This window comes from Magnolia sinica, chromosome 1, assembly GCF_029962835.1.
Source record: "Magnolia sinica isolate HGM2019 chromosome 1, MsV1, whole genome shotgun sequence".
In the NCBI taxonomy this organism is placed as follows: Eukaryota; Viridiplantae; Streptophyta; class Magnoliopsida; order Magnoliales; family Magnoliaceae; genus Magnolia; species Magnolia sinica.
The window spans coordinates 139,925,704-140,069,882 of record NC_080573.1 but is presented as its reverse complement, the minus strand read 5'-3'; the positions used below and the strand labels follow the sequence as shown (position 1 = coordinate 140,069,882).

The 144,179-nt window shown below is 40.6% G+C and overlaps 8 protein-coding genes and 2 non-coding genes across 14 annotated transcripts; 6 read left to right on the top strand and 4 right to left on the bottom strand.

The window, feature by feature from the left end:
• Positions 1–41,294: 41,294 nt before the first annotated feature.
• Positions 41,295–42,107, bottom strand: LOC131249901 ((RS)-norcoclaurine 6-O-methyltransferase-like). Its single transcript, XM_058250641.1, has one exon. It carries the CDS (start codon positions 42,105–42,107, stop codon positions 41,295–41,297), a length of 813 nt encoding a protein of 270 aa, XP_058106624.1.
• A 3,887-nt stretch (positions 42,108–45,994) lies between these two features.
• LOC131221183 (origin of replication complex subunit 1-like) lies at positions 45,995–47,146 on the top strand. The gene has a single exon (XM_058216354.1). It carries the CDS (start codon positions 46,033–46,035, stop codon positions 46,795–46,797), a length of 765 nt encoding a protein of 254 aa, XP_058072337.1. The 5' UTR covers positions 45,995–46,032; the 3' UTR covers positions 46,798–47,146.
• Positions 47,147–48,659: 1,513 nt separating this feature from the next.
• LOC131249891 (origin of replication complex subunit 1-like) lies at positions 48,660–52,790 on the top strand. The gene is made up of 9 exons (XM_058250635.1): positions 48,660–48,809; positions 49,903–50,058; positions 50,150–50,210; positions 50,357–50,463; positions 51,012–51,134; positions 51,237–51,398; positions 51,552–51,609; positions 51,720–51,898; positions 52,650–52,790. Exons 1-9 carry the CDS (start codon positions 48,660–48,662, stop codon positions 52,788–52,790), a joined length of 1,137 nt encoding a protein of 378 aa, XP_058106618.1.
• On the top strand, positions 48,723–48,797 carry LOC131223605 (small nucleolar RNA snoR28). The gene has a single exon (XR_009160579.1). It is a non-coding gene; the product is annotated as a small nucleolar RNA snoR28 (small nucleolar RNA).
• Positions 52,791–55,684: 2,894 nt separating the features above from the next.
• On the bottom strand, positions 55,685–58,578 carry LOC131221173 ((RS)-norcoclaurine 6-O-methyltransferase-like). The gene is made up of 2 exons (XM_058216345.1): positions 57,814–58,578; positions 55,685–56,174 (listed from the first exon to the last, which is right to left on the bottom strand). Exons 1-2 carry the CDS (start codon positions 58,573–58,575, stop codon positions 55,881–55,883), a joined length of 1,056 nt encoding a protein of 351 aa, XP_058072328.1. The 5' UTR covers positions 58,576–58,578; the 3' UTR covers positions 55,685–55,880.
• A 13,547-nt stretch (positions 58,579–72,125) lies between these two features.
• LOC131221186 (origin of replication complex subunit 1-like) lies at positions 72,126–99,441 on the top strand. The gene is made up of 16 exons (XM_058216357.1): positions 72,126–72,968; positions 73,466–73,601; positions 74,828–74,977; positions 76,064–76,219; positions 76,311–76,462; positions 76,542–76,641; positions 77,190–77,312; positions 77,415–77,576; positions 77,732–77,789; positions 77,900–78,078; positions 78,861–78,993; positions 95,960–96,030; positions 97,459–97,554; positions 98,136–98,212; positions 98,699–98,782; positions 99,144–99,441. The coding sequence occupies exons 1-16, from the start codon at positions 72,196–72,198 to the stop codon at positions 99,205–99,207; spliced, it is 2,514 nt and encodes an 837-aa protein (XP_058072340.1). The 5' UTR covers positions 72,126–72,195; the 3' UTR covers positions 99,208–99,441.
• Positions 74,891–74,965, top strand: LOC131223589 (small nucleolar RNA snoR28). The gene has a single exon (XR_009160574.1). It is a non-coding gene; the product is annotated as a small nucleolar RNA snoR28 (small nucleolar RNA).
• Positions 99,442–103,111: 3,670 nt separating the features above from the next.
• LOC131221169 (uncharacterized) lies at positions 103,112–108,028 on the bottom strand. The gene is made up of 6 exons (XM_058216340.1): positions 107,235–108,028; positions 107,112–107,146; positions 106,954–107,015; positions 105,138–105,713; positions 103,724–103,913; positions 103,112–103,498 (listed from the first exon to the last, which is right to left on the bottom strand). Exons 1-6 carry the CDS (start codon positions 107,377–107,379, stop codon positions 103,340–103,342), a joined length of 1,167 nt encoding a protein of 388 aa, XP_058072323.1. The 5' UTR covers positions 107,380–108,028; the 3' UTR covers positions 103,112–103,339.
• Positions 108,029–110,938: 2,910 nt separating this feature from the next.
• On the bottom strand, positions 110,939–126,322 carry LOC131221137 (polyadenylate-binding protein RBP47B'). Its single transcript, XM_058216290.1, has 8 exons — positions 126,083–126,322; positions 124,136–124,619; positions 119,459–119,535; positions 119,247–119,377; positions 118,565–118,661; positions 112,782–112,943; positions 111,574–111,674; positions 110,939–111,451 (listed from the first exon to the last, which is right to left on the bottom strand). The coding sequence occupies exons 1-8, from the start codon at positions 126,317–126,319 to the stop codon at positions 111,361–111,363; spliced, it is 1,380 nt and encodes a 459-aa protein (XP_058072273.1). The 5' UTR covers positions 126,320–126,322; the 3' UTR covers positions 110,939–111,360.
• Positions 126,323–128,269: 1,947 nt separating this feature from the next.
• LOC131221148 (1-acyl-sn-glycerol-3-phosphate acyltransferase PLS1-like) lies at positions 128,270–139,160 on the top strand. 5 transcript variants are annotated; one of them, XM_058216305.1, is made up of 12 exons: positions 128,289–128,395; positions 128,461–128,821; positions 129,049–129,171; positions 130,886–130,925; positions 131,016–131,089; positions 131,296–131,355; positions 132,419–132,553; positions 132,637–132,795; positions 134,145–134,270; positions 137,506–137,598; positions 137,773–137,859; positions 138,610–139,160. In XM_058216305.1, exons 2-12 carry the CDS (start codon positions 128,741–128,743, stop codon positions 138,850–138,852), a joined length of 1,221 nt encoding a protein of 406 aa, XP_058072288.1. In that variant the 5' UTR covers positions 128,289–128,395; positions 128,461–128,740; the 3' UTR covers positions 138,853–139,160. The 5 variants fall into 5 exon arrangements, with proteins under 5 accessions (XP_058072281.1, XP_058072298.1, XP_058072288.1 ...); XM_058216298.1 differs by having other exon boundaries at positions 128,270–128,821; XM_058216315.1 differs by having other exon boundaries at positions 128,272–128,821; positions 132,476–132,553.
• Positions 139,161–144,179: the final 5,019 nt, after the last annotated feature.

Genomic DNA, 144,179 nt, shown 5'->3' with positions numbered 1-144,179 from the left:
AATCGGTCACGACAATCGGAATCGATCGATAATCAGAATCGACAAATCAGCCACGTCAATCGGGATCGATCGATAATCAGAATCGACAAATCGATCACGTCAATTGGCCACGACAATAGGGATCGATAAGAATGAGCTTAACAATGCTTAAGGGAAGGTCACAATGAGGACATCTAACCATCATTGCCCATCAATGTAGACATCTAACCAACATTGCTCCCAAGGAGTGGCCCACATAAGGGATTCATACACAACGTAACGGCCACACATACATCACATCGGGCTTCGCCCATGGGCCTCAAATACATCACAATGGGCCACAACCCATGAGCCTCGAATACACAATAGGTGGGCCTTGCACCTGCGCCTAATACAATCAAGTGGGCCTCATACCTGGGCCTCCAATATACCTTAATGGGTCTCAACCCATGAGCCCCAAATACATCTTAATGGGCCTCGACCTATGGACCCCAAATATATCACAATGGGCCATATCAAATGGGCCACAACGACTACACCATTCATCCATCTATAGAGATTATTTTCGAGCATTATCCAACAATGAATCATATCAAAGGATCATCTGGACCATACCACAAATACCCGTAGCGATAATAATTTTCATAGTTAAATTTCTAGTGGGCCCACCATAGTATTTATTTTTCCATCCATACTGTTCATGAGATCATAAGGACCTGAACAGGGAAGGAAAACAACTATCGTATTGAATTAAAACTTTTGTAACCCAAAGGGGTTTCAAGGGTGGGCGTTCAACACTACTGTTTTATGTAAGGTGGTCCACTTGATATTAGATCTGCCCCCTCAAGCGCAAGGACGAGCTCACCAAATGTATAGACGGTTTGGATAAAACACATGCGGCATGGTGGGCCCACGCCCAATCTGATGGACAGCTTGGATATAGAATACATACATCAAAAAGGGGCCACCGTCCCACCATGTGGACGGTGTGGATAAGACTACACATCACGTGTGGCCCCTCAAATTGGATGGACGGTGTGGATACAGCACACGCATCATGGTGGGGCCGCACGCACGTCGAATGGATAGACAGCAAGGATACATCAAGGCTACACCCGTAAGATGGATGGACGGCTTGGACGTCATGGCTGCTGCACCGTCTGGCAAATGGACGGTGCAGATGCAACATACATCATGGTGCGGTCCACGTAGTGGCCCACCTTAACATATATAATATAATATAATATATTATCATATAATATAATATAATATATTACATTATATTATAATATAACATGACACGGAGAAAGCCACCATCCAGAGAGTCTGACGATCTGGACGGTGCATATAAGATACATATGAGGTGGTGGGTCCACACGTGTGGCCCACCAATATGATATTATTAATATATTATATATTATATACATTATTATATATATACAGATTTATATATAAATATGTGTGTGTGAGAAAGTGCAAGGGCCAGCGTTGAATGCAAAACATGCATCACGGTGGGATCGTCCAGATGAAATGAATGGACGGTTTGGATGAAATACATCCATCAGTGGTGGCCCGATCTGCCACCGTCTAGATGGACGGATGAAGTGGATTATACATACATCACGGTGGGCCATCCAGCAAGTGCTTTTATATGTTAAGCATATCTTCACATGATTTAAGATGGTGTGGGCCACCTAAGTGCCGTAAACGGCTGATTTCTGGGGTGACCCGCTGAATAAAGGAAACCCATCAAATGCACGATATAGATGTTCAACATACATCACAGTGGGGCCCGTGGTGGGGCCGACCGTCCCACCCTGCTGGGACGCTGGACGCTGCTTGCTGCAGCATCCGGAACAGCAACTGCGTCAGAATCTTGCTCCCCCCCCCCTTTTTTTTTTATTATAAGAAATATTTCATAGGTGGGGCCCACATCAATAAAATCCACACCGACCATTGGTCCCCCCGACTCATAACAGATCTAACGAGACTAATATACATTATTTTTTTGACGTAAAGAAACATCACAGCGGGCCTTAACAGTTTAAATCACCCAAAATCACTATTTTCTATATTATGGCCCACCAGAGATTCGGATTGGCTTCATTTTTCGGCTCAACGCCTCAAATGAGCTAAGAAATAGGATGGGCGGTGTGGATCGGATATATACATCAAAGTCAGATCCATGTGTGTGTGGACAGTGTAATGTATAAAATATAAAAATTACGCTAGGCTCCCTGGATGCACAGAGTGCATAAAAAAAAACCACGGTGGTTTCCACCATCTGGGCAGCAAGATGGATGGACGGTGTGGGTGTCACATGTACATCAAGGTAGGTTCCACGTGGTGGGGTCGATGGTTGGACGGTGTAAATAAGGCACATAGATCATGTAGTGCCATGAGGATGGGCCACCACCGTTTGGATCGGGCTGCTATATATGATTTCCTCCGTCAAGGTCTGCCCGCCATGGACAACAATGTGGGCTCCCCCAACTGGATCAGGTGGGCCACACACACACATCAGGTGGGCCACACCTTACTATCATCAATACCATTAAAAAAAAGGTAAAGAGGGAGATAAAGGGAGAGAGATCGGATGGTGGAGGGACCTTGCCACTATGGGCCCCTCGATACAAAGCATACATCAAGATGGGTCCCACCATATATGGGCCCTCAAATCATCAAAATCACATAAATCAAACTCTAGAAGAACACCCACCTCAAGATCTCTTTGTCCTTCTTCCATCAACGCGTTTTATAGCTCCACAGAACGTGATCTAACAGTTGAGATGAGGCTTTGATGGTGGAGATGGGAGGTAGAAGTGGGCCACACAAAGCTCTCATGATGTTTGGAAATGCCTTGGACATTGGCTTCTCTCCTTGGGTTGCTTGGAATGAGAGAGAAAAGAGAGAGAGAGGTGATGTAAGAGAGAGGGAGAGATGGGTGTGATGGGTGAAAAGGTGAGTGATGAGTGTACTTTGTGTAAGAGAGTGTTGACTTTAGGGGTTGCTTGAGGATGGGGTGGTGTGTACTTGACATGAGGTGTGATTGATGGGATGGATGGGACATGATTTGAAATTTTTCTTGGATTTGTAAATGCGCGGCGTTTTCCTCGAACTGAACGCGGGCCCACATCTCCTGGCTAGGGTATCGCCTCAGCGCGCGAGATGCGTTATCGGAACCGCGGCGACGGCGCGGTCGTTAGGGTACAAGTCTCGGGTTGAGCCGACTCTGATTTGCAGGACTCGGCTTAGGATCGCGCGCAAACGTTGGATAAGGGTCGAAGGTTGCGAAATTTGATCGGGAGGATCGCAGGAACTTACGGAACGGTACGGAGTAGGACACAGGCCTTACAGAAGTCCCTTGTGATGGACCCCGTAGCCTGCGATACTATGTACTATCATCCTGACTTCACACCCACCATGGTCATTTCATTTGCACCGCATATCACATTGCATCCGCAATACTTAGCATTTTAGGTTGCTATGTTTCTGCATTATACGGCCTAGATACGACTGATGGTATTTGTGGACTCATCAGGATTTGCATATTGCATTGCATCATCGGTATCTGATATTTGGCTTGCTGTCTTCGATTGCATAGCTGATCTGCATTGCTTCATCAGTATATGATATTGTTTTCATTATATCTCCGCATCGCATAGCCTGGATAAGGCTAATGGTATTTATGAGCCTATCAGTATGTTTTCGCATTACTCTGATGTCGTATGATTCATAATCTTGTTAATATTTCTGCTTACTTTGGTATCGTATAATTCATGACCTTGTTAATATTTCTGTTTACTATGATTATTCCTAATCTGGTCAGTATTTCTACTTATTCCGATATTATACGATTTATGGATTACCAGTATTTTCGGTAATGTATGATGATGACATTATATTGAATACTTGGCACTTACCTTGTGCACACACTTTCACCACCCACTAAGCTTTCTATAAGCTTATGCACAATAGATGCGTGCAGGTAGCGTTTGGTCGCAGCAGCGTTGAGCTTGGAGCGTGCAGCGGTCTTCTGGAGCTTGATTTTTTTTCATTATGTATTTCCCTTTCAGCATTGTACTCAAATGATTATATTAGTGGACATGTGATGATGATGTTGCCTTTGTGATTCGGGTAATCTTGTGGTTATGCTTATTGCGAGTTAAATGTACACAAAGAAAAAAAAATTCTCCTTATAGAATCTCAGGATCGTAATCTGGCGTATGGACGTTAGGAGCTGAGAATGGGGTACTATGGAGGCTGTCGGCACCAGATTCGGCGATCGGGATTCCTATGAATCCGATTTTCGAGTTTGGGGCGTGACAAAATTCTCATAAGATAGTATGAGCACATCCTCCCTTATCCTGAATTTGAAATTTTTTTATGACATTTGATTAAAAAATTATTATTAGTACTTTAAGAGTCGATCCTTAAAACTCTCTCTATAAGAATATCTCTACCAACTCAACTATTGATTTGTTTTTATTTTTTATTTAAAAATAAAAATTTTAAATATTTATTTTAATTTTTTTAATGCACTAAAATTTATGGTTGTTACAATGGGTGCAATGCATGTGCACATATATCAATATATGCGCATATGCATAATGCACCTTGGAACACCTTACGCATGTAATAAGAAATAAAAGGGAACAAGTTCTTTTTGTTTATTTTACTTGAATTACATATTTGCTTTATTTTGCATATGCGGCCCGATCAATTCCGTCCATTAGGTTATAAGGACCAAAATATGGAAAACCTCCAAAAATTAGGCTAAATTAACATTTTGGTAGGCTATAATATGCAAAATAGAATTCATAATGCATTCGTTGTTGGAATATCCATCGAGGCCGTAGGGAGTTCCGATCGAGATACCAATTATTTTGACCATTAAAAAATAATTGTGTGGACCAATGAACAACTCGGATCTTACATAGACAGATAGGAAGGTTCGAAATAAGAAATGTATATGTTTTAATGGTTGAAGAACGGTCAGTGTTGTTCATGGTGGTATGACCAACCAGAATAACAAATCTATCTCATTTTCTTACCAATGTCCTAAAATGATATTGGTAAAATAGTAAATGGGATCGATCTTATGCACACATATTATGTATGGACCATCATGAGAAAAGTATAATAATATAAAATGGGCGCAAAAACACTCCAACGTACAAAATTGAAGTTGATCTATTTACGGTATTGGAATTAGTCCGGATTAATGGGCCTTATATCTGGGGCTTTCTTGATGTAAGTATCAAATTCGTACCGTCTAATAATCTTGTCACTTAATAAGAGACATGTGGTTGAAAATTTTATTTAAAAGAAAACTCACGTGGACCACAACGCCTTAAACAGTGAAAATTAAATTGTCACTATTGAGTATTTGTGTGGGCCACAAAAGTGTTGTTTTGAGGAGATTATTGGGCTCGTCCTTTATGAGGAGATTACCCATCTCACTCATGGTTTAGATCATCATGAGACCTATTTAAAAAATTAAATAAATAAATAAGTATATAAAAATAAAGTTTGGTTTCCAGCGTTGAAACCAAGTGCGGTTTCTAGCGTTAGAAACCATCTCGAGTCATCAGATTTTAGACCCACAGTGATATATGTATTGTATCCATTCCATCCATTTGATTTGGAAGGTTACTGTGGGTTAAGAGTGTAAATTTAAGAAATATCCAAAATGTGTGCGACCCATACAAAAAGAAAAAATGGTAGTTGTACAATAATTGTTTAGGGTATTACAAGTCCCACAAATTTCATATTGGATTGAAATTTCTTCCCAATGGTCAATATAGTAGTAGTAACCATATAATCAGTCTACATCCCTATAAGTAGGACCCACAGAAAAAAAATGTGTTAGATATATGTATAATTTAATATATTTCAGCATTCAAATGCACAATAAAACTTATATAAGGTACATGCATGTTTAGGACAAAACATACATAGGCTAAATTATGTATCATTATGGCAAGCTATTACAAGATCCAAGTCATTCATATGGTGGGTCATCTTATAAGATATCTAGCCTGACCTTTTTTACTGAAATATCAGATAAGATAAACCCTATCTATTAGGTATGTTACCTTGTAAAACCTAAGTATCACTCTCATATATTATCTTAATTAGTAATCAAAACAAATCAAATGCTTTATGAACTTTATATTTTTTTAATATTATGGTGTACTGCATATGGATTATTTATAGGTATTCTTTAATCTGCACCATTGGATTTCTCCCTAAATCATCAGGTGAGTAATCCCAACATGTTTCCTCTCCATATGATTAAAATAATTTGTTGTTGTGACTAACTTGATTGAATTGGTTATGAGCTGATTAGTGCTGAGATATTCTTGGATTATAAACATGTGAAATGCCTCTCACAAGGAGAGATGTATGTGACTGTTGATATGTTTACTGTTGCATCAAACATTCATGCCTGGCATCGTTAATACTCTTGTGCGATTACCTAAGGGACAGCCCATTGTACCCACTAGAAGCCCACTATATTTGGAAGCCTGCCCAATGGAGGGGTGCGGGCCTTGCCCATGCCTACCAACTATAGAAGCCTGCCGAGTGCAGATGCGGGTTGTCGATATCCAACTCAAGCAAGTGGATGGTTTTTATTTATACCCACTTGATGCATCATCAATACCATTTACAATATTCACTTTAATTACATTATTTGTATAGTATTTTTTATTTTTATGTTTTATTTGTATGTATTATTTTAATTGTATCATGCACTATGATGGGTTCACTCATTGGGCCGGCCAGCTGACGGTTTATTGATGGAAAAACCGTACAAATGGAATTAAAGCAGATACAATAACTCAAGAGCAAGAACAGGAAGCCAAACCAATGGATGATCCAAAGGATCAGTGGCCATATTTAATCAAAGACGAGATTACTTTGTTGGATCATTAGAATAACTAAATGGAACATATATTTCCTATTATTATTTTATTTTTGTTTTTAAATGACTTCAAATTTAGATTTATTTATTATTATTTTTTTAAAATAACATGATGATTCTAATGACTTATTAAAAATCTTAATTTAGTTTTAACTTATGTTCTTGATTTTTTTTTTAATGTGTGGTGGTGAATGTTTGTGAATGGATTAAGTTGATATGAATGTATTAATGGATGTTAATGCGAACATAGAATTCGAATTATATTATGCCTCTATTAAATAAGGTGACTCACTGATTTAAGTACACTCAAGTCTAAAGTGTGCACACTCAGTACCTGAATTTCGGAGCGTGACACACATGGCCTGCAGGACGTGGATTAGATACTGAAGTGACGTCACCAAGTTCTGTGGGGCCCACCATGATGTATGTGTTGTATCTACACCGTTCATCCATTTGGATAGATCATTTTAAGGCATGAGACGAAGAATGAGTCAGATCCAAATCTGGTGTGGACCCCACCACAGAAAACAGTGGGGGGAGGGACGCCCACCGTTGAAACCTTCCTAAGGTCCACTATGATGTTTATCTGAGAGCCAACCTATTTATAAGTTAAGACAGACATGAAAGAAGGGGAAAAACAAATTTCAGCTTGATTAAAAACTTTTGTGGCCGTTAGAAATTTTTAATGGTGGGCGTCACTCTCTCCACTGTTTTCTGTGGTAGGGTCTACTCGAGCTTTGGATATGACTCATTCTTTGTCTCGTGCCCTAAAATGATATCTCCAAATGGATGGACGGTGTGGATACAACACATACATCATGGTGGGCCCTACAGAACTTGGTGACGTCACTTCAGTAGCGAGTCTGGCTACTCAACCTGTCATATCTAATCCGCGTCTGTGCCTGCATGGCACCTATGTGAGAGATCCAATCCATTCATCTTTCATTACGTTAGTCCACCTTCTACATGTTTTCCCAAAAAGAAAATCAGCTATTAGCATGTGGGCCTCAGTATTAGAACACATCATGTTGATGGGTTGAGAAAAATCTTCATGCCTATGGTACCACGTTAGCACATATGTGGCATGTACATGAACTTCATGGCCCATGCATGGCTGGTATCTTAGCAATGCTGATTAGGGCGGTCAGTGGGCCAGGTAGTTTCAACGGACCTTCTGGGTTGGCTCATATTAGTCCGGGTTTGGGGTGGTATATCAGGTCCAATGGTCAGGCTCGGGCTTAAACCAGAAGCCCAAATGTAAATTGGGCTCGACTCGGGCTAGCACCTCAAAGGTCCATAAACCCATCCCAAATTGATAAGTCTTTTCTGAACCTAATGTTTCCCATTTTCTTTAATTTTTTCCCTCTCTCACACACATGAGGCACACAAAAACATCATTTATCGACAAAGATATTCAGGATCGAGGCGGCTCGGACGGACTCGGGCTGGACTATTTCAGCCTGTCACGGCCCCTGCTAGATTTGGGCTTAGGCTTAGAGTTACAGTCCAGGCTTGGAAAGACTCGGCCCATTGACAACCCCGCTACTGAGTAATAAAAATTTTAAAGAGGGGTTTTAAGATACTAAGGCCCTGTATGACATTCAATGCACAGGCACTTATGGATTATGCATGTGGCATATATTAATTCATATAAATTTAGCTGAATTAAGTCCTCTATAGCCAACTCACAATCCGGTGATAGTGGTTGAACAATCGTAGCCACTGGTGATGCTTGTTTATGGAAGCAGAACCTTGGGATATTTTTTCTTTAACTGTCCAATAAATGTTCACAAACATAATACTTAGAGGACGGAATAATCATAATTTTAGATTAATGATCCGTCTACACCAGGTACTATAATTTGGACGGTTTAATTTCACTTTGTGTACCATATTTACAATTTCTAAGTGCCTACACGCTTGCCATCCATCATACTTTTTGAAAGTATCAAAGTCTTTCAAGTGTATTGCCTTATACACCCACTAAGGATATCCCTTGCATGACGTGGCAAAAGCTTTATATGGTACAACTGATGTATGCCTTTTATCCACGTATTCCATTCATTTCCAGCTCAATTTAGAGCACAAGCCCAAAATTGATTCAGATCCAAAGCTCAACTGCACCACACAACAGAAGAAAAGGAAAAAAAATTAAAAAAATTGTGGAGATTTAACGGTTACTGTTTAAAACTTTCTAAGGCCAACTATGATGATTTAACTGTCATCCAACCTGTTAATAAGGTTGCACAGACCTGAATAAAGCAAAAACACAAATATAAACTTGATCCAAAACATCTATGGCCCCAAGAAATTGTCAACGGTCACAAATGCCTGAATGAAGTTTCTCTCCAACCCATTCATGAGATTTTAATATTAGAGCTTATACACTAATTGATTTAGAATTTCTTTTTGGAAAAACATGTACAAAGTTTGACTAACCTGATGGATGGATTAGATCTCGCATATACGCTGTCAGGGGAAAATATGGGCTGACCTCTAAAGAGGCGGACTCGGCTCAACCGATTGAGTGGACACGTCTAGGTAGGAACACCTCCGACCCCAGTTGAGGAAAGCGCGACTCAGCCAATTGGGCGGACTCGCCATAGCAGGTCGGACGACAAAGGCCGATGAGCTAAACCTCGCCTCGTCGATGACAGCTCGTCTAACCCGGTCTGGTAGTAACTAGAGTTCGACTCCCAAGTTCTGCTTTCGCATCAACTCGAAACCCAAAAGAAGTCATTACACATTCCATCCATTAGCTCCGACTAGGATCAATTCACCCATGAGCTTGGATTGTCGCAAGTGAGACTTAGATTTCAGGGTCAGCTTGGATGAGAGCATGATCAACGATCACTTTGAGGAATCAACGCCAGTAACATACGTGAGGAGTGGTTTCCGGCTCACGATCAGAAGGTAACCGTCAATATTAGCACGAGCATCATTCAAGCCTAATGGCTATAATCATGTTGAGGATGACAGACACGATCATTCCAAATAAAATGTATAAACATGAGGCATATCTACAGGAACCGGTATACAATATCTGATACCCTAAGCCTACACTACACTACTTAGACCCAGATTCCTAACCTGACTTTCACATCAAGGGTCCCCTACTCTAGTCAGGGTTTCCTTTGTCCTTCTTTTGTGTAAGCTAATAGGGCTCGGTTCAAGTGCTCGGAGCTCAGCGAAAGGTGAATTGGATTTTAGCATCAACATACACCATGCTGGCACATGTGTGGCATGGCATGTACACCAATTTTATTATACATGCATGTGCTCTAGCGTGACTCTATTTCTTTATCATCAGTGTCCTGTCTCTATCTGCTTCAAAAAAATTGGTATATATGTCATTTTATCCTCAATTTTGGTGAATATGAAAGCGGAAAGCGAGTCATCCTCAGTTTCGAGGCAAGTTTTGGTAAATATGAAAGCTGAAAGAACGTTTTTGGAAAGTGGCATTGGTGAGGAAATTTCGGTATATACCCCTTTTATTTCGTCCAATGCGGGGATACCGCTTCGTGTCTATGAAATCCGTACCGTCCATCAGGTATACCATTCTTTGCTTGGCCTTGACCCAAAATTTATAACCGTCTTGTGTTGAAGGCACAAGAGATGCATGTGCCATCATTTCTCATTGGTCCAAGTCTGCTGATGACATCAACTTACATCAGCTGAGAAAATATAAAGAAAATAAAGATTTTTACACAAAATTCCTCAAAATGCTAGTTTTCAGAAAACATCCTTTCAACTTAAATATTTACAAAATCATGTATCCCTGGCACACATGCGTGTACTATAAAGTTTCTGTACGTGCCACACATGTGACAGCATAATGCATGTGTCCGAGATTTAATCTATGGGAAATTGACCGTTCTCCCTCGAAGTTTGGGCAAATTACCTAGAAGGCTACGACACTCCATATATTCCCTAAAGGGCGTTCTGACAGCTTTTGGAGTTTGTTTCAGACGAAAATGCCCCTGACCTATTCAGTAGTTGCACGGTTTTTTAAGGACTAAGAAGTTACGTGGTATTTAATGCCAGTAAAGTGATGTGTACGGAGCCCTCTTTGCGTGTGGGCAAGGACTAAACTCGTGGGCCCCATATTGATGTATGTGTATAATCCATGTCGTCCATCCTTTTTACCATGTCATTTTAGGGCTAGGGCCCAAATATTAGCTTGATCCAGAGCTCGTGTGGGTCACATAATAGAAAATAATGGTGATAATGGAACCCACTATTGAAACTTTCCAAGCTCACTGTGATGTTTGTTAGAAGTGGACATTGCCCAAGTCAGGACTTTTTGGGCCCACGCCGAGCTGACTGACAAGGTGGACAGAACGGATCTCCCCATTATTAGCCTCAGGATATTGTACCAATGGCTATCCTTTCCTTAGTAGCAAAGGAAGTGAACATGTAACAACCGCGACCTAGGAAAACTACGACCCATGACAACTACGACCCATATAACATGATAACTATGACCCTTACTACATTACAATCACGACCCTTACCACATTACAACCATGACCCAGGTATGGGTCGTGGTTTTCATGAGGAAAGGGTCGTAGTTGTCATGAGATAAGAGTGTGGTTGTCATGTTATGCGGGTTGTAGTCTTCATTTTATAAGCCTTAGCAAGGACCGACTAGTGGGGCCTAAATTGATGTATGTGAATAATCTATGTCGCCCATCCTTTTTGTCGTGTCAACCATGACCCTTACCTCATGACAACCATGACCTATTTAACATGACAACCACGACACATATATAATGACAACCACAACCCATATCACATGAGAACCACGACCCCATATTACATGACAATTACAATCCATGACAACCACGACACATGGGATTTTTCATTGATGACTTGGGGTGTACCATTTCTGTCATTGAGCTACAGAGTTGATTGGGTCGTGTATCAGGGGATATCTCTGGCTCTCATGTTATATGGGTCATGGTTCTCGTGTTATATGAGTCGTGGGTTCGTGTGATATGGATCGTGGTTCTCATTTCCTGCTTTCAAATTGCATGACAACCACGACCCATACCTCATGACAACCATGACCCATATAACATGACAACCACAACCCATACCTCATGACAACCATGACCCATATAACATGACAACCATGACCCATATAATATGACAATCACGACTCATATAACATAAGAACCATGACTTATACAACATGACAATTACGACCCACCACCATGTATGTGTTTCATCCATGCCGCCCATCCTTCTTGCCATGTCATTTTAGGACTAGGGCCCAAATATCAGCTTGATGCAGTGGTCGTGTGGCCCATATAATAAAAAATAATGATGACTGTTGAAAGTTTCTAGGCTCACTGTGATGTTTGTTAAAAGTGGGCATTGCCCAAGTTAGGACTTTTTGGGCCCACGCCGAGCTGGCCGACAAGGTCGATGGATCAGATCACCCCATTGTGGGCCTTAAGCTATAATACCAATGGTATGATAGAAAATAAATTGAACACCTTGAAAACCATGATCTATATAACATGGCAACCACGACCCATATAACATGGCAACTACGACCCATGCAAACCACGACCCAAATGGGTCGCAGTTGTATAGATCGTAGTTTTCATGTTATATGGGTCTTAGTTGTCCTGTTATATGGGTCTCAGTTGTATGGATCGCAGTTGTCCTATTATATGGGTTGCAGTTATCATGTCATATGGGTCGCAGTCGCAGTTATCCTATTATTTGGGTCGCAGTTGTCCTGTTATATGGGTCGTAGTTATCCTGTTATATGGGTCGCTGTCGCAGTTATCTTGTTATATGAGTTGCGGTCGCAGTTGTCCTGTTATTTGGTTTGCAGTTATCTTGTTTTATAGGTCGCAGTTATATGAATCGCAGTTGTCATGTTATATGTGTAAGACCCATATCCTAGCCTGTACTGTTCCGTCAAATCTTGCGATCCTTCCCGTCAAATTCCGACAAACTGCGACCGATAATCAAGGTTTGCGCGCGACCCTAAGTCGTATCTTGTAGATTCGAGTAGGCTTAATCCGAGACTTGTACCATTGCGACCCCAATGTCGCCGCGGTTCCAATGCCGTGACTCGCGGACCGATCCGATACCCTGGCAGGGAAATGTGGACCCGCGTTCAGTTCAAAGAAAAACACCGCACTTTTGCAATCCCAAGAGAATCTCTACAACATGTCCCATCAATCAATCACTCTATCAATCAATCACATCATATCATGTCAAGTACAAGAGCAACCCATGCTTCCTTTCTCCACAAGTCAAGCAAACCTCAAAGTCACTCAACTCACCCATCACTCCATCACCCATCACTCTCTCCTTACATCCCATTCTCTCTCTCTCTCTCTCTTTCTCTACACAATTTTCCAAGCAACAAAGGAGAGAAAGAGTGTGGACATCCATGGTTTTTCAAGTGAGAGAAAAGTGAGTTTGTGTGGCCCACTTCCTCTCCCAAAATCTTTCATCCTATCCATTCATTTCTCATCTTCCACCATTAAAGTGACACACAAGAAGCTCGGCTTTCCATCGGACCAAGAAGATCGAACGGTGGGTGCTTCTATAGGCTAGTTTTTATATTTTTATGATGAGCCAAGTGAGTCCTACTGATCGATGGTATGGATCTCACTTTGGACCCTAAGATGTGGCCGATGGCCCACCTTGATTATCATGATCATTCCATGATGGGGTCATTCTCCATGGACCCCACCATGATGTTTACCTTCTAGCTTGAAATGAGGTCATCCAGACCTTCCATCTTGGTGGAGAAGTAATCTCCACCGTTGATTTTTAATTTGGTGGGCCCACATGTGTTGGGACCCACTCGATGTATGATTGGATGCTTGAAAGGGAGGGCCCATAGTGCCGGGGTCCCTCCATCACAGGTGTCCCACTCTCTTTCTCTCTCTCTCCCCTTCTCTTTTTCATTTCCTTTCATGTGATGATGTGGCCGTGTGGCCCACTCGGATGGACCCCACCATGAAGCATGTATTTAAGCCAAGCCATTTGTGGGTGGGGCCCACTTTATATGTGTTGAATCCACACCATCCATCATTTGGTTGCCCACCTGAGCAGGGCCACCTTTTACCCTTGGAAAGACCAGACCGTCCAGCATCCCTGGACGCTGGACGTTATTTGAAAAACACATGTATTAGCTTGGTTCAAAGCTCCTTGGGTGGACCATTTGTAGGCCCCACATGGATGTATGGATCCAATCCACGCCGTCCATCCTATTTACCAACTCATTTTAGGCATTGAGCCGAAATATGAAGCTGATCCAACTTTCGGGTGGGCCATACCTTAGCAAACAGTGATTTTTACCGTTTAAATTCACCTTAATTTTTCTACACGCCGAAAGAAGCCCAATATTGGGCTTGATGGATTTGTTGTTGACTGTAGAATCCATTGGCTGAACTGGATTCAGCTTATGCAGGCTCCACGTACAAAAATCCTCAAGAAATCAAATTTTCAAAGGAAAAGAAAAAAAAATCCATTTTGGCGGGCGGTTAGCAGGACCCACTGTCCCAGCCATGGGCCCCACCATGATATGTGTTTTGTATATCCACATCGTCCATTTTGTAGGCCCCCTCAGGGAAGTGGGCCACCTCAAGAATCAGCCATATTGGAAACTCAGGTGGCCCACGTCAAAGGCAACAGTGTGATTGAACGTCTGCCTTTGAAACCCTTTTGGGTACCCCAGAAGTTTTGGATCAGCGTGAAATTTGTTTTCCCTCTTCATCTGGGTCCACGTGACCTTATCAACGGATTGGATGGTATATCAACGTTATGGTGGGCCCCACGTGGGGACCCACAATGATGCATGTGTTTTATTCCTACCGTCCACAGGCAGTGGACGGTTGGACCCACATGAATGTATGTGTTATACACCGCACCGTCCACGGACGGTGGGACCCCTCCCTGATTTATGTGTTCTACCCACACTGTCCACACTGGACGGTGGGACCCACCCCCACGTGTGGGACGGTGTGTGTGTGTGTGTATATATATATTATATTAGATATAAATTAATATTGTATTATATTATATATAATATTGTATATATTATATATATTATATGTAGATTATATATTATGTTATATATAATATATACTTGAGGATGGGCCTTCATGTGGACCCCCACCATGATGCATGTGATGCATCCAAGCCATCCAGCCCCCTTTGAAAGCTCATTTTATGATATGAGCTAAAGAATGAGTTAGGTCCATAGTTCATGTGGACCCCCACCATGATGCATGTGATGCATCCAAGCCATCCAGACCCTTTGAAAGCTCATTTTATGATATGAGCTAAAGAATGAGTCAGGTCCATAGTTCATGTGGACCCCCACCATGATGCATGGGTTGCATCTAAACCATCCACCATTTGGCAAGCTTGTATTACAAGCTTGAGACTAAAAATAAGATAGATCTATAGTTCAAGTGGACCCCACCTTAGTATATGTATGGGGCCCATTTTGATTTATTTATGGTCGTCTATTGAGGCCCACCTTGGTATGTGTATGAGGCCCGTCTTGATTTATTTGTGGCCGTCCATTGAGGCCCATATGATATGCATATGGCCTATGTGATTAGGCCCATTTTGACGTATTCTAAGGCCCATCTTGATGTAATTTGACCCATCCATTGGGGCTCACCTTTGATATGTGTATGGCCCATCTGTGAGGCCCACCTTTGATATGTTTATGGCCCGTTGTTAAGGCCCACTTGATGTATATGAGGCCTATATGATGTGGCTCATTTGATGTATTTGGAGCCCATGGGTTGAGGCTCATTGTGATGTATTAAGGCCCCTGGGTTAAGGCCCATTGTGATGTATTAGGGCCCGTGGGTTGAGGTCTATTTGATGTATTTGAGGCCCATGGGTCGAGGCCCAATGGGATGTACTCAAGGTCTATTGCATTGTGTGATTCCACCTTGCGTTATGTAATGATATTTATGGGGGGCCATGCCTTGAGAGCAATGTTGGTTTGACGTCCACATTGTAAGAATAATGTTGGTTAAATGTCCGCATTATAACTCTCCCTAGGGCCCATTGATAGGCACATGCTTGTTGTGTGTAGGCCATCAAGGCCCATCTTTATTGTGAGGATAGTTCATCACCATATAAAATGCTTAGTATAACTTCATGATTCATGCCCATATGCATCATATGTATGCCTGATATGAGGAATGTTTTGGGCAGACTATTTACGGGACTCCTCATGAGACGGAGTGCGCACATTATCGTGCCGTATACGCAAGATTGCTGCATGACTGGATAGTGTGACTCATGCATCTCACATATATGTGACTTGATTATTATACGCCCTAGCGACATCAGGGTCGTGGCATCCACAGACACATCGTGGATGGCCAGATGGGACACCGAAAATGCTTGGTTCTAGTATTGTGGGCACGTAGGATGTCCTTAGGTGAAAATCCCAGAACCTCCTTGATACCAGGAGATGCTCTAACGTCTAGGCTGAGTAGAATATGAGCATCGGTACCTATACCATGAGGTCGTGTCTCTTACTGTGTCGTGGTCGGTTGGAAGGGGTGTGGCCTTATCCGCCCGAGTGAGGGGGCTATAAGCTAAGCTAAGTATGACCAGCTCGTAAATGGGTCTGCTATCGACGAGCCGAGCCCGATATTGGCAGACGGATAGTGAGGTCTCTTCCACTCACTGGGCTATGCAGCTAGGGAGAAGGCAGTCAGAGTGGAGTGTAATAGACCCCAGTGATTTCCACAGAGAGTAACCGTACTGATATGTGGACTCATTGAGCAGGAATTACATATCCATTCATTCATTCATTCACTATCCACTCAGGCTGGTGGTGCGTAACTATTTGTTATGTGTACCAACGCATGGTCAGGATTTCGGTTGGGCGCGCGACTAACCTGAGATCAGGAGTTTACCACATTGTGTCTGACTATCCAAATTTAGATATGGGACTGGTTTGGATAGTAGTCCCTTGTGATGGACCCCATAGCCTATGATACTTCGTACTATCATCCCGACTTCACATACAGCATGGTCATTTCATTCACGTCGCATATCACATTACATCCGCAGTACTTAGCATTTTGGGTTATTATGTTTTTGCACTTATATGGCCTAGATGAGGTTGATGGTATTTGTGGCTCGTCAGCATTTGCATATTACATTGCATCCTCAGCATCTGTTATTGTCTTGTTATGTGTTGCATCGCATAGCCTTAGTACGGCTGATAGCACTCATGGACTTACCAGTATATTTCCGCTTACTCTAATATCGTATGATTCATGATCTTGTCAGTATTTTCGCTTATTCCGATGATGTATGATTTATGGGCTTTATGATATACTTGGCACTTATCTTGGGCACACACTTTCACCACCTTCTAAGCTTTTAAAAGCTTATGCACGATAGATGCGTGCAGGTGGCGTTAGGTTGCAGCAGCGTTGAGCTTGGAGTGTGCAGCGGTCCTCTGGAGCTTTGATTTCGATTTATGTATTTCCCTTTCAAGCATTGTATTCAAATATTTATATTAGTGGATATGTGATGATAATGTTACCTTTGCGATTTGGGTAAAGTTGTGGTTATGCTCCATATAAAAAAAATCATACTGAAAATCCTCCTTGTAGGATCCCAGGATCGGAATCTGGCGTTTGCGCGCTGGGAGCCGAGAATGGGGTACTACACAGGCTGTCAACACCAGATTCGGCGATAGGGAATTTTGTGAGCCCGGTTTCCGAGTTTGGGGCGTGACAATATGGGTCGCAGTTTTCCTGTTATATGGGTCGCGGTCACAGTTGTCCTGTTATTTGGGTCGCGGTTGTCCTGTTATATGGGTTGCAATTGTATGGATCGCAGTTGTCATGCTATATGGGTCGCAGTTATCATATTATATGGGCCGCAGTTGTAGTTGTCTTGTTATTCGGGTCGCAGTTGTCCTGTTTTATGCGTCGTGGTTGTATGGATCGTAGTTGTCATGTGATATGGGTCGCAGTTGTTCGGTTATATAGGTCGTGGTTGTCATGGGTAGTGGTTATCCAATCACCATTGTTTTCCTATGGTGTGGTCCACTTGAGATTTATATTCTTTTCATTTTTGGTATAAAACTCTAAAATAATCTGTAAAAATGGATGAATGGAATGGATGTAACACATACATAACATCATAGTGGGCCCACAGAGCACCGACCACCAGCCACGGGGCTGTTAGCGGCGGGAGTAGCCAATCCATTTCCGTCCCGATACGGACATGGATTAGAGGAAGCGGATTGGCCGGTGTACCTCACACTAGCTATATAGTTGCTGTATTGAAGTCAACAAATTATGTGTGTCTGATCACAAGGTATATGTTATATCCAAACCGTCCATCCATTAAGCGAGTTCGTCTTAAGGCTTGATATGAAAAATAAGACAGATATAACTATCAAGTGGTCCACACTGCAAAAAGCAGTGGGAGATTGAACGTCTACCATCCAAACACTTTTTGGGGTCACAGGAAGTTTTGGATCAATATGAAATTTTTTTTTCCTCTTCATTCAGGTTTTTGTGACCTTATGAACAGATTTGATGGAAAATAAACGTTATGGTGGGCCCTACGAATTGTTTAATGGTGAAAATCATTATCTCTGATGCTATTTGTGGTGTGGTCCAGATGATCTTTGATATTATTCATTTTTTTATATAATGGTCTAAAATGATCTCTAAAAATAGATGAACGGTGTAGATATAATAAATACATCACTGTGGGGCCATGTAGCTTTGATCTACTTTTAACCGTTAGTGGAACTCGGAGCTAGAGCGGATTTCCTGGCACGACACGTACCTATAGGGACAGACGACACGTACAGGGCCACGTAACTTTGAACCGTACGCAGTCCTCGCACGACACATACCCACAGGGACGGACGCGGATTGGATGTTGCCTCGTTGAGTAGCGAGATTCGCTACTGAAGTGGCGTCACCAAGTTATGTGGGCCCCAACATGATGTATGTGTTGTATACACACTGTCCATACATTTGAAGAGATCATTTTAGGACATGGTTCAAAGAATAAGACAGATCCAAGGTTGGGGTGGACCCCACTTTAGAAAACAGTGGGCAGAATAACACCCACCGTTGAAACCTTCCAAAGGTCCACCATTATGTTTATTTGAGATCCAACCTGCTTATGTGTTAACGCAGACATGAAAGAAGGGAAAACAAAAATATTAGCTTGATCGAAAACTTTCCACTTTTTAATGGTGGGTGTCACTCTCCCCACTGCTTTCTATGGTGGGATCCTCTCGAGCTTTGGATCTAACTCATTCTTTGTAACATCTCTTGCTATGATCTCTAAAAATAGATGGATGGTGTGGATACAAAATATACATCATGGTGGGCCCACATCACTTGATGACGTAACTTCAGGAAGTCCACGTCCATACATTCGCGAATCCCATCCAGGTAATTGTAGTAAGCGGATTGCCTACTGAGTAACATACGCTACTGTACTAAATAAACTCTATAAGGTCCACCGTCGTTCATGCATTGTATAAACTTCATCCATCCGTTTTATCACGTAAATTTAGGGCTTTAACCCAAATATTAAGCATATCCAAATCTCAAGTGGAACACACCACTGGAACCAGTGTGAATTGAAGTCTACTGTTGAAAAATTCTTAAGACGCAACATAAGTTTTAGATCAAGCTGATATTCGTGTTTTCCCTTCATCCATGTCATTGTGATCTTATGAACCATTTGGATGACAAATAAACATCACTGGGCTTTAGAAAGGTTTCAACGGTGGAAATAAATAATTCCACTGTTTCCTGTAGTATGGTCTATTTTAGCTTTAGATATACTTCAAATTTGGTTTGAACCCCTAAAATGATCTGAAAAATTAGATGGACAGCGTGGATAAAACACATGAATTCATAGTGGCCCCAGCAAAGTTTACTTAATACAATAAGAACGTACTCAGTGCGCAATCCGATTTCGTAATTTTTTTTGGGTTTCTTGGAATGCAGAGAAATTTACGACTGTGGACCCCACCTTTTATCCAGCGGTTTTTTTGAAGCAATAAAAACTTAGAATACGCACTTGGACCTCCTCAACTCCTCGTACGGAGTCAGAATTTCAGGACGAAAATACCCCTCCTTTTGACGGAAACGGATTCGGTACTCCCCCTGCCACCAACTAATGGCGGACGGTCGGTGGTCTGTGGACCCCACCATGATGTATACTTTTCATCCATGCCGTCCATATATTTTTCCAGATCATTTTATGGTATGAGACAAAAAATTAGGTATATCCAAATCTCAACTGTACCACATTACAGGAAACAATTTTGAATGAGCGTCAACTATTAGAAACTCAGGTGGAGCCCACTGTGATGTTTGTGAGAAATCCTCCCCATCTAAGTTCATTCATAGGTCACAAAGACCTGGATGAAGAGGAAAAACAAATTTCATAATGATCCAAAACTTGTGTAACCCCTAAAAGGGTTTCAATGGTAGACGTTCAATTCCCCACTGCCTTTTATAGTGTGATCCACTTGATAGCTAGATCTGTCTTATTTTTCACCTCAAGCCTTAATTCGAGTTCGCCAAATAGATGGATGGTTTGGATATAACACATACCTTATAATGGGACCCACAAAAATCAGTGGGGATTACAATAGGGAAAAAAAAGGAAGCCAGTGAGTTGGGGTCAACCGGGTTGGGACCCGGTCGACCGGGTCAGAGTTGGGTCTATCGCTACGAATTATAACCGTAGTCAAAACTGTAGTGCTATGCACTTTTTTCACTTTTTTATTTTTATTTTTATTATTTTTATTTTTTACATGGAGAACGTTTTTCCCCTTACATTTTTCTAAAATACATAATTATGTAAGTATGTATATATAAGTATATAAAAATATTTTTCTATCTTTTAATTCATTTCTTTGTCTATTTATTTAACAAGCATATCTCCTAAACCAGAATGATTTACTTAACTTACCACATATGATTTTGGGGTAGGAGAAGCTAATTTAGCCAATCAACTTAGTTATTTTCCAAGATTCCATCGGGTCATTGGTCGAAAATCCATTTCATCCAGTTCGTGGTCAATTTGAATCACTTCGTGGTCAAACTAGAAATTCAGCGGGGCAAACATGAAATTGAGCAAGGCAAACATGAAATTGAGCGGGGAAAACTAGAAAGAACTTCATTTTTGTTATATTTCAATATAGGACTTATTACATTAGTTTATTATATTTCAATTACGTGCTAATATTTTTGTTATTACATTAGTTTGTTATTTCAATTACGTGCTAATATTTTTGTTATTACATTAGTTTATTATATTTCAATATAGGACTTATTTTTGTTATCTATGATTTTATTAATTATATACATGATTATTCATCATAAAGAACTTCATTTTTTCCTTTAAAAAACTAAGCTAAAATATAGGACTACTCCTTTAAAAAGTCATGTAGCATAGCACGCAGTCTATTTGGTAGAGAGAAATCCGGCATATCTTGTTAGCTTGAGTCCTTGGAAATGACGTGGACAAATGAGACCCGACATTTGCCCTGCTATTTTTCTTGTTTTCCCTGCTGTTTTTTTAGTTTGCCCTGCTCATATTTCAATTTGCCCCACTATTTTTCTAGTTTGCCCCGCTCATATTTCAATTTGCCCCGCTGTTTTTCTAGTTTGTCCCGCTGTTTTTCTAGTTTTCCTCGCTCATATTTCAATTTGCCCCACTATTTTTCTAGTTTGCCCTGCTCATATTTCAGTTTGTCCCGCTATTTTTCTAGTTTGCCCTGCTCATATTTCAATTTGCCCCGCTGTTTTTCTAGTTTGCCCCGCTCATATTTCAGTTTGCCCCGCTGTTTTTCTAGTTTGCCCCGCTGTTTTTCTAGTTTGCCCTGCTCATATTTCAGTTTGTCCCGCTATTTTTCTAGTTTGCCCCGCTCATATTTCAATTTGTCCCGCTGTTTTTCTAGTTTGCCCCGCTCATATTTCAGTTTGCCCCACTGTTTTTCTAGTTTGCCCCGCTCATATTTTAATTTGCCCCGCTATTTTTCTAGTTTGCCCCACTCATATTTCAGTTTGCCCAACTGTTTTTCTAGTTTGCCCCGCTCATAATTCAGTTTGCCCCGCTCATATTTCAGTTTGCCCTGCTGTTTTTCTAGTTTGCCCCGCTCATATTTCAATTTGCCCCGCTGTTTTTCTAGTTTGCCCTGTTGTTTTTTTAGTTTGCCCTGCTCATATTTCAATTTGCCCCGCTATTTTTCTAGTTTACCCCGCTCATATTTCAGTTTGCCCCGCTGTTTTTCTAGTTTGCCCCGCTCATAATTCAGTTTGCCCCGCTTATATTTCAATTTACCCCACTGTTTTTCTAGTTTGCCCCGCTCATATTTCAGTTTGCCTCGCTGTTTTCATGGTTGCCTAACTCATTTTCATGTTTGCCCCACTGAATTTCTAGTTTGCCTTGCTCAATTTCATGTATGGCTAAAAGTTGAGCGGGTTTAACCCGACCAACCCGACATTGGGTTGGGCTCGGGCAGGATGTATCGGGTCCAATCTCCAGCTTGGGCGATACAAACACCAACCCGATAAAACTTAGGTTGGGTTGGGTTAGGGTTGAGCACCAACCCGCCCGACTTTCAGCCCTAATTTCATGTTTGCCCTGCTCAATTTCATGTTTACCCCGCTAAATTTCTAGTTTGCCTCGCCGAATTTTCAATTTGACCGCGAAGTGATTCAAATTGACCACGAACTGAATGAAATGGATTTTCGACCATCGAACCGTTGGAATCTTGGAAAATAACTAGGTTGGTTGGCTAAATTTGCTTCTTCTACCCCGAAATCATATGTGGTAAGTTAAGTAAATCATTCTAGTTTAGGAGATATGCTTGTTAAATAAATAGATAAAGAAATGAATTAAAAGATAGAAAAATATTTTTATATACTTATATATACATATTTACATAATTATGTATTATAGAAAAATGTAAGGGGGAAAATGTTCTCCATGTAAAAAATAAAAATAAAAAAATAAAAAGAGAAAAGAGAAAAAAGTGCATAGCACTACAGCTATGGCTACGGTTATAATCCGTAGCGATAGGCCAAGCTCTGACCCGGTCGACCGGGTCCCAACTCATTGGTTTTGTTTTTAAGTAAGCCGGCCTATGGCTACGGATTTAGCGGCCTCTATGGCTACGGATTATAACCATAGCCATAAGTACCACGAATCCGTAGCCATAGGTACCTTGGTCCAGGGACCTGATAAACTAGGCCAGCTAGTTGGGGTCGACCGGGTCGGTTGTCTTGCCCACTTATTTTTTTAGATTTGTCTCATTTTTTGTCTTATATCATAATGAGAGTAGTCAATTCATTTTTTTAGATTTATCTCATTTTTTGTCTTATATCATAACGAGAGTAGTCAAAATGAATTGACATGAGACCCACATAACTTTCCATAGTAAGGAATTCCTACCCTAAGTTGTCGTGGGCAATCTGCATCCCTTTGGATTATAGGGAATTCATCTAACCCTAGGTTACAGGCAAGTTGCATAACTTTTAGACAATTTAGTTTGTATATGCCTCAATTGAGTTTCAAAACTCAAGATAAACTCAACTCGACTCGAACCACTAGCTCGAGTCGAAAGCTTTGGCAAACAAGCCAAGCCTTAATGTTGAGCTCGAGGGCAAGCTCGAGCTCGAGCTCAAACTCGAGTATAGCATGGACGAGTCAAGCCGAGCTTGGCCCACCTCGACTCGACTCAGCTTGATGTATAACCCTATTTATAGATAATGTGCAATAGTTAGGCCTCAAGTCCAGTTTAGGCATGATTTTGCTGGCATGTGAGTGGTGTAATCATGCATCAGTGAGCTATGCCCTATTCTCGGCAATAAATACTCGAACATGTCCTATTTCACTCGGTATTGGATAGTGACATATTTGCATACATGCTTAGCAGGTTCATCTAACACTACAAGCTCTAGATGCCCTGCTTGTGTAATTCAGATAAGGTATGGATACGAGGAACAAGACATGTAAACTAGACATGACCCATTCATGATGGTTTCCTCCGTATCAATGACTTGGATAAATATACAGGGTCAGGTGGAATAGATGGTTCTTGTGAGCTATTTTGGATGCTTAGCTAAAAGCATAGACTTCTTTAACTTAGCCACAGAATGTTGTGGTTAGACTTCTTTCGTTCGTTGGAATTCCTGAAAAAGAGTTTTAATGGATAATTGAAGTCCAAACATTGTAAACCCCATGAAATCAGATTTTTCAAGAAATCATTTTAAAAAAATCTGTTTTATTGAAAGATCAAAACATCTCATTTCCCATTTCCCATTTCCCATGAAATATGAGCAAGGCAAACTAGAAAATCAGTGGGGGAAACTAGAAAATGAGCCGAGCAAACTAGAAGATCAGCGGAGCAAGCATGAAAATGAGCGGGTCAAGCATGAAAATGAGCGGACCAAACTAGAAAATCAACGGGGCAAGCATGAAAATGAGCGGGTCAAGCATGAAAATGAATGGGGCAAAGTAGAAAATTAGCGGGGCAAACTGAAATATGAGCAGGGCAAACTGAATTATGAGCGGGGCAAACTGAAAATTCAGTGGGGTAAGCATGAAATTCAGCAAGGCAAACTGGAAATTCACATGGTTGGCTTTGGTAGTTCAGTGGGGTAACTTCCATCTGCCTGGCTCCAATAAATGCCCAATGTGATGAATGTTGCTCTGGTTGCTTTGGTAGTTCACATGGTTGGAGTTGGTTATAAAGAGTGCTCCATGTAGAAAACTCTGCCATGTACTTCCAAAAAGCCAACCCAAATTCTTAGGAGAAGACTAAGATAATAATGGTGATGATGATGCATTTGTAAATTCATACACATATACAAACATACATACTTATAGAAATATATAGATATGCATGTGCACATACAGATACAAATATAGGCATGTGGTTTTGATTGTATATGGCGATCACACGATGCAATTCTTGAGATTCCGGAGAAGTCCATCTTTTTCATAGCTAACAATCATGGCCACCTAAGACCTATCACTTGCCATGAAAGAGAAAAAGTCCTCAATTTATTTTCAAAATTGCAACAAACCCAAGACATCATTTCAGCAGCAATAGTGTAGGATACGATGTAAAGTAAAAACCCACTACACCTCGTGAATCAATGTAATTTCAAAATGAAATTACACATGCATATAGGACTGATTTAGATAGTGGACTCAATCCAATTCCAAACAACACATTCCATCCAATTCCATTGCAAAATTCTTTTAAAAAATTCCGAATCAAGTTGAGAAGTATTAACAATATCCACTAATCAATGCAAAAATGATACCTATCAAGTTGAGATGTGACATGCCAAAGTATGCATATTACACCATAACTCTTTCAAGTTATTTTGAATTTTCAGTAACATTCCTCCATATTATCATGCAATAAGAAAGGCTTATTATTTAACTAGTTGCTCTTGAATTTAACAGGGATTCAACGTTTTAATCATTTTATGAACATGTTTGATCACAAACAAGCATCACTGTTGGTTCTAATATGGTTTCAACGGTGGAAATCATTATGCCCACTGTTTCCCGTGGTATGATCCACTTGATCTCTTAATATGCTTCAATTTGGGGCTCAACCCTTTAAATTAGATGGAAAAATGGATGGACGCCGTGGATATACTACCTACATTTAATGTGGGCCCAACTGAGTTTACTTAGTACGATGGGAGCATATTAACTAACTCAGTACACAATCCGATTACGCTTGCTATGCCCCACAATAAAGTTTTATTTGTAATACATCATGTTCATCGGATTATATAATACCCCTCTATTTTCATTGCAATATATATACACTAAAACCCTATATGTGGAAGGGAACCTAGACATTGAGGGAGGGAACCTGGACATTTAGCGGGACAAACATGAAATTCAGCGGGGGAAACATTAAATTCAGCGGGGAAAACATGAAATTCAGTGGGAAAAACATGAAATTGATCGGGGTAAACTTGATATTCAGCGGGGAAAACATGAGATTCAGTAGGGCAAATCATTAAATTCAGCGGGGCAAACTAGAAAATCAGCGGGGGAAACTAGAAGATCTGCGGGGCAAACTAGGAAATCTGCGGGGCAAACTAGAAAATCAGCGGAGCAAACTGAAAAATCAGCGGGGGAAACTGGAAAATCAGTGGGGCAAACTAGAAAATCAACGGGGCAAACTAGAAAATCAGCAGGGCAAACTGAAAAATCAGCGGAGCAAACTAGGATATTAGCGGGGCAAACTTAACAAATAATTTTGTGGCTTGATCTGAAAAATCTAAACATATCCAATGTTCAAATGGACCACACCACATGAAATTTTGAATTGAACTTCTAATGTTAATCATTTCTTAGGGGCCACAGAAGTTTTGAATCAAGCTTATAATTGTGTTTTCTATTAATCCATATCTGTATGATCTTATGAATAGGTTTGATAACAAACAAACGTCACTGTAGGGCCGACTATGGTTTCAGCGGTGGAAATCATTATGCCCACTGTTTCCCGTGGTATGATCCACTTGATCTTTTTGATATGCTTCAATTTGGGGGCTAAACCCCTTAAAATAAATGGAAAAATGGATGGATGGCGTGGATATACTACATACATTCAATGTGGGCCCAACTGAGTTTACTTAGTACAATGGGAGCGTACTAACTAGCTTAGTACGCAATCCGATTACGCTTGCTATGCCCCACAATGGTGTTTTATTTGTAATACATCATGTTCATCGGATTATGTAATACCCCTCCATTTTTATCGCAATATGTATACACCAAAACCCCACATGTGGAAGGGAACCTAGACATTGAGGGAGGGAACTTAGACATTCAGTGGGACAAACATGAAATTCAGCGGGGGAGACATTAAATTCAGCGGGAAAAATATGAAATTCAGTGGGGAAAACATGAAATTCAGTAGGGCAAATCATTAAATTCAGCGGGGCAAACTGGAAAATCAGCGGGGGAACTAGAAAATAGCGGGGCAAACAAGGAAATCAGCGGGGCAAACTAGGAAATCAGTGGGAAAAACTGGAAAATCAGCGGGGAAAATTGGAAAATCAGTGGGGCAAACTAGAAAATCAATGGGGCAAACTAGAAAATCAGTGGGGAAAATTGAAAAATTAGTGGGGGAAACTAGAAAATCAGCGGGGCAAACTGAAAAATCAGCAGGGCAAACTAGGATATCAGCGGGGCAAACATGAAAATGAGCGGGACAAACATGAAAATCATTCTACCTACTGTTTCTCATAGTATGATCCACTTGATCTTTTGATATGCTTCAATTTGGGGCTCAACCCCTTAAGATAGATGGAAAAACGAATGGCTTAGATATCAAACTTATCTGCCACATAGGCTCTTATGGGGGTGTATTGATGGGTGGCCAAAGTACTCGTGGACCTAGGAATTAATAATTCAATTGCCTCTACATACTCGATGGTTACTATGGTGTGGTGGTTAGGATTTGATCCAGCATGTAGTGTTACTTGGTTTCTACTTTGTAATTTATTTAGTGTTTTAATGTATAGCATACTTTGTAATCTTAGTGGACGATGAATGAATTTTCTACTTTGTAATCTCATTCACAACCTCATAAATTTCATGATATTCTTCATCAAATTAGACCAATTAATCATGGAATATTATCAAATTTCATCCAAACAACAATTGCCTATAAAATTAGATTTCTATAACTAAGTTTTCAAATTGCTTTAAAAACCCAGGAGTGGCTACCATACAGGGCCTTTTTCTTTTTTTATTTAGTAGAAAAAGAAGCTTTAAACAAATCTTTCTCTGTGTTTTTGCAAGTTAAAAACAAGCTCATGTTTCACCAAACCAAATTTTTTTAAAAAAAATAAAGCCCTTGTTTTATCTTGACAAAGAAATGCATTCTGTCGTAGCAACCTCAAACAGGCAATTACTAGTTTGCCCTGATCATATTTCAATTTGCCCCGCTGTTTTTCTAGTTTGCCCCGCTCATATTTCAATTTGCCCTGCTGTTTTTATAGTTTACCCCGTTGTTTTTTTAGTTTGCCCCACTCATATTTCAATTTGCTCCGTTGTTTTTCTAGTTTGTCCTGCTCATATTTCAATTTGCTCCGCTGTTTTTCTAGTTTGCCCCCGCTCATATTTCCATACATTTTACGGTCATTTCGCTTCACTTCAAGGTCAATTCAATGCATTTCACAGTCAATTCCCTTCACTTCACTCTCATGTACCCAAAAATGATGTAGATCCAAAGCTCAATGGGCCACATGATAGAAAACAATGGAGAATGAATGCCATCACCATAAAAAACAGTCGGGGTCGATCGGGTCTGACCCGATTGACCCCAACTCGTTGGACAGTTACCCGGTCGACCCCATTTAGATAAATTTCACATAAATGGGGTCGACCGGGTCACAACCAGGTTGACCGGGTAACTATCCAGCGATTTGGGGTCGACCGGGTCAAACCCAGTTGACCCCGACTGTTTTCCATTTTGACAGCTTTCAATCTGCATTGTTTTCTATCACGTGGCCCACTTGAGCTTCTTATTTTGAAGCGAATTTGGAGACATCATTTTCACTAATAGAGAAAGGGCCAGTTTCATCATCTGGTGGAAGATCTGAAGTAGAAGAGGTGGGCCACCATCTTCCAATTGAGAATCTCTATTTGCATGAAAGGGGAGGAGACGGTAGTGATTTAGAGGGTATGTTATTCCACCAATCAAGAGTCTTGATTTTCTTGAAGGGGTAGAAGAAAATGGTAATGTACTGGAGGGTATGTTACTCCATCGATTCAAAGATAAAGGGTCGCCATCATGTTCTAGTGAAGGATTCCAAGTGGAGGAGGTGGGCCACTAGCTGCCTAGCAAGGAGCCCGGTTTACATACAGATGGGTGTGCAAGAGATGTTAATGGACGAGAGACCACATGTATGTGTGGACATGTAAGTCTTAATCTTGAAAATCCCCACATCATTCACCCTAGGTGGGAAAATTTTGGTTCACTCACAAAGACCAACCCTATGACCATTTTACATTCTAACACTCTATTAGCACCAATATGAATTCTCATGCATGCATCCTGTTGGGAAATGGATTTTGTTGTTCGTTTCTAATATTTGTAGTTATACAGGTTGTAACATGGACAACAAACAATTTTAGATCACGATTAAATGTTTTGGGTCTGCACTACTACATGCAAATTTACAGTTTTCTCGATAGTGGTGACTCAGCTGCCATACCTCGACATACATCTACGTCAATCTAGACAATTCAGGTTGTGAGCTCAATGTCAATGGAGCCTCAGAATCCCAAAATCATGCTGATCTGATCTCAGCTATTGACTTTGGACTGTTGATCATTTTCTTTCTGACGGCCCATCTAATGACTACCAATTTAGATGGTAAGGATTGTCCAATGAGTGTGATATTGGAGATGTTGTACATTTAGATTTTGTGCTCATGATTTGGATAGTCTAGATTGACATACGTGTAGACCAAAGTTATGGTGGAAACTCCTCTACTAGCTGAGGATGGTCTTGGTTTGGATCAAAAGAGCGAGTCAAACTAGAAAATCAGTGGGGGAAACATGAAAATGAGTGGGGCAAACTAGAAAATCAGCGGGGCAAGCATGAAAATGAGCGGGGCAAGCATGAAATTGAGCAGGGCAAACTAGAAAATTAGTGGGGCAAACTGGAAAATCAGTAGGGCAAACTAGAAAATCAGCGGGGCAAACTAAAAAATCAGCGGGACAAACTAGAAAATCAGCGGGGCAAACTAGGAAATCAGCAGGGCAAACATGAAAATCAGCGGGACAAACTTAACAAATAATTTCATGGCTTAAGCCGAAAAATCTAAACATATCCAGTGTTCAAATGAACCACACCACATGGAATTTTAAATTGAACTTCTAATGTAGATCATTTCTTAGAGGCCACAGAAGTTTTGGATCAAGCTTATAATTGTGTTTTTTTGGCTTAATCCATGTCTGTATGATCTTATGAATAGGTTTGATCACAAACAAACATCACTGTTGGGCTGACTATGGTTTCAACGGTGGAAATCATTATGCCCACTGTTTTCCGTGGTATGATCCACTTGATCTTTTGATATGCTTCAATTTGGGGCTAAATCGCTAAAATTAGATGAATTATGAGCGGGGCAAACTAGAAAATCAGTGGGGCAAACTGAATTATGAGCGGGGCAGACTAGAAAATCAGCGGGGGAAACTAGAAAATGAGCAGGGCATATATACGTGTGTGTGGGAAAAGGTTCTATACGGTCGAGCTCATGTGAACTACCCATGAGGTCGAGCTGTGTGGACGCTATCATGAAGTATGTCAAACATCTACCCCATCAGTCAGATGCACCATTCCATGGTGGGCCTAGAGCTTAAAAATCAAGTTAATCTGTGACTTTTGTAGGCCACACCATGTACAAAACTTGAAAGGGGTTACCTTCCATTAAAACATTCATATTTAGTTTTTGGTCCCACCGAGATGTGTTTCACAAATCCAGCCCATCCATAATGTGTGTCCCACTTGGATGAGGGGTTAGACCAACTTTTAGACACATCCAAATTTCAAGTGGGCCCCACCAAGTAATTTTATATGTTTTAGGCATGTCTTCACATGATTTTAGATGGTATGGCCCACCTGAGTTCCGTATACAACTGATTTTTCTGCTATCCCATAATTTACAGGGGACCCATCAAGTTCACGGTGTTGATGTTCGACATACATCATGGTGGGGCCCACACAGCTTGACCTCATGGGGAGTTCCCATGAGCTCGACCGTATAGAACCTTTTCGTCTAGTACAAAAATAAAAATGGAACTACATACATTCAATGTGGGCCCAACTGAGTTTAAAATATACTTGTGCTGCGTGCTTTCTTCACTGGACCGACCATTTTAAGAAGAAGACAAAATGCTGATGAGGGGGGTCCAAAAAAGGGTTTTTTAGGTCTTTCTGCCGGAAACGCAGTGAGGAAAGGGGGTGAAAGCAACAGTGGAAAGGGAGAGGAAAAGCAAGCAGTGGAAATGGGGGAGGAAAAGCCACAGCCATGAAAGGAGGGGTATTTTCGTCCTGAAATTTCCACTCAGTACGAGGAGGTCCAAGTCGTATTCTAAGTTTGTATTGCTTCCAAAAAACCGCTGGATAAAAGGTCGGGTCCATAGTCGTAAATTTCTCTTGGAATGCACGTTATCTATTTGGTGCGTGGATTGAGCAGCCATATATGAAGTGACGTAACCCAGTTCTATGGGGCCCACCATGATATATGTTTTGTATCCATACCGTCCATTCATTTGGAGAGATCATATTTGGGCATGGTCCAAACAATGAGTTAGATCCAAATCTCGAGTGGACCCCACCATACAAAATAGTGGAGAGAGCGACGCCCATCATTAAAAAGTTCTAAGGGCAACAAAAGTTTTTGATCAAGCTGTTATTTTTTCCTTTCTTTCATGTCTTAGTTAATACATGAACAGGTTGGATCTCAAATAAACATCATGGTGGACCTTCAGAAGGTTTCAACGGTAGGCATCACTCTCCCCACTATTTTTTGTGGTGGGGTCCACTCTAACCTTGGATCTGACTTATTCTTTGTATCATGCCCTAAAATGATTTCTCCAAATGTATGGACGGTGTGGATACAACACATGCATCGTTGTGGGGCCCACAAAACTTGGGGACGTTACTTTAGAAGCGAGTCTCGCTACTCAACCTCCGCGCACGGAAAAAGGTAGAAAAAAAAAGGAGACGGTGGGGTTCTCTGTGGACCGAATATAAACGCGAGCTAACGCCTCCGTTTACTGACATGGCTTCGTGCCTTCTGACGTAACCACTTACCACCGCTTAATGAGTTACACATCCAGCTCGTCCTGAGCTCCAGACGGGCAGGGGTAGTACCTAATCCGCGCTCAGGAAACAGATTGGCTAGTGTATTGACATCAGCAAGTTCTGTGGGTCTGATGATGAATTTGTTATATCCAAACTGTCCATCCATTTTGCGAGCTCGTCGTAAGGTTTGAGCCAAAAAATAAGACAGATCTAAAGATAAACCGGACCACACTACAAAAGTGTTGGATCAAGCTTATATTTATTTTTTTCCTTTCATCCATGTCTTTGTGATCATATAAAAAGGTTTCAATGGTGGAAATCATCATTCCAACTGTTTCCTATGGCAAGGTCCACTTGATCTTTGAGTATGATTAAATTTTGGATCCAACTGCTATTATAAGATGGAAAAACGGATGGACGGCGTGGATAGACCTCATACATTCACGGTGGTACACCAGCCAATCCACTTTGGCTTCCAATGTAGATTAGAAGTTACTCGACTTACGTGTAGCTATAGGAGTCTTTGAGGAGTTTAGATTCCGAAGACCTCGGGAAGACTATTTTAGAAAGTCATGTTACTCAACGTACGCATCCCAATATATGTAGAGATGAATGGTCTTATTGGGCCCATTGTGATGTATATATTTTATCCATGCCATTCATTCATTTTGAAAGATCATTTTAAGGAATGACCTTAAAAATGAGGTATATCAAAGGCTCATGTGGACCGCACCATAGAAAGTAATGAAATTGAAAGCCTACTATTGAAAACCTTTTGGGGCACGACAATCACGACCTATATCAACCACGACCCACATAACATGACAAACACGACCTATATCAACCACGACCCACATAACATGACAAGCACGACCTATATAATATGATAACTATGACCGATGACAACCATGACAACCATGACCCATAAAACATGACAACCACGACCCATATAACATGACAACTACGGCCCACAACCATGACCCATATAACTTGACAACTATGACCCATGACGATCACGACGCATATAACTTCACAACCACGGCCCATATAATATGACAACCTCGACCCTTGCTATATGACAACCACGATCCATTCGAAGGGTCGTGGTTCACATGCACAATAGATCGTGGTTTTCATTCATAAAGGGTCATGGTTGATATTTGACTTTACCCTTAAAATGACACAACAAAAAGTATAGGCGGCATGGATTATTCACATACATCAATGTGGGCCCATTTAAGTCGTGGTTTGCATGGGTTGTAGTTGCCATGTTATATGGGTCGTGGTTGTCACGTTGCATGGTTTGTGGTTTGCAACGTGTTCACTTCCTTTTCTACCAAACCATTGGTACAATAACTTAAGGCCCACAATGGGGTAATTCGATCCATCCACATTGTCGGCTAGCTCGCTGTGGACCCAAAAAGTCCTGACTTGGGCATTATCCACTTCTAGCAAGCATCAGATGAGAACTACAACCCATATAACATGATAACTACGACCCACGACAACCACGACCCATATAACATGACAACCACGACCCATAACAACTACGACCCTTACCACATTACAACCGCAACCCATATAACATGACAACCACGACCCATATAACATGATAACTATGACTCATGACAACCACGACCCCTATAATATGACAACCACGACCTATATAACATGACAACTACGACCCGTGACAACCACGACCCTTGCTACATGACAACCACGATCCATTTGAAGTGTCGTGGTTCACATGCACAATAGATCATGGTTTTCATCCACAAATAGTCGTGGTTGATATTTGACTCTGCCCCTAAAATGACATAACAAAAAGGATGGGCGGCATGGATTATTCACATACATCAATGTGGGCCCATTTAAGTCGTGGTTTGCATGGGTCGTAGTTACCATGTTATATGGGTCGTGGTTGTCATGTTGCATGGGTCGTAGTTTGCAACGTGTTCACTTCCCATACAGGTCGAAGTCTTCATTTTGATAGGCCTTAGCAAGGACCATCTAGTGGGCCTACATTGATGTATGTGAATAATCCATGCCACCTGAGGCTAATAATGGGGAGATCCGTTCTGTCCACCTTGTTGGTCAGCTCGGCGTGGGCCCAAAAAGTCCTGACTTGGGCAATGTCCACTCCTAACAAACATCACAGTGAGCCTGAAAAGTCCATTGTCACCATTATTTTCTATTATGTGACCCACACAAGCTCTAGATCAGGCTGATATTTGGGCCCTAGCCTTAAAATGACATGGTAAAAAGGATGGACGGCATGGATTATACACATACATCAATATGAGCCCCACGAGTTTAGTCCTTGCCCACGTGCAAAAAGGGTTCCATACACATCACTTTACTGGCATTAAATACTACGTTACTTCTTAGTTCTTAGAAAACCGTGCAACTATTGAACTAAGGTAAGGGGCATTTTTGTCTGAAACAAACTCCAAAAGCTATCAGAATGCCATTTAGGGAATATATGGAGTATTGTAGCGATCGAGGTAATTGACCCAAACTTCGAGGCGAATACGGTCAATTTCCCTTAATCTATCCATCGGATTAGTTTGACCTTGAACATGTTTTCTCAAGAAAAAATTCTGTTCAATTAGCATGTTTGCTCCAATATTGGAAACATATGAATTAGTTTCAAGCCGTACATTTGTTTTACAAATTGTAGCACATCTACACGCAGATCAACTTGATTCTTGAGCTAGGGAAGTGGTGTCGTTTGAATGGATGGACTAGATCTTGGGCCTATCATGCCATGCTTGAAAGTATGTGGTGTACGTGCATCAATAGCCCCTCTTTTCAAATGCTCTTGTTTTAGATACGAAAGAGTTGTTGCCTATCAATCGAGGATATATATGGGGGATCACACATTTACAATGGTGATACTGGATTTACTGTCCAGATCACCAAATAATGGCCCCACACATCCACAGTGGTCCTCGTGTGAATCACCCAACAATGCACATGGTCCTGCCTACCAGTAAAATAAGGCTGTCTACTGTACATATGCAAAAGGGTGGATGGATGGGGAGTGTCCATGCAGTAAGCCTGCTGTTAGGGCTGTACACGAACCAAGTTAGCTTGCTCGACTCGACTTGAAAAAGCTTGATTCGACTTGGTTTGAAACTGAGTTCGAGCTGAGTCGAGCTGATTTTTCGAGCTCAAAAATTTTTCGAACCAAGTTCGAGCTTGCCCAAGCTCAACTTGACTCAACTCGGATTGAACCCCAACTTGAATCGAACCAGTTCAGTGACTTGCTTACTTTGATATTGATGTTGCTCACCAAGTGTTTGATGAAATGACTCAATAAAGTGTTGGCTGGTGGCAAGGAAGTATGTATATGAAACAAATACTATTTTCTATTGATTTTGATGTTGCCTACAAGGTGTTTGATAAATTACCTATAAAATTGTTGTTGTGGTTGTTTTACATATAGTAAGAATCTGAAGGTGCGGTCCATGTGTTTGTGAAAGTATTGCACCGGCGAACTCGGCTTGATCTTGGCTTGAATTGGCCCGAGCTGCTGACTGAGCCGAGCTGGCCAGTCAGGCTTGAGGAGCAAGCCGAGCCGAGTGCAAGCTGGGGTCAGCTAGTGGCCGAGCTGAGTCGACCTATGCCAAGCTCAATTCGGTTCGACTCATGTACACCTCTACCTACCATGGATGGCAAGGAGGGTGTCAATGGGCTTAGGACCATTCATCTCATGAACCCCACCATTTCTCACATGGCTATATTTGTATACATCAACTATGTATATGTAGTTGGCAATATTGTAAAATGCATGACCTTGATGTTTAAGTTTTTATCATGTCATATCTGTTAGAGTTATGAGCCACACATGGCATATTTCCATCTAGCAATGTTACGATAAATTGAATCAATCACATGACCATCAAGATGGGACCCATGCAATTGTTGGGTGTACACACTTTCCATAGGAGTTAAGTACAATAGACAAATCTCAATAAAGGAGAAGGCTTCTCTCCTAGTGATGGGATTGAGGAGATATGAGCTTAAGGAAGCCATAAGATGGGTTGATCTTCATGTAGCCCCATTATAAGGAGGTGCTCAATTGCCAATTCTACCAGAGTGGACGGTTCTTTCCACCTGAGTGTGCAACCAATGTAAGTGTAGTAGAGGTGAAAGACCAATGTGCAACAATCATCCTCCGAGGGTTCTCGACAGCCAATATTATAGCCGACCAATGTATACATTTTGAAATTCGAACTCCCTAAATTAATGCTAGTGTAGATCCTAAAATCTGTTGTGGTGATTTCAACAATATCTTTGGCAATACACTATGAGGCTTATGATATAGATGATTTGGATCATCAATCCATGAGATCCATATGCACACAACATAACAGGCAAGGTAAATATATTTCTAAGCCAATTACATAAAGTCACCTTTTATAACAATGGGTGTGTACTGGACATCCGAGCGAGCCATGGATTAGATGGCCCGCACAGTGTAGATGCCTTGGCATGCCACTGGTCCCGATAACTCATTCACAGTGCATTACAAGCACACCATGGTAGTTACAAAACTTGCCAACGGTTCACATTTGATGTTCTAATGTTGCCCTTTGATGAGCAGATGGGCCTGAGTCATGTAAATTGTGAAATCTTAGATGATACACGGTTAGAATCATCCCTCACATAGCATGTTAGCACGTGTGTTAACGGAAGTCGATTGCCTGTATCCGCCACGGGAAGATCCATGTGGCATCACGTGGCCGAAGCTTTGTAGGGCCCACTATGACTATGTGTTTTATCTGTGCCGTCCATCTATTTTTCCAAATCATTTTAGAGAATGGGCCCGAAAATGATGTAGATCCAAACCTAAATTGGACCACACTGTAGAAAACAGTGGGTATTAAATGCCCACTGTTGAAAGGTTTAAATAGAGGGCATCATTCTCCCCGCTGCTTTTTTGAGATTTGGTCCACTTAAGCTTTGAATTTTCTTTATTTTTGGGCTCCTGCTCTTGTTGATACTCCATTTAAAATGAGATTAAATAACTCTTTATCTTTACTCCAATTTTCTTCAAAATGTTTTTTTATGACTTCACATCCCATGGGACAAACATACAATCCAGATAAAAGGTCTTGGCAATATATATATATATATATATGATGGACCAAACTGGTAGATCAAGGGCCCAACCAATCCAATCTTAATTCAATAGTTCAGATTTTTAAGAAATTCAAAATGTGCACTACTCTAAAAAAATCATTTCGGACCAATTTCGAAGACTTTAAAAGTTCACATAAATTACATTAAAAATAAAATAAAATCATAAGCCTGACTTGAAAATGATCAATGGATGGAATGGGGGACGCACAACTCAATAAAATCAAACAACGATGAACTGTGAGAGGCCATGGTGCACATCTTCTATCAAACCACATTTTTAAAATTTCACAGTGTGAAAATCCTAATGCTTTAAGTTGATAGGATCCCGGCAACTCCAAGAGACATATACAGGACTAACATCGAATATAATAAAAAGCAAATCACAGCCGTACATCCTGGTTCTATGAACCTTAAAAATCCACCGTGCATTTTATTACTGCATTTGTACTTGTACGTGTGCAACGTACCAACCTAACATGCGTACCGGACATATGAGCCGTGCGCACGGGCAAGACTCACCCTAGTCATTCATATGTCATGGACAAGTTGGGACGTGCATCTGCGAGGTGATCAAGGACGTGCCTCTATTACAGATTGAGTGGCTTTAATGGGTGTTATCTTGCATTGATTGAATCCAGCGTCAGATAAGAGCCTCCTCCACTCCTTTTCAGTCCTTTCCTTTCCTCCCGTTTTCACCAGCATTATCATGTCCATCAGTTGTCTCACGTGTTCAAGCTCATGCGGATCATCTAGGCCGATGATAATGTCGACTATGATAACCTTACCTCTCTCTGCATCTATGGCATCCTTACATATCTTTAGGATCTTCACACAATCCTCATCAACCCAGTTGTGGAGTACCGACTGCAAGCAACGAATAAATCAATGAGTACACCGTCTCTCTCTCTCTCTCTCTCTCTCTCTCTCTCTCTCTCTCTCTCTCTCTCTCTCTCTATATATATATATATATGGAAATGGTACTATAAGGTAGACCTCGCAGGAACTTTCCATGAGGTCAAGCTGTGTGGGCCCCACCACATCAATACCTTGCATTTGATGATCCCCTTTAGGTCATGGGATGTCCCATTAATCAGTCGTATATGGAACTCAGGTGGGCTATACCATCTAAAACTATGTCAAGACATGCCTAAAATATATGAAAGCACTTGTTGGGGCCCACCTGAGTTTTGGATGAGGCTGAAACTTGGTCCTATCCCTTATCTAAGTGGGACACACACAATGGATGGACTGGATTTGTGAAAGACATTTCACTAGGCCCAATAAAGGATTATGAATGTTTTAATGGGACGGTAACCCTTCTCAAATGATGTATGTGGTGTGGCCCACCCAAGTCATGGATTGATTTTATTTTTAAGCCCCGGCCCATAATGGAATGGTGCATCTGACTGATGGGGTAGATGTTCAACACATATCATGGTGGGCCCACACAGCTCGACCTCATGGGATGCCCCCCCTTATAGTACCACTTCCCATATATATATATATATATATATAGACACACACACATACACATATTGTGCCTAAATGTACCATTTAAATTGTGGCCCTGTGGTGAAATTTAGACCGATGGAATTATCTTAACCATCGGATTTCACTAGTCAACCAGCTGTGATGATTTCATTTTAAGCTTGTGATTTGATAGGCGCCGGTCTTGAATTGTTAGGACAATTCGACCAATGTGTTTTCCTGTCTCTGCTATACGGGCGTGGGAGTCCTCCACAATTTGGCTGTTCTAGGTGAACGTACATGTACATCAGATTCAAAGCAGCAGCAGAAGAAGAAGACATGTAGAGTACTTGTTTAATGGATGAAACATCATTAAAATGGCATCTTCCATTTTGTCGTAAATGTGGACCACGTGAATCCGCTTCCGGAGAGAAGACGCTGGTGTGAATTGATTTGGACGTCATTCGTCGTATTAGATTATTAATTGTATTTTGATTGGACTGGATCGGATTCGGTAGTAACCCCTCGAACACTTGCTGTGCTGTGGACCCCAGAATGATGTATGCGTTTTATCTATACCCTCCAACCCCTTTTTAAGCTCATTTTAGGGAATTAACGGGAAAATGAAGCAGATCCAAATCTTAGGTAGGCCACACCACAGAACACCCATCATTAAAAACTTCCTAGAGGCAGATTTTTTTTTTTTTGGATCTAGCTGTTGCTTGTGTTTTCCCTTCGTCCTGGCCTTCTTTACCTCATCAACAGGTTAGATGGCAAATAAACATTACATTGGGCGTTAGGTATTTTTTAATGGTAGCCTTTCAATCAAAACTGTTTCTTGTGGCGTGGTCCACCTGAGATTTGGATTTGCTTCATTTTTGGCCCCATGCCCTACAATGAGCTGGAAAATGGATGGACGGCATGGATAAAATATATCTACATTATGGTGGAGCTTTGGAGGGTCACTACCGAATCCGTGGTTTGGCTGGTGACCCAACACTAGCCAGCTGGTTAGTGTCAAAGCTCCGTAGGCCCACTGTTGTATTTATTTATCCAGGCCGTGTCTCCATTTTTATATACCATTTTATGGCATGAGCCCAGAAATTAGGTAGATCCAAAATCTCAGGTGGACCACGCCACCAGAAAACAGTGTTTGACACCGGGTAACTCTCTCTCTCTCTCCAAAAAGAAACCCTGTTGGGCGAGAGCAGCATTCTCTCTTGGTAACCGGGATAAGTGGGCTCACCTTGTTGTGGTATGTTCGTCTGAAATCCACTCCGTTTATCATGAGAACATCGCTAGGGTAAAGCCGGGGCCAGCTCTATCTATGAATCAAGTGTGGCCCACCACAGATTAAAAGGGGTTGACGTGGATTGCATTCTACCCTTCCCGCGGTCGGAAGCTAGGTAGGGACGGAAACGGATTGGCTACTCCCCTGCCACTAGCCCCGTGGCTCGTGTTCGGTGCTCTGTGGGACTCACCATGATTTATGTGTTTCATCCATTCCTTTCATCCATTTTTATAGATAATTTTAGGGCTGATCCAAAAAATGAGAGGGATATAAATCTCAGGTGGACCACACCACAGGAAAAAAATAATGATTGGATATCCACCATTAAAATCCTCCTAAGGCCCATTGTACTGTTTATTTGACATCCAATCTGTTGATTAGGTCATACAGATCCAGATGAAGGGAAAAAAACAAAGATCAGATTGATGCAAAACTTTTATGGCCCTCAAAAAGTTTTTAATGGTCAGCGTTCATTCAACACTGTTTCCTGTAATGTGGTCCACTTGAGATAGATATATAACTCATTTTTGTTCTCACATAATAAAATGATCTAGAAAAATAAATGGACGGTATGGATGAAACACATACATTATGGTAGGGCCCACAGAGCACCGACCACCAGCCATTGGCTGGTTGCAGTGGGAGTAGCCAATCCGTTTCCGGTAGGGACATGGCGTTTGTGAGAAATCTACATTGTCCGTCCATTTCGGCGACTCATTTAGGACACAAGGTAAGGAGGGAAATGTTCAGCAGTTTGACATCGTCCACTGTCATGTTATATATATGGCATCCAAACCGTTCATAAGGTTATTCCTACTGGGATGAATTGAAAACACAAAAATATTAGGTTGATCAAGAACTTTTGTGCCCCACAAATGTTTCAACGGTAGCTATTATGTGGCCCACAAAATGGCTGGACGGGATGGATTTCTCACAAACAACACGGTAGCCATACCTTCCAACCGCAGGAACTTCCAGCTTGGCGCCGCAGGCAATCCGCGTTCGTGCGTTTGGATGCATGGGTATATTGAAGGCTTAAGTTGACCAAACCAGTGGAGATTGTAATCACTACGGTTGATAACTTACTAGAGCCTACAACTATGTTTATTTGCCATCCAAACCTGTTCGTAAGGTCACATAGACCCGTATGAAGCGAACACATAAATATGAGCTTGATCAAAAACTTATGTGCCACCGAGAAATTTTCAACGGTAAGCTTTCAATCCCCATTGCTTCCTTTACTGTGGTCCACTTGAGCCTTTAATTTCGTATTTTTTGTGTCTAAAATCTAAAATTGTCTGTAAAAATGGATGGACGGCATAGATAAAACATATACATTATGATGGGCCCCGCAGAGTCACAGACAGGACCGTCCGTATCAAGCTAGTTCCTGATGGGGGTAATACCCAATCCGCGCGCCCGTTAGGTGACTTCACAGGGTTCTAAAATTTTAGTAAGGTATTTATTTATATACCCAACCCTCAAACTGGCGAGTTGACTCATCCGATATTCGTGAAAACTCCGCCAATTGATTGAGTAAAAAATCTGATCCAATAGTAGTGAGCTAAAGTGCGATCCAATGAAGGATCTGGGCAAGGCCCGAGTCAACTCAGCGAGTTTTTAATTGCTCGAGAAAGAAGAGAGTGATACGTTACCATAAGCATAACAGCGTCGGCCTTGGGTATGGAAGAGAACATGTTACCGGCAACAAACTCCACTTCTGGGCAGCTGGGTGCTGTCTCGACCACATGAGGAAGATCTAGTACGGTGCACTTTATGTGGGGAAATGACTTGGCGATGGACCGTAGAGTGGTGCCGATGCCGCCTCCTATATCCACCAAAGACGTTAACCCTTGGAACACTTCCCCATAGCCGTCGATCAACGCAGGCACCACTTGTCGGGCCCCACTAGCCATTGCTTCATTGAAGATGCAGTTGTGCTCTGGATCCTTGGAAGCATAGGCCCAGAGGCCCTCTCCATACATCCTCTCAAAGGCAGACATACCGGCCTTGCCTTGCATGCAAGACCCCATTATATGCCATGCAGCTAAGCATTTCTCGTGCATCTGGAGTTTCAACAACGGTACTATGCTCTTCTCCTCGTTGATCAGGAGGTATTTGGTGGCCGAGGTTGGCCCGTATGATTCCTCCTCCTCATCGGACCCTTCATTTTTTAGGGTGAAGAGCTGCATGTGCACCAAGTAGCGCATGATCCGACGGAGGACGTCGATGTTGGTGCAAGGCGTAGGAAGTGAAACCGCGAGTTGAGAAAGTGTTATGGGCGACCCATGGCCGTGGATCACTTCAACTATTCCGGTGTCGACCGCACATTTGAAGACCATGGAATCAATGGATCCCATTGAATGATTCCACGCAATTGCTTGGCCCACTAGCTCTTCTCTCTCAGCATTCTCCATTTCTTACTTCCCTCTCTCCCGTTGGTGGACCGTACTTAAATAAGAAAACCCTGCCTACCAGCTGTTGAGCCACGGGTTTATTTCACTGGAATCTGGTTGCCGCCCGAAGCCTAGTAGGAAATTCTTAGGACAGGAAACTGGGTGGGGGCAGTACTGTGAATGTTTGTGAGATTGCCGGATCATGTTATGACATGGGCCTTAAAATGCAGTAGATCAGAAAATCCAGTAGTCTCCAACACAGAAAAAAGAAATATAATATAATTTATATGCCATTCATACTGTTTATAAGTTCATTCGTGTTAGGATAAATCGAAACAACCAAAAATATAGCATGATCCAAAATTTTTGTGGCCCTACAAATGTTTCAACTATGGCCATTCAATCCTTGTTGCTTTATCCTCATTATTTCTTGACATGCGGCTCACTTGAGTGTTGGATCTATCTCATTTTTGAGCCCTTGCCTTGACATGATCTGAAAAATGGATAGATGGGGTAGAATTCTCACAAACATTATGGGGCCACCTAGCTTGCCAGTCCCAAGAAGTTCTTTGGCAATCCGCATCCTATTTTATCCAATGTGGGGATACGGTTTCACGTCGATGAAATTCACATCATCCATCAATATATCATCCCTTGTTTGGCCTTACACCCAAATCTAGCTGATTCGATGTATCTGTCCCTGGAAAAGAGAGTAGGCTTGTTCACAATCCGCCGCTGGATCTATTGGGCCTCAACAATTCACATCTTTCCCCAAATGCTGCTGGCCCACTCGCTACTCAAATAGATCATGTCTCAGCTACGCCAAAAGATTTGGGGCTGGATCCGGTTTCTGACGATGACTCCAACAGTTTCTATACTAGTTCTGGACCGGATCATAAGGATGCTTGTGTAGTCTACTTGAGCCTTGGATCTGCCTCGTTTTCTAGCTTATATCTTAAAATGTATGCATAAGACCCATACATCACGGTGGCCACTCAAAGCTTCTACAAGTTTATTGTGTGTAAATGTATGGATAAGACCCATGCATGTTCCCAGCAGGAGACATGCAGGGTAGGACGCAATCCGCATCATTATCAGAATTGTTACATTAAATACATAATGTGATGATGTGGCTCAATTACATTACAACAAATAAAATTTTCTTATTTGTGGCGAGCAGAATCCTCCTCCCTCCGTAGTTTAATAGGCGTTGCTGTCTCGAGTCACTCCTTACTTCACTGAGTCGGCAAGACAGACATGTGTATTGTGTGTAAAGATGCAAGCCACGTGCCACATTCAGGTAATGGGTTAATTCAGGCCCACATATTAAACTGGTGGACGGGAGTTGTCCAGCGGGCCATATTTAAATTTGATTTTGCTTGGTCCAGTCCCAGCCCATTGCTAGCCTTATTACCTGTTAGCCAAGCGCAACAGTTCGGCCATTAGGAGTAACAAATAGAGCTGGTTTGGATCGTCTATGCTAGGCCGGACTTGTCCCTTAAGACCAGCGCCCTAGCTCAACATGGCCTACCATGGCAAGCCTAAACCTGACGCAAAAAAAATTTGGTTGAGCCTAGGCTTAATAAGATCCTACCGAACCTTAAATTTAATAAAATCCAGATTTCCTTCTTGAATTTTTCCAATCTATTCATTTATTCATTTATCGAGTGAGCTATGCATGCACCGAAAATTAAACAATTTAAAGTACTGTAACCTATGGTCTGAATTAAAGAGAAATAGAATAACATATTTGTGAAATATAATAAGCGTATGTACAGTTGGGTCAAGCCAGGCTGGGTTGGGTCAGTTGGGCTAAAGTGACTTCAACCTAAGGCTGACTCCAAAAGTGACTAGGCCATGCACTTGAGGCTCAGAACCTGCGTACAAGCTAAGTCAAGTAGGTAGAGCTAGGCATGGGATAACTCAACTTGGCAAACTCGAGTAGCCTGACTCGTTTAGATCCGACTCAATCCGAACCAAGTGGGTGAGTCGATCTGATTTGAGTTGATTTCGTTCAACCGAACTCCAACTGAGTTGAGTTCGAGTCACCCAGTGACTTGAGTCAACTCGATCCAAAATCCAACTTGGTACTGACTCGACTTGATCCAAAACTATATACACACACACACTTAAATTGTAAGTTTCAGATCCCATCATAAGTGTACTTAAGTTTTGAGTTGTGATTTCAGCTCGTGGGTATCCAACTATCCATTGCACATGACCCGACTCGGCACTTGTGACCAGGTCTGGCTTGGTCCGGATTAGTCCAAGCTAGACCTAGAATCAGATCGGTTTAGACATGTTGGACTTGATACTGAGTCAAGTCGAGTTTGGGTCAAGCCTTTTTCAAAACCAAATTGAGTCAGATCAGCCCCAACTCAGTCTCGATGCCCACCTCTACAAGTAGGTTAAAGCCCGGTCCAAAGGTGGGACGGGCTTGTTAGTCAGCACGCGTCGGGATAAATCTCTCCTCACAGAACCATCCTAAAATCAGCCAATGAAGCACCTGTGCCAGGACGAGCCCCACGTGAACGGCTCAGGTTAACCTGAAAAGGTGGACCAACCTGTGCCGATGAGAAAGGGTAGCGGATTGCCTGCAGCACCCGCCGCGGGGAAATCCCTCTGGCACCACGAGGCCCAAGCTCAGTGCGGGCCACTGTAATGTATGTGTTTTATCCACGCTGTCCATCCATTTTGCCTGCTCAATTAGGGTACAAGCCCAAAATTGACGCAGATCTGAAGGTACAGTGCACCACACCACAGAAAACAGTGGGGTTTGAACTCTTACCGTTGATAACTTATTTGAGGACATGGAATTTCTGGATTGAGCTTAAATTTGTGTTTAACCTTCATCCAGGTCTGTCTGACCTTATGAACAGGTTGGATGCTAAATAAAACATCACGGTCTAGTCTAGGAACTTTTCAACGGTGGCCGTTCAATCCCCACTGTTTTCTATGGTGTGGTCCGCTTGACCTTTGGATCTTTATCATTTTTAGGCTCATGTCCTAGAATGATCTGGAAAAATGGATGGACGGGGTGGATAAATTATATCATGGTGGGCCCACAGAGCTTGGGCCACGTCCAGGCAATCCGCTTCCACTCTCAACCGTTTATTTCTTGGAAATGTATTAGAGGGTTGCATTTGGGAGATTCGTTTTGCATGGGCCATCCAAAGTCATGTAAACCATATTGACGGTTTGGATCACTAAAATACGGTTCCAACGTGTACAACACAAGCATTGTACAATCCGCGCATTTGCAGGCACGTGCGGGACGCGGATTTCCTGCGGAAGGCTTTGGCAGGAAGTTCCTGCGCAAGGATGATAGGTGGGGCCCTGAAATGCATGTAACAAATCAATTCCGTCCATACATTCTTAGAGATCATTTTAGGACGTTTGACCAAAAATCAGGTAGATAAAAAACGCAAGTGGTCACACGAGAGGTACAATTGGGAAAGAAATTCCTACCGTTGAAACCTTTCTGGACTCCACCTTGATGTTTATATACTGTCCAAACCGTTTATAAGGTCATTCCCAATGGGATGAAGCGAAAAAGCTAAAAATATAGCCTGATACAAAACTTTGATGGCTATAAGAATGCTTCAACGGTGCTCACTGTATGCCAACGGTTTTTATATGGTGTGGCCCACTTGAGTGTTGGATATAGATTAGTTTTGGTCGAACGTCCTAAAATTATCTATAAAAATGTATGGACAGGATGGATTTATTACGAACATCTCATTGGACCCTACCCAGTATCCTTGCGTAGGAACTTCATGCCAAAGGCTTTCACAGGAAATCCGCGTCCGCACGTGCGGTCGCTTCAACGGTTAGAAGGAGGGAAAGTTTCCCGCCATTTCTCTCAACAAAGAAAAAAGGCCATCTCCCTCATCTACATCTCTCCACCTCTCTCGAGCCCAAACCCTAGCAGTTCTTCTGCAGGGCAATGGCCGAAACCCCAAAGAAACCCAAAAACTCTCCCTCCAATCCAAAACTCCATTCTCCATTTTCGGCCCTCTCGATCCCTCCGACGCCCTCTCCTGTCACTCCTCGCCGCTCTCTCCGTCGAATTCCGCCCACTGCGGAAACCGAAACCCTTCGGAAACCGGATGCCGACGTGCCCACAAAACCCCGTGCTCTGAAAACTCTAAAATCCGACAAAAAGGGCCAAAGATCGAGGCGTGAATCCAAGAAACTGCCGTCCGAACCTCCGTTCTCTCCCATCTCTCCTGATCTCGCGGAACCCATGAAGAGGAAACGGTCGGATGGGAAAATTGCGCCGAGATCCGCTTCTCGGGCTTCGAGGATGGTGTGTTTCGAGCGGGAAGGGGTGAAGAGGCGCACCTATTATAAAAAGGTTGTGTATGACGGTGGTGAATTCGGGATCGGCGATGACGTTTATGTGAAGAGGAGGGAAGACGCGAGCTCAGATGGCGAGGATCCGGAGGTGGAAGAGTGTCGGATCTGCTTCAAGTCCGGGAAAGCAGTGATAATAGAATGCGATGATTGTTTGGGCGGGTTTCACATGAGATGTTTGAGGCCTCCATTGAAAGAGGTTCCGGAAGGCGTTTGGATTTGTAAGTTCTGCGAGGGTCGGAGAACGGGGAAGAAGGTGGAGTTTCCGAGGCCTCCTGAGGGTAAGAGGCTGAGTAGAACGGCGAGAGAGAAGCTTCTTTCAAGTGATTTATGGGCGGCACATATCGAAAGGTAGCTGGTATTAGTGGGAAGAATTATGCAATGTTCTAGCAGAATTGACTGTGGCCAGCATTTGGCAAAGGTTGGGCCCACCTTTCAATGATCCTGACTGTTCAACTGGTGGGCCTCAATGCGAATTAATGATGCTGTAGAAAGCATTTTCTTTGGTCAATCCAAGCCATCTGATAATTTTCCCTGGAATGCTTAAAAACAATAAATGTTAGCCAATGGTCCATATGCAGCAGGAAAGTCCACCAATCAGATGGCTGGAATTGTTTGATGGAGAAGATTTTCTATCCAAAGCAAGTCCATGTAGGGCCCACCAGATGAACAATCTACATAACTGAAAGATGGAGCTCATCTGTATGCAATCCAGACTGAATGAAAATATCATTGTGCCTACAACACCTCTATGGAAATTGGTTGCATTTTGTAAATTCTATTGTTGTTATGTGTTTCCGTTATGTATATATTTTGTTGTTTTTTTTTTTTTTTTTTTTTTTTTTTGGGGAACTTGAACAGTTTATGGAGGGAAACGGATGGTACCTACTGGTTTAGAGGTCGATGGTATATAATTCCTGAAGAAACTGCAGCCAGAAGACAGTCACATAATCTTCGTAGAGAGCTTTACCGCACGAATGATTTTGCTGACATTGAGGTAGATGATGGGAACGGTCTCTTCGCTGTTTTTCTACTTTCTGTTGATGCATTCCACACAAGATGTTTCTGTAACTACTGACATGGCCTAACAAAGTTTTTTGTTTTCCGCATCCAATTGATCAAACATATACAGATCCATTTTTGCACATAGGAAAGTTGTATTCTTTCCCTTCTTGTATGTGTGATGGACAAGTCATTTGTTGCGAGGTACATAGGATGCTTGATCGAAAGACGGTGTTTTGATCAACCCCACAATGGCATGCGTGGCTCCACCTTTGAGAAACCTAATTCTTGCATCAAGCGGACCCCATCATTCAGCTTCCCATGACACAGCATTGCCCATATTAGATAGTCCTAGCCGTCCAATGAAAATGGACATAACAACCAATAGTTTGCATTCAGGCGACCCAATGGGGAAATTTCATGAAAATCCGCATCCACCATGGCAGCAACCATATGAACAATTTGGATCCCCAGAAGGCGGGGCCCGACATTTATAACTCTTTGGCTAAGAAAATGCTAACATTGTGTGTTTCCTCTTGCATTGGATCTTGGATGATTTTTGCAGAAATATGCTTGGAAAGTGAAACCTGAATGGAATTGTTGAACCTTTGATTCACAATAGTAGATAAGCAGACTAGGAAAATTCTGAGAACAATCACATGATGAAGAAAGAAATATGCTTTTTTTTTGGCTTAAGCTTGAAGTTGAATTTACCTGGAAACAGCGGCGCATTAACTAAAGCCAGCATCATTAAATTTTAGACTGCAAACTAGCAACTGTTGAAACATTACACAAAACAAACATTTCTTTGCAACCACAATCTTGCAGGAAAATAGTACTGATAAAATTATGTTGCTAACCCTTTCCTATGACTTGCATTAGTAAACACCTGTGTATTTCAGGTACCAGTTTTTTTTTTTTTTTTCAAGTCCATTGCCCTGGTAAAAGAAAGAATGCTGCAGCAGAAGATATTTTTACTATTTTTACTTCCAAGTTGGGAAAATCGTGTAAGGAATACTGATTTTCTGGGTTTTCACTCTAAGATTTCTGTTGTTAAAATTTATGGTATTTACGTGCAATTACAATATAGGTTTTTGAAATAACTGAGCATGTTTGGTGTTTGATGATGATATCTCCACCAGATGTGATGTGTTGACTGTTACTGTACCTTTTGACCTTTCATATTGAGCTGAGCTCCTGTATAATTTGGTGCAGATGGAATCTGTCCTAAGGCATTGCTATGTTATGAACCCTAAAGAATTTTCTAAAGCCAGCAGTGAGGGAGATGATGTCTTTCTCAGTGAATACGAGTATGATGTCCGCTGGCACAGTTTTAAACGTATTGCAGATCTCGATGATGAAGAGGTAGGTTTTTTAGATTCTACTAAGTCACATTGAATTTGGAGTATGAATTCAGAAGTGATGGTGTTTTAGCAACTCATGTTTTGAAGTTCAATTTTTTTATTGCATCTCCAATGATGCATCTTTGTAACTTCATCTGATATTTCAACAGAAGTATTTTTGTTAACTTTTGGATAGAGAGAATCCAAAATGTGGACATGGAAAACTCCTGTGGAATTGTCAGCAAATGGAAAACTGTGGAAGCCAACTATGATTCTGTTCGTTGGTTTGGAGTATAGTTTTCCATGGAAATGTTAAGAAGTCAATGGTCAAAGGGTGAAAATTGTCTTTCATAACTTTGGAAATCAACATTTAGCATGTTTTTGGAAGAAATGATATTCGCATTTTTTTAGTAAAGCCCTGGAAATGGAAATTGAATTCCACAGTTACTTTTTACATAAACAACAGCAATCCATGAAATTGAATTCATTTCCAGAGTATTATCTCAAAACAAACACCCCCATCCGCTACTGATGCAGGTTCTTTGTGGACTTCCCTGAAGTATCACCTAAAACATCTCCACAGAATGTGTGAAATGTATACCATGATCAGGACCATGGTTTTAATGCTGAGTCAACTCAGTATCAGTGGAGAATGAAATGAGTCCCCTGCTCATTGTGTTGATCAATTCCAAGTTCTAACCTAATCAGAATGAGTTGGTAAGAGTGGCACCAGTTTTAGTCATTGAGCTAGTCGCACCTTGGAACCTATATTTAAGACCATATCAAAATTATTTATCTGCTGGGTCGTCTTGTGGATGGCCCATAGACCAAGAAGTAGGTGATTAGAATATGATGGCAATATGATCAGTACACTGCAAATGGGTGGTAGCACAAATTTGAGAAAAAAGAACAAGGGTTCAAATTCAAAGGATAAAACTCAAAAGGCAGGAGTTTAGATCATCCAATTACCACAAAGGTTGAGCATGTTTGCCATGTGTATGGCAGAGCAAGGACCATGGAACTTCCGTGAAATGTTCATCTTAGTAGCATTTCTCAACTATTAATTATAGAGGAGATGAAAAAGGTTTAAATTTTATTGGTTTCACTAATGGCAGAATGATGGAGAAGCAGACAATGATGAAGATTGGGATTCTTCTAAAGACTCAGGATGTGATACAGAAGAAGACTTTGAATACAAAAAAGAGACTGAGATAGGTTCATCGGCTGCAAAATACCCAGCTAACAAATACCAATCCCATGAATTGGCAGCGGTATGGTTCTCTCTGTTTTGTATATTTGGATATTACAGTGTTGTGGCTACATCCATCTAATGCACTTTCAAATGTTGTGTTCTAAAAATAGGACTCACGGAAGGGGCATATCTTTGGTCTTCAGAAGATAGGGACAGAAAATTCCAGAATATGTTAGATGCCATCAGAAGACCAAACTTGAAAGAGCTAAAGCAACACTGCTATTAGCCACTTTACCAAAGTCGCTGCCTTGCAGAAACTGTTGGGTTATGGTTTCGCTGTTTGTGCATTATGGCTTTTAGTAAAGGCATGTGCTCAGATGACAGAGAAATGGAGGAGATGACTGCATTTGTCAAAGGTGCAATCTGCAAAGATAATTGTCTAGGGCGCTGCCTCTATATTCATGGTGTTCCTGTAACTGGCAAGGTTGGTTTCTCTTTTTAATACTACTGCATGTTTTTCCTGCCATTTCTAAGAAGGTAGCGATTCATCTAATGTTTATGTGATGTCATACATGTAGACGATCTGGAGTCTAGACCATCCAAATCATGCCTGTCATGTATGGGGCATAGCCCGAAATCACACTAACTGGGTGATCTTAATCATCTGATTTCACGTGTTGAATTTGGACTTCTGACCATTTTATTCTCAACCATTTGTAGTCCAACAGTTGGGTGGATAGAATCATTTGATTAACGAGATATTCATGCTATGATCTCCATCCACAATGGGCACTGATTTCGATGGTGTGGATTCGTGTACATACATGCCGTGGCATCGTGGATGAGTCACTGCCATTTAGAAAATGGTGGCAAACACCCTGTATTCCCATACCTCATTTTATGGAAATAATTTGTTGATTTTCATTTTCTGGTGCCATTTGTGAGTTACTGACAAAGGATGATGGTTTCCTTTTCTGAGAATGCAAATACTCATGTTTTTCTACTTGCATGTTTGACTACATCAAACTGCAGACTATGAGTGTACTCGCAGTAATGAAGAATCTAAGGTCTGAAGTTGATGCAGGAAGTATAAGACCCTGTTGCTTTGTAGAGATTAATGGTCTGAAATTGGCCTCCCCAGAGAATATATACAGGGTAACAAATTTTTACATTAATTGTATCCTTAGTTCCTTACTCTAGTCATGTCTTTTCTTGTCCTCACTACATTATCCGGACATAAACACAAAGCTTTTACAGGTCATATATGAAGCTTTAAGTGGACATAGAGTTGGATGGAAAAAAGCTCTTCACTTGCTGAATGAGAGATTCTCCGATGTTAATAGAGTTGGCAAAGATGAAAATCAGCCCTGTGTTCTACTCATCGACGAGCTTGATCTTCTTGTCACAAGGAACCAGTCGGTAATTTCTGCAGCTTATGGTTTATTTATTTTCCAGTTACTAAAATGCAAACTGCTAATGTAATGTCTTGGGGACCTTTTTATTTTTGTGTGGCTGTTTTTAAGATTTAGAAGCATTAATTTTTGTAATCACTTTTTTTTTTCCTGATGACAGGTTCTGTACAACATTCTTGATTGGCCTACAAAACCGCATTCTAAATTGATTGTAATAGGTAGTGGTTTATTTGAAAAACAGTGCTTTTCATATGCTGAATTGTGTTGTAGTGTTGTGATTATGATAACACTATCATCACTCGCTATTTTATATTCTTGTTAATCGCAGGCATAGCAAATACTATGGATCTTCCAGAGAAGTTGCTGCCCCGTATTTCAAGCCGTATGGGCATCCAAAGACTATGTTTTGGTCCCTACAACCATCAACAACTGCAGGAGATCATTTCAAGCCGTCTTAAGGGCATTAATGCATTTGAGAAGCAAGCTATAGAATTTGCTTCAAGGAAGGTTGGTCTTGAGCACAACAATAGTCTTGTGTTCTGCTTATTATAAAGGGTCACAATCTTCTGAAATGGATGTTGGAATGCTTATATATACATTTATAAACATGCATACATAAATACATGCATAGTGGTGCATATGAATCCTCAATCTCTAAGGAACTTCATGGATCTACGTATAGTATTCTTACAAGAGCACGGAAGACCGCATGCATCTGTGCACCAGTACAGACTAATTGTCGTTTGCTTGTATTATAGTGCATATGTTAATGTCAGGAAAGTGTTGTTATCCTGTGGTACTCAAATCTTTCAAATCTCTTAATACCCATGTCGGATATGATGCAACAGGGATATGGTGGTGCATGGTGGATATGATTCTGTGTCAGATATGGCTTGGACATCGCTCTATATTTTAAATGACAACTAGTAAAAATCATAAGAGTATATTTAATCATCATCATCATCATCATCATCATCATCAAAGCCTTATCCCAACTAAATATGATCGGATACACAAATCTTGTTCTGCCATTCCACTCTATCAAGGGCCATCTCAGTTAAACCATAGGCATATGAATATGTTAAAAATGAACAAAAAATGTTAAAATACGTTAATGATGAAATTACTAAAACATTTGATATACAAGCATGTGTGTGTGTGTCTGCCTTATATGTGTGCACGCGCATGTGCGTGCGTGCGTTTGTGTGTGTGTATTTATCTATCCAATAAATATAAACAATATTGCACATTTGTTTAGGTTGCCGCTATTTCGGGTGATGCACATCGTGCCCTGGAAATTTGTAGGCGTGCAGCAGAACTAGCTGATTATCGACATAAGCAGTCACCACAATCAACAATGCCATCACTTGCTGATCATGATTCTCAAGCAGGTACATAGAAGTTTCTGAAATGCAATATAAGATACTCTTCCACTTATCCTCAACCATGACAAGATGCAGCAAAAGGCACAATTATAGGTATTATAGTCCACAATTTTTTTTAAAAAAAAAATGTTAAAAAGATTTGAGTGTATAATCCCTATAATCACACCCTTAGCTGCATCTTGTCATGGCTGAGCATGAGTTCCCTTGTTCATGTGATATAATTCAATACCATATTCATGGCAGACATAAATGTTTTTTTCTGCTTAATTCAGCTGGATATGAATGTTCTGTTGATCTAATGTAATTTTGACTCACCTACACTTTACAATTGTGATTAAGTTGTTTTCAGTTGTGAAGAAAATTGAGGACTAAAATCTGAACTAAATTCTTAGGATTGTTTAATCATCATCATTGCCATCATTGCTGTCATCTTCATTAATAATCATAATTGTTGTTGTGGTTTGGGTTTTATTAATCTCCACTACACTGTTAAAGAGTGTTTACCTTCACCAACCTTTCACCGATCCTCATCAGTGGATGTGTTATAGATACATGCCATCCATTAGAACAACACCACATAGGCTACTGCCAAAACCCATTGTTTGAACCAGGCAAAAAGTAGCCTATAGTGCCTATCAAGTGGATGGTCAGTACGTTTCTAGCCTACCGTTCAACTTTTCAGGATAAATTATATTCATCATCCAATTAATGGATGTTGTAGGTTGTATTCGTAGTATTGATATCATTACATGTATCCCTGGCTCGGGATAGTGATAGGTGTATTGATATCGCTGATATTATCGTTGATACTCGGAAAATGTATCGTGGCTGAGGGTAACATTGGGGAAACATGAGGAAATGGTGGAATTTCTCAATGAAACTTTAGGAGATGCTAAAATACACATATCTGCATATTTAGGAATTAAATAATTGCAAAAAAGATGTATACATAATAAGTTTCTCTTTAATGGAGGTCTAAAAGCATGTAACACTGACTCAGGGAAACATTAGAGAAACATGGGGGATATGGTGGAGTTTTTCAATGATACTTTAAGAGATGCTAAAATGCACATATTTGCATATTTAAGAATAAAATAATAGCGAAAAGATGCATATTTGAATATTTAGGAATCAAATAATAAGTTTCCCTTTAATGGGGCCTAAAAGCATGTATTGTTGACTCAGGGAAACATGGGGAAAATGGTGGATCCATCTATCCATCCCACCATCCATCCATGCATGCATATACATACAAACACACATGCATGATCCATCCATCCATGTGTGCATGCATACACATATACACACAAACACACACACACACACACACACACACACACACACACACACACACACACACACACACACACACACACACCAGTCCATCCATCCATTCATGTATACAAACATCCATCCATGATTCATCCATCCATCCATCCTTACCTATACACACATACAAACATGCATTATATCATATAACCTAGCACCTATAAAAAATTGAATTTTTTTTGATAAACAAGTTTTTGGCGATATTGATACATTGACGATATTATCAAAATGTCGCCGATACATTAATGATACAAGCAACACTTGGAATTTACACAGTAAAAAATATTGGTTATACATCAACGATACAAGGGACTTGGAATTTACGCAATCGAAAATATTGGCGATGCATTAGCAGTATATCTCCGATTCCTGGAATTTCTGATACTACCAGTGTTATCGGTATCTCCAAGCTGGAGATATGAATGATATCGGGGAACGTTATCAATCATATTGGGGATGCTCCAAACAATGGTTGTAGGGTACTTTTTTCATGTTTTATATAATCATTCTATCTGGATTTTGGGAATTGACCTATCCAAGAGGTAGCAATTCTAATGAATGGTCTAGACCATCAAGTATGTTCACTGATAAGGTTGTTGTTGAAATGTACTTCTGGAGACTTTGATCTTTGCTGACTCTTCTTTGGCTAACATTGCCTACAAGACACCTGGTTTGATGGATTGTTCCCATCACTGATAAGTTTGCTATTAAATTGCTGCTGGATTTGCAAGTATTATGTACTGACATCTTCATTGAAAGTTTTGGTGCTCAAATTGATATGTTTTCCTACTTTCAGGAAAACAACTTGTTGGTATGGTTGAGGTCGAAGTGGCCATACAGGAAATGTTTCAGGCTCCTCATATTCGAGTAAGTTGAAGTTAACTTCCATTTTCCATTTGACGATGATGAATCATGGACTTCTATTTGATGCATCTATTGTAATAGAAGGCTCTATATTCTGCAAGGACCCTTGAAATGTTCAATGACCAAAGGTGCCAACCATGAACCTCTCAAGTAAGTTGGAGACTTTAAAAAAAAAAGCAAAAAAAAACACGCCAATCCACAGCTTAAGTGGTAGACTGAGTAGATAAACTCATTTGAACACTGTCATGGTGTCAATACCCAAGTGGGGTGTGTACTAACCTGCTAACCAATAAAATAAAATGAAAAACTAGAGTTTTTTTTTTTTTTATATTCTGATTTGAACTAGCGTATGAATAGTTGCTTTTTTGGACCTGTTTATTTTGCAACAATGTCCCTCTAGAGCTGGATATTCAGTGGCACGGAGGCCGGTTTGTAGTGATGCAGTGCATAGTAAGCCTATGTTTTTTGTTTTGGTGTTTTGGGGATCCCTACTGTCGTATAGCTTGCTGTCTAGGTAATTTTGTCCAGTAAGCCATTTGGTTTTTTTTTTTTTCAGATGAATGGATTTTGTATTTGTTTCCTTCTTATGATTGGTGATGCCCCATTGATTTTTTACGGAGCCTGCTCCTAAAAAATGTACAGTCCATTCTTGGAATTAATAATATTATAAGTGGCCCTGCTCACACCTTTAGTTAATAATTAAAAAAGAAAAAAAGAAATGCTATGATCATACAGCCCCTGTCTTGGCAAAAACAGATCACACTACATTTTATTAATGTGTTTACACTTCTACATGACTTGACACGTGCCAACCTGGCACGTGTACTGGACATATGGGCTGTGCGCATGGCGAGACTCACTCCAGTCATTCGGATGTCATGAACAAGTTGGTACGTGCACACACGAGGTGATTAAGGACGTGCTTCGATTACAGATTGGAGGGCTTTGATGGGTGTTATCTTGCATTGATTGAATCCAGCATCAGATAACAGTCTCCTCCACTCCTTTTCATTCCTTTCTTTTCCTCCCGTCTTGGCTAGCATTATCATGTCCGTTGCTAGCCTCACATGTTCAAGCTCCTGCAGATCATCAACGCCTATGATAATGTCGACTACGATAACCTTACCGCTCTTTGCATCTATGGCATCCTTACATCTCTTTAAGATCTTCACACAATCCTCATCACCCCAGTTGTGTAGTACCCACTGCAAGCAACAAAAACATCGATGAGGCCACTGTACCTAGATTTATGCATACATTGTGCAATAAATCTGGACCATTTAAATTGTGGCCCTGTGCTGAAATTTAGACCAATCGAATTATCTTAACCATCCGGAGAGAGTCTGTTAAGCATGCTTTTTTTAATTATTTTTTTAATTTTTTAATTTTTATTTTTTGAATTAAAGAAAATTAAACTACTGCAAGGGTCATGTGAGCAAATGGGTTGTGGCTACTGTGGATCCACTGTAATGTTTATATAAAAAATCTATCCAGCTTGCCAGGTGTATCATTGTATATCATGGACTTTAACAAAAATCAGCTCCATTTGGTCTTAAGTGTACCAGATAATTGGAAAAATTGTACAAGGCAACACTCGACCTCCAAACTACTTCCATTAGTGTGACGTTCATGAATTGCATATATGGATATGATTTTTGGCATACAAGCCTAAATATTTATTTTGAATTTAATGATAAGATTAGATTTCATACAATTATCATGATGAGTCCCTTTATAAATAAGGGTGTACTACTTTCTCAACTGGTTTCTTTGGTGGGCTAACAAGAATTAAAGGTAAGTTTCTCTTCTTTTCTTTTTTATCTTTCCTTTTTTTTGGTGCGTGTCTTTGGCCTAATATTGTACTAAGAATCTAGATCCCTGCTTGCAGGGAGTTGGCCAATGTCATCACTGATGGTGTCAAGACTGCTACGTTAAATGCAGTCAGTAATGATGAGGTTCAATTACATTGCAACAAATATATAATGGTCAGTACATAAGTATCACAACTGGCCTTTCAAAATCCAAAGGGGCATCCTACACCGTTCCCTTGAATACTCTATAAAGTCCAGGCAATTTTTGGTGGGGCATCATGCTTTTTATGTAACATCTATTCTGACTGTTAAATGTGCGATGCCAGTCAACTTTGATTTTCACTAAGCCCAGTATGATGATTATATGAAATCCACTATTAGATGACATTCAAAAATTTAGACATAGAGCTTAAAATTCAGCTCCATTCGTGATTCAAGTGAGCCATACAAGGGAATTGGTTTAGAAGGTGAATGTTGCATGTACACAGCTTCCAATCATGTGATCCACCACCTGAATCATGGATAGGATGACTCTGGGCCCTTAGCTTAAAATGACATGGTGCACTTAGTCGTAGGAATGGATTTTACATAAGCACCTCAGTGCGTAACTCATTTGCCCACATGGCCACCTAACCAGCCATAATAAAAATATCTATATATATAAATTTTTAAAAAAATAAAAATAAAAAGAGTGTAAAGAACGGTGGTGGAATGACAATTATATCAATTGATGGTATCTGTTTGAAAACCTTTCTGAAGAAGATACCAAAACGTAAATTCCATATTAATTATATAGTTATCTGTAAATTTTCAATTTTTTAAGAGTTTTAATAATATATTTATACACCCAACTCTCAAACTGTCGAGTTGACTCATCTGATTTTTGTGCAAATTTACTCGGCCAAATGATTTGATTAAAAAATCTGATCCAATAATAGTGAGCTAAACGGAGATCCAACGAACGATCTAGGCAAGACCAGAGTCAACTCAGCGAGTTTTTAAGTGCTCTTAAAAGAAGAGAATGATACGTTACCATCAGCATAACAGCGTCGGCCTTGGGTATGAAAGAGAACATGTTGCCGGCAACAAACTCCACTTCTGGGCAGCTGGGTGCTGTCTCTACCACATGAGGAAGATCTAGTACGGTGCACTTTATGTGGGGAAATGCCTTGGCTATGGACTGTAGGTTCGTGCCAATGCCGCCTCCTATGTCCACCAAAGACGTTAACCCTTGGAACACTTCTCCATAGCCGTCGATCATGGCTGGCACTACTGATCGGGCCCCACCAGCCATTGCGTTATTGAAGATGCCGTTGAGATCTGGATGCTTAGAAGCATAGGCCCACAGGCTCTCTCCATGCATTCTTTCGAAGGCAGACATACCGGCCTTCCCTTGCATACAAGATCCTAATGTATGCCATGCAGCTAAGCATTTCTCGTGCATCTGGAGTTTGAACAACGGTACTATGCTCTTCTCCTCGTTGATGAGGATGAATTTAGTGGCCGAGGTTGACCCGTATGATTCCTCCCTCTCATCGGACCCTTCATTTTGGACGGTGAAGAGCTGCATGTGTACCAAGTAGCGCATGATCCGACGGAGGACGTCAAGGTTGGTGCAAGGAGTAGGAAGTGAGGCACCGAGTTGAGATAGTGTTATGGGCCGCCCATGGCCGTGGATCACCTCAGGTATTCCGGTTTCGACCGCACATTTGAGGACGAAGGAATCAATGGCTCCCAATGAATGGTTCCACGCAATTGCTTGGCCCACTAGCTCATCTCTCTTAACATTCTCCATTTCTTACTTCCTTCTCTCCCGTTGGTGTACCGTACTTAAAATTGGAAAACCCTGTCTGCCAGCTGTTCCGCTCCTGCTCTGGTTTATTTCAAGATTTTTTAACCCGAGACTTCCTCACAATTGTCGTTTTTTCAGCTTTGATAGAAGCCGAGGTAACCGGACGCGGATGGCCTAAGTATCAGTGAGGGTGCTACGTGAGCCCCGCTATCCAGTATGATGTATTTGTTTTATCCATTCTGTCTATCCATTTTTACAGATCATTTTATGGCATTACCCAAAAATTGAAGAAGATCCAAATCTTATGTAGACCACACCACATGAACGAGTGGTGATTGAACGCCCACCATTAAAAACTTTTTTCAGCTAAAAATTTTTGGATGGAGCTTATATTTGTGTTTTCCCTTCGTATAGGTCTTTATGACATGATAAACAGGTTGGATGGAAAATAAATATTACCATGGGCCTTAGGAATTTTTTAATGGCGGACGTTCAATCCTATCAATGTTTTATTGTGGTCTGATTCACTTGAGTCCCATTTCCTAAAATGATCTGAAGAAGTAGATGGACAGAAAATACATATATGATGTTGAGGCCCACAGACCATTATCCAGTATTCGCTGCTTGCAACGATCACCAGGCAATCCGCGTCCGGTAGAACCGTACTAAAAGAGCTTAGCTATGCACACATGTGCCTGCATGGCACCTATGTGAGAGATCCAATCCATTCATCTTTCATTAGGTTAGTCCACCTTCTACCTGTTTTCCCAAAAAGAAAATCAGCTATTAGCATGTGGGCCTCAGTATTAAAACGCATCATGTTGATGGGTTGAGAAAAATCTTCATACCTAAGGTACCATGTTAGCATATATGTGGCATGTACATGAACTTTATGGCCCATGGCTGGTATCTTAGCAATGCTGATTAGGGCGGTCAATGGGCCGGGTAGTTTCGACGGACCTTCGGGCTTAGCTCATATTGGGCCGGTTTGGGGTGGCATATCGGGTCCAATGGTTGGGCTCTGGCTTAAACCAGAAGCCCGTTGGAAATTGGGCTAGACTCGGGCTTAGCACCTCAAAGGTCCATAAATCCATACCAATCTGATAAGTCTTTTCTGAACCTAATGTTCCCCATTTTCTTTAATTTTTTCCCGTCTCACACATGAGGCACACTAAAACATCATTTATCGCCTGAGATATTCAGGCCCGGGCGGGCTTGGGCAGACTCGGGCTGGACTATTTCAGCCCGTCACAGCCCCGGCTGGATTTGGGCTTAGATTTAGAATTACAGTCCAGGCTTGGAAAGACTCAGCCCAGCCCTAACTCCGCCCATTGACAACCCCGCTACTGAGTAATAAAAATTTTTAAGAGGGGTTTTAAGATACTAAGGCCGTGTATGACAATCAATACACAGGCACTCATGGATTATACATGTGGCATATATTAATTCATATAAATTTAGCTGAATTAAGTCCTCTATATCCAACTCACAATCTGGTGATAGTGGTTGAACCATCGTAGCCACTGGTGATGCTTGTTTATGGAAGCAGAACCTTGGGATATTTTTCTTTAACTGTCTGATAAATGTTCACAAACATGATACTTAGGGGATGGAATAATCATAATTTTAGATTAATGATCCATCTACACCAGGTACTATAATATGGACGGTTTAATTTCACTTTGTGAACCATATCTACAATTTCTAAGTGCCTACATGTTTGCCATCCATCATACTTTTTGAAAGTATCAAAGTCTTTCAAGTGTATTGCCTTATACACCCACTAAGGATATCCCTTGCATGACGTGGCAAAAGCTTTATATGGTACAACTGATGTATGCCTTTTATCCACGCAATCCATTCATTTCCAAGCTCAATTTAGAGCATAAACCCAAAATTGATGCAGATCCAAAGCTCAACTGGACCACACAACAGAAAAATAAAAATAAAAATTTAGCATGTTTGCTCCAATATTGGAAACATATGAATTAGTTTCAAGCCGTACATTTGTTTTACAAATTGTAGCACATCTACACGCAGATCAACTGGATTCTTGAGCTAGGGAAGTGGTGTCGTTTGAATGGATGGACTAGATCTTTGACCTATCATGCCATGCTTGAACGTATGTGGTGTACGTGCATCAATAGGCCCTCTTTTCAAATGCTCTTGTTTTAGATACGAAAGAGTTGTTGCCTATCACAATCGAGGATATTTATTGGGGATCACACATTTACAATGGTGATACTGGATTTACTGTCCAGATCACCAAATAATGGCCCCACACATTCACAGTGGTCCTCGTGTGAATCACCCAACAATGCACATGGTCCTGCCTACCAGTAAAATAAGGCTGTCTACTGTACATATGCAAAAGGGTGGATGGATGGGGAGTGTCCATGCAGTAAGCCTACTGTTAGGGCTGTACACGAACCGAGTTAGCTTGCTCGACTCGACTCGAAAAAGCTTGATTCGACTCGGTTTGAAACTGAGTTCAAGCTGAGTCGAGCTGATTTTTTTAGCTTAAAAAATTTTTGAACCAAGTTCGAGCTTGCTCAAGCTCGGCTCAACTTGGATTGAACCCCAACTTGAATCAAACCAGTTCAGTGACTCGCTTACTTTGATATTGATGTTGCTCACCAAGTGTTTAATGAAATGACTCAATAAAATGTCGGCTAGTGGCAAGGAAGTATGTATATGAAACAAATACTCTTTTCTATTGATTTCGATGTTGCATACAAGGTGTTTAATAAAATACCTGTAAAATTGTTGTTGTTGTTTTACATGTAGTGAGAATTTGAAGGTATGGTCCATGTGTTTGTAAAAATACTACACCGGCGAACTCGGCTCAATCTTGGCTCGAATTGGCCTGAGCTGCTGACCGATCCGAGTTGGCCAATCAGGCTTGAGGACTGAGCCGAGCCGAGTTCAAGCTGGGGTTAGCTAGTGGACGAACCAAGTCGAGCTATGCCAAGCTCGACTCGATTCCACTCATGTACACCTCTACCTACCATAGATGGCAAGAAGAGTGTCAATGGGCTTGGGACCATTCATCTCATGAACCCCACCATGAATTTCGGGCATAGCTATATTTGTATACATCAACTATGTATATGTAGTTGGCAGTATTAATGTAAAACGCATGACCTTGATGTTTAACTTTTTAACATGTCATGTCTGTTAGAATTATGGGCCACACATGGCATATTTCCATCTAGCAATGTAATAATAAGATTGAATTGATCACAGACCATCAAGATGGGACCCATGCAATTGTTGGGTGTACACACTTTCAATAGGAGTTAAGGACAATAGACAAATCTCAATAGAGGAGAAGGCTTCTCTCCTAGTGATGGGATCGAGGAGATATGAGCTTAGGAAAGTCATATGATGTGTTGATCTTCCTGTAGCCCCATTATAAGGAGGTGCTCAGTTACCAATTCTACACACTTTACAGGAACGGTTCTTTCCACCAGAGTGTGCAACCAATGTAAGTCTAGTAGAGGTGAAAGACCAATGGGCAACAATCATTCACAATGCATCACAAGCACCCCATGGTAGTTACAAAACTTGCCAACGGTTCACATTTGATGTTCTAATGTTGCCTTTTGATGAGCAGATAGGCCTGAGTCATGTAAATTGTGAAATGTTAGATGATACACGGTTAGAATCATCCCTCACATAGCATGTTAGCCCGTGTGTTAATGGAAGTCGATTGCCGGAAGATCCATGTGGCATCACCTGGCCGGAGCTTTGTAGGGCCCACCATGACTATGTGTTTTATCTGTGCCGTCCATCTATTTTGCGAAATCATTTTAGAGAATGAGCCCGAAAATGATGTAGATCCAAACCTCAAGTGGACCACACTGTTGAAAACAGTGGGTATTAAATGCCTACTGTTGAAAGGTTTAAATAGAGGGCATCATTCTCCCCGCTGCTTTTTTGAGGTTTGGTCCACTTACGCTTTGAATTTTCTTTATTTTTGGGCTCCTGCTCTTGTTGATACTCCATTTAAAATCAGATTAAATAACTCTTTATCTTTACTCCAATGTTGTTCAAAATGTTTTTTTATGACTCCACATCCCATGGGACAAACATACAAGTCAGATAAAAGGTCTTGGCAATAAAAAAAAAAGGCCAGCTGGACAACTCCCGTCCACCCGTTTAATCTGTGGACCTGAATTAACCCATTACCTGAATGTGGCACGTGGCTTGCATCTTTACACAGATGTGTGTAAAGTTGCAAGCCACGTGCCACATTCAGGTAATGGGTTAATTCAGGTCCACAGATTAAACGGGTGGACGGGAGTTGTCCAGCTGGCCATATTTAAATTTGATTTCGCTTGGTCCAGGCCCAACCCATTGCTAGCCGGATTACCTGTTAGCCAAGCGCAACAGTTCGGCCATTAGGGGTAACAAATAGACCTGGTTTGGATCGTCTAGGCTAGGCCGGACTTGCCTTAAGACCAGGGCCCGAGCTCAACATGGCCTACCATGGCAAGCCTAAACCTGACGCAAAAAAAAATTGGTTGAGCCTAGGCTTAATAAGATCCTACCGAACCTTAAATATAATAAAATCCAGATTTCCTTCTTGAAATTTTCAAATCCATTCATTTATTCATTTATCGGGTGAGCTATGCATGCACTGAAAAATAAACAATTTAAAGTACTGTAACCTATGGTCTGAATTAAAGAGAAATAGAATAATATATTTGTAAAATATAATAAGCGTATGTACAGTTGGGTTAAGCCAGGCAGGGTTGGGTCAGTTGGGCTAAAGTGTCTTCAACTTAAGGCTGACTCCAAAGTGACTAGGCCATGCACCTGAGGCTCAGAACCCGCGTACAAACTAAGCCAAGTAGGTAGAGCTAGGCATGAGACAACTCGACTCGGCAAACTCGAGTAGTCCAACTCATTTAGATCCAACTCAATCCAAATCAAGTGAGTAAGTCAATCTGATTTGAGTTGGTTTCGTTCAACCGAACTCAAACTGAGTCGAGTTCGAGTCACCCAGTGACTTGAATCAACTCGATCCAAAATCTAACTCGATACTAACTCGACTTGATCCGAAACTCTACACACACACACACACACACACACACACGCACACTTAAATTTTAAGTTTCAGATCCGATCATAAGTGTACTTAAGTTTTGAGTTGTGATTTCAGCCTGTGGGTATCTATTAGGGCTGTACATCGAGCCGAGTTGAGGTGGGTCAAGCTTGGCTTGGCTTGGCTTGTCCATGCTCTCCTCAAGTTCGAGCTCGAACTAGGCCTCGAGTTTACCATTAGAGCTTGGCTTGTTTGCCAAACCTTTTGAGTCGAGCTCGAGGCGAGCTTACCTTGAGTCAAGTCAAGTCTGCTCCCAACCCGACCCGACCCGACCCGACCCGACCCAACCCACACCTGACTCAACCTATCAACCCAACCTAATTGACTTAACTCCTAAATCAAATATTCAATTAATTATATATATAATATAATATTAAATAGATCCATAGAGGGTACCTTGTTGTTGGTGCTGAGAGAGAGAGAGAGGATAGCTCGGGCGACTGAGAGAGACAGAGAGAGAGAAAGCAGCTCGAGCTTGGCGAGTTAGGTAAGGAAGGAAAAGAGTAAGAATGGGACGAATGGGTAGGATATGGTTTAAGTTTTATTTTTATTATTATTTTAAAATATAATAATATATATAATATAATATATATTCGAGTCGAGCCAAGCTCGAGCTTCAAGTTGGGTTCCAGTCGAGTCGAGTCAAGCTCTATTATGTTCGAACTTGGCTTGTTTTCAAAACAAGCTGAGTCATATGAAGCTTGGCTTGCCTTGAGTCATCATTCGAGTCGAGTCGAGTCGAGTTAGATCGAGCCAAGCCCAGTGAGCATTTTGAGCTAGCTTGGCTTGTGCACAGCCTTAGTATCCATTGCACGTGACTTGACTCGGCACTTGTGACGCAGGGGAGGACGTGAGATCAAGCACCGTCTTCCTCAAGAGGATAACTATTCCGAATCCACGGAACTTATCTGGACTCCTCACAGAGACTTCTCGAATCCACGAGGAAAGAAAGAAGAAAATAGAAATAAATTCTAATAAATTCGAAATTGATTAATGAATGAGTAAAAACGAGTTCACAACCCTTTAATATAGGGGTACCAAGCAATGGGAAAGAAATCAGAATCAAACTACAACTAAAACTCCTAGAATTCGCGACTTACTATAAATAGTAAACTTACTATTTATAGACGGTCGTGGTGTGTCTACTGGTGCGCAAGGTTTTCGGCCAAAAATAGTAAGTGTCCTATTTGGCTTCACCAAACCGTTCTCCTAATTATTCTAGGCTCTTTTCACGTTGGGCGCAACTCCTAAGGCCCGACAGATGAAGAGTTATAATCAAACTATAACTTACTATTTACAGTAAAAACGAAATTAAAATAAGAAAACGAGTGTCGATCAAGAGGTTTTTCGTAATTTTGGGCTGCGCAACCCGGCATAGTAAGGTTGGTTGGCTAAAGTAGCTCGTTCTACCCTAAAATCATATATTTTACGTCAGATAACTCATTCCGGATTGCGAGATACGCCTGATCTAAGGTCCGATGGTCCGGATCACTTCTATCGTCGACCGGGCCTTTTCTGATCTATCTTGGCCATGAAACTGTCCGCGACCCGCTCTACATCAGTCCCCTCCACTTCAAAAGAACTCGTCCTCGAGTTCTCATCCTACGCTAGTTCATGATACTCGGTCAGGTCCGCGACGTTGAAAGTCCGTGAGATTGTCATGTCATCTGGAAGATCAACAACATAAGCGTTGTCATTGATCTTTCGGATGATTGGTATCGGTCCAATCTTTTTATTCTTCAACTTGTTGTACGTTCCGATCGGAAATCGTTCTTTGCACAGATGGACCATTACTTGGTCGCCCATCTCGAACACTTTTTGTCGCCGATGCTTGTCCGCTTGCTCCTTATACTTTTCGTTCGAGGCATGTAACTTGGTTTGTATCTCCGCATGAATGCCCATGATCTTGTCAACCATATGTTCCGCTGCAATGCTCATGCCTGGGAGCTTGGGCAGAGGGACCAAGTCTAGTGTGTGGTGAGGTACTCGTCCATAAATAACCTGGAACGGAGATTTCCCTGTTAAGCGGTTCACCATGTTGTTGAATGCAAATTCCGCTTGAGACAAGGCCAAATCCCACTGCTTCGATTTTTCTCTTGAAATACATCTATGGAGGTTTCCCAACGTGCGATTCATAACCTCAATTTGACAGTCAGTCTGTGGATGGTATGCGCTGCTGAACTGAAGTCGTGTATCGAATCGAGTCCACAAAGTCCGCCAAAAGTGGCCTATGAACTTTGTGCCACGGTCAGAAGTAATAGTCTTGGGAACCCCGTGTAGCCGCATAATTTCTTTGAAGAATAGATTCGTCATGTGTGTTGCATCGAGAGTCTTTTTGCATGGAATAAAGTGTGTCATCTTGGATAAACGATCTACTACCACGAACACCGAATCCATGCCGCGTTGTGTTCATGGGAGACCAAGCACGAAGTCCATAGATAAATCCTCCCAAGGGCCGTCAAGCACGGGTAACGGAGTGTAGAGGCCCGTATTATGAGATTGCCCCTTAGAGGTCTAACAAATATAACAACGTTGGACTATATTTCCTACATCACGTACCAGTTGCGGCCAGTAATACCGTTCTTCCACAAGAGCTCGTGTCTTGTCTCGCCCAAGATGTCCACTGAGGCCATCTCCATGTAGCTCTTGAATTATTTGTTCCATTAGCGAATTGTTTGGGATGCACAGTCGATTTCCCTTGAAAAAGAACCCGTCTTGCATATGTAAGTCGCCGGGGTGACCTTATTGGCATCTAACCCATGCGTCCTTGAAGTCGTCGTCATCGGCATATATGTCTTTGAGGCGCTTGAACCCGACAACCTCATTGCTCATAGTGACTAACAAAGTTGCACGGTGACTCAGTGCATCAGCTACTTTGTTTTGTTGCTCTGACTTATGTTTTAGTACGAACGTGAATTCTTGCAAAAACGAGATCCATCTAGCATGTACACGGTTAATGTTAGTTTGACTATTAATGAATTTGAGAGCTTGATGGTCCGTGTAAAGTATGAATTCCCTTTTAATTAAATAATGTTGCTAGTGCCGCAATGCTTGGACCACCGCGTATAACTCGATCTCATATGTAGACCACTTCTTGCGTGCATCGCTAAGTTTCTCGCTGTAGAAGGCTACCGACCTACCTTCTAGAGAAAAAACTCCTCCAATTCCGACATATGACGCATCACATTCGACTTCAAACAGTTTGTCGAAGTTAGGAAGTACAATAACCGGGGTCGTGGATAATCTGCGCTTAATTTCAGCAAAGCTCCTGTCAGCTTCGTCAGTCCACTAAAACTGCCCTTTCTTCATGCAATCTGTGATTGGTGACATAATGGTACTGAAATTTTTTACGAACCAACTATAGAATGTCGTCAGTCCATGAAAACTTCGCACTTCGTGAATATTTGTAGGAACCGGCCATTCTCTAATTGCCTTCACCTTTTCCTCATCCACCCGAATGCCCGTGGATGTCACGACAAAACACAGGAACAATAGGCTATCAGTTCTGAAGCTGTACTTTTTTTAAATTGAGGTACAGTTTATTTTTAGTGAGCACTTGAAGGACCTTCTTGAGGTGTTGCATATGGGTGGTTTCCTCTTGACCGTATATCAAAATACCATCGAAGTAAACCACAATGAACCGCCCAATGAAAGGTTTCAGAACTTGGTTCATTAATCTCATAAATGTATTAGGCGCATTCGAAAGACCGAAAGGCATGACCATCCATTCTTATAATCCTTCCTTGGTCTTAAAGGCTGTTTTTCACTCATCACCCGACCGTATTCGAATCTGATGGTAGCCGCTCCTTAGGTCCAATTTAGAGAATATTTTTACACCCTCTAGCATGTCCAGCATATCGTCCAACTGTGGTATAGGAAACCTGTATTTTATGGTGATTTTGTTGATGGCTCGGCTGTCGACACACATGCGCCAACTCCTATATTTCTTTGGAGTTAATAGAGCTGGTACAACACATGGACTCATGCTCTCTCGAATAAGACCCTTATGGATCAACTCCTCTACTTGTCCCTGCAGAATCTCGCACTCGTTCGGACTCATTCGATAATGGGGACGATTAGGTAAACTGGATACAGGGACAATGTCGATATGGTGTTGGATATCTCACATAGGGGGTAATCCATCGAGATGGTCATCGGGCCAGATTTCTTTGAATTCATGTAGCAGGGGTCTTAGTCTTTCAGGGATGTTGGTAGGCTCGAGTTCTTCTCCTTTTACAATTAATGCATAAGTCTGTCCTGTTTCCTTGGATTCTTCCACGAAGTCCCGTATAGTTAAGAGAAAATGACCATCCACTTTAAAAGTTTCAGGTGGTCCATCTGAATCCATAGGGGCCAATATGGTCTTTCGGCCGTCCTTGACGAAGATATATATATTATATCGCCCTTTATGAGTGGCATCATGGTTAGATTGTCAGGGCCGACCGAGTAGTATGTGACATGCTTTCATGTCAACCACATCGTATACTACTTCATCTTTATAATGTTTGCCAGTTAAAAAGGATATGGTACACCGTTTAGTTACCTTTATTTCGCTGACCTTCTTGATCCAACCGATTATATATGGAGAGGGATGACGCTCCGTTTTCAATTGCAATTTTTCCACCATGACCTTGGAGACGATGTTCTCGCTGCTCCCACTATCAATGATCACGTCACAAACCTTTCGATTTACCGTACACCTAGTGCGGAAGATGTTATACCGCCGAGGATGCACTTCTTTTCTTGGCGCATATAATAGTCGCCTTACGACGAGCGACTCGCCGTGATCTTGCTGAACCTAACCTGAATCATCTGCCTCGTCCTCAGTGGTATACTCATGTTCTTCAATATCTGGATCTTCATAGGTATTATCAGCACTACCATCATTGATGGCGAGGTTTACCACTTTCCGCTGGGGATAAGTATTTGATAGGTGGCCCAGTTGGCCACAACGATAACAGTTATCGGGCCTTGGTCGAGTATAGAGGTTCGGGATTCTACTTGGACCAGCAGCAGTCGATACGCCCCTTTGGGGTCTAGCATGCCCGCTTCCCTAATCTTGGTTCTCACACGAAGGAGGTTGAGTGCGTGCTCCTACGGGTTCCTTCCCCTTAGGCTGTGCAGTTCCCTGAGGCAGACCTGTCACAGGGATCCTTGCAGTAGGATATGTCCATGTGTTAAGACGTTCAAGTTACGCTTCTGCCCGAGTAGCCAACTTGATCGCATCATTCATCGTCCAGACGGACTGCATCTGGACCCGATCCTGGATAGCCATACGCAACCTACCGTTGAATCGGACAACTTGCTGCGATTCAGTCTCGACCAAATCGTTACGTCCCGTCAGGCGATAAAATTCTTCGCGTATTCTCTCACCGACCGACTACCCTGTCGACAATTTTGATATTGTTGGAATAATACATGATCGTAATCGCTAGGGAAGAATTGAGCACGTAGTAGTTGCTTCATTCGCTGCCAGTGTCGGATTGGTGCTTTCGTCTGCCTGGTTCGCGCGAGTTGCAGTTGTTCCCACCAAGCTGAAGCTCCTCCTTTCAACTTGTAGGCCACAGGTTTGACATTCTTTACTTTAGGGATGTTCATATAGTCAAAAAATCGCTCAACTTCAGAAAGCCAACCGAGGAAATCCTCAATGTATAGTTGGCCATTGAAGTTGGGAATATCAACCTTCATATTGAATTCTCGATCTGTTCGATTTACTCGATCACCGCCATGTCTGGGGTGTTGAAAGATTATGTCGTCGATTTCCTCCTCACTGGAGCCCCCTTCCTCAGGAATGACCCTTGGATGCACTGTCGGTACTATCCTGCGATCAGGGCGATTAATTAGGGGTGAATGATTGCCACCAGGAACACTGAGTTGCCTTAGATTTTTCGCTAAGAGATTCGCTATGCAATTGATGGAAGCCTGCAGCCCTTGCATGGCTTGTTGGTTCTCTCGTTGTGCTATTTCGAAAGCTGCCGCCGTTAGAGGTAAATTCCCTGGAGCACCGCCCATGGAATTGTTGCCCGACCCGTCGTTAGAAGCCATCAATCCGAGGAGAAACCTCGCTTTGATACCAAACTAATGCAGGAGAGGACGTGAGGTCGAGCACCATCTTCCTCAAGAGGATAACTATTCCGAATCTACAGAACTTCTCTGGACTCCTCACAGAGACTTCTCGAAGCCACGAGGAAAGAAAGCAGAAAATAGAAATAAATTCTAATAAATTTGAAATTGATTAATGAATGGGTAAAAACGAGTTCACAACCCTTTAAATAGGGGTACCAAGCAATGAGAAAGAAATCAGAATCAAACTACAGCTAAAACTCCTAGAATTCGTGACTTACTATAAATAGTAAACTAACTATTTATAGATAGTCGTGATGTGTCTATTAGTGCGCAAGGTTTTCGGCCAAAAATAGTAAGTGTCGTATTTGGCTTCACCAAACCGTTCTTCTAATTATTCTAAGCTCTTTTCACGTTGGGCGCAACTCCTAAAGCCCGACGGATGAAGGGTTATAATCAAACTATAACTTACTATTTATAGTAAAAACGAAATTAAAACAGGGAAACGAGTGTTGATCAAGGAGTTTTTCACAATTCCGGGCTGCGCAACCCAGCATAGCAGGGTTGGTTGGCTAAAGTAGCTCGTTCTACCCCAAAATCATATATTTTACGTCAGATAACTCATTCCGGATTGCGAGATACGCCCGATCTAAGGTCCGATGGTCCGGATCACTTCTATCGTCAACCGAGCCTTTTCTGATCCATCTTGGCCATGAAATTGTCCGCGACCCGCTCTACATCAACTTGTGACTGGGTCTGGCTTGGTCCGGATTAGTCTAGGCCAGACCTAGAATTAGATTGGTTTAGACATGCTAGACTTGATACTGAGTCAAGTCGAGTTTGGATAAAGCATTTTTCAAAACCAAAATCAGCCCCAACTCAGCCTCGATGCCCACCTCTACAAGTAGGTTTAAGCCCGGTCAAAAGGTGAGACGGGCTTGTTAGTCAGCATGCGCTGGGATAAATCTCTCCTCACAGAGCTATCCTAAAATCAGCCAATGAAGCACCTGTGCCAGGACGAGCCCTACGTGAACGGCTCAGGTTAACCTGAAAAGGTGGACCAACCTGTGCCGATGAGAAAGGGAAGCGGATTGCCTGCAGCACCCGCCACAGGGAAATCCCTCTGGCACCACGAGGCCCAAGCTCAGTGCGGGCCACTGTGATGTGTGTGTTTTATCCACGGTGTCCATCCATTTTGCCTGCTCATTTAGGACATAAGCCCAAAGTTGATGCAGATCTGAAGGTCCAGTGGACCACACCACAGAAAACAGTGGGGTTTGAACTCTTACCGTCGATAACTTATTTGAGGACATGGATTTTTTGGATTAAGCTTAAATTTGTGTTTAACCTTCATCCAGGTCTGTCTGACCTTATGAACAGGTTGGATGCTAAATAAAACATCACGGTCTAGCCAAGAAAATTTTCAACGGTGGCCGTTCAATCCCCACTGTTTTCTATGGTGTGGTCCGCTTGACCTTTGGATCTTTATCATTTTTAGGCTCATGTCCTAGAATGATCTGGAAAAACGGATGGACGGGTTGGATAAAATATATCATGGTGGGCCCGCAGAGCTTGGGCCACGTCCAGGCAATCCGCTTCCACTCTCAACCGTTTATTTCTTGGAAATGTATTAAAGGGTTGCAATCGGGAGATTCGTTTTGCATGGGCCATCCAAAGTCATGTAAACCATATTGACGGTTTGGATCACTAAAATACGGTTCCAACGTGTACAACACAAGCATTGTACAATCCGCGCATTTGCAGGCACGTGCGGGACGCGGATTTCCAGCGGAAGGCTTTAGCAGGAAGTTCCTGCGCACGGATGCTAGGTGGGGCCCCCTGAAATGTATGTAAAAAATCCATTCCGTCCATACATTCTGAGAGATCATTTTAGGACGTGTGACCAAAAATCAGGTAGATAAAGACCTTAAGTAGGTCACACGAGAGGGACAATTATGAAAGAAATTCCTACCGTTGAAACCTTTCTGGACTCCACCTTGATGTTTATATACCGTCCAAACCGTTTATAAGGTCATTCCCAATGGGATGAAGTGAAAAAACTGAAAATATAGCCTGATACAAAACTTTTATGGCTATAAGACTGCTTCAACGGTGCTCACTGTATGCCAACTGTTTTTATATCGTGTGGCCCACTTGAGTGTTGGATACAGATTATTTTTGGTCGAACGTCCTAAAATTATTTATAAAAATGTATGGACAGGATGGATTTATCACGAACATCTCATTGGGCCCCACTCAGTATCCTTGCGTAGGAACTTCATGCGAAAGGCTTTCACAGGAAATCCGCGTCCGCACGTGCGGTCGCTTCAACGGTTAGAAGGAGGGAAAGTTTCCCGCCATTTCTCTCTACAAAGAAAAAAGGCCATCTCCCTCATCTCCTTCTCTCCACCTCTCTCGAGCCCAAACCCTAGCAGTTCTTCTGCAGGGCAATGGCCGAAACCCCAAAGAAACCCAAAACCTCTCCCTCCAATCCAAAACTCCATTCTCCATTTTCGGCCCTCTCCATCCCTCCGACGCCCTCTCCTGTCACTCCTCGCCGCTCTCTCCGTCGAATTCCGCCCGCTTGGGAAACTGAAACCCTTCGGAAACCGGATGCCGACGTGCCCGCAAAACCCCGTTCTCTGAAAACTCTAAAATCCGCCAAAAAGGGCCAAAGATCGAGGCGCGAATCCAATAAACTGCCGTCCGAACCTCCGTTCTCTCCCATCTCTCCTGATCTCGCGGAACCCAAGAAGAGGAAACGGTCGGATGGGAAAATTGCGCCGAGATCCGCTTCTCGGGCTTCGAGGATGGTGTGTTTCAAGCGGGAAGGAGTGAAGAGGGAAGTGAAGAGGCGCACCTATTATAAGAAGGTTGTGTATGACGGTGGTGAATTCGGGATCGGCGATGATGTTTATGTGAAGAGGAGGGAAGACGCGAGCTCAGATGGCGAGGATCCGGAGGTGGAAGAGTGTCGGATCTGCTTCAAGTCCGGGAAAGCAGTGATGATAGAATGCGATGATTGTTTGGGCGGGTTTCACATGAGATGTTTGAGGCCTCCATTGAAAGAGGTTCCGGAAGGCGTTTGGATTTGTAAGTTCTGCGAGGGTCGGAGAACGGGGAAGAAGGTGGAGTTTCCGAGGCCTCCTGGGGGTAAGAGGCTGAGTAGAACGGCGAGAGAGAAGCTTCTTTCGAGTGATTTATGGGCGGCACATATCGAAAGGTAGCTGGTATTAGTGGGAAGAATTATGCAATGTTCTAGCAGAATTGACTGTGGCCAGCATTTGGCAAAGGTTGGGCCCACCTTTCAATGATCCTGACTGTTCAACTGGTGGGCCTCAATGCGAATTAATGATGCTGTAGAAAGCATTTTCTTTGGTCAATCCAAGCCATCTGATAATTTTCCCTGGAATGCTTAAAAACAATAAATGTTAACCAATGGTCCATATGCAGCAGGAAAGTCCACCAATCAGATGGCTGGAATTGTTTGATGGAGAAGATTTTCTGTCCAAAGCAAGTCCATGTAGGGCCCACCAGATGAACAATCTACATAACTGAAAGATGGAGCTCATCTGTGTGCAATCTAGACTGAATGAAAATATCATTGTGCCTACAACACCTCTATGGAAATTGGTTGCATTTTGTAAATTCTATTGTTGTTTTGTGTTTCCTTTATGTATTCATTTATTTATTTATTTATTTTTTGGGGAATTTGAACAGTTTATGGAGGGAAACGGATGGTACCTACTGGTTTAGAGGTCGATGGTATATAATTCCTGAAGAAACTGCAGCTGGAAGACAGTCACATAATCTTCGTAGAGAGCTTTACCGCACGAATGATTTTGCTGACATTGAGGTAGATGATGGGAACGGTCTCTTTGCTGTTTTTCTACTTTCTGTTGATGCATTCCACACAAGATGTTTCTGTAACTACTGACATGGCCTAAAAAAGTTTTTTGTTTTCCGCATCCAATTGATCAAACATATATAGATCGATTTTTGCACATAGGAAAATTGTATTCTTTCCCTTCTTGTATGTGTGATGGACAAGTCATTTGTTGCTTTGTTGACTGAGGTACATAGGATGCTTGATCGAAAGACGGTGTTTTGATCAACCCCACAATGGCATGGGTGGCTCCACCTTTGAGAAACCTAATTCTTGCATCAAGCGGACCGCATCATTCGGCTTCCCATGCCACAGCATTGCCCATGTTAGATAGTCCTAGCTGTCGAATGAAAATGGACATGACAACCAATAGTTAGCATTCAGGCGACCCAATGGGGAAATTTCATGAAAATCCGCATCCACCATGGCAGCAACCATATGAACAATTTGGATCCCCAAAAGGTGGGGCCCGACATTTATAACTCTTTGGCAAAGAAAATGCTAACATTGTGTGTTTCCTCTTGTATTGGATCTTGGATGATTTTTGCAGAAATATGCTTAGAAAGTGAAACCTGAATGGAATTGTTGAACCTTTGATTCACAATAGTAGATAAGCAGACTACGAAAATTCGGAGAACAATCACATGATGAAGAAAGAAATATGCTTTTTTTTTTAGCTTAAGCTTGAAGTTGAATTTACCTGGAAACAGCAACGCATTAACTAAAGCCAGCATCATTAAATGGTAGACTGCAAACTAGCAACTGTTGAAACATTACACAAAACAAACATTTCTTTGCGACCACAATCTTGTAGGAAAATAGTACTGATAAAATTATGTTGCTAACCTTTTCCTATGACTTGCATTAGTAAACACCTGTGTATTTCAGGTACCAGTTTTTTTTTTTCAAGTTCATTGCCCTGGTAAAAGAAAGACTGCTGCAGCAGAAGATATTTTTACTATTTTTACTTCCAAGTTGGGAAAATCGTTTAAGGAATACTGATTTTCTGGGTTTTCACTCTAAGATTTCTGTTGTTAAAATTTATGGTATTTTCGTGCAACTATCATATAGGTTTTTGAAATAACTGAGCATGTTTGGTGTTTGATGATGATATCTCCACCAGATGTGATGTGTTGACTGTTACTGTACCTTTTGACCTTTCATATTGAGCTGAGCCACTGTATAATTTTGTGCAGATGGAATCTGTCCTAAGGCATTGCTATGTTATGAACCCTAAAGAATTTTCTAAAGCCAGCAGTGAGGGAGATGATGTCTTTCTATGTGAATACGAGTATGATGTCCGCTGGCACAGTTTTAAACGTATTGCAGATCTCGATGATGAAGAGGTAGGTTTTATAGATTCTACTAAGTCACATTGAATTTGGAGTATGAATTCAGAAGTGTTGGTGTTTTAGCAACTCACGTTTTGAAGTTCAATTTTTTTATTGCATCTCCAATGATGCATCTTTGTAACTTCATCTGATATTTCAACAGAAGTATTTTGGTTAACTTTTGGATAGAGAGAATCCAAAATGTGGACATGGAAAACTCCTGCGGAATTGTCAGCAAATGGAAAACTGTGGAAGCCAACTATGATTCCGTTTTTTGGTTTGGAGTATAGTATTCCATGGAAATGTTAAGAAGTCAATGGTCAAAGGGTGAAAGTTGTCTTTCATAACTTTATTTAGCATGTTTTTGGAAGAAATTGATATTCACATTTTTTTAGTAAAGCCCTGGAAATGGAAATTGAATGCCACAGTTACTTTTTACACAAACAACAGCAATCCATGAAATTGAATTCATTTCCAGGGTATTATCTCAAAACAAACACCCCCATCCACTACTGATGCAGGTTCTTCGTGGACTTCCCTGAAGTATCACCTAAAACATCTCCACAGAATGTGTGAAATGTATATCATGATCAGGACCATGGTTTTAATGCTGAGTCAACTCAGTATCAGTGGAGAATGAAATGAGTCCCCTGCTCATTGTGTTGATCAATTCCAAGTTCTAACCTAATCAGAATGAGTTGGTAAGAGTGGCACCAGTTTTAGTCATTGAGCTAGTCGCACCTCGGAACCTATATTTAAGACCATATCAAAATTATTTATCTGCTGGGTCGTCTTGTGGATGGCCCATAGCCCAAGAAGTAGGTGATTAGAATATGATGGCAATATGATCAGTACACTGCAAATGGATGGTAGCACAAATTTGAGAAAAAAGAACTAGGGTTCAAATTCAAAGGATAAAACTCAAAAGGCAGGAGTTTAGATCATCCAATTACCACAAAGGTTGAGCATGTTTGCCATGTGTATGGCAGAGCAAAGACCATGGAACTTCCGTGAAATGTTCATCTTAGTAGCATTTCTCTACTATTAATTATAGAGAAGAGAAGAAAAAGGTTTAAATTTTATTGGTTTCACTAATGGCAGACTGATGGAGAAGCAGACAATGATGAAGATTGGGATTCTTCTAAAGACTCAGGATGTGATACAGAAGAAGACTTTGAATACAAAAAAGAAACTGAGATAGGTTCATCGGCTGCAAAATACCCAGCTAACAAATACCAATCCCATGAATTGGCAGCGGTATGGTTCTCTCTGTTTTGTATATTTGGATATTACAGTGTTGTGGCTACATCCATCTAATGCACTTTCAAATGTTGTGTTCTAAAAATAGAACTCACGGAAGGGGCATATCTTTGGTCTTCAGAAGATAGGGACAAAGACAATTCCAGAATATGTTAGATGCCATAAGAAGACCGAACTTGAAAGAGCTAAAGCTACACTGCTATTAGCCACTTTACCAAAGTCGCTGCCCTGCAGAAATAAGTATGTGTTAATCTGTTGGGTTATGGTTTCGCTGTTTGTGCATTATGGCTTTTAGTAAAGGCATGTGCTCATATGACAGAGAAATGGAGGAGATAACTGCATTTGTCAAAGGTGCAATCTGCGAAGATAATTGTCTAGGGCGCTGTCTCTATATTCATGGTGTTCCCGGAACTGGCAAGGTTGGTTTCTCTTTTTAATAGTACTGCATGTTTTTCCTGCCATTTCTAAGAAGGTAGCGATTCATCTAATGTTTATGTGATGTCATACATGTAGACAATCTGGAGTCTAGACCATCCAAATCATGCCCGTCATGTATGGGGCATAGCCTGAAATCACACTAACTGGGTGATCTTAATCATCTGATTTCACGTGTTGAATTTGGACTTCTGACCATTTTATTCTCAACCATTTGTAGTCCATCAGTTGGGTGGATAGAATCATCTGATTAACGAGATATTCATGCTATGCTCTCCATCCACAATGGGCACTGATTTTGATGGTGTGGATTCGTGTACATACATGCCATGGCATGGTCGATGAGTCACTGCCATTTAGAAAATGGTGGCAAACACCCTGTATTCCCATACCTCATTTTATAGAAATAATTTGTTGATTTTCATTTTCTTGTGCCATTTGTGAGTTACTGACAAAGGATGATGGTTTCCTTTTCTGAGAATGCAAATACTCATGTTTTTCCACTTGCATGTTTGACTACATCAAACTGCAGACTATGAGTGTACTTGCAGTAATGAAGAATCTAAGGTCTGAAGTTGATGCAGGAAGTATAAGACCCTGTTGCTTTGTAGAGATTAATGGTCTGAAATTGGCCTCCCCGGAGAATATATACAGGGTAACGAATTTTTACATTAATTGTATCCTTAGTTCCTTACTCTAGTCACGTCTTTTCTTGTCCTCACTACATTATCTGGACATGAACACAAAGCTTTTACAGGTCATATATGAAGCTTTAAGTGGACATAGAGTTGGATGGAAAAAAGCTCTTCACTTGCTGAATGAGAGATTCTCCGATGTTAATAGAGTTGGCAAAGATGAAAATCAGCCCTGTGTTCTACTCATCGACGAGCTTGATCTTCTTGTCACAAGGAACCAGTCGGTAATTTCTGCAGCTTATGGTTTATTTATTTTCCAGTTACTAAAATGCAAACTGCTAATGTAATGTCTTGAGGACCTTTTTATTTTTGTGTGGCTGTTTTTAAGATTTAGAAGCATTAATTTTTGTAATCACTTTTTTTTTTCCCCTGATGACAGGTTCTGTACAACATTCTTGATTGGCCTACAAAACCGCATTCTAAATTGATTGTAATAGGTAGTGGTTTATTTGAAAAACAGTGCTTTTCATGTGCTGAATTGTGTTGTAGTGTTGTGATTATGATAACCCTATCATCACTCGCTATTTTATATTCTTGTTAATTGCAGGCATAGCAAATACTATGGATCTTCCAGAGAAGTTGCTGCCCCGTATTTCAAGCCGTATGGGCATCCAAAGACTATGTTTTGGTCCCTACAACCATCAACAACTGCAGGAGATCATTTCAAGCCGTCTTAAGGGCATTAATGCATTTGAGAAGCAAGCTATAGAATTTGCTTCAAGGAAGGTTGGTCTTGAGCACAACAATAGTCTTGTGTTCTGCTTATTATAAAGGGTCACAATCTTCTGAAATGGATGTTGGAATGCTTATATATACATTTATAAACATGCATACATAAATACGCATGTGCATGCATAGTGGTGCATATGAATCCTCCATCTTTAAGGAACTTCATGGATCTACGTATAGTATTCTTACAAGAGCACGGATTACCGCATGCATCTGTGCACCAGTACAGACTAATCGTCGTTCGCTTGTGTTATAGTGCATATGTTAATGTCAGGAAAGTGTTGTTATCCTGTGGTACTCAAATCTTTCAAATCTCTTAATACCCATGTCGGATATGATGCAACAGGGATATGGTGGTGCATGGTGGATATGATTCTGTGTCAGATATGGCTTGGACATCGCTGTTTATTTTAAATGACAACAAGTAAAAATCATTAGAGTATATTTAATCATCATCATCATCATCATCATCATCAAAGCCTTATCCCAACTAAATATGATCGGATACACAAATCTTGTTCTGCCATTCCACTCTATCAAGGGCCATCTCAGTTAAACCATAGGCATATGAATATGTTAAAAATGAACAAAAAATGTTAAAATACGTTAATGATGAAATTACTAGAACATTTGATATACAAGCACGTGTGTATGTGTTTGCCTTATATGTGTGCACGCGCATGTGCATGCGTGCGTTTGTGTGTGTGTGTGTGTGTGTGTGTGTGTGTGTGTGCATTTATCTATCCAATAAATATTACCAATATTGCACATTTGTTTAGGTTGCCGCTATTTCGGGTGATGCACGTCGTGCCCTGGAAATTTGTAGGCGTGCAGCAGAACTAGCTGATTATCAACATAAGCAGTCACCACAATCAACAATGCCATCACTTGCTGTTCATGATTCTCAAGCAGGTACATAGAAGTTTCTGAAATGCAATATAAGATACTCTTCTACTCATCCTCAACCATGACAAGATGCAGCAAAAGGCACAATTATAGGTATTATAGTCCACAATTATTTATTTATTTTTTTAAATGTTAAAAAGATTTGAGTGTATAATCCCTATAATCACACCCTTAGCTGCATCCTTTCATGGCTGAGCATGAGTTCCCTTGTTCATGGGATATAATCAATACCATATTCATGGCAGACATAAATGTTTTTTTCTCCTTAATTCAGCTGGATTTGAATGTTCTGTTGATCTAATGTAATTTTGACTCACCTACACTTTACAATTGTGATTAAGTTGTTTTCAGTTGTGAAGAAAATTGAGGACTAAAATCTGAACTAAGTTCTTAGGATTGTTTAATCATCATCATTGCCATCATTGTTGTCATCTTCATTAATAATCATAATTGTTGTTGTGGTTTGGGTTTTATTAATCTGCACTACATTGTTGAAGAGTGTTTACCTTCACCAACCTTTCACCGATCCTCATCAGTGGATGTGTTATAGATACATGCCATCCATTAGAACAACACCACATAGGCTACTGCCAAAACCCATTGTTTGAACCATGCAAAAAGTAGCCTATAGTGCCTATCAAGTGGATGGTCAGTACGTTTCTAGCCTATCGTTCAACTTTTCAGGATAAATTATATTCATCATCCAATTAATGGATGTTGTAGGTTGTATTCGTAGTATTGATATCATTACATGTATCACAGGTTAGGGATAGGGATAGGTGTATTGATATCGCCGATATTATCGTTGATACTCGGAAAATGTATCGTGGCTGTCACGACCCAGATTTCGGGTACCTAGCGTATACTTCGGACCCGAGATCCATGTCATGACTTGTACACTAAGTGTACTTAAACTATTAAATTGCTTATAAAAATCTCATCTACTCAATAGCTTTACCGTGGATCTACGTTCCATTCATATTAAGAATCATCTCATAAACAAGAAATAACCATTTATTTCAAATAACTAATCATAAACATAGTTAAGGACCCTCCCATTCGGGGTCTTATTAAATGAAATAAACATGTCCAACAACTTGAAAAATTAATTAACAATCTAAGAAAATCATATATAATAAAATAAAATCATGGCTACTCTAAAGCAGTAATTTCTTCCTCTATCAAGTAGGGTCACGTGTCCCTTAAAATTTCCTCCGGCTCGGCCACGTATTCCTATTCTTGAGCCACCGGCTCACCCTCATTCACATCTGTACCGTTTTTTCATCAATAAAAAGGATAAGCTGGCCAGGCCTAGTGAGAATTCCCAACATGGTTCTTTATATCAAATTATAATAGAATGGCCAATAAACATATACATTATAATTTTATTTTTTTAAAAATGCAAATGCAATGCAATAATGCATCAAGTGGGAATTCGTCCACTTGCTTGAGTTGGAAACCCCTCAACCTGCTTCTGCCCCTTGACAGGCTTTTACCATCTGGTAGGCATAGGCAAGGCCCACATCTACTCCTTGAGTAGGCTTCCACTAGTATAGTGGGCTTCTGGTAACGATTCTACCAGGATATACCATCCAGGGAGGTCCCCCAGGAATCCAGCACGTGTTGTGCATGCAATTGATAGATGCACCATATAATCATGAATCATGTATTGCATAGGTTATTTCGATTATCATATTTAAATTAATATAGTCTAACACCTTAATCAAATCATATCATTATTAATACAGAAATCACAATCCTTTAAATCAACTAAGAGTACATGACAATTAAATCATGGCAATTAAATGAGGATAATAATACAACACATCAAACAATCCATCTACTTTAACTTGATGGATGAGAAACACATTGGGATCACTCACCTTGATGTGGTGGAGATGATTTCGTGAACCAACGGTTTGAATTGAATTAGGACTTCTTAAAATCACATAAATAAGAATTTTCTTTAAATCTTACGGTTACACATAATGAATACAACGTATGATCTATTATTTATTCAGATCAATATTGCCCATCCAATGGTTTGATCTATCTAGAATTTAAGATTTTAATTTATTTTAATATTAAGGAACTAATGAATGGTGATGATTTAATCACACATTTCAAATTATGTCATATAATTCTCTGTGCCAAATTGTATTTTGTGCAGAGAATTATTCTTCCATCTTTTTTTAAATTAAGGAAGAAGATTGATAGATATATGACCAGTACGGTCCATTAAGGAGTCGAATCGATCTGATTTAAAAAAAAATATTATATAATTAATTGTCATAACACCCATGAACGGTACGGATCATACTAGTTTCTATCCATCAAAAAATATCACATTCTACATATTACCCTTAAAGCCCTGCGCATACCTTAAAATCTCACGTTCTATACTTTAGCAAGTCATGCGCATACCTTTTTACATGAATTAATTAAACCTACACACAGTGTTCGAAATATCGGCATCGCACAATGTATCGCACCCTTGGGATACAGATACGTATCGGTTATCGCACGGGATATATCGTTTGTATCGCATAGTTTATCGCACTTTTTGGAAAACATGGGGAAACATTGGGAAAATGGTTGAATTTTTCAATGAAACTTTGGGGATTGTTAAAAAGGCCCTTAATACACACTTTTAAATCATAATATCTCAAAAAAAAGATGCACATAATAAATTTCCTTTGTATAGGGTCCTAAGTTATGCGGTGTTTAACTGAACTAATGCAACTATATTTAAATTGAACGCATGATATTTATAAATATATCATAGTCATGTATAAAAACACAACCAATTCATTGAAAAACAAAATAATAACTGAAGAAGTAAAATTTGATAAATATATATATCAATGATGGGGACTAGTTGTGGTTTAGACCCATATAGAGTTGCGTGGTGGCTTGTAATCATCATCTCCATCTCAACAGGGCTGGGCATAGTACTGCTGCTCCACAATTCGACAATATTGTGCCCAAGTCATAGTAGAGTGGTACCAGTTAAGATACTCCCTGACATAACGCTGGTATTCATCCTCTCTGAACTGAATCAATACGCCCATTCGTGGGTACTATGTAATCGTCACAGTCTGTAACTGATATGGATCTGGGAAGGGCACATATGAAGCTCCTTAGTATCCATATTGTTGGCCATATCCATACTGCTGCTCATATCCTTGCCCATATGCAGAAGTGAACTCCTGACCAGGGTTGAAAAATGATGTGGCGTAACTGCTGGAGTCGCTCGTCGCATATCCACTAGGTCCATATCCATGCCCATACTGTGACACAGAACTCGAGCTACTCTTCAGTGTTTGTGATCCAGATTCATGTTGTGGCCTATAACTCGAGCTCCCCTCCCTCGTCCGTGATCCAAATCTAGAGCCACCTCGCTTGCCACGAACGCTTGTGTCCCTCTTGCATTTTGCTAGCAGCTCCTCAAAATCTGAAAGTTTATGAGTCTTCTTTTTCTGCAGTAGCTTTTAACGCGTGTATGTTTTATTATAAATAAGACGAGGTCGTGATTCTCCTGGACGAGAACCATGGTCAGGGTCCTGCGTGGAATGATCGAGATTCTCCTCCCCGGTAAAAGGGCTAAGAGGCCTCTTATCCTGACTCCCACCCGTGTCGTCACCATCCCCGTCACCACCACCACCACCACCACCACCATCATCATCCTTACCGTCATCAGAGTCATCGTCACCCTTATCGTTGCCATCATCATCACCGGACTGATTTCCCGCATCACTCTCTGACTCAGTCTCGGTGTCAGACAATGTTTCCCCGCCACGTGTCCCCGTGATAGTGACTGTCGCGGGCTGCCCTCCGGACTCCTCATTAATGAGTCGAATGCCTCATCAGGAGACCTCTGCTGCTCCACATATTTGTCAACATCAATCCCTTGTGTCTCTGCTTCTGCCGCAATATGTGGCTCTGGTCGCCCATCCCAGGTATCTAAGTCATCCGACCTAACTCACTGGTAAACTAGGTCATCCTCCGCATCCTCAGCATATGCATGCTGTCTGACCGTCATCAGGTCCAGTGGGTCTTCTTGTGCTTTTCTTCTTCCTTCCGAGTGGAGCAACCTCTCCCGTAACTTCATATTGTAGTGACAATACACTAGCTTCTGAAGCCTCTCATACCCTATTTTATTACGTTTATTTGTATGTATGAGGGAGAATGTACTCCAATTCCTTTCACAGGGTGACGAGGACACCGTCTGTGCAAGCACACGGACGGCCAGTCATTGTAAAACCTCACAGTCAGTCCCATACATGGACCACCATTCACCTGCATATCATAAGATTCTTTCATTATCCTAGATTTTTCAAAATAATATAAAAGTTAAGTTTACTATAGTGACTCACATAGCATCATGGCGCTCCTTGACTTCACTGCAGGGTGACACCTAAACATCCCAACTGCGTCTCGGAATTTAACAATCTGTTGATGGCGTATAGCAACTAGAATAAGTATTTAATGATTGAGATGAAGATAAGGAGAATGTAAGTGTGGAACATATTTACCTCACTACCAAAGTTGCCTTTCTCCGAACAGTCGGGGAATAAGTGATCGTACACCTCATGCACAGCCCTTTTTAATGAATTATCTTCGAAGAGGTTTCGGCTATAGTGGTATTTGGGATTTAGGAAATATGCTGAAAACCAACATATACACATCAATACAACCCTTATTTATTTTGCATATGGGAAAAAAATTCATATAGGTACTTACCAGCCTGATGTAGTGGGTGAGAAAGCGTCCTTTCCCAACGATCGTCTATTATTGCATGCACCCACTTATATGCACTGGGAGCTTTAACCATGATGGCCTCTTTCATCAGCTGTATAGACGGATACACAACCCCATCGACGAATTTGTCTCATTGTCCACCATCTTCAACACCACATAAATAGGCTTTATAATACCCACAACACCACGTACTTTATCCCAAAATGAATTTCCTAGCACCAGCTCCTCAATTCTATAGGTTACTTTCGTCAATCTCTTTTTCTATTCTACGTAATCATGAGAGGCGAAAAGCTCTCGTAACCCCTGTTTGTGTTTGAGAAGGCTACTTAAGGCGATATAATTTGTGGCGAACCGCGTCGCTCCGGGGCGCACTATATCCCCACCACACCTCTCGCGCATTGCGGCTAATAACCAGCTATGGTTGTATACAAAGTTTGTGATGAGTCGTGTATTAGTAATTACAGTCTTCACCGACGGCCTATCCCCGATCGCCTCCAGCATGAGATCGATGCAATGGGCTGCGCAGGTGGTCCAATACATATGATACTTGCTCTGAATATCCTTCCCCGCCTTAACAAATGCACTCCCATTATCCGTAACAAACTGCACAATATTTTTCCTCCCAACATCTTACATGACGTTGTGCATTAGTTTGTAAATGTAGTTAGAATCCTTGATCTTACTACTCACATCTATACTCTTTAGGAACACCGCCCGTCTCTTGAAATAGACCATAAAATTTATAATCGACATCTTCGTCGGTCCGGTCCAACCGTCACACATGACGGTACAGCCGTACATCTCCCATGACTGCCGATATGAATCAACGTATGTCTTCATTTTTGCATGTTCATTATCCAAGTACTTCCCCATGATCTGTGCGGGTGTGGGCAGCTGCACACCCTCACCCCCACGCTGCACTTCACTTATCATATTTTTGAAATGCGGGCTTGCAGCGGCATTTGCGGGGATTTGATCGTATATACAAAATTTTGCTATAAAATTTTCAACTTTTTTCCTCACATCCCCTCCACTAAGCATCTCCTTTATTTTCTTTTGTGTCTCTCCTGCCTCTTTGTACATCTTCGGATCTGAAGGTAGATTCGGCACCCGCATGCTACTACTCCTGCCCATGCCCCATATTCCTCCCCGCCTACTACCCTCCCCCGATCCACCCCTAACACTCTCCCCTGCTCCACTCCCCCCACCATGCTCATGGATAGACCCCTCAAATCTAGGCCTACTTGTGTCCCACCTCCTATTTTGATCTCTCTCCCACTGATCCCGTATGGACTCTTGAATTGCGCGTCTGTATTCGGGATCATCATCATTATCGAGATCCACTACATCATCCTCACCTGCATATGGTGGCTGCCCCAACTCCTCCCTAATCTCCCTCTCCCGCGCATGTCGTTCATCTTTTGACTTCACATTTTTTTCCAATATGGTTTTCATCTGTTCTCGCACATCCTTTGGGCACTTAGGGCAATCCACAACATTGCGATACCCTCCTGCTAAATACTTCTTTAGGCGGGTTACCCCACTACTCCTTGATACATGGCCACATAAATCATAAATACTCTCGAATCGATTATCGGGAATGGGCCGACCGTACGTCCACCCTATATCAGGTTCTCCCTCCTCTTCCTCCCAACATATTTTACCTATAAAATAATATTTTATCTATCCATTGAGATTGGATAGAGTCAAAATCAGATAGATCCACCACTCAGATGGGCCACACCACATGGAATAATGAGATTTGATGCCAACAATAAGTTAATAATTAGGGGCCATCCAACTGAGTGTACGCTGCCCATTAGATCTAGACCATCCATTGTGTGGCTGTATACACCATCTGGATCATGCCTATGTGTTGCCCATCAGATGTGAACTATCCATATAGCTGCACAAGCAATCTGGATTGCATACTGAGTTACTCAGTACGCTTTTATCGTACTGAGTAAACTCAGTTGGGCCCACTGTTAATGTATGTGGTTTATCCACACCGTCCATCCATTTTTACTGATAATTTTAGGGGTTGATACCAAAATTGAAGTAAATCCAAAGCTCAAGTGGACCATTACACAGGAAACAGTGTGGAATAATGATTTCCACTGTTGAAACCTTCCTAGGGTCCTAATTAATTTTTATTTGTCATCCAACCTGTTCATAAGATCACAAAGACATGGATGAAGAGAAAATACAAACATCAACTTGATCCAAAACTTCTTTGGCCTCCAAAAACATTTTCAATGGTAGGGGTTCAATTAAATTGTTTCCTGTAGTGTGGTCCACTTGAGATTTTAATTTGCTTCTTTTTTGGAATATAGTCCTAAAATTATTATTAACATGGATTAACAGAGTGGATAAAATAAATAAATAACAGTGGACCCCACACAGTTTACTCAGTACGCGAAGGGTACTGAGTTACTCAGTACGCAATCCGCTTCCTTGCAAAAGTGACGTGACCAAGTTCTGTGGGACCCGCCATGATATATTTGTTGTATCCGCACCGTTCATTCATTTGAAGATATCAATTTAGGGCAGGACCAAAAGAATGAGTCAAATCCAAGGCTCAAATGGACCCCACCATAGAACACAGTGGAGAGAGTGACGTCCACCATTAAAATATCCTAAAGCCCAGAAAACAGTGGATTTAACTTATTCTTTGTCTCATGCCTTAAAATGATATATGTAAGTGTATGGACGGTGTAGATACAACACATCTTGGTGGGCCCCACAGAACTTGGTGCGTCACTTGAGCAGGCTCCTCGTCAGAACTTGGTGCGCGGGGAGACGGATTGGCTACTCCCCCTGACACCGGCCTCATGGCTGGTGGTCGGTGCTTTGTGGGCCCCACCATAATGTATTTGTTTCATCCATTCCGTTCATCCATTTTTATGGATCATTTTAGGGATTGATACAATAAATCATAGGGATGTAAATCGAAGGTGGACCACACAAAAGGAAAACAATAATGATTGGATATCCACCATTAAAATCCTCCTAAGGCCCACTGTACTGTTTATTTGACATCCAATCTGTTGATTGGGTCCTAAAGACCCAGATGAAGGGAAAAAATAAATATAAGGTTGTTCCAAAGCTTTTATGGCTCCCACAATGTTTTTAATGGTCAACGTTCATTCAACACTGTTTCCTGTAATGTGGTCCACTTGAGTTGTGGATATGGTTTAATTTAGGGCTCAACGCCTAAAATGATCAGTAAAAACGGATGGACGGCATGGATAAACCACGTGTAATCACGGTGGGCCCAACAAAGTTTACTCAGTAAGATAATAGCGTACTGAGTACGCAATCCAGCGTGAATGCCCGTCAGTGACGGGGGCACGATAGGTCACCAAGTTACGTGGGTCCCACCATGATGTATTTTTTAGATCTACACCATCTATACATTTGAAGAGATTATTTTATAGCATGAGCTAAAAAATGGCTCAGATCCAGAGCTCGAGTGGACCCCACCATAGAAATCAGCGGAGAAATGTTTCAATGGTGGAAAGCATTTACCCCATCGACGGGGAAGCGGATTGCGTACTGAGTAACTCAGTATGCTAAGCGTACTGAGTAAACTCTGTGGGATCCACTGTGATTTATCTATTTGATCCACACCGTTCATCCATTTTAAAAGTTAATTTCAGTTCATATACCAAAAAAAATAATAATTTATATCTAAATATCAAATAGACCACACCACAGGAAATAATGTGAAATGAGTGTCTACCATTGAAAATTTCTAAGGGCCACCGAAGTTTTGGATCAAGCTGATATTTTTTATTTCACTTCATCCAAGTCTTTTTTTATCTTATGAACATGGTGGATGAGAAATAAATATCACTTTGGGCACTAGAAAGATTTCAACGGTCGAAATCACTATTCCTACTGTTTCCAGTGGTATGGTTCACATAAGCTTTGTATATGCCTCAATTTTAGGCTCAACGGATAAAATTATGTGAAAAAAAAAGTGTACTGAGTAACTAGTACGCAATCCTATTTCCATCCACCAAAGCGGATTGGGCACTGTGTACGGAGTAAACTCTGTGGGGTCCACTGTCATTCGTGCATTTTATCAAATCCATCCATCCATTTTATCATATAATTTCATGGCTTTTGAAAGAAAAATTAATCATATCCAAAGCTCAAGTGGACCACACCACCTGAAACAGTTTGAATTGAAGTCTACCGTTGAAAAGTTCTTGGGGGCACACATAGAAGTTTTAGATCAAGATGATATTTGTTTTTTCCATTCATCCATGTCTTTGTGATATTATGAACAGTTTGGATGACAAATAAACATCATTGGGGGCCTTATAAATATTTCAACGGTGGAAATCAATACTTCCACTGTTTCCTTTGGTATGGTCTACTTGAGATTTTGATATACTTTATTTTTGGGCTCCACCCATAAAATGATCTGGAAAAACGCATGGACGGCGTGGATGAACTAGATGCTAAATAGTGGGGCCTACAGAGTTTACTCAGTACGATAAGAGCGTACGTAACTCAGTACGCCACCCGATTTCCCCATCCACCCCTCTTTTCATCTTCCCTCTTCATTTTCACCTCCATGGCTCCATCCACGCAGTCCGATCCAGTTCGTCCCCTCAAATCTCGGCCTGGAAGGAACGGTGAGTTGATTTGGCCTGATTCCTCGCCGGAATCTCCGAGAAAGAGGGAAGATGAAGAAAATGGGAAGAAAATGGCACTTACCTGTCGAATGACTCACCTCCGATCACCGCTACAGCAAGTACCGTTCGATTTCTTTCTCTTTTTTCTAATTCAATTTTTTTTTTTTTTTTTTTTTTTTATTCTCCATTGCTCGGATCCGATTTTTATGGTGTGTGTGGGTGGTTAGCTATAGTGGGACTCGTGAGTCCCCTGCAATCTACCTGTGACTGTCCGTGCGTTGATGTCCGACAATAATGGAGAGGAAATGGCACGATATTGTCGATATATCGTGCGATATCGGCCGATATCTGGATTTGGGATTTTTTGGTATCTTCCGGAGGTTATCGCGAGTATATCGTCTCGCAGTGGTGCGATACCGATAATATCGGCCGATATATCGGCCGATAGTATCGATATTTGAAACACTGCCTACACAATGGATGTTTGATTGATCCAATCCATCCAATGTGTAGATCATGCTAATTACATATTACATAAATAAAATAAGAAAAATATTATAAAATTACTTACCTCAATAAGTGAATTCTAAAGAAATTCGTCCTTCCCACTTTCCCTTCTGTATTCTTTTTCTACGAGTTATTCCTTCCTTATTTCAGTTTTAATAGAACTCTTACTCTCTTACGTTTTTTTTTTTTTTAAAGAAGGAAGGTTGGTTGGGGAACTACGAGATACGATGAATTTTGTATAATGAGGAATTTCAATATGCTCGGTCGTATGAATCCCTGAGCCTTCAGTTCTTCTAGTTGTTCCTTCAATTCCTTCATTTTGATAGGCGCCATTCGATATGGAGACATAGATATTGGTGCTGATCCTGGCAGAAGATCAATACCAAAATCTACTTCTCTACGAGGTGGTAAACCCGGTATATCTTGAAAATTTTCTTGATATTCCCTCACTATTAGAATTTGATCTACAGACAATTTTGCTGTCTCTCCATTCATTAACATCATAACACGCTCGATCCTTTCGTTCCCCTGCTTCCCTTGAATTGTAAATGGCTTTCTTCCATGCACAGAAAAATTAACCGTCTTTTCGTAACAGTCCAACTTGGCATGATTAGGGGTAAGCTAATCTATACCAAAAATAATATCATATCCAGACATGTCCATGATAACCAAGTTAGCTATCATTGGAATCCCTCCTAATATGACCGAAACAGACTTGTAAATCTTATCTAAAATAACAGGCTTTTCTATAGGAGACTTCACAGAAATCTTCTTTACAAGACTTTCTAGTTTTAACCCTAATGGAGTTATAATGGATGACGCAACAAAAGATAATGTAGCTCCAGAATCAAATAACACAGAAATTGAAATGTCATTCATATCAATTGTACCTTCCATGACATTATGGTTATCTTCAGACTTGTCTGCCAATGTGATGGAATGAACAGAATAAACCCAAGCTCTCGACGGCTACATTTTGGTTTGTTGATTTCCCTGGTTTTGAGACGTAGGAGGTTGAAGTTTATTATATTGATTCTGTGGAGGCTTAGACGGTAATACACCCGACGCTTGACCCGACTATTGAGTAAGTGCTGGAAGTTGCAATCTAGGAGGTATTTACTAAAGCGGCATCACTCCCATGTCTTTAAGTTTGGTCCTGCACACCTAAACTTTATATCCATATTTTCCACAATACGAATAATGTCCAGGAAAATATTGCTCCTGATTTCCTGATGGTGTTGTCCGAACATGCATTCATTGTCTCTTCTCCAGAGGTTGTTGTTGATTTGGCGTAGTTCTGCATTTACTTCCTACCTTTTACTTCAGAAAATGTTTACAATATCTCTTAACTCGAAGGGATTTATCTACGATCTCAGAGTACTTCTGAATATCCGTACAACAAAATCTTGTTTGGATATTCTGTCGAACACCTTCTTTAAATCTTGTTATTTTATAATCTTCATCTAGTCTTGTGATATATCTTGACAACTCAGTGAATTTGGCCATGTATTGAACCACAATCATCGCTCCTTGCTATAGGTTTGCAAAATCTACCATCTTCTGGTTTCAATAAGCCTTAGAAAAATATTTTTCGTGGAATTTATCTTAAAATTCTTTCCAAGTCCATAAATGTCTAGTTGGTACCATCCTCTTGGCTGCTCTCCACCATACATCTACTTCACCCTATATGATGAATGTCGTGAGTCGAACCTTTTGGTTATCAGGGTAATCCATATCTGCTAAAGTCTTCTTGACTTGTTTAAGCCAATCTTCGACAACTAATGGATCAAAAGCTCCTTTGAAAACTGACGGACGTAGCTTGGTAAATTTTTTGAGCATATCTACTTCTTGAGGTGGTTCTGTTCCGTGTGGTGAAGAATTTCGATGATTCTGAGGTGCCTAGTTCAAATTTGTTAACATATCCTATTGAGCCGCAAATTGTTCTTATTGTTGTTTCATCATGGCCGCCATCTGAGTCATCAACCCAAAGGCCGCATCCTAGGGCTAAATGTTAGGTCCATTGAAGTTAATAAGCATCGTATTTGGAGATAGCGGCAAATGAGTGCTTAATCCTGCACCACCCATATTAACTGGATAAGGAGGTGGTAGAGGAACTTGCCCTACATCACCCACTTCATCCTCATTTATGATATTCTCATCCTGCTCTTCAGGAGTCATCTTTGATTCTTCATGAATAGTCAGATTTGCTACAGGAGCTTAGGGAGAGTTGCACTCATGGAGGGCAACAAATCTCGGATACTACGGGTCTTCTTGGGGGCCCATTTAATCCTATGAGAAGAAATTTTAATTTAACATAGGAATAAAATTTAATTATATATATATATATATTATATCAATCAAAGATCATAGGTTGGGTTACTAAGTTTTATACATCATGATGATTAAAGATTAAAGTGTTGCATCTCTCGACGTGACTAAAGGAAATTTTCAAATTCTGATTTGATAGACACATCATCATTTCTAGAATTTTAACTTCCAAACTAGAAGTTGGAATAATTTGAAATTTGGAACATAAGTCACTGACTATCTGATGATTTTTTTTTAAAAAATTCAGATCAAAATCATTACATCTACTTAGTTTTTCATCACTACTAAAGAAGAAAAATTATGCTGTCCAGCAGTTATTTTTGTCATTTATGGCCTACTATTTGAATTTTCATAATTTATTTATAGCTCAGATTGTCGTAAAATTTTATACAGATATCCAGCAATATGTACATGACTCAAAAAAAATTTAAAATATTTTTGGGTAAAAATTTTATTGTGTTTGATCAGGGACACTAAAATGGTCCAGATTTTCAATCAACAATGTAAACAAATTGTCAAAAATTAGAAATACTTACCCTGGACCTTGAAATTTGGGGAAAATATTCTTATAGGCCTAAAAATAAGTCTCAGTAAGTTTAAGATTAAATTTTCTTATATATATATATATATAAATTGCTAAGTATGGGCTTATAATCCTATAAGAAAGAATTTTAAATTTAGTAGAGATAATGACCTTTATTTAATTTTATTTTACTCTCAATATATTTTTTAAAAATAATTTAATTCAAATAAAGATATTAATTAAACCAAAATTAATTATTAAAATGAAAAAACTTCATTAGTTAAACCGATAGAAAACTAGTATGGGCAGATTGATTTCCGGTTTGATGATTGTCGTTTCTATCACCTTTTCTTATACTTTAAAATTTCAAATTAGATTCTAATTTTTTCTGAAATTCTTACTATAAGTTTAATATGTCGCTGTGAAATATTAGCTAAAAATTCCAACCACAAATTTTTTTTTTTAAAAAAATTCCTGCAGTTAGACCTGTTCAGAATTTGATGAATTCTGACCAACCTGTACTAACTCACTGAATCAGTATAGTGACTCTGAGATTCGATATATATATATATATATATTTTATATTATAGACTTGTCTATCTTCGATCAGGCTTTTGAATCGCCTCAATTGGAGTAGTACTTTTATAGTTACGAGTTTTACAAGTTGGGTAATTTCTGCTGCCTATTGCCGTCAAATATTATTTTGTGGATTAAAAATCTTAAAAAATTAATTTCGGTCTACACTAACCTATATTAATTTAAATTATATTCAAATAGGAGTGTTGAGAATCTATTTTTTTTTTTCTACGTTCAAAAATGAATAGGAATTTAGTTTTGAATTTCTATGTACCCCATTCCATACATTAATAGATAGAAAAATTATGATGAAATATTTGTAAATTTAAGGGTCTACAATTTATGAAATTTTGTGGGATACATGACCTACAGGTCACTCTAGGTTTTGGAAAAACTACTCTTTGATACCATTCTGTCACGACTCAGATTTCGGGTACCTAGCGTATACTTCGGACCCGAGATCCATGTCATGACTTGTACACTAAGTGTACTTAAACTATTAAATTGCTTATAAAAATCTCATCTACTCAGTAGCTTTACCGTAGATCTACGTTCCATTCATACTAAGAATCATCTCATAAACAAGAAATAACCACTTATTTCAAATAACTAATCATAAACATAGTTAAGGATCCTCCCATTCGGGGTCTTATGAAATGAAATAAACATGTCCAACAACTTGAAAATTAATTAATAATCTAAGAAAATCATATATAATAAAATAAAATCATGGCTACTCTAAAGCAGTAATTTCTTCCTCTGTCAAGTAGGGCCACGTGTCCCTTAAATCTTCCTCCGGCTCGGCCACGTATTCTTGTTCTTGAGCCACCGGCTCACCCTCATTCACATCTGCACGGTTTTTCCATCAATAAAAAGGATAAGCTAGCCAGGCCTAGTGAGAATTCCCGACATGGTTCTTTACATCAAATTATAATAAAATGCCCAATAAATATATACATTATAAATATTTTTTTTAAAAATGCAAATGCAATGCAATAATCCATCAAGTGGGAATCTGTCCACTTGCTTGAGTTGGAAACCCGTCAACCCGCATCTGCCCCTTGGCAGGCTTTTACCATCTGATAGGCATAGGCAAGGCCCGCGTCTACTCCTTGAGTAGGCTTTCACTAGTATAGTGCGCTTCTGGTAACGATTCTACCAGGATATACCATCCAGGGAGGTCCCCTTGGAATCCAGCACATGTTCTGCATGCAATTGATAGATGCACCATATAATCATGAATCATGTATTGCATAGGTTATTTCGATTATCATATTTAAATCAACGTAGTCTAATACCTTAATCAAATCATATCATTATTAATACAGAAATCACAGTCCTTTAAATCAACTAAGAGTACATGGCAATTAAATCATGGCAATTAAATGAGGATAATAATACAACACATCAAACAATCCATCTACTTTAACTTGATGGATGGGAAACCCATCGGGATCACTCACCTTGATGTGGTGGAGATGATTCCGTGAACCAACGGTTTGAATTGAATTAGGACTTCCTAAAATCACATAAATAAGAATTTTCTTTAAATCTTACGATTACACATAATGAATACAACGTATGATCTATTAGTTATTCAGATCAATATTGCTCATCCAATGGTCTGATCTGTCTAAAATTTAAGATTTTAATTTATTTTAATATTTAAGGAACTAATGAATGGTGATGATTTAATCACACATTTCAAATTATATTATATAATTCTCTGTGCCAAATTGTATTTTACGTAGAGAATTATTCTTCCATCTTTTTTTTTTTAATTTCGTTAAGGAAGAAGATTGATAAATATATGACCAGTACGGTCCATTAAGGTGTCGAATCGATCTGATTTTTAAAAAATATTATATAATTAATTGTCATAACACTTATGAACGTTACGGATCATACTGGTTTCTGTCCATCATAAAAAATATTACATTCTACATATTACCCTTAAAGCACTGCGCATACCTTAAAATCTCACGTTCTATACTTTAGCAAGTCATGCGCATACCTTTTTACATGAATTAATTAAACCTACACAATGGATGTTTGATTGATCCAATCCATCCAATGTGTAGATCATGCTAATTACATATTACATAAATAAAATAAGAAAAATAATATAAAATTACTTACCTCAATAAGTGAATTCTAAATAAATTCGTCCTTCCCACTTTCCCTTCCATATTCTTTTTCTACGAGTTATTCCTTGCTTATTTCAATTTTAATAGAACTTTTATTCTCTTACGTTTTTTTTTTTTTTAAGAAGGTAGGTTGGTTGGGGAACTACGAGATACGAGGAATTTTGTATAACGAGAGATAAGAGGAAGGATAACGAGATCGGTGGATCTCTTTTCCACTTAAAGTTTTAAATTTAAAATTTAAATTTTATTTTTTTAAAAATACGAGTGTTACAGTGGTTGAGAGTAACATTGGGGAAACATGAGGAAATGGTGGAATTTCTTAATGAAACTTCAGGAGATGCTAAAATACACATATCTGCATATTTATGAATCAAATAATTGCAAAAAAAGATGTATACATAATAAGTTTCTCTTTAATGGAGGTCTAAAAGCATGTAATGCTGACTCAGTGAAACATTAGAGAAACATGGGGGATATGGTGGAGTTTTTCAATGATACTTTAAGAGATGCTAAAATGCACATATTTGCATATTTATATATTTAGGAATCAAATAATAAGTTTCCCTTTAATGGGGCCTAAAAGCATGTATCGTTGACTCAGGGAAACATGGGGAAAATGGTGGATCCATCCATCCATCCCACCATCCATCCATGCATGCATATACATACAAACACACATGCATGATCCATCCATCCATGTGTGCATGCATACACATATACACACAAACACACACACACACACATCAGTCCGTCCATCCATTCATGTATACATACATCCATCCATCCATACCCATACACACATACAAACATGCATTTCATCATATAACCATGCACCTATAAAAAAATGATTTTTTTTTAATAAACAAGTTTTTGGCGATATTGATACATTGACGATATTATCAAAATGTCACCAATACATTGATGATACATGCAACACTTGGAATTTATACAGTAAAAAATATTGGTTATACATCAACGATACAAGAGACTTGGAATTTACGCAATTGAAAATATTGGCAATACATTAGCAATATATCTCCGATTCCTGGAATTTCCGACACTACCAGTGTTATCGGTATCTCCAAGCTGGAGATATGAATGATATCGGGGAACGTTATCAATAATATTGGGGATACTCCAAACAATGGTTGTAGGGTACTTTTTTCATGTTTTAGATAATCACTCTGTCTGGATTTTGGGAATTGACCTATCCAAGAGGTAGCAATTCTAATGAATGGTCTAGACCATCAAGCATGTTCACTGATGATGATCGGTAAAGGTTGTTGTTGAAATGTACTTCTGGAGACTTTGATCTTTGCTGACTCTTCTTTGGCTAACATTGCCTACAAGACACCTGGTTTGATGGATTGTTCCCATCACTGATAAGTTTGCTATTAAATTGCTGCTGGATTTGCAAGTATTATGTACTGACGTCTTCATTGAAAGTTTTGGTGCTGAAATTGATATGTTTTCCTACTTTTCAGGAAAACAACTTGTTGGAATGGTTGAGGTCGAAGCGGCCATACAGGAAATGTTTCAGGCTCCTCATATTCAAGTAAGTTGAAGTTAACTTCCATTTTCCATTTGACGATGATGAATCATGGACTTGTATTTGATGCATCTATTGTAATAGAAGGCTCTATATTCTGCAAAGACCCTTGAAATGTTCAATGACCAAAAAACAAGTGAAGACAATGAAAGCCTTTGTGACGATTTACTTTACAAGCAATATTCGGGGTATCAGTATTGTTACATGTATCAGTGATCAGGGATACGGAAACAAGTATTGGTATTGTTGATATTATCATCGATACTCAGAAAAATATCGATGTTTGAGGGAAACATGGGAAATGTTGGGAAAAAAGATGAAATTTTTCAATGAAACTTTAGGAGATGTTAAAAGACAAATGTTTATACATGTAGGAATCAAAATATTGTAAAAAAAAACAATTATCCATGATAAGTTTTCATTTTATAGAGGCCCAACCATTTGTTGTTGAAAAAATCAGTGTATATATATATATATATAATTTGTAGCCAATCAATAGACTGGCCAACACTCATAAATATATAAAATTTTTACATTAATTAACAATGAAGAATACATTTTCCATATAAAAATGAAAAAAAAAATTAGAAATTTTCTAATTTTACCCATTTTTCACGTAAATGTTAATTTTTTCGCCATGAATATGCATAGAAATAGATTTCCATTGTAATCCATGCTAACATTTGAAAAAATAAAAATAAAAAAAATCGAAGTTTCCATGGATTTTTCATCACCTTTAAGTTTTGGCCCATCTTTGTTTCGAGCTGAGATTTCTCCTAAATCCGAAGAGAAAATCCTATATATATATATATATATATATATATATATATATATATATATATATATATATATATATATTTGAGCTTTTGGAAAAATTTCAATTTTCTATCAATTTTTGCCTATTTACACATGTTTCCCTAGTATCGGGGATGTTATGGATGGTATCGTCAATACCAGGAAACTTTTATAAGTGATTCTTCTCAGAGTATCACTGATATTGAAAATATCGCCGATATTATTGAAAATATCAGCGATATTTGGAAATTTTATACTTTCAGCAGTTTTGGTACCGTTGACTTGGCGATACCCCGATAATATCAGCAATATCATCGAGAGTATCTCCGATATTTGGAAAATTGATTACAAGTGGTAAAAAAAATTCTGTTGGAAAACAGCAAAGATCAGAACCATCTAAGACTACCACTACATTGAGCTATAAGTGAAAAAGCTCAAGATTTACGGAGCCATTCGCAATGTTGGCATGTTTTCTGCTACAACTGTGCATGGATTGGTGACACTGAAAAGAAATGGGTATCTTTAAAGAAGAAGTCATTGCCATTTTGGTTTAACAAAAGTAGATATTTGCTTCTTGGAAAACCAAGAACAGTGTTACTTGCTACTTCACAAACATTTATATGCAGTTTCTTCTTACAGGTAATGAAAAGCTGTTCAAAACTGAGTAAAATTATGTTGGTGGCTATGGTGCATGAGCTCTACAAGACTGGAATGGGAGAGACCACCTTTGAAAAGGTCAATTACTCGAAGCCTCCCTTTTGAATGTTTGCCAATCATGTTCATGCTTGTTAGACTGGTTTTCTCTTGGGTCAACTTTCAGAAATCCTTGTGGTTGGTCAATTTATATGGTAGTGGCACTACTCACCCACATAAACTCAGCTTGTGCTTCACACGTAAGGAGTAGCCATATCAGACAAGATTCTTGGGAAAACTAATAAAGTCCCATGGTTTTTGGAAACTAGACTCCAGAGTCTCGGTTGAACTTATCCCGAACCCAGTCAACAAGATTTTAGGCAATATAATGTGCACTTCTGGTATACAACGCTGTGTGACTATGTTTGCTTTCAGAAATTAGGTTATAAAAGTTCCTAGGGATGTGAAATTTTGTAGTGTGATGTGTGGAAAGTTTCTCAGTATTAATCAATAATTTGCACTTACAAAGCTTTTTTCTTTAGTGTGATATTTGGGCAACTAATCTCTTGGCAATGGTTGCAAGTGCTATGGCATCAACATTAATACTTACCCTGCTTTTTTTCTTTTTTTTGTTGTTGTTGTTTTTATTTTCTTTTTCCTGCTTTTGCCTCCGCAAACTGCAGTTGGCAATGGCTGTTTCCTGCCTCTGTAAAAGCAATGGTGAAGTGTGTCCCGGGTGGGATACCCTCTTCAAAGTTGGGTAAGCGGTTTCGAATTATTCATTTGCCGATATGTAGCAAGTAACTTGTGTTTCTGTGAGATGTGCTAGTGTCATCTGGTGCTCAACCGAGTCGATGATATGGGCAATCAGTTTCATGAGACATGGATCATGGTTCAACAGGAAACCATAAGGATCATGGTACAGCAAAAAGTCAGGGCAGTGGTTTTGCACCGAAGACAAGTGCACGCATTAGATTCCCTCGGGGCCTGTTTGGGTACCACTCAAAATGAGTTCCACTTATTTTATTTAATCATTCATGATCCCTAATGCATAACTATGATTAACTAAAATGAGCTGAACTCATTTTTAAGTGGAACAGGCCCTTGTATTATACTATTGTTAGGATGAAGTATGGAACTTGCAAGTGCAACAGATCTAGAGAATGGAGACATCTTTTTAAGCAATTTATCTAGATCGATTTCATAGTCCATCTTGTGATGTAAAGTTTTTTGGACCATTTTGCAGCTGTAAGCTTGGTGAATGCAGAGTCATTCTGTGCGAAGAAGGATCTAAACATAGATTACAGAAATTGCAGTTGAACTTTCCAAGGTTAGTTTTTTCTTATTTATAACTGATTTCTTTTATACTGAAACTGTTATTTTCTAAAATACCCCTTTTGTTTATGGAAATATCAAGATTACCTGTCACGTTTGCTGGTTCTTCACGCCCAGCATCAAATCATACTTGGCCTGTTAGGGCAAGCTGTTTTTTAGGCAGCTGGGCCGAGGTGGGCAATTCCAGTTATTTTGAGGTGGTGTGCATACTTGCAACTGCCCAAATTGATTGGAGTTGTCTAATTCTAAAATACGCCAAAGAGGCAGTGCAAAATCTTGCAAGGCTACACACACTCTTTGAATTTCAGTAAAAAGAACCTTGATTTTGACTTTTGTCTTGTGTTCTGGCATCTCAGTGATGACGTAGCATTCGCGCTGAAGGATTGTCCACAACTCCCTTGGTTAGCTAAGTACCTGTGATTACAGGCTTGGAAAAATTATGTTCTTCATTCTTAAGATTATTTAAAAAATAAAAAATAAAAACTTTCCGGCTTTTATTTTTCCAACTGTGAATGGGATTTTATGATCCCCTGATGAGTTAACTCTTTTTCTCCTTGCACATAGATTTTATTTTAATTTAAACTTTTCCAATCTTACCTAGAGAAACAATGGTACTTTGAATAGTCTCTCTGTTAATATTTTCTTTCAAACTGCGGCCTATAATCGCCACACGTGCCATGCACCCTTGTTGGATGGTGGGGACATGTTGCATGGATATCTCTAATTACCACCATTTAAAGACAATTGGTGGGGAATATTAAGTATTTCACAATTTGGTTTTTCAAAACTCCTTTTGAAATACTCATTAAGATTCCCACCCACCATTGCTGGATGGTTGGAGACGTGCAGACTGACTCTCGGTGCATGCTCTCTATACAGTCTTTTCCAATCATGTATACAATGGCATAGTTTGGTAGGGGCCATCATGTGGTATATGTGGCATTTGCTAGGTTCACCGATGCATGTGGCATAAAAGTCCTTCAGTCAAAACCGTTTTACACATCCACTGCATTTTTTATGGAAATGACAGCTCCCTTGAAGTGGACCTCAGTTCCAGATATACATTTGGAGGGGAGGATGCCAGAGCCCAAAGAACCAACTATTTGGTTGACTAATCTCCACAGTACATATGGCCACATGATTGCATCATTCGGAATCATCCCTCCAGTGATAACTATCATAGATGGTCTCTGTTTAAAAAATCACACTGATCAAAAAAAAAAAAAAAATCATATCTTGAATTGGAGCCGTTAACCAGATTTTTTATTTTAATTTATTATTATTATTATTATTATTATTATTTTTGTGACTATTTGAAAGCCACCAACTAGATGGCTAGAATCATTGATGTAGGCTTATTTTGAACCATTTTCCATCCGGAGTATGGAAAACTAGATGGATGACTTCAATTGATGGCTCACCCTGATAAACATGTGGAAAACTAGTTGAATGCCCTCATATTTGTGCTGTGAAAAGATCACGTGCTTTCTTCTGTGCTATTTTATAGTAAAAGGGTTTGCTGGGTCTTGTGGAAGGAAGGTGAAATGTAAGGCCAGTTATCTGTGCACTCGGTTCATCAAATCAATGGCGGACGTAATCAGATAGAATTGAGATTATAACCTAATAACATTGAAATAGCCAATTTTCAATTTTCCCAGCAAAATAGCAGAGAGTTTTGCTGTTGAAGCTACAGAAGATGCGTTTTATATGCTTGTGGGTGTATTACTGGAATCAGCAAGCTAACAAAGGATGAGCCTGTGCAATTGCTCAAGAAGCTGGATGATTAACAGGCAGAGCCAAGGCATGACCTTAGTTGCTGATTTTAGGTCAACTGCCCCACAAGGTGCACTGGTTCAGAATATAATTGCCCCCACAATTCAATGGCCTGCTTCCTCTGCATGAAATTGACCCTACTTGCATGGCTAGGTTGATAGAGCCACTGTTATAAAACAATGATTTTATAAAATATATTTTATAATAAAATATAATATAATATATTAAAAAGTTTTTGTAAAAAAGCTTTTGTGGGGTTTTTTAGAATAGTCCCACATGGGAAATGGAAGAAAACTTTTTGTGGTTTAAATAAATATGGAGTACCTTATTATTTGCCCACATAATCCATGGACCATGGGACTTGGGCATGTGAGGCAGTGTGGCTAAGGCACGGTGTTGGTCACGAGCTCAATGAGAGGGTGTGAGCATGTGAGCCAATGTGGCTGTAGAGGCGCTAGTGGCACACTTTGCACTTTGCACGTCTGCTTCATGTCGCAGAGGGTCGACCTTACACGAACTGGAGCGAGACGTGTGCGAGTCGCGGTGCGACTAAGTCGCTAAGGCAGATGGATGGTTGGAAGAGAGACTAGAGGACCGAATGAGGGTCTCTCAGTATATGTAGAGGCTGGAATATAGCTGTTGCAGTAGAGGTATAACTCCTGCAATTCATTGTAGACAATGCAGAAACTGCTGCGTGTGGCTAGCCATTGTCTCATAACAGTCAGCATGCAGCAGCTCAATGGCTCATGCACAATAGTCAAAAAACAACCACGAACGGCTAGTTTTCTCCAACAGCTAGAAAACGGTCAATGGAATTAATTTTCTTGGACCATAACCCCCAACCACCATAGCTTATATAAACAATGTCTGAATGGGTTTCCAAACCATCTCTCAACCCAGTGTAGTAGACCCATACGAACTGAGACAGCCACTCCTCTCATATACTCCAGTAACTCTAGTAAGACAACAAGGTTGAACCATTGCTTGAAAAACAGACCAGCGGTATGGTCTCAAACGATTCAACTGAACCAGTAGCTGAAGAACAAACCAGTGCAGTGGTCTAAATCACAACTTCTCTTCTCTATTCTTCTCTTTTGGGATTTTCCTTTTATTGTAATTCTGCTAGACTGTGTGTAACAGAGTTTCATTAGTGGGCCTTCGTGTTTGCTGAACTCAGACCCACATCAGGCTCGTCATATCATAGAAATGGTTTGTTTATAACCTATCAGCATACTCAATTCACTTGAGTAGGGGCAAATTACGCTTTAAGGATAACGTCCTAGACGTGCTTCAGCCTGTCCTTATTTTAGATCTTGGCCTTTTCGGATTCCATATTTTACAGAAAAAATTTTATTCTGTAATTTTTTCAACAGGCACCGGGGTTGTTTGCTGAAAATGAGAAAAAATACTACAAAAACCCAAGTAGACAGACGATTTCCTGATGCCTTGCACCACCACGTATGACCTTTAAACAGGTTAAGTGTAAGAAACGGTCACAAGAATTCAAAGAAAACTAAATATTGAGTGATTTATTATAAAACCATTTTGATTTTTAAAGGATTTCTAGTCGCTAAAAATAATATTAAATTCCTTACATAAGCATATATCGTGTAAACACACTGCAAATCAGCCCAGCTTGGCACCCATGCGTGGAAACCCCCCTCTGAATTGGGATATTCAACGTGTCTAGTTAGATATGAAAGGAAAGCAACTGTAATTTAAAGGCTGCTTCTCATTCGGGATAATAGAAAATATATGATTTCAGTTTGTCAATTCCTCCCAAGGCCAGTTTGGGAATGATGAAATCATTGGAGAAGGAAATTGATTTCCATAACCATCTGCTTGTCCTATTCGAAAAAAAAAAGTATGGAAATTGATTTCCATTTCCAAGGTTTTTACCCAAAAACATGCATATCAATGTATTTTAAAATGTCAAATGTATATTTTCCAAGGATAAGAAAGACAGCTCTTGCCCGTTGACCTTTGACCTTTTAAAATTTTCAAGGTATGTCCAAACAAATAATGAAATCTGTTCGATTCCACAATTTCAATTTCCAGAAGATTTCTGCAAGGGCTTTCCATGTCTGCATATTAGATTCTCTCCATCTAAAGAGGCCCTTGATTAATTAGATGTTCGAAATTCAATTCCCTATTACAACCAAATATATCCTTTGGTCTGGTCATCAATTCGTAATGACTAATGATAATGATTCTTATAATAAGTGGCCTGCAACCATTAACTTCGAAATCTAAAGGGCATCGCCATTCGGCATTAAGAGCATGAAGAGGCCTTGTGTACACCAAACTTGTGAAATGCAACAGGAACAGCTCTGGCAAATACGTGATCGACCAAGTTCAAAGCAGCAATGAAGTTGTTTGTCGCTCATTCATCATAAAAGCCTTCATGATAGAAGTTGTTTGTCCACTCATTTACTGATTTATTATTATTCTTCTTCTTCTTCTTCTTTCAAGAAGGATTCCAACAATCCTTTTTCCATATCATTATCAAGGAAAATGGAGGAAAAGAAGAAGAAGAAGAAGAAGAAGAGTGTGCCAGAAGGATATAAAGAAAAAATACTTTATTTGAGAATTTTGGAAAGAATGATGTGGATACATACACTCAGATTAATGGGTTTATTTCCTCTAACCTAATGAATCAATAAAAAAAAATTACATGTTCAAACAAAGCAAACAATGAATTAGGGCTGTCAATTGGTAAGGATTTCAAATTCTGGCTGATGCTGACCCCGGGCCTGGCCCCTACAATGAAAATATCTACTTATTTAGCAAGGTATGCACAGGGCTTCAAGAACCAAAACACATCGAGAGACCTTGCTTCTTCTGTTCCAGAAATTGAAATGTTCTGGTTTTCTTCATCTTCCACAGATTCTTTTGCTATCCTTTTATTCTGCTCCACTTCTTGAAGAATTCCTCTCCCCTAATAATCAATAATCCCATTAAACACATATAATAAAAAAGAAAAATCAGCAATGCATAGATTTCTCATGCTAAGGGTGTGGTTGGTTGTTCATTGTATGGGTTAACAACATCGGCAAGGTCTTAAAACATGGAGATGAAGCACAAGCATTGTATCATCTACATATAGATGTATGTATGTATGTATGTAAAATGCACTTTAGTGGTAGTCAGTATGTACACTTACAGCTGTTCTTGACTTAGAAGGCTTGAGAGGGGTGGTTTTCAAAGGTTTCTGTCGATTATAAGGGGAAGGGAAGCGTTGAGGAGAGGGAGGACACCATCTAACTTGTGAGGGGCTTTCATTGCCTTTGCAGCCACCCTTCAAGTCGGTTGCAGATGCAGATGCTTGAATGTTATCAAGGTCTTCAGACCTTCTGCCATTTTTGTGAGAATAAGCAGCATTTGCAAGGTAGAAAAACAAGGAAATGCACTAAATACAGGAAAAAAAAAGTATCATGTTGTCTTGAGGAATTCGATGCACTTATAGCTTTGGAACCAATTAATGGTGTATTGGAATGGTCAGACCATTAACGACCGTGGGAGGCTGCTGCTTGCAGGGCGGGGCATGGGGCCCCACAAGATCAAATGCTACATCTAGCAACACAACATTCAGATCATGATACAGGATGGTGGAGTGAGCCCCAGATTCATACTTAGGTCGCGGGAGGGTGGGACACGGCACCATCCTATCAGTGTCTGGTTATGATAAGTGATTTTGGATTTCACATTCATTAATTAGTCCATATTAGCATTGCTGGGTCATGATTGAACAGTGATCAGATCATGATTGCTGATTTAGTGGGCCCCAGATTAGTACTTAAGGCATGATTGCTGATTTAGTGGGCCCCAGATTAGTACTTAAGGCATGATTGCTGATTTAGTGGGCCCCAGATTAGTACTTAAGGCAGTGGAACACAGCATGAGCCAATTGCCATCAGGTCATGATTAGTGGTTTTGGATAGTAAATGCATTAGTCAGTCGATCAAATCACGATCAACCTATATTTGGACTGATTAATGCATGTGCAATCCAAAGCCACTAATCACTATACAATCAGATCATGATCACTGGTCTAGTGGACTGCATATATACAGTTCGATCGTGATGTGACCATGATCTGATCAAATCACGATCGAACTGTATATGTGGACATATTAATGCATGTGCAATCCAAAACCACTAATCACCATACAATCAGATCATGATCACTGGTGGAGTGGGCCGCAGATTCATGCTTAATGTAGAGAGACAGCATGATCAGATGCATGAATCAGTCCATATAGACAGTTCGATCATGATTTCCAGCATTTTTGTGTCATGTATGGATTGATCGAACATTCACCATCGGATCATGATCTGATAGTGACCATAGAGTGGGACCCACCACCACCTCAGTTACAAACAGTGTCAAATTGCCATGGTCCTTGGGCTTGCCATCTGTTCGAGATCGGTCGATCATCAGATGTGGGGACCCCAACCTAACCTGATTATTTAGCAGGTGATCATCGGATGTGGTGGGCCACACATCAAACAGACGGCCCATATTTGAACTAGATGGCGAAGAGAGCAAGCACACTGAGCAAACTAGAAAAGCTTACTTCTTCCTCCAAGCCTCTGGACTGAAGATCTTTGAATTCAAATTCAAAGCCTTTCCCGCCTTCTCCTTCCTGGTAACAACCTTCTTCTCCTCCAATACTCCTCCGCCTGAAATCTGCCTCTCCTCCTCCATCAAAGGCTCCTTTTCCTTCTCCTTCCCATCCGATCTCACCGAATTCTCCCTCTCTCTTGTGCTCACTGCCAATTTCTTCAGCTCGCTGCAGAATTCCGTTATCTGGTTCAGAATCTCCTTCCCCGCGAAGAGATTCCGTGCCGAGAGCGTGCTTTTGAGCCGCGGCAGCGGTCTCTGCTCCACCTGAGGCGAATCAGCGCTTGATTCGAAAGAGGTAGTCCTCATCTTTGTCACTGCTGGCTTCTTCTCAGCGCTGGATTTGATAGAGGCCTTGAAGGTTTTGATGCTCGGGGCTGGAGAGCGGTTCGGATTCTCGTTCTCACCATCTTCCCGGAATTTCTTCGAAGCTTTCTTTGATCGGGGAATTTCGGGTACTGTCTTATTGGATCTCGGGTCTTGAAGAGAAGCAGATGAGAGGAGGCCTCTTCTTTTCAGGTTGGTGTCCCTGAGAGAACATAGAGATTTTGTTAGCAGAGTTGGGAAACTCGAACCGAACCGAGTCGAACTCGGCTCGTCTGAGTCAGTCTTCCGAGTTGGCGGGCTCTGGAAAACGAGATATGGCTACTCGCGAGTGTAGTAATTGGAATAGTACTTCCTCCACACGTGCCAGTCTGTGGAGAGAGCGTTCCGGCCATTAGTCCGCGCTGGCCCAAAAAGCCAGCCTGTCATCAGGTGCGTGCGAGATCAGAGCCCGTCATCAGGCACTCCACAACCTTGTCTCGAAAATCATGCCGATCTGATCATCTGGTGGTCCGTATGCATACAAAACAAATGAATGGCTAAGATAAATCGACCATCAACGTCACATTGGAGACAAGGCCGTGATGAGTAGGCTGAAGAGTGGGCTTCAATCTTGCACATGTGCGCTCAGGTGACACGTGTGAATGCACTCGGTAACGAACGCTAGTAATTGGTCTTACGAACCGGTGGACCCAACCTTCCTGAGAATCGTGCGGTAGAGAGCCGATGGTCCTATCATGTTATATATGTAAAATCTATTCCGTCTATCAGGTACTGTCCCCGATCTCAGGCCCTGAGGCCAAAAAAAAGGTAGATCCAGAACTATTGTGTCCCTTCATTCAGGTCTATGTGACCTTATCCACAGGTTGGATGGAAGATAAACATTACGGTGGCCCCAATAAGCTTTCAACGGTGGGCATTCAATCACCACCGTTTCCTGTAGCGTGGTCCATGAGATTTGGATCTGATTCATTTTTGGATCATGCCCTAAAATGGGCGTCAAAACGGATGGACGGCGTGGATACAAGGCACATCCATCAAAGCACACGGGTCACCTGGAAATTCTGGTCAGTAGTACCGTCCATCTAGGGTAACATGTAACGGCAGCCATCCTTTTTGAGCATTTTCTTCACTGAATTACAACCGTTAGCGAGTTTTGCTTTATACGATCTCTTTTTTAAGACCAATGAATTGAGGAATAGTTAATCCAATCCATCCATTATCAGCACCACTTTCCATCGACTGTAGGGAAAACCAGATGGACGGTTCCGATTGAAAAACCACTGCCCTGTGCAAACGGATTTACCATCGACTCTACCATATTCCGATTCTACCGGATTTACCAGAGCTTGAGACTTCATTTTCCACAACGGTTCTCATAATACCGCGAGAAATTCAAAATTGCACGAGAAGAATGATGAGATGTAAGGGACTAGAAGCCATACCTGCGATTTCTTTCCCCCAACGGTAAAATTTCCATATCGTTCGCCGATCTCAGATTTTTCACCTGAGAATTTTTAAAATAAAAAAATGTATATTATAGAAATGTAAATGAAAATTAAAAACAAAAACAGAGAAGGGAAGAGAGTTCTGAGATTGGAACCTTGAAATCATCAGCGTTCTTCGGATGCCGACAATCTGAAACAGAAGAGATTGGAAAATAAAAACAAAAGAGAATTTCGTCTGAAACCTCAGAAATTGGGGTAGAATCTCGAATGTTACTTACCAGGCCTGCAAAACCAAGCTTCGTCGTCGACCAGGGAGGAGTAGGCGGATAAATCAATCCATTTGGGAGCGTTGATGTGCTCGTACAACTCGTCTTCGACGAATCTGGACTCTACGCTCTTCCAGTCAATGTCCATGGGCTCCATAATTCCAAAAAAAAAAAAAAAAAAAACGATAGATAATGCAGGGATGAAAATCAGGGCTGGAATTCGGAGAAAACCAGGAAAAGTGTAATCGAGCTTTGAAGAGCTGCGTTTGCTCTTTGAAGAGTAGACGGAGAGAGAGAGAGAGAGAGAGAGAGAGAGAGAGAGGAGAGGGGTCTGATGAGCTTATACGTTGGGTTCGAGGCAGTTTTTTTAATTTGCTTTTTGTGAACGTTGCGAGGGTTTATGAGCTTTTTTGACCGTTGGGATCTCCTTTTTATTTTATTTTTTATTTCTTTTTTTTATAAGCCGGGTCAAGGGACTCGCGAGCGGATTAGGTGTGTGTTAACCGGGAAACACCGGAAGCGGACCCCCGCCTGGACAATAATCCGTACAGGCGGGGGTCTGTGGGGCCCACTGTGATGTATGGGTTTTATCCACGTCATCCATCTAATTTTTTCAAATCATTTTACAATATTAGCTTTAAAATGATGCAGATCCAATGCTCAAGTGGACCACACAAAGGGAAGCAGTAGTGATACTAGCAACCACCGTTGAAACCTTCGTAGGGGCCACCATGATGTTTATTTACCATCCAACCTGTTCAGAAGGTCATATAGACATGGATGAACTGACAAGGCAAATATCAGCTTAATCCAAAACTTCTACAGCTCCCAAGAAAGTTTTAATGGTGTCGTTCAATCTCCACTGTATGTTCCCCTCGATCCTTGTATCTACCTAATTTTTGAGTTCATACCCTAATATCATCTTGAAAAATTGATAGATATGGCATGGATAAAGTCCATACATCATGGTGGACCCTACGGATCCCTGACTGGACGGGTTATCGACCAGCGGGGCTAGGACGAAATCTGCCTTCGGAAACACGTACCACCGATAAAAACTTACTGGGGCCCACCGTAATGTTTATTTGCAATCCAACCTGTTGATAGGATCACACAGACCTGGGTGAAGGGAAAACAAAAATATCAGCTTGATCCCAAACTTTTCTGGCCCACAATAACTTTTTAATGGTCAATCACCTCTGTTACTTATGGTGTGGTCCACCTAGAATTAGAAATGCTTCATTTTCCGGCCCAAGATGACCGTGTGGCCCACCTAGATTTAGACCTGCCTTAAATGAGCTGGAAAAACGGATGGACGGCGTGGATATACAGCACATACATCGGGTGCGGTTTGGGTGGATCCCAAACTGTGGAGCCCACGGTGATGTATGTGATTTACATCCCACCATCCATCCATTTTAACAGCTCATTTTCGGGCATGATCCCAAGATCGAAGGAGATCCAAATCTTAGGTTGAACCATATCACAGTAAACGGCCGTAATTGAATCCCCACCATTAAAAACTTCATGGGACCACCGGAATTTTTATTTGACATCTAACATGTTGATAAGGTCAGACCTGGATGAAGAGACCACACGAATATCAACTTGAATTGAATCCCCACCATTAAAAACTTCACGGGACCACCGGAATTTTTATTTCAGCTTGATCCAAAACTTTTTTGGTCCACCAGGAGTTTTTAATGGTCGATTACCACTGTTTTCTTTGTATGGTCCACCTGAGATTTGTATCTGCTTCACTTCTCTGATCATGCCCTAAAGTGAGTTTTCAAAACAGATGGACGTGGATATAAGGGAAACGGATTGGTTACTCCCCTGACAGCAGCCAATGGCTGGTGGTCGGTGCTCTGTGGGCCCCGCCATGATGTGCGTTTCATCCATGCCTTCCATCTATTTTTATAGATCATTTTACACTGTGAAACTAAAAATGAGGTATATCCCAATCTCAAGTGGGCCACATCACAGGAAACAATGTTAAATGAGCTTCGACCATTAAAAACATTTTGGGGGCCATAAAAGTTTTGGATCAAGCTGATTTTTGTTTGTTCCCTTCATCTGGGCCTGTATGACCTAATCAATAGATTGGATGTCAAATAAACAGTACAGTGGGCCTTAGGAGGATTTTAATGGTGGATATCCAATCTCTATTGTTTTCATATGGTGTGGTCTACCTGAGACTTATATCTGTCTCATTTATTAGATCAACCATAAAATGATCTTTAAAAATGGATGAACGGAATGGATGAAACAAATACATCATGGTGGGGCCCACAGAGCACCGACCATCATCCACGGGGCTTGTGTCAGGGGGAGTAGCCAATCCGTTTCCGGATATAAGGCACATACATCAAGGTGAGCCCCATGGTCAGGGATCTCATCCACCTCGGTGGAGCCGGGGATCCACGAAGCCGCGCCCATGAAACATGGCCCGTCTTTGTACGGACTGAGTGCAGTGGGACAATTGGCATTCCCTAATGCGTCAGGTTGGGTGGCCAACGGCTAATCATACGTCAAAAGACATGCACTGCGTCTCGATGGCTCAAGTGCTGGTAATCCAAACTGTTGATCCGATGGGCCTGAACTTGTATTACAACACGAGTGTATTGGGTACGGACTGCCGAGTAAACTGTGGGGCCCACACGTGATGTATGTGTCTTATCCACTCCATCCATCCGCTTTACCAGATTATTTTAGGTCATGAGCCCAAAATTGAAGCATATCCTTCGCTCAGGTAGACCACACCACAGGAAACAGGGGTGATAATGCAATTCACCGTTAAAACCTTCCTAGGGCCCACAGTGATGTTTATTTGTCATCCAATCGGTTCATAAGGTCACAGAGACATCGATGACGGTAAAACGCAAATATACGAAAACTTCTACGGCTCTCAATAAGTTTTTAATGGTGAGGCATTTATTCCGCACTGTGGTACATTTGGGCATTGGATCTGCTCATTTTTGGGCCTATCCCCATGGTGGGTAAATGGATGGACAGTTGGGATAAAACCCATACACCGCGGTGGCCCATCAGGGCTCATGCCTGTGCCAATCAGCATTCCTCGGCAACAGATGAATTACAAGGTCGTCATCCGCAATAGTACATTTTGCTGGAGCATAGCTCTATACACGAGATACATGTTTCAGTGATCCAAACCGTTGATCTGATGAACCACACTATATGATGAATTCTCTGAAATACCCAGACTGGAAGATCCTGACCTTTCAGTATTATCCCTTTTTTTTCTTGGAATGCAGGAATCCGATGTAAATGGTGTTAACCATCTGTTTTTAGGGCACCATGACCAAGGTTTGGCTGTGGAATTCCGCACATTAATCGGTCTTCACAGTCGACAATCACAACAAATTTTGGACAGGAAGAGGCCAATGGTCCATCAGATGTTAACATTTTCCCTTCTTCTTCTTTTTTTTCTTTTTTTTTTCTTATTTTACCATCTGTCGAGTCAGGTGGCTAGGATCACGTGGTTTGGTGCTGTTTTGAACTAAGGTTCAATCAATGGATGGTAGTGATCATCCTTCCCCTCTACGCGATGAGATCCAAACCATTAATCCTTTGACAAGCTATACCTAGACTAATTTTCAACAGCCACGTGCCAACTGAGCAACTATGCCCGTTGAATGTGGACCGTTGCTTTTATCTTTTCATCCGACTAACCATTTGTGATCTTTGCACCAACATTATTGAAATTGGTTCCAAGCTGTAGCATCCAGTGCTGAACACACCGTATCTTCATAGACAAATAACCCAAGAAACATAAGCAAGAATTCTCAAAAGTATTATACGGAGTACAAGGTAGCCGACAATGAGACATGAGAATGACAGCTACTGCAAGGATGATGATGGAAGGGGTGAAGTAGCCTGCCTCTCCATTCGTAGCAGCCACAAGCCCAAACCTCAGACAAGGTGCCAAAACTGGTCTGAGATGATCGCCTCCAATTTTAGTGATATCTCCAACAGAACGATTCGCACCCAGTTCCCGTTGAGTGTCTCGTCTCTTTTATCAAATTTGTGAGAACATCAGACTCCCCTTTCCAAATGATCTGAACAGGCTCACAAAGAGTTTGGAACTAACCACAAGCCAGGCAAGAAGATCAAGAAGCTATGCCGGCTGTGAGAATGCTGAGGTCTTCATCCATAAGGGCCGTCCCACCATGGCATTTTCATGGACAGAAAGGTAAGCAGCATTTAACCTAGCAATCAAATTCAAACTTCCAGAATCAGTAATCAATGTCTCTTTCTGGAGAGAGAGAGAGAGAGAGAGAGAGAGAGAGAGAGAGAGAGATTTTCAGAAAAGGTGGGAATATGAACACACTTGTCTACATCTGGTGTGGCTAAAGGATCAAAGGATTCCTCCCTTTGTTCTACAGTCGGGACTGTGCCAGCTATGGCTGCCATTTCTGGAACACCTTCAACCTGCAAAAATGGGAAGAAATGCAAAATGAGAAGGTTGGGTTTACATGGAAACCTAGGATTAGTTTATTAGTATAAAATCAACTTTCAGAAGACAAAGGCACTACATTAGCCAAAACAACTTCATGACCTTCACGATATCGCTACTATATGTAATTTGAATAGCATTTGGAAATTTTTGCCCCCACGATTGGTTGGGGTAAGGGGCATTAAAAAGTAGTTTTTCAGCATGGCTGGCCCTTCAACTGAGGGATAATTTTGTTTTTCATGCATTGATGAAAGTAGTCTGTTCCTACTCTGTTTCTTTGCATGTAAGCAGTGCTGACAATGTCATCACTGACATGGACCAATCACATTGCAACAAGCAGGAAATCCCTGCTTGTGGCAAGCAGAGGATCTGGATTCAAAATATAATGACCTAGATGCACCTCCGTCAGCATGATTACAGCTACCCTGTTTGACCAGTGGCATTTTTGATAAACTCAACACTAACAAGAAGCTTTTTCACTTTATTCACATTGAAAGGGGGGGGTTGTTTAAATCTCTCTTAAGTTTTTAGCATAAACTCGAAAATCTCAGTTGAGTAACTAGAGTTTCAAGTCAACTAGAACTCGAGACCCCAATCGAGTCTGAATCCATGTTGTGAATGATTTTTCTAAACCCACCCCTTCTTCTGTTTGATGTGTAAACAACTCAACCTCAAAGGAACGGAAATAAAACATACTTTTGGCATCTCGATAGGATGCATTCTCCACTGTAACATAAAAATTACATAATTTTTTTTAAAAATTTTGAAATGAGCATATCATATTCCTATTGATTATAGAAGCAGCGATACCATCCGGAAATCGTTTCCAATTGTTCAGTACAGCTAATTAATAAAAAATATGAAATTTCCTCATAACCCCAATTGGTATAAGGCTATGATGATTATGAATTTTCCTCTACAACCACTGTTATCCACACAATGGAAATCTAAACAAAACCAAGCTGTATAAGACTGAAGCTACTTAGAATGAAGCAAACATGATTTGCTCCAAACATGCCCAAAACAGGCCTGAAAGGATCAAAGGAAAAGTAGATTGTTTTATATATATATATATATATTACCTGTTGAGGGTATTGTCCATATCCAGCATAAGCACCATATGCATACAAGGATGGATCTTGCGAAGCTCCATAAGCATAGGCATCATAGCCTTGCCCATAACCATAATAAGCACTACTCCATTGACTGGGATCTGCTTGCTGACCCCAGCTTGCAGGTTGGTCCTGCAACATAGAAAGAGAAATAGATCTCATTTCGCCTGTAATGCATCAAGGAAAGTAACATATGGCACTTATAGAACAGAGAAATAAAGTCTTCAAAAAAAAATAAAATAATTAAAAAAATAAGGGACTTTCTTTATCATGCCTGGCCAAAGAATGAGCGAACAGCAACTGCAAACTATGCATATATTTCATCATCAGGAAATAGTTATTTCCTTTTAAATGCATACTTACCAAGCAACCCCTACATTATTCTCCAAGTAAGAAGCAAACATTTCTTCTCAACTGTAGACTACAAAGTAAAAAGAAATGAAACTCAAAAGGTAGAAAGCGCTAAAAGTTTTGTTGAAGCGAACAGTAGTTTTCACAAACATTTTTCCTATTTTAAATCACCAAACTGTTAATTTCCATGCTTTGTTCTGAAGTTTTTTAATAACTGGAATATATTGAAATGGGCAAAAATTCAATAGCAAGCAATGTGCCATCTTTCCAAAAAAAAAAAAAAGCAATGTGCCACATCACCTTTTAAATCTGAAGCAATAAGCAGAATCAATTGCCTCATTCACAACAAGCAATTTCCAACAAACCATTCTAGTCAGGAGATAAGAAGACTCGCGGACATTCTCTCTCTTATGGAAAGGACTTCAGCAATTTGTTGGCATTCACTTTTGGTGTCATGGCAATGAAAGAAATATCGAAAGCAAAGAAAGAATGGTACTGGTAATGGCATAAGAATTCATCCATCAGCAAATCCCGTTATCTGAACATAAGCCGAAGAAAAACCCTTCCGGCTTCAGAGCTATTCTGAACCCTCTCTCCCTCATTCCACAGAATTTACACAGCTAATGGCAGAACAAGGCAGACACAGATCCCCAAAACTAAAATAAATATACACTGAGAGAAGCCAATAACCCTAGAGAAGGTAAGAGGTCATTTGGGTGCCTGTAAAATCAGCTAGCTGTAAAGGGGATTGCGACCCGCCCCCGGATCACAACTATGGATGCACAGATGCAGCAGTTTATAATTTTATATTAGGGCACCATTTCCACCCTCTACGATTGAAATAAGGAAAGGAAGATGCCCCGGATGGTACCCACTGTTGCAATGCAATATGGGGTACGTGCACTATTTGTGGGGCCAACCGTGATGTTTTGAACATATCCAACCCATCCATTAGTTCTGTCCCATTTTTGCTATCCTTGGGCCCCAAAAATCATGCTGATCTCAAAAGCTGGTGGGCCACATCAACAATCTAGACGGTTTTAATGCTGGATGTTTTTATTTTTTACCATCTAAGAAATGCCACCTTTCAAATAATTTGGAAATTAATAGCATAGTTCATAAGTCTTTTTCAATTTAAATCATTTATAGTTTCTCCACATAAAAGGACATTTGAATAAGTGGGCCCACTTTTGTGGCACACCTCAAGCATGGTTTGGCCTAAGGATCAACTCAGGGCTTTATCAAGATGGGATCAACCCAATGGTCCATCTTATATCAAACTCTTTTATGTGACTTGAAAATTTTAGAGGGATTTACTGCTCCAAACTCTGTTTGGTGTGAATGCCCTATTTCTAACTGTTAAACACTTTTAAGTTATCCAAACACAAAACTATTTACCTGTAAACATTTTACAAGTTAAAGCCAAACATAAGAAATTGTAAATAGTTTCAAGTGTAATGTATTTACAACTAAAAATTTTACAGGCATCCAAATGTACCCTCGTGCCTATCCAACATCAGTAATTCAACCTGGTTCACACCCTCCTTAGCTCACTTGTCCGCCTTAGAATTTGTTGACCCATGAGCATGAGGCAAGGAAACCGAGATTGTCGAGTAAATATCCAAAGTTTTCTCCATCATGTTCGCTACTCTCCAAGGGGGTTTAACATGGTTAATCGATTTATCGCATTACTCAAATCGCCTTCTACAATCAACAGGCTTGAGGACAACATCGAGCTTAACACCATGAATGAGAGTGGCAGCTCCTATAAAATTAGAATCCTGAACACCTATTAGACCTGAAACTCAAACAGGGATTGACCCCTATCACTCCTGTCCCACCGATACCAACCAGGCCTGGGTTTCAAAAGAACACACCGTCAGAATCCGGCTTGAAATATGTCCAAATCCAAGATTTTTGGGGTGAACATCTCGGATCCTGACCTGTCCTCCTTCGCTGAATCCTTTGGCTGCAAATCGGCTTCGTTTCTGACGACTTTTGTTGGCCTGCCTCTTGCTATTGGCTCTCCTCCCAAATCGATGTGGAACAATGTCGTTGAAAAAATTCAAAAAAAGCTTGCGTCGTGGAAAGGTAGATACCTCACAATGGGGGGCAAGCTTACTCTTATCAAAGCAGTTTTATCCAACATCCCCATCTATTTCATGTCTCTTGTCAAATGGCCGCCCTCAGTCCTACTTCGGATCGATAAGTTGAGAAGAGATTTTCTGTGGTGCGGAAAGGATAATCCCAAGAAATTCCATCTCCTTGATTGGCAGGAAGTCTACTCCCACTTTCGTGACAGTGGTGCGAACATTAAAAGGTTGAAAATTCTGAACAAAGCCCTCTTGGGCAAATGGTCCTGGAGACTGGCATCAGATCAGGATGCTTTATGGTGCAAGATCGTAAAAGGCAAATACGGCCACTCACCAGGAGGATGGTGGACTAGGGACTCGACAGTTTATAGAGCTTCACACATTTGGAGGGATGTTCTGCGATCCAAAAAACACATTCTTGACAATGTTGCTTTCTCCCTCGGTAATGGCTCAGCGATTCGCTTCTGGGAGGACACCTGGCTGGGAGAGTCCTCACTGAAAGATAGGTTTCAATCTATTTACCGCCTCTCGACCCTTAAACAAAGCCCCGCCTCGGTCTTTTACTCAATTTCTTCTTCGGTAACTGTCTGGGACATCCCCATACGCAGGAATCTTCATGACTGGGAGATTACTGATTATGCTCATCTGCTGGAAAGCCTATCCACTGCCTCCCCAATTCCGGAGGAGTCCAACAGCATCATCTGGACTAAATAAAAATCCTGTCAATTCTCGGTGAAGTCATTGTATGAGGTTATTGGCAACAACAATCCTTCCAGCCCTTTGACCTCTTCATTCATCTAGAAATATCCACCCCCCCCCCCCCCAAAAAAAAAAAAAAAAAAATCTCTGTTTCATGTGGCTTGCATCTAAGAATCGGATTCTCACAATCGATAATTTGAAAAGTAAAGGCATGCAACTGCCGAATATCTGCCCATGTTGTATGAACAGCGAGGAAACTGTTGACCACCTGTTTGTTCACTGTCCGTTCATCTCCCTTATCTGGGTCGAATTTTTCAACAGATTCAACTTCAGCGGGTATCTTCCGGCCTCCGCTTTTCAGCTGCTGGCCTTCTGGAATGGGACCAATCTGGGCAAAACAAGAACCCGGGTTTGGAGAATGGTTATCGTCGCAATCTGGTGGACAGTTTGGATGGAGAGGAACAACAGATGTTTCAATAACACGCATTCCTCGCCTCAATCTGTGGCCTCTTCAGCGAAACATCTCATCATCGAGTGGGCAGCAACTGTCTCTTATCTTAAGGATTTCGACTTTATGTTTTTAGGTTCTTAGTTTTCCTTTTCTTTGTTTTTCTGCCATCTCGGCAGCCTCCTTTGTACTTCTTTCTTTTTTAATTTAAATCACCTTTAAAAAAAAAAAAAAAAAAAACCGGCTTGAAATAGCCAGCACTCCAGCAAGGGGAGGGCACCACCTTTTGGAAACATTAGACTGACTACCGCACATTACCATCTCATCCCACTTGGACTAACATAGATGGAAATGAGTGTCATCTTGTGATACTATATTGCTTTCCCCATCTAACTATGAAATTACGATCTTTTTTCCTACTGCACCGACTAAAATTCCCTCGCCTCTGAAAATTTTCCTGTTTCTTACCCATCCACATGCACCACGGGCAACTTTAATTAGCCAGTTTCCACAACCATCTTACAGTCTGCCCCCATGCAAAAGAGCTCCAACCAGGAATTCGTCACTGACTCTGGTATTACAGGATGCCAAACTTCTCGAAAATAAGCACCGAAATCCTCCATGCAAAAGAGCAATGCAGGAAAAGATGGGGAACATTTTCTTCCGCAACCAAAAACTAGAAACAGCTGTTTTGTAAAGCAAACCCTCTCTACTGAAGGTTTCTATTTTTTACTTCTAGAAAGATTTTCCCAATAATATCCCAAGAAAAACCTTTAAAATCTAAAAATCTCACGAGAAATTACCGAGAAGAAGAATTGTCACTATGCCTGCAAGATGCCAAACTTTGAAAGGTGCCAGATTTATCCCTTACATGACTTGATCCTCAATCCAGAGGCCCCCTCATCACATCTGAAGTGTATCCTGAACGAAAGAGCCTAAAAGATGGTATAGATCCAAACAGAAGAGTATCATCTACATTTTGGGTATAAGGGGAAGAGCATCCGCTGTTCCAGGCCTTATTAAGGCATGTGCATCAGAATTGTCTCACATGGATTCATAATCTTAGCAGGCCTCTGCATTGCAAAAAAGAAAACCACCCCATCCAGATTTAAGATCTTCTAAAAACATCCACCCCAGCCTCCTTGGAACATCTTAAACGCTAAAAGCTTCCACCATTAACCTCCAAAGTCACCATTGGTTCTGGTTGCCATTCCAAATATTAACAATGCATGGCTGACAAGCCTGTTAATCTATCACAAACTTCTACACAACTCCGATGTCAATGTCAGATCAATAGATATATCTATGGCCTCCATGCAGATACCCAACCCAGAGAGTTCACATGCGCACACATGCACTGGAAGCTAAGCTAACCTTGGAAAATCCACCCTAGCCTCCTTGGAACATCTTAAACCCTAAAAGCTTCCACCACTAACCTCCAAAGTCACCATTGGTTCCGGTTGCCAGTCCAAATATTAACAATGCATGGCTGACGACAGCCTGTTAATCTATCACAAACTTCCACACAACTCTATTGTCAATGTCGGATCAATAGCAATGTCTATGGCCTCCATGCAGATACCCAACCCAGGGAATTCACACACGCGTGCCTTGGAAGCCAAGCTAACCATTTCGGCAAGTTGGTGGAAGCACAAAGTTCTTAAACCCTTGGGGGCATCATCAATTTGACCAGGGTTTCACTATGTGTGTCGTTTGAAGTTTTTTGCAAACACCTTTTTATATTGCATTTTGTTTTAGACCAATAATCACTTCTCCCTGTATGAAGAAAAGAGGCACTTTATGCGTAGAATCTATGAAGAATTTCATTTGCTATATCGATTTGGTGGTGTCAAAACCATAGGCAGCTTCTTGACCCTGCTTCAGAACCATGAAATTCCTAGGAACTTCAGCCCCTAAAGTGACCTACTTGTAATTCTAGCAGCCCACCCAACTGTCCCTCCCATTGCTAAACAATTTTTAACTTGCTACCATTCTTCCTTAATTTGCAAGTGCATTCTTAATCTTTCAGATGTTATGATTTCCACAAGAAAAGGGGGAAACGTTAAAACAACTAAAAAGAAGAATTCATAGAGCCAACACCATGTCTATCATTGAAGCATAGCATCCAGAAAACATCACTAGTAAATGTGAAACAGTCGTACCTGCTTATTTGCTGGGCTTCTACCCCATGAAAGACGGACAGTCTGTTGGCCAATCACAGTTCCTTGTAGCCTCTGTATTGCTTCTTCAGCAGACGCTCTATGCAGCAAAGACAGAAATACAACTAATAGCCATTAAAAAATGAATGAATGAAATACAACTAAATAGAACATAGAAGTTTTTTTTTTTTTAATCAATAAAACAAAGAAGCTACTTGATGTCCAAAAACTAAGCACATGGGAAGGTATCAGAACTATTTTGCTAAATCCAATAAGTCCTCAAAATATACAATTATTTAAAACAAAAGCCACGGCCTCAAGGGAAACAGCTAAGAGAACAAAACAAACATCACAGCCCGAGGCAAAGTGAAGAATACAAATTAAACAGACATCAAATCAGTATCTCCCTTCTGGCTTCAAGAGAAAAGAACGCACCCATAAAGAGAATGAATGTGCCCGACACCTTCCATTGACAAACATTTATCCCACCCACGAAACACATACATAGCAACAGCACACACATTCTGACCATTTTCTTTCTTTTTCTGATTAGCATAACCATGGCATTGAACTATTGGGGTGGTTTTTTTCCTTTTTTTCTTTTTTCTTGAGAGGTAACTACTGAAGTGGAAATGGGATCTCTTTTTTAAAACAAACAGAGCGTTCTTAACTTTCTAGAATGTACCTAGTGCCAAACTGTACAAAGCCACATCCTTTACCCATTGGTATCTTAACATAGACAAGCTCCCCAAACTGCGCAAAGATCTGCCTCAGTTCATCTTCTGTGACATTAGGGTCCAAACCACCAACAAATATCTGTAGGAAAAATGACAGAAAATAAGAACTCCTGAAGAAAATCATGAATAGAATGGTAGAAGGAATTGATCATTAGCTTACTGTTGTATTCGTAATATCACTGTCCGCTGGAAGTGCCTGCACTTGTGAGGTGCTGTATGTTGGTGCTGGATATATAGCTGTGAAAACAAATTTAAACAGCACACAAATTACAGGTTTGCCCAGAACAATGAATCAAAGTGTTGCTTAATACATAAAAACTGCGCACAAGGGTGACAAGTTCTATCAAAAGAATTTGGCATTAGATTTAGAATCAACGTAAATTTCAAAAAGGAGCCCATTCAATGAACTTGCTGTCATGTCCTGAAATCCGATTACTGAGTGTGCACCCTCAGACCCGAGTTACGGATCACAACTCATAAGTGCACTTAACCCAGTCAATTGTGCAGTTTATTCAGAGGCAAGGGTTATATTCATTCTAAGTTCCATCTATTGTCATTCACAAACACCAACATCCATGCATTTCCAACATTCATAAACCACTCAACTTGATTCACTAGATACCATCCATCAATCAATGCGGCTGACCCATTTGGGACCTTATTTATAGCTCTAAATCAAATCAAATAAATATAACCATAACCAATGCTTAAAATCTTAAAATCAATCAAATGAGATCGAAAATAGATAGCCAGGAATGGTCCAAAGCGGCCAATTCCTCTTCCGTCAAATAAGGCCACGTCTCACTTGGATCGTTCACTGGCTCAATAGCACTTTCCTGTTCTTGGGCCAACTCATCAGCCACCACTTCATCTATATGGTTTTTCCATTAATAAAACACAAACTGGTCGGGCCTGGTGAGAAAATCCAACATGGTTCATGCATATCAAAACTATAATAGCATAGAAAATACATAATGCACAAAGGTATGAATGCATCAAATGGGATAATTGTCCATTTGCTTGGATTGGATAATCGTCGACCCGCATTCACCAATTGGGTAAGCTTCCACCTTTCGGTAAGCATGGGCATGGCCTGCATATGGTAACAATTGTAACAAGATCGACATTTCTTCCAGGAAGGTCCCCCAGGATCGACTATGCATACGTTAAGAAATGGAGGATGATTATGTTTTCCCCATTCTTTGATGGTTCATAATACTATGTGTTTTCGAGCGTATATACAATGACAATCTGTGTACAAAAAATAATAAGTAAAGCATCTATACATGTGGACATGCATTAACAAATTAGCATGCGAACGAACATACACCGATAGATTACCTCTAACTAAATTAATCATTTGACAGCATATCCAACAAACTAGACGAGTAATAATCAATCCACTTTAATTTCAATGAAGGAAACACGTTGAGATCACTCACCTAGATTCGGTGAAAATGATTCCGTAAAATGCTCGGATTGGATCAAATTAGAAACCCCTATTACAATCATGTAACGAAATCATTTGCTAATTGTTTTAATTCAGATGGTGGGGCCCACCTTTGATTGATCGAGTCCCAACAATGTGGTCCACATGGTGGTCATTGTCAAACAACCATTCACTCCAAAAGCTTAAGCTGTCAGAGTGTGGTGTATCATTGTATATTAAGGGGCTTTATCACTTCAACACCCCCCGGCATGTGCGGGGTGGGAACTCCGCACGGGAACATACTGACAAGGGTGGAGGGACACACACCATAAATAGGCCAGGCTTGATTTCCAGGTCCTTGGGCCGGACTTGATTTTCCTGACCCCCCGTGGGAGAATAATATATTAGTGAGGCATATTTGCTACTCTCGAGATTCGAACATAGGACCTTCCGCTTTGATATCATATCAAACAACCATTTACTCCAAAAGCTTAAGCTGTCAGAGTGTGGTGTATCATTGTATATTAAGGGACTTTATCACTTCAACGTCATATGCTGATCAATCAAATCCCTTCAGCCCCAACCCTTAACACAAGGTTTGTAAGTATTATAGGTTAATGTGGGGCGCACTTGATCATATCAAAGTGATTGACCACTTTCCAACGACCTACAATGGTCTGGATATGCTTAATTTAATTAAATCTAAAATTTTAATGGTGCATAAATTCATATTCACAATCTTGGAATCAAACAGATCTGTTCCGGGTGTCTGTCAATCAAATTGATTCCAATCGATGGCTTGTCGATCGAATTGATGGAAGTCATATTTGATCTGCTTTTGGGAAATTGGGGATTTCTCAAATTTAATGACTTAAGGTCCAATCAGGCTTGATGGACTAATCCAAACCAATCATCGGTCTTCTCTCGTTCAATCAAAAGAGATGACTGTTGATCGACTACCCTTTATTTAGAACTACATAATTTTGAGTAATAGTCACTGTCCGATCGGTGCAGGATGTCAGTGTAGCCTGCACCCAACAATCAGATGAACCGACTAGATCAGATCGAATGTCGCACGTCCAATGATTCGGCCCGATCAACAATACATAATAGATCTAGAATATAAATCATATCAATGTGGCCCACCTAATGTTCAGATCAATCTGATATTTGGGTTTCTTGCATGTTTTAACCTTAGAAATTGGATGAACGGAGTGGATCTAACCACACACATCCTAGTGGCCCATCCCAATCCTCTGCACCTAAGTCACAAAAACACTTGCGCAGGAAATTGGGTTTCCTTTATTAGATGTTCTAGATCTCACAATGCAATGAACTTATGACCAATTTGGTCCGTTCATTGTTTTGCTCAAATACTCATAACTTACATTATCCAATTTTAATAACCAAATCGAGTCGATTCTAGGAATAAGGATTAAATCGCCTATATCCTTGTGTAAGGAACGATTCTCTGCACCGAAAGCCTAAGACTATTGCACAGCGAATCGGGCCTTCCTACTTAAATGTGTACAGTGGACGGATGGCTAATCTAAGCCATCCATTGCACAGATCAATGCCACATTACATAAAGAAAAACAAGACAAGATTAGATTATTAACCTATGATGCGTGTTTCCCACAATTCTTCTCTCTCTCTCTCTCTCTCTCTCTCTCTCTCTCTCTCTCTCTTCATTTCCTTTCTTCCTTTTTTTTCTAAGTGCTCAGGGTATTACTTAGTCTCTTTGAATTAGAGTAGTATTCTCTCCTCTCGCGACTTCTTCCTTAAGAAGGAGAAGTCGTTGGGACTTGGGAGGTTGAGAGATACGAGGGAGAGAGATAAGAGGATAGGGAAATAAGGCATAAGAGGGAGATTAGAGATACATAACGTCTCTCTCTCTCTCTCTCTCTCTCTCTCTCTCTCTCTCAAATTCAAAATTATTTTTTTCCTTCAAAATTTATGGGCGTTACATTAAAATGCCGATCTTGGTAGAATCGTTACTAGATGTGGGCCATGCCCATGCCTACTGAAAGGTGGAAGCCTACCCAAGTGGTGGATGCAGGTTGACGATTATCCAACCCAAGCAAATGGACAATCATTCAATCCGATGCATTCATACATCTGTGCATTTTATGTTTTCTATGCTATTTTAGTTTTGATGTGCATGAACTATATTGGGTTTTCTCACTATGTCTAGCCAGCTTATGTTTTATTGATAGAAAAATCATACAGATGAAATGGTGGCTGATTAGTTGGCCCAAGAACAAGGTGTTGTTGAGCCAATGAATGATCCACGTGAAATGTGGCCTTATCTAACGGAAGAGGAATTGCCCGTTTTGGATTGTTCCTAACAATCTATTTTTGATCTCATTTGTTAGGATTAATGTGATTGATACATGTCGCATGTTGGTATTGATTTTAAGATTTTAAGCATTGGTTTGGTTATGGTTATATTTATGTGATTTGATTTAGACCTATAAATAAGGTCTCAAATGGGTGGGCCTCATTGATTGATGGATGGTATCTAGTGAATGAAGTTGAGTGGTTTATGAATATTGAAAATGCGTGGATGTTGGTGTTTAATTATTATGTGTGAATGATAATAGATGGAACTTAGAATGAATATAACCATTGCCTTTGAATAAACTACACAATTGACTGGGTTAAGTACACTTAGAGTGTACGAGTTGCAATCTGTAACTTGGGTGCAGGAACACACTTAGTACTCGGATTTCGGGACGTGAAACTTGCTCTAAGTGAACTGACACCAGCTAGAAATTTTAGGACAACGCTCCAGGGGTGGTAACTAGCACATAACTGGTTATTGCTTTGAATGTGCCCAAGCTACCTCACTTGACAACGTCAACCCTCAGTTATTATTCAAAGTCATAGGAGTAAACAATGCAAGTTCAATGACTAGCCATAACATTTCTGATTCAACTCCAAGGAGTAAAACTTAGCAGAATGTGACTAACTTTACATAAGATGATTGCAAACAGTTCCACAATTTGACAAAAGATTAATTTATGGTTCTAAGAAAGATTTTAGATCACGTTATGTAGGCTCTCAATCAAAGCACTAGGCAATCAAATCCTAAACTTTTTTTTGATAGGTAGTCCCTTACTATACAACCCATTAAATGGGGTAGTCATAGAGCTTTGAAATTTCCGTACCATTGCTACTAATTTGTTTTTAAAAAAATCATAAAAACAATGAAACTAAAATTACAAAACAGAGTATTGCCAAAAAATATGATGGGGTGATAATTTTTCTTATGAAGCCACAATAAAATAACTCAAATCCCAAATTTGAAATATAACTGTAAAAAGGACCAAAAAGAACATGTTTATCAAACTTTCAAGAATGTTAGACAAGTGTACATAATTGCTTTGAATGCAAAAGATAATTTACCTTTAATTGCTGGGTATTGTTGCTGAAAACCAGTGGTCTTCTTTGGTGTAGCTGCACTGATACGCATCGGCCTAGTTGAGCAATATACCCCATTCATTTCGGTCATGGCACGGTTTCTTTCCATCTCATCTGAAAATTTAACAAATCCATAACCCTTTGAACGACCAGTATTAGGATCCGTTACGACCTTGGCACCTCTTACGGATGGATACTGAGCTCGAAAGGTCTCTTGTAACAAATAATCCGTGACATCGGGCGCCAAATCCCCTACAAAAATGGAATGCTCAGGTCCAGCATCTGGACGCCTTTCTCCAATGCCAAAAGAAGCCCAATTCAGCCTGAAAGTCTGTTCTGTTCCAGGCATCTGTGTGCCATTGTAGGTCTGCAGGATTCTTTCAGCTGCTGCGTGAGAAACAAATTCCACAAACCCATAACCTTCAGGCTGGCCTGTGATCTTGTTTCGTATAATTTTTATCGAAAGAACCTATCATTCGACAGAAACAATCGATTTAGGATGGTAAGTCCAATTGGGCACATCCGATAATATCCTACTCATAAATTCACACAATTATAACTTCTAAAAAAAGGTTGCTCGTGCATTAAAAAAAAATAAAAAAAACAATAATTATTATTATATAAATAAATAAATAAATAAACCGGTAAAGTTGAGTAGGTATGGGGCAGGGTAACTTTCTCTACCGAGCGCCGCATGAGGGTTCACTTGCGCTAGACTCCAATGTCAGTATTGCACCATGTAATAAATGGCAGTGACTCTTCAAACGTACACATGGCATAGTTTTAAGGAAATCCAGACCGTCCAACTGTGAATGGAACATAACCGAAAAATTGCAGTGATAAGACAAGATTAAACATATGAGTTTTCCCTTTAAGTTTTGGAGCACTCAATATTTCACTCTTTACTACCCATTAGATAACTGTAAAAGGATGGTAAGGATTGATTGGTCACTCATAGGGATTTAGATGTATGCTCCATCCACAATTTGGGGGCTATGGATAGCTGTAAATCATTACGACATGTGAGAGGATGAGTCACCAACATTATTTAAATGGTGCAAAACTAAAACTGGAGTCCAGCCTTTCTCCATAAATTCAGTTCCCCCACATGTCGGTCGGTTAGAGAAAGTGACACCCTCTGAATACCTACACAAGGTAGGCTAGAGCCACCATTCTGCAAAACATTCCTGCTTATTAATTCACATTCAGAAAAAAATATACATGCAAGAAGAACTGCAGCATCCGAAGTTCAAAAACGTGGACAAAAATAATAAAAACCTAAATACATATTTGAAACAGAAGAAAACAGTGCAGCAAGAACTACACATTTAGCAGCATATACATCAACCAGCCCAAATTAATGGAGTCATTCATCCCATATTTCAACTGGTCCTTTCAAATGTGTCAATGGGCCAAAATCCTCCCAGCAATTTTATCACAGCCTTTCTTTTTTTTTTTTCTTTTTTCTTTTTTTTGAAAGATGAATTCTATCACAGCCTTTCTTCCCATTGCATACAGACTATTGGCAATACATTCTTTTGACCACCCATTTTCAGCCCGGCAATAGGATGGCTAGGACTTTCTATAAACCCTGGAGCCCATGACACAAAGGTCCGGCGGATGACATGTGGGCCCCACCCGTGGAAAAACGAGGAGAAGGGAGAGTAGCATCGACAAAAGGGGGTATAGATATCAGCACTTTTTATATTATCTGATTATCTTCAGCTCTAGAAATCAATGAAAGACAAATAAAAATAAACTAGTCTCACTGGCATGCGATCAGCAAGCAACCCTAACTTCTCAAAATTCAGGCCATAAACTAGTCTCAGCGGCTGGAAACCCTAGAAATCGAATAATGCCCTGGAAAATGAGGAAACACTAGCTTTTTGGAGAGAGAGAGAGAGAGAGAGAGAGAGAGAGAGAGAGAGATACCTCTCCGGTATGGGCAAAGCAGGTGTGGAGGTAGTTCTCGTCGACCCAGTACTGCAAATCGCCGATCCAAAGGGTTCTTATCTCGTCGGCCGAGGTTGGTTGGTGGTACGGGGGCTGAGGAGCAGCGGCCCAGGACTGGGGGTGCTGGGCGGGTTGAGCCTGCTGCTGCTGCTGCGCCCCACCGCTCATCATCATCCACTGCTGCTGCTGCTGCTGCGACTCCATTTCCATTTGCATGACTGACAGGGCGCGCATGATATATATATATTCACCCGTGCGCAGGAGGACCACTATGGTACTCGGGCCTAGCAACGCCACTCGCGCATCCTCGTCATTCGTTCAGTAGGCCTGCCAAGGATTAGGCCGAAAATCACACTGGTGGTGGCAGTCAAACGGACGGTTGAAATAGGTGGTTAAGATCGCCCGACCAATTTGATCTGTGGACTTGTGCTCCATCCAGTACAGGGGCCACGAATTGGATGGTCCACAATTCCGAGGTTGTATGCACCACGCACGGTTGATGGACCATGGATGGTGACGCTGGCATCTTTTAATGATAAGGCTGTTCAGCATGCGGGTTCTGTATATTGATTGAGGACTGTAGAAAAATCTCATTGACGGACGGTTATAATCATTCGCACTGTGATCTTAACGAATGGACGATGAAAATGACATTGGCGATGATCAGCATCAAAGATAAAAAGGGCGATGATCAATTGAATGGACGCGATCGTCCAGTAGACAACCGTCTATATCTAGAGAGCCGATTTATCACGTGACCAATATCATGAGAAACAGATAAGATCGCATAAGTTGCATAAATGGAAAAAACAAATATCGGCTTATCAAAACTTTTGTGGCTCACTAATGGTCAACCACAATTGTTTCTCATGAAATAGTTCACCTGATAATTGGATTTGCTTAGAAAAATGCTATAAAATGATATGGAACAATAAATGAACCGGATGTATACATAATACATGCATCAATGTGGGACCCACCGTAACCCATGGTAAGGCAGCGGATTGGCTGGTGTACCACACACTAACTATATTGCTAGTGTAGATCCATGTTGTGCAAAGACGAGCGCCGATGCTCCTCCAACGCCGAGTGGTACAAACGGTTCAAAGGAGATCAAAGTTTCATGGGCCACACAATGATGTATTTATTATATACAAACTGTTCATACATTTTCTAGGGTCATTTTAGAGCATTAGCCAAAAACTGAATCGTATCAACGGGGATAATATTTTTACCCTTAAAAATTTAGTAAGGCCCCCTATAACGTTTATTTTTCAACGAATCTCTTCATAAGGTCATGAATACCTTGTCGCAGAGGAAAAACAAATTTCATATTGATCTTAAACTTCTGTAACCCCAATAGGGTTTCCATGGTAGAAGTTCAATTCCCCACCACCTTTTGCAGTGTGGTCCACTTGATCTTTAGATCTTACTTATTTTTCGGCTCAGGCTTTAACAGGAGCTCACAAGATGGATGGACAGTTTGGATATAAGACACAGAGCTTGCTTACGTTAATACACCATATAGCCGGTGTGGTACGCCAGCCAATCCACTTCCCATGGCAAGGGCCGCACGTTCTTGGGTGAGGCCGGGGTCTCACTTTATCTACTCTCCTGTATCTACGGCAAGATACACATGATGACTCATCTATCTCAGTGGTTATTACGCCACGTGTCCAGTTTGAAGAGAGCAAACCAGATAAGAAACGGTGGGCCGAGTTAGTATTTGTTATATCCATTCGGTACGTTAGTTTAGGCAGAGCTAGCCCAGAGATGAATCAGGTCCAAAGCTCAAATAGATCACATAAATTTATTTTATTTTTTAAAACGGCAGGGATAAAACACCTAACGTTCATGAGGTGACTGACGAAGGAGAACACAAATATCAGCTTCCCAAAATACTTCCGCCGCCCTTGAGAAATCATGAAGTGTTCAAATCTCATTGTTTACTGTGGTGTGGTCCACTTGAGCTTTGAATTTATCTCATGTTTGGGTTGATGTCCTAAAATGAGCTGGCCAGACGGATGAATAGAGTGGATATAATACATACATCTCCGTGGGCCCAAAGGGCTTAGGGCTGCAGGCAACGTACGCAAAGTTAACATCAAGCCCTTCTGTATGTAATCATTTATGGGTCGCGGGCCTCGCGGCAAAGGCAGAACGAACTTACAACGACCGTCCCCTGACAAGGCGGCAAGAAACGGAATCCAACCCAATTAGAGGATTCCCACGAAGATTCGCGCGAGGTGAGGTTGAATTGGTGAACTGCAGCACACGCGCACACAGACTCAGGTATGAACCGTCCAGTCCAATCAATAAACAAATCCTGCGGCGACATGACATGTCCCATGAATCAGGCCAATCAACATCAGGTGGACCACACCTGACCGACGAAAATGACGGTTGAAAGAAAATCAACAACAATGTAAATTCCTTTGACTCTACGTGCCTGGATTTCGGCAAATGGCATGATTGTGTTGAGCCCACTGAGTCACGTGGCTTAGATTTCTCACACACGTGCCATATTCGTATGTGGGCCGCAATTCACTCGTTGAATCTCTTATCGCGCGCTTCATCTATTTCATCGGTAGTCGCGAACTACCTCCCGCTGATCTCCTTCCTCTCATCTCTCCGGCCATGGCGATCGCAGCAACAGCAGCCGTTGTACCGCTGGGCCTTCTCTTCCTCCTATCAGGCCTCGTCGTTAATCTCATTCAGGTAAATCAAAATCCCACTTTTTTAAATTATCTTTCAATTTCAAAGGTTTTGATTGGCTTCAGCCATCACTCTTTTCGTTTGCGCAATTTTTAGGACGAATTATTTAAATGTTTCGATTCTGTTCATTGATTTTCTTTTCAAGCTTTCATATCTGATTTTATATGAGTTTGGTCTGATTTTCATTTTGATTCTGTAGTGTTTCTCCTTTTTTTTCTTGTCATTTCCAGGCCATTGTCTTTTTGGCTCTCCATTGGTTCTCGAAGAATATGTACCGCTCGATCAATAAGGTAGTGGTGGAATTGCTGTGGTTGGAGCTGATATGGCTCATTGATTGGTGGGCTGGGGTTAAGGTATTTGTGGAATCTCTTTTGTAATTTGAATTTATGGTAGGTTTGGATGAGAGGAATTTAAAATGGGCAAGAGGATTTATTTCCAGGAAACAAATTTCCCATGAAGGAGAATCTGTTTGTCATGTGTGTACCTGGAATGTAATTCCAGGGATTCCAGAAACCGTGTTTGGGTACTGGGAAGGAACTGCCAGGAATTATACGTGTGGTTTCACTAGGGAGGGAGTTTGAAAATATGACTGTTGGCAAGGAATTCATTCATTACCCTAGAAATTGCAAGCTAGCTCCTCCCAAGGAATTTCGAAACTTCTCTGTTGGTGGACATGGATCCGGCCGGAAACCAATTCCAGGTATTTCCAGGGGCCCAAATGCAAGATTGCATTTACATATGGATTCCATTTCTACAGGGCTATTTCTCAGTTGTATTATTCGGTTTCTTATTTTTGCTGTGGTTATTGTCATGTAGCTCAAAGGCATTGTGATGCTCTGATAACTGAAATTTGGCAATTTGAATGTTGATGAATTTGTTGTTATTATTTATTGAGGGGAGTTATATGATTTGCAACCCACGCCTGTGTAGTTTACTTGGATTTTCGATTTCGACTAGCGGGGTCCATGGTTTGGTAGTCCAGATCATTAGGCTGTTATGACCCATTGTGGATGGAGAATGCTTCGAGTCTCCTATATTGGAAGATCCCAGCAACAGGTCTTGGGATTTTTTTACTTTTTATTTTTCGTCTGAATGTGGACCTTTGTAAGCAAAACATTAGGACTGTCCTATCGAGGATTTGGGTCATGGTCCATTGTGGTGGGATGCAACACAAATAGTCTGGATTGTTGACCGTAGACCTTAGTTGAGAATATAGAGAACCAACAACTACTGTGCAAAGACACCTATTGCATATCATGTAATTCCTGGTCCATTGCTGTATGGCTCTTTGGTGTTGCTGTTATGCTATGATTTTTATATGCTGCTTTTTCATGTTATATTGGTGTAAAGAGGAACCAAAAGACAATGGAGGAAGGACTGGTAAAAGGATAAACTAAACAAAAATCAAACGATTTTTTATTTTTTAAAATAAATAACAAAATTTCATTAAAAGCCAGATGGTTGCTTCTAGGGCTGTCAACGTGTACTTGGATCCATGGATAACCAATTTAGTCAGATATGGATCCAGATGTTGGGCCTGACTAATTAGTTTGGATTCGTGTCCACAGATTTGATCCAGTTTAGATATAGGGTCGGATTAAATGCTAGAATATATTGCTTTTTTTAATTTTACCATTTTTCTAATTGTATTTATTATTGAAAACCATGCAAATTGTATTTTTTTAGCATTGATCCAGACCCGGATCCGGACCTGAACCTATGTTCAGAACAAATTCTAGTTCCAATTTTGGATCCAAACCCCATCCAGTTCATGCTCAAAATTCGACCTGACAGGATCTGATGGGATTTGGATCAGGGACCTGATGTATGGTACACGTAGTCATGCTCAGGATCCAAATCCAATTCCCTTGACTAAAGATGAGAATGGCATCTTGTCAACCATGTCTCACCCAATAAAAGAAGTTGATCAAATAACATAAATGCCCACTTCATTCAAGAATTCATGCATGGATATATTTGGCATGCAAAGAAACGCTTTACTGTTACGAAGACTGCTGTCTTCTCAAACAAATATGGTCTTGAATCTAGAGGTACTTTTGGTTGCAGATCCAATTGTATGCAGATTCTGAAACTTTTCAATCGCTGGGTAAGGTCAAAGTTTTTCTCACGTGAAACAACCACTGATCACCGTATGTTCAAATGTCAGCTTTATACTTATGTTGGAGAACTTTTTCAGGTAAAGAACATGCACTTGTCATATGCAATCATAGAAGCGACATTGATTGGCTTGTTGGATGGGTCTTAGCTCAGGTGTGTATCTTTCATCTATTGCATCCATCCATGCACACATACCTACTCCCAATCTCCCATGCATCCACATGCCAAAATCATCATGAGTGGCAGAGTGGGCGTCACTGTTTCCGACTTGATCACCGTCAAGCATTACCATCTATGTATTTGATTAATTCCTTGTAGACTTATGCTTTTCTTTTCATTTAATTATTGATTCATCCCAGCGGTCAGGTTGCCTTGGTAGCACGCTTGCCATTATGAAGAAGTCATCAAAATTCCTTCCTGTGAGTTTTTTTATTCCAACTTCATTATTCCTGTTGCTTGTGATGAAGTCTTTGATTTTAGAGAATCATGGCATGCACACATGCGTGGATCTCTACATGTGGCTCATTGGTAAGCTGACTGAAACCATGTAAATTGTGGCCCCCCTGTGGATGCACCACACCTAAAAGTAGCACTGATTGGATGATCATAGTTGTCTGATCCACGGACTTGTCTCATTGAATGTGAGATGTTGCCTATTTCTCTTTTTAACTGCCGGTTTGCAGTGCATTGGTCAGACAACCTTGACCTTCAGATCAGCACTCTATCTGGGCTTTGGCCACCCATGAGGGGGGGCAGAATTTGTATCATCTACATTGCCTTAAATGTTGGTATGGCCATATGTTCAGTTTAGAATGTACAGATCATCTGAATATGGCACACTCATCATTTTAACTAGTCTGTACCAGTTGTTAAAATCTTATTCACATGATTATGACATCAATATTCAATGAAGATTACAGAGCTTCAGACCTAATCTGAAGTTTTGAGTGGATCTAGTCATATTTGAATTATTGAAGTCATTCTTGTAAGTTTACATGGGAAGGAAACCAATGTTTGCCTAATCTCAAGACTTAACAAAAATTAATTTGGAAAACTAAATGAATTAAAGACTTCTCGTAGCATGGCCTTTGGCTTCTTCCTTAGCGAAGGTTTGATTAATTCCTACAAAATTACGCGAAAAGCAGCCGCACTCAAAGTCTTTATCTGATACTTGCCTAAAATATAATTTCAGATATTGTTTTAGCTTGTTCGTCTTAATCTGCTTTTCTCACTTATCTGTAAAGATTAGCTTAATCCTCCTTGATGATGTTTCTTGATGTGCTTGTCTCAATGATCTGACCTGCTATTTTTCTTAAATCAGACACGTACATTGTTTTTTTTTTTTTTTCTCTTGCCCATTCATGCTATTTTCCTAGATTCAGATGTCATTAATGGTCCAATTGATACTTCTACGATTTACATCCCCTTGTGGTTTCTTCCAAGTTTGTAAATTTACCTTATCCTGACTTAAGTTTTTCTCAGTTGTTGGGGAGTGCATTATCTTTGATTTGGAGGATAAAATACGGTCAATATATGCAGGTCATTGGTTGGTCAATGTGGTTTTCTGACTATGTTTTCCTAGAGAGAAGCTGGGCCAAGGATGAAAGCACGTTGAAGGTAGTATACACTCAACACAGTGTTGAATACATGCATGTCTCTTGTGACTACTCTACTGTTTGAGATACTACTCTATACTGCAGTCAGGTCTGCAGCAGCTAAAGAACTTCCCTCGATCACTTTGGTTGGCCCTTTTCGTGGAAGGAACTCGTTTTACAGAGGCAAAGCTTTTAGCAGCTCAAGAGTATGCAGCTTCGGCCAAGTTGCCCATCCCTAGAAACGTTTTGGTTCCTCGTACAAAGGTCACCTTCCTGCCACACTTTCATTAATGATAGTGAAGAGTAAGGTATATGTATTTAGAATTAATACTTAGAACTTCATTTTATCTTTTCCCACTTTGTTATTTCCCCTTGACAATTCTCTACACTGTTTGTGTAGCAGGATGTTGTTTTTATGAAATTATTTCCTGGCTTAAGAGCAATTGGCATTAATAATAATCAAGTACTTGATTTTGCCTTTTTCTTACTTTCTATTTGATAGTTTCTCACTACTGCAACTCTTGTATGTCTAGCATGATGTCTGACAGCATATATTTCATGGCTTAGAAGAACTTGCTTTCTTTGTTCTTCTTCAGCTTTCCTCATTACCATTTTGAAGTAGGATCATGTCATAGGTGCACGTAACTTAAGCCAGTCTCATTCACTGAGAAACTTATTGATCTTGTTTCAAGAAGTTATGAAACTGTAGATTCAGAAAGTAGGACACTGAGTAAATGTATGTGATGAATCGCATTAAGGTCTCGTCAACCTTTTTGATTTACCTCTGCCAGCAACTTTCACGTACGAATCTTAGTTAAATGATTGTTGAATGTAGATGAATCAGGACATGAATAGTGTCCTGATCCCTCCATTCCCAACAAATGACAGCCATGGTTTGGCAATTCAGACCCTAGATCTGATTGGACCTGTCTTGGACTGGGGATGCCCCAAAAAGTATTCTAGATTGGAAAAATTCTAACCTTTGAATCAGTGGCCTGGAAAAAATAAGCCATTGCCATCATCGTAGCCTTGTAGCAGCGATTTGGGTTGGGCTTTCTAATCCTGTTTCACCAATTATTCCTAGGCTCCGCTCATCCACACTAAATGATCATATTCCTTTTCACAAGTCCTTTTAGGTCTTCAATGTCCTCTTTTTCGGCCCTTCAACCACAATCGTTGTTTCCCTCCCTGCCAAGGATGCCTCCGGTTTTCATAGAACACGGATGAAACATCTCAGTCAGCTCTGCATTATTTTATTTCCTACTAGAGAGACTCTCATGCTGCCTTGGATGGCCTCATTTTTTTATTACTTTTCTTCCGACACATCCATCTCAACATCTTCATGTCTGCAACACTCAACCACTGCTCATGTTGCCTCCCAATTGCCCTATACTCTATCCTATACAGCATGGCTGATCAAATACTAGGCCTACAAAAATAGGTTCTTTAGAAATATATGACAATGGTCTGGGAAAAAGATGGAGATTGGTCTTACAGGAACTTTCTACCTAGAATATATTTGGGGAATACCTAATAGTTTATTACAAATCACAATGTATTTTGATTGTAAATATTTGCTTATATTCTAACACATTTAACCCTTTTGCATTCAGGGTTTTGTTTCAGCTGTAAGTAATATGCGCTCGTTTGCTCCGGCTATATATGATGTAACTGTGGCTGTTCCTAAAAGTCAGCCTGCACCTACAATGCTGAGAATTTTGAATGGACAATCTTCTGTGGTGAGCAAAAACGCGTGACTATTAATCTTTCATCAGAATTCTTATGCTCTACTTCCATCTTTCAACATTCATTTTGGTGGTACATTCAGGTTTCAGTATAGCTACATGTGGTTTAAGTTTACTTGTATTTGTACTTCAATTTTGCAAGTTTAGCAAGGTGGGATTTCTCAATGTTGATCACCTGGATGGATGTGATCATTTGTGTGATTGACCAACCTAGTTGTTCTGCCCACATGTAGTGTATTCCATGAATCCATGTTGTTCAGGTTTTCTGAGCCATCCACATTGTAAATGGTTCAAGGATCATTTCAAAATCTTTGATTTTTATTTATAAAAGCAGAAAAAGATGTAAAATTTAACTATTTTCTGTGATATTAAAACCAGAGTGTACATGTTAGAATCTAGTTAGCAAGCACCCTATTTTGTGATCAACAATAAAAATCACTCATAGTTGGTACAATGTATTTATGAAAGAAAATCTTGAATTCAAATTTCAATTTGGATCACTTACCTTTCTTTTTATGAATTCTTGTACACTAAAATACGAAATACTCATAGACTGTGATGAATTTTGTATATAACACGTAGAGTAGAACTTCTACAGTGATTTTGGAAGATATCAAAGTCTTGGACAATGAGGAATCTCACAGCTCCTCGTAGGATAGACACTGCAAGAGATAGGATCTGAAATCAACATTGGAAAGGGGATCCTGGGGGAGGAGAAATTTGTTGACATCAAAAGTTAAGATCCAAATGGATCAAAGAAGGCAATAGGAACATCACTTATTTCCACAAAATGACTATTTGTAAAGGGAAAGTTAACAAAATCTCTTCACTAAAAGTATGAAGTAGATTCTTAGATGAACTTAACGAGTTTTTTCCCCCCTTAGAAGATCTCAAAAACATTTTTAAGCTTGTGAAATTAAAGCAAGGATATTGAGTTCCTAATACAAGAACTGAATGGCCCAAACTCTCCTTAGCCAAAATGTCAGAGATGGAATTAGCTTTGGTACCAACAACGGAAGACAAAATGTTAACGAAGAGGCAAGAGATTATTTGCCAAAAATAAAGCATAGCTCTCACAGCTCAAACCCTGCTTCTTTTGCTGTCTTGAGCACATTAGACAAGTCTGAAATCATGGAAACCAGGGAAAAGAAAGATGAAACATAAATCATGAATCACCTAAGCCCTCCTTCTCAGGGCTTTTACTCCCAGTAACTCTTCCTCAGCCAGGAAAAAAAAAAACTGTAGAGACCAGGATTACTGAAAGAAAACACCGTCAAAATTCAGTTTCCATGCACCAGCTGAAGGAGGGGATCACCCAGCTGTCGGATTCCTCTTGAGGAGAGCGATTGCTGCTGCATACAATCAATTCCTACATAAATCCGAGAGGGAAGATGCCCCTGAAAATTAAGGAACTATGGGTCCATATGATAATGATTTGTTTAATTTTTAAATAAAATGAAGGAAATGGCAGAGCATTTTCACTCTTTCCATGAACAACCCATTTCCCCAATTGTTAAACATCTCCGCTAATGTCTCCCAACCACTCAAGCTATACCGAAAAGCTTGAAGAATGCCTCCCACATAGATAAAGTAATCAAACATGGATGAAGAGAACATGCTCTAATTCCTATTTCTCCTTGCACATGGTGGATCTGTTAGCTAGATTGTAGCCCCTAATCTTGAGATGATCAAGTGTAACTTCCATTGCAATCCATAAGAAAGACAACTCTAGGAGGGACAACCAGTAGCTAGAAAGTAGGAAAAGGAGATCGATCTTTTTCCAAAATTTGGGGTCTTTCTCGTTTCTGAAGAGTATGGATTCCAAATTCCAATTTACTTAGAAGCTCCCAGTGGGCCTCGATCTCATCATCTTTGAGGTCCCCTCTAAACATGATATTACAGACCATTTTGTCTCCAATTATTCTAAAACTCTCTTCCACTAATACATTCCTTGGCAAGACAACTTTATACAAACTAGGAAACTTTTGGCAAATGTCTTTTTGCCAAGCCATTCATCTTCCCAAAAATGCACTTTCTTGCCCTTCTTAACCTTGAATCTTGTCCCCACTCTCAGGGTTCTTCCCTAGATCTTTGACTCACTCCCATTTTGTCAATTCTTTGCCACACACTAGAGCCCACTCCATGCTTTATCATACATGGATCCCACCCCTAACTGTGTAGAGAGATGTGTGTTTGTTTATGTAGTCTTGCAGTGGGTGTTTTTATCACAATATATTTCCCTGAAAGTTCCAAACAGCCCTTAAACTTCAAGGATTCACATGTTTGATATTATTATAATTTTAAAAGAGATTTTACCACCTGCTTGTCTGATGCCCATTTATCATTTTTTAGAATCTGCCCACATGATTGTCATGTCTGAAAAATAGCTCATACCTTATTTTGCACAAAAATGGGTTTGGGAGGTGGTGATTTTCTTCCAGCCCTCACATGCCAACTGGTGGTCCATGTGTGAAATACAAACCATGCACGAGGTGAGCCATCTTATGAACATACAATTCCCCAAAAATCGGGCCCATCCATTACCTAGCTGCCACACTGGTGCTGCAAACTGAACTACCTGGCAACCTCCCCAATAGACGTGACAGCTCTGTCACACCTGTTGGTAAAAAATGAGTTAGAATGGTTTTCATCTTCCAAACTGGTCCCTACACTTTTTCAACCTCTGGGTATTTAATCAACGAAAATGATCAGTCGCTCCAATTTCTTTCTGACAAAGAACTTAAATTTTCTAGGTGACAGGTCCAATCCTCACTTAGGAGCCAACTAAACTGGTAAAAAATTTGAGTTAGGATGGTTTCCTGACGTCTTCCAAACTGGTCCCTACACTTTTTCAACCTCTGGGTATTTAATCAACGAAAATGATAAGTCGCTCCAATTTCTTTCTGACGAATAACTAATTTTCTAGATGACAGGTCCAATCCTCACGAACCAACTGACTCACAAAATGGGAAGTGAAGCGGAAGGAGACAGCCCCAATCCAGAGAAAGTTAAAAATTTCCTTTGAAAATTTCACATATATGAGATTCATATTGGCCGTCCCTGATTAGTTTGGATAAGGCTTAGATGATGATGATGAGGTTTGTATCACGAAACAATGTGTATTGATAGAGTCGGATTGGTTTTCTATGCTCATTAACTCACTTGGTTCTCTATATTCATAAATTGGGTTTTATGAGAGAGATGTTTCTTAAGATGTGCAATTGCGCAGATACATGTCCACATGAAGCGGCATCCGATGAAAGAATTACCTCAGACGGATGATGCAGTTGCACAATGGTGCAGGGATTTATTTGTGGCTAAGGCATGTACTTCAACTTTTACACTATCCTATTTGCAAATAAAAAATTTGCAATTCTTGAAGGAAATTTTTAGCCTTGTATGTGAGGTATTGTACCATGTGTTGCAGGTACCCCACACTTGATTTAGTTTTGAGATTCTGTGGTAAATATTTGCCTTTTGGTTCTTGCCTTAACAGGATGCTTTATTGGACAAACATCTAGCTGAAGATACTTTTGGTGACAGGGAGTTCCGACCAACTGGTCGGCCAAAAAAGCCATTGTTGGTATGGCGTTATTCTGAACCCTATGACATAGAGCAATTCTCTCATGCATGGTCAAAGTAATATGGATAAGAACATTTCAACTTGAAGATCATTGACATTCATCACTAGCGGTGCAACTCGGGCGGTTGGGTCGAGTTGTGGGTCAACCCCGGGCTCAACCCAACCTCAAGAAGACCCAACCAGCAACCCGACGAAACCAGAAGTCCATACTCAACCCAACCTGACCCAGATACAAGTGATTATTCCCAACCCAACCTAACCCGACCTGAATTTGCTCAATCCAAACCCAACCTGAGGACCTTAACAACCCAACCCAAACCGACCTGAACTCGGTTTTGATCAGTCAAGTTGCAGCCCTACTTGTCACAGGAGAGATGATAATATCTTATCACAGGTTTACAGCTCTATTATTCATGGAACCATGCACAATATCAACTTGATAGAATGTGAATTAGAACTTAGTCCTATAAAAATACGAAAAATGACAGAAAACAGAAGTTGGGAGAATCAGTAGCTCCGTTCTTAGCCAGTTGAATTCTAGTAATACCAAACAGAATATCATAGAACCATGATATCATAGAACCAAGAACCTGCAAACACAAGGAAGAGCCAGTGTTACAAAATTTCCTCTGCAAATGAGGAAAAATTCAGGCACTCTATGCATAATGCAAGCCAACTAAACAAGCTCAAATGCTGAGGTTGTATGCTTGGGAGGTTCCTTTAACACTCTGTCCTGTTGTGATTAATCAGGTTGTTATATCATGGTCATGTCTCCTGATGTTCAGTGCTTTCAAATTCTTCACATGGTCTGCGTTGCTATCCACATGGAAAGGACTTGCATTTTCGATATCTGGATTACTTCTAGTGATGATTGTCATGCACGTCCTTATTCTATTCTCCCAGTCAGAGCGTTCAACTTCCGCAAAAGCAGCTCCAAGCAGATCCAAGAGCAGGGGAGCGCCTTCAGATGCAAACCCTGCCAAGCAGAATTAATTCCATGTGATAGAAAATGTAAGTTCGATTGATTCTTTTTATCTTTGAAGATTGTTGGGCATAATCAGTTGTCTTTAGGCCTCCTCTTGGACTTCCAAAATGATACATGAAGTAACGGGCGATATATTTAGTTCTGAAATGCCTGCATATATCTTCAGTAGCCTTTTTATTCTCTTTTCTTCTTTCTTCTTTCTTTCTTCTTTCCTTTTTCTTTTTGGCTGTTGATTGTTTGTCTGCATCAAAATAAAACTTTGAATGCATATCAATTCATTGCTTATTTGTTTATTGATAACAACTTTCCAACTTTATCTGATGTGGCTTTGAACATCCAATTTCTCCAACCTGCACATGGCTGTTTCTTCCACAAGAGGTGTGATGGCTGTCCGGATCGAATCCTACTCTCCCAGCACATGCCCTTGCATCACTGCCTGTGTCTGATTCAGGCCACACATTTGGTGGGCCCCGCTGTATCTCTGCCGTGGCCCAAAAATCAGGCTGCTCTAGTTATTAGGTATGCCAAGTGTATGAAAATATTGGACGCTTAAAAAGGCCACGGGCCCACATTTGATGTAGACTGTAGCGCGCCTGATGCTAGCCTTTGTTCTGGTTTTGGGTCGACGTAGCAGACCGGTGCTTGGGCTGCATTCGAAATCCTGCTCTTTGTGATAGGCCATTCATCAAGTTGCCCCAACCATGGAAACGGACCATTCCTCTAAAACCATAACATGGGGACTTGATAGCAAAGAAATCACGTTGCTCAGATGATCTTAACCGTGACGATCATCTCTTAAAGCCACGCACTCCACTAACGAATCACCATTCACCAATTGCCAGTGTAGTGTAGTGTGTTTAGAAGTGCCCAGCATTTGGGAGCCGTTCATCAGCTCAGAGGTGGTTTTGGCCTTTGGCAGAGGAATTATATGATATGCGTGGTAGATAGCTTTTTCTAGTTCTCACAGTATGCACAGGTTTTCGACCCTAACAAGTGGTGCTTATGCGGACGCGGATTTCCTGGAAAAGCCCAAGTTCCTGCGCTGGAAACTTATGTGGAGCCCATTGTGATGTTTGTGACAGATCCACCCCGTCCATCCGTTTTGTGAGATCATTTTAGGAAGTGACACCAAAAGTGAGCAGGATCCAAGACTCAACTGGGCCGCACCAACGGAAAAGGTGGGTAGGGAAATTCTTACCGTTGAAACCTCCCTGGGTCTACAGTGATATTTACATGTCATGTCGTTACGTCATTCGTACTGGGACGAACTGAAAAAACAAATATTAGCCAGATTCAAAACTTCTGTGGCCCATGAATATTTCAAATGTGGACATTCGATCCTCACGTTTTGAGCCTACTTGAGTACTGGTTCCGGCTCATTTTTGGACTTATTATCTAACGTGATCTAAAAAACGGATGGACGGAGAGGATTTCTCAAAAACATCACAGTGGGCCCTACCTGGGTTCCCGAGCGCAAGAACTTCCTTTAGCAGGAAATCCGCGTCCTACCCATGAGTCATTGCCCAGACCATTGGTCTGTCCAGCCCGACCGTTTATGCTACATTCCCAACCTTCGCAACGAAGGACCTTTTTCCATTGAAACCGTTGTCGGTTATCTTTTCTTGACGTTCGGGAGGATGCCCCCACCAAGAAAGTGGGATAAGGCTGATCCAACGATCATGTGAGCCGCCACTTGAATATGGAAGTTTTTGAGTGGATGCCGATTGTTTCGTAAGATGTGGACCACCTAATGACTGCATAAACCTGAATTTTGGGTGATTTCGTTGCCATGCGGGTTGGATGGCACCAGGGACGGCTCAACATTTTTAGGGGCCTTAGGCAAATCATAAAAATGAAGCGTTTTAGTTTAAAAATAAAAAGTAATAATAAATTCAAAATTAAACCATAAATTTGCTTATTATCTTTTTAGATACATATTTTTTACTAGTCATTTTAAAGATTAACAAGTTGACACAAATAAAAAATAATAATAATAAATAAATAAAAGCTAATTGATATAAATAATAGATTGAAATATAAATTTTGGAACAATGGAACACAACGAATCCTACATTTGTTGAGGCAGCAACAACCAACGGATCAAGAATCTGAGAAAGCTGATTTGCCGATTATTTGAAAAGTTATTTTGCAAATATTGTTTAGCAAAAAAGTAAGAAAAGAGACGATAGAGTTAGTTTGTTATCATTGATAATGCTAGTTTTTAGGATTTATTTTTTATTTTCAATTTTAAAGTTGTAAACCAATTTTTAGATGTTCCTATTTTGTAAACCTTTTAATAAGTTTTATTTCAAAAAATTTATACTTTTTTTTCTTAATTTTAATTTTGTTATGATATAGGACTTTCATAACTAAAAAATTTTAATTTTACTATAACATAGAGCCTTCATAATTAGAGGGCCCCTTGCCTCACCTACCTACCCCTTAAAGCCGCCCCTGGATGACCTGCATAAGGCATGGTAGACCCCGCACGGGTAATTGAACAACATTCACATGGATGTGAATAAGTTCTACTTCATGACTTTCACAAGCGCGTAACATTAACGCGCAGGTGCATAAGGGTGATAGAAGCATATTTATCAACAAATGTTTGCATAGGACGTGAATTGCTGCAGTTGCCTGTAACCGGGGTCACAGGGTTACATGAATCTACTGTAACTCCTTACATGGACCAATGAAATTGTGTCATATGCGCGATGAGTACTAAGATCTCAGTACTGGAGGGGTCACATCATCGTGGGGCCCACAGCACTGATGAGTACCAAGATCTCGGTACTGGAGGAGTCACTACCAAGTCCGAGTCCATTCCTATGAGCCTGACCTTGTTTTACAGGCAATTCACGTTAGTTGCTAGAGGATCATAGCCATCCAAAGTAGGAAAACTGAATGGAAGACCTAGATCCATGCTTCAAAAAGCCTTAGTGCATCTGCGTGCACATGAGCCTTACTAAGAGAAAGAGATACTAATAGATCTCGCTCACACGTATGTCATATCAAAGCGATGAATGATGAAGGGCGGGCCCAGTCATCAGAATCCTACTTTCCCAACAAGATCGCTCGTCTTGCGCATGCGGCACGGCCCAAACAGCAAGTTGGCTTTGGTCATGGTGGGAGTGAAACATCCATGAGAAAAAGGCCAGTTAATAAAATCTCCCCTTGTCCCTATTCGACTACAAGGTGGCCCACCTAATAACCGCTCACAAGTGACGGTTGCTATCTCTCTCTCAATGGCTGGAGTTTTTTGGTCGATAGTGGATATCCTTTTTCCTACAACTGGCATAGGGAATCTGGTGACGGGACGGGGTAAAGGAAGTAGAGGAACTTTCTTTTGGCTGTTTTGTGGGCCATTTAGCGTGAAAGGTATAATAGCTGCTTTTGGAATATATAATTGAGATGAATAGGAGAATCATGAGCGTTGGCAGCTTTGAATTTCAGGTAATTGGAATCTCAAAAAGGAGGTTTTTGAAATCCCATCCAAAGCCAATGATTCATGTGGGAGGGGAATTGGAGCTACCTCCAACTATTAGATTTTAACCATTAGAATGGTTTCCTTTAAAAAGAGTGTTCTCATCCCCTCAACAATATCTCCCACCTTTTTCCGCAAGGCAGAGCTTTCGTATCTAACGAAATCGGATTGTCGTGCTGTGTAAACTGAGTTGGCCCCACCTTGAATGTATGTGGTTTATCAACGCTGTCCATCCCTTTTTTCCATCTAATTTAAGGGTCGAGTCCAAAATTGAAGCATATCCAAAGATCAAGTGGATCATGCCACGGGAAAACAGTGGGGATAATGATCTCCACTGTTGAAACCTTGCTAGGCCCCATAGTGATGTTTATTTGTCATCCAATAGTGATCGTATGGATGCTACTGTTTGAATCTAAGGTACCACTCAGCAATGCAAAGATCGTTTAACCTGGGTACCACGATCCGCTAAGACTCATGAGCCGAGCATGGTGGTATGGGACACCGTAGTCGAGCTGTCGGCCTACGCTGAGGTGACGAGTCTCCCCGTAGTGTCCAGTGAGCAAACTAAACTCGTAAGCCGAATACGGTGGTATTGGACACTGTATTCGAGATGTCGACCTACGATCAGGTGACGAGCCTTTCGTAGTGACCTCGAGTATACACTAGAACTACGTTAAGGTGATGAGCATTTCCATAATAACTTTGAGTATAAACTAGGCCTACGCTAAGGTGATGAGCCTCTCCGTAGCAACATGGAACTGCCATCGTATGCGACTAACTAGGATTGACGACCCTAGATGGATCATCGTTTGGGTCAATGATATAAAGGGAGGTACATTAGCTTCCCAAACATGCTGTATGAATAAGACTAAGTAAGAACTTGGCTAATCACGCACATGCACCGCATTGCATATGCCTTTGGCATTAGAGTTGAGCACAGCGAGAGTGTTGCATGCCGCGATCGTGAGATGATGTCGCAGAGGGAGTGCAGGTGAGAGCATACATCATTAATACATATCATCCTTACGTTAACTAGAGTATTTAGGAATGCTTGTTGTATTACTTTATGATTACTGCTTCAGTTGAATTGATAATATATTAACCTTTGCTCTATATATCCACTGAGTTGATCACTTACTCTCACTTTGGGACGGTGTTTTAAAACACCAACCAGAATCTATTGTAGTTTCAGGTGATGTCGAGGCTTACGGGGCGGAGTCTGACTTCTATGACGACGAAGAGGAGTTCTCCCATCTGCAACTCTCTAACGGGTCTATGTAGACATGGAGTTGCGTCATCGGGGTTACATGGATATGAATTCGATGACATTAGACTTTATTATTTTATATATTTTGGAATCAAACATGTAATTATTTAACCTGGTATTATGTTCATACTCTGGGGACTTGCAACCACTTATATGTTTTATATATTTATCACTGTCTTCCGCTTGCGTAATTCAATTGTCTTTGGAGTATGATATATTGTTTTAGTATAATTTCATTCATGTTTAATGCGATAATATGGATAACATTTAATCATCACATCTATGTTGCATAAGTGATGCGTTAGAACTCGGGAGTTGGGCATCTGCTTGACCCTCAATTTTCAAGGCGTTACAGAAACAGACGGTTGAGATGGGAAGAAATGAAGGCACGCGGATCACCAGCGTGGTAAAAATGAGATTTTTGTGTTTGAAAGATGCCACACACGCATTTGTTTGCATTGGGATTACTGTGTATGCACACGTGTTTTGTCCCATTGAAATGGCTAGGGTTCGGTCGAAATTAAGTGTCGTGCCAGATGGACGGTTCAGATCTCTCATTCTGTCAATGAAGGTGGGCCTAGATC

Coding starts and splice junctions, on each gene's coding strand:
- LOC131249901 (XM_058250641.1), bottom strand. CDS start 42,107: ATGGAGAATGCTGAGAGAGAAGAGCTAGTGGGCCAAGCAATTGCGTGG.
- LOC131221183 (XM_058216354.1), top strand. CDS start 46,033: ATGGCCGAAACCCCAAAGAAACCCAAAAACTCTCCCTCCAATCCAAAA.
- LOC131249891 (XM_058250635.1), top strand. CDS start 48,660: ATGGAATCTGTCCTAAGGCATTGCTATGTTATGAACCCTAAAGAATTT. Junction 51,135..51,236: donor CCCCAGAGAATATATACAGG/GTAACAAATTTT, acceptor AAGCTTTTACAG/GTCATATATGAAGCTTTAAG. Junction 51,399..51,551: donor TTGTCACAAGGAACCAGTCG/GTAATTTCTGCA, acceptor TCCTGATGACAG/GTTCTGTACAACATTCTTGA.
- LOC131221173 (XM_058216345.1), bottom strand. CDS start 58,575: ATGGAGAATGTTAAGAGAGATGAGCTAGTGGGCCAAGCAATTGCGTGG. Junction 56,175..57,813: donor CCGACGCTGTTATGCTGATG/GTAACGTATCAT, acceptor TGTTGCTTGCAG/TGGGTACTACACAACTGGGG.
- LOC131221186 (XM_058216357.1), top strand. CDS start 72,196: ATGGCCGAAACCCCAAAGAAACCCAAAACCTCTCCCTCCAATCCAAAA. Junction 74,978..76,063: donor CAGATCTCGATGATGAAGAG/GTAGGTTTTATA, acceptor CACTAATGGCAG/ACTGATGGAGAAGCAGACAA. Junction 96,031..97,458: donor TTCAGGCTCCTCATATTCAA/GTAAGTTGAAGT, acceptor TTCTTCTTACAG/GTAATGAAAAGCTGTTCAAA.
- LOC131221169 (XM_058216340.1), bottom strand. CDS start 107,379: ATGGAGCCCATGGACATTGACTGGAAGAGCGTAGAGTCCAGATTCGTC. Junction 107,016..107,111: donor AGAACGCTGATGATTTCAAG/GTTCCAATCTCA, acceptor AAAAATTCTCAG/GTGAAAAATCTGAGATCGGC. Junction 103,914..105,137: donor CCAGAGGCTTGGAGGAAGAA/GTAAGCTTTTCT, acceptor CAAAAATGGCAG/AAGGTCTGAAGACCTTGATA.
- LOC131221137 (XM_058216290.1), bottom strand. CDS start 126,319: ATGCAAATGGAAATGGAGTCGCAGCAGCAGCAGCAGCAGTGGATGATG. Junction 124,620..126,082: donor GCTTTGCCCATACCGGAGAG/GTATCTCTCTCT, acceptor GTCGAATGATAG/GTTCTTTCGATAAAAATTAT. Junction 119,378..119,458: donor GTGATATTACGAATACAACA/GTAAGCTAATGA, acceptor TTTTTCCTACAG/ATATTTGTTGGTGGTTTGGA.
- LOC131221148 (XM_058216298.1), top strand. CDS start 128,741: ATGGCGATCGCAGCAACAGCAGCCGTTGTACCGCTGGGCCTTCTCTTC. Junction 134,271..137,505: donor TGAATGGACAATCTTCTGTG/GTGAGCAAAAAC, acceptor GCAATTGCGCAG/ATACATGTCCACATGAAGCG. Junction 137,599..137,772: donor GGGATTTATTTGTGGCTAAG/GCATGTACTTCA, acceptor TTGCCTTAACAG/GATGCTTTATTGGACAAACA.